Here is a 121,976-nt window from a genome sequence, read left to right on the forward strand (position 1 = left end):
AATAAATTTAAAAAAAGAATATCAGGATAGGGCAAAAGTCAGTGTGTTAAAATGAAAAAGCTAATAATAACAATAACAAAATTAATATTTATTTAGTTTCTACTGTGTGCCAGGCACAACGCTAGAAGTTTCATAGTAACTTTATAAGAACCACTTTGAGATGAATATTCTTATCCCTATTTTACAAATGAGAAAATTGAGACTCAAAGAGACTAACATTAGGTTCCAGAGCTAGTAAACGATAGAAGCAGAATTCAAACCAGCTCTTCCTGACTCCAAAACCTCTGCTCTTTCCATATTAATGCAGTTTGTCTAAAGGATCATTAGTAGAGAATGTGGCACAGAAAATTTTGTTCTCAAAATTTCATTCATAGTGGATAACATAGATGGAGGTGGCAGAATTAGAGAAGGAAAAAAGGCATTTAAGAAATAAAATCTTATACTTCACAAATTTCCATGTCCTTTAAAGTCTTGAAAAAGATTAATTTTTAAGAATCAATTTTAAATTTTCCTGTGATAAGTGGAAATTTTAAATATATGCACTTAATACTTATGAGAGCAATGAAATGAAGCACTGAAATTGCACCATCCTGAGCTTCCCTATGTAATCATGCCTCCATCGTTCAAGCTCCTGAGATTTAGTCCAATGGCAACAATGAAAACAGTCAACATGCCTGGTTACGATTCTCTCCAATATCACCCTTTAGGTCACTTTAAACTTGAGCCTTGTCAGCTTGTTTTACTGACCTACAGGGAGTGTCCATTGTAACACATCAATGAGGAATCTCCAAACATTACTAAGACTGTCTTTTGGTTTTACTGAAGATGGTGGCAGAAGCAATGGCATCAGTTTTCCTATTCAGTCATCATAATCATTATCGCCAAATTAATATGCAAGTCATTTTGGGGGCTCTATATATTAGCTACAAATTTTCTATGCAGTAAACATGGTTTATATATAAATTGTAAATTTATCCAACTAATTTTTTGAAATAATTCCAATGAATTGGAACTGCTAGGACTAAGGATATCAAAAATTTATAGTTTAGAGTCCACACTAGATTTTCCCCTACTATATAGACAGGACCTCATCAATCTTGTCCCCCAGTGTTTATGTGGGTATGTTTCCTAAAACTGTACAAATGTTAAAAATTTAATCTTTGGTAATATGATATTACAAAGAAATTGCTTTTCTTCTGTTACTGTTAAGCTCAGTCATCTTCATATATGCTTAATCCTTACTAGTCACTTGTGCTATTTCATTTTTTTCTGTTTTTTTCATTTCCCTTGGTATACCAATGTCTTTGTTACTGGTTACTAAGAACTCATTTATGACTAAGGATGTTAACCATTTGCCATGCAATGCAAATGAAATACCATATTTTATTGCCATCAATTTACTATGGTGTTTTGTATTTTGGTTGTGTACTAAAATAGAATCATGTTGTGTTTTTTAAAAAAAGTAAATTTTGTTCTGTTATGGAAGGAGATTGAGAAAATAGAGAAGTTAAAAACTTACCGTTGGATCCTGGAAATATTCCTGAACTGGAAATTAAAGTTCTATTTTCTGCTGCTTCACTAATTAACTTTCTACTTGGGTGAAGTCACTTCACCTCTCTGGGCTTTAGTTTTATCATGTATTCTATCAAATTAAGGAGATGAATTTAATGCTGTTAAAGATTTCAGCGGGAAGTTTTGGTATCCAAATCTCACCCTACTCCTACCTCAGGGTTCTCTGTTGAAGGAGATATTTCAGCAAGGCTAAATAACCAAATGGGAAATAATATGCCAGCATTTCAAGAGTGGAGCTCCTTGATTAAGTCATTCTAGAGCATCTTGGGCTTTGAGACTATATTGGGCCTTCCTTTCCCTACTCCCATCTAGCATGACTGGATCTGGGTAGCATATTCCAAATTTACATAAATAACTAACCTCATGGGTAATAACAGACAACTTGTCTCAGCCATCCAAGTGCAAGGAAACATTAGGTCAAAGTGTGGGTGAACTTTCTCTTCTGAATGGACCAAGGCAGAAGTAGGGGATGGAAAAGAAGAAGAAGAGAAGAATAATCTCTCTCCTCCAAAAATGACTTCTAAGGTCATTCCTGGTATTAAGCGTCCATGGGTTGATGAAGCCACTGCCTATTAAAAAACCAGGGCTAGGGCTTCCCTGGTGGCGCAGTAGTTGAGAGTCCAACTGCCGATGCAGGGGACACGGGTTCGTGCCCCGGTCCAGGAAGATCCCACATGCCGCGGAGCGGCTGGGCCCGTGAGCCATGGCCGCTGGGCCTGAGCGTCCGGAGCCTGTGCTCCGCGACGGGAGAGGCCACAACAGTGAGAGGTCCGCATACAAAAAACAAAACAAAACAAAACAAAAAAAATCCCCCCAAACCAGGGCTAACATATAATGACTATCATTCAAACTGAGACATGTAGTGAAATTGAGGATTATATATAAAGAAATGAGAATGAGGTTAAATGCAGAGTTTTAATCAGGACAATAGATATCAGAAGACAATGGCATAATATATTTAAAGTGTTAAAGGAAAGTCAGTAAACCTAGAATTTTTCAGTCTGCTTAACTATTATTTAAGAGCCGAGGGGGGAAACACAGTTTATCATACACAGTCTCTCACTGAAAAAGTTATCAGAAGATGTGCTTCATGACATTATCACTTTTTTTAACCATGAAGCACGGTGTAGCATTATACCAGGTTAAGATGGAAAGGAGAAGCAGGGGTACAGGTTTTCCCTCTCAAAATACCTAAATGAACAAAAATATTTTGAAAAGGCCAAAACTATAAATAATACATATGTTGTGTGTGTTTAATGAAGATAAATTGTTACATTATTAATATAGTTTACATGTGGTCCTACAGGTAAAGAGGATAGACTTAAAATTTTTTCACGTCCATTCCAAGGCCTGAGTAAAAACAACTTAAACAAAGCATTGTGTTATCTGAATTTTACAGTTGTATGTATGTGTCTATGTATAAAATTATCTGTTTCTATAAAGGGAAATTTTACAATCCAATATAATTTATTTTAATCTAGTTCAATTCGTTTATACCAATTCAGTCCAGGTCAGATCAGCTCACTTAAATTTAATTGAATACAACTGCTTGCTCTAATCTTGGTCCACTTTCATATTAGTATGAGAAAGTAAAAATCCAGCCCCAGATAATAGCTCTCTGTTGCCAGTGTTTGTTCTAGCCACCTTCCCAATTCCCCTTTACTCACTTGACTAGCTTTTTCCATTTCTCATCTTCTGAATCTTTGATCTTTTGGCTTTGTGGCCCTGATCCTATTACCTGCTTTAGATCTCTCTTTATTTTGACAACTTATTTGGACCAGTTTCTGTGTCCTATTAATTTTAGTCTGTTGACTTCTTATGATCCGTTCAAGTTTGATGACTTTGCAAGTCAAAATAAGAGATACTTGGTTAAAGACTAGTTCTAAAAAAAGTCACCAGACTATGAGACTATACGTTGACCTCCCCACAAATTTATAATGCACTACTGTGCAGTGAGACATAAAATGGCAAAGAAAGACCATGTATATTGTGAACTAAAAAGACAATGATGCCTCAACTTGTTCACCTCTGTGCTTCTTTGTCCTTGATTCTTTATACCTGTAGCTTCCCCTAACTGGATAGAGCCCAAAAGGCTAACCCAACCTAGAACTCTTTTTATGTGTGCCAATGCAATTCCCAAACGCATTGGGAGAGGCAGGCGCATAAATGAGGCCCAGCATCAGTCCAAAGTTCTAAAAATAAATAACTTTCCAAATAGTTCAAAGAGATAAAGAAGGCAGACAGGCTCTATATGGCTGGTAAAAAGTTGGCATCAAGGGCAGATGATGGATTTGAACTACAGTTTGCTGTATTTTTATGCTTTGAGTGACAGCATAAGTATCTTCCTGCTATTCTTGGCAAGGCAAAAACTCAAATTTTGCCTTTGGTGTTTTTTTCCTTACTTTATTATTTTTTAAACTGTGGTAATGCAAAACTGAGAAAAAGCATTAAGTCATCCTCTCTATTGCTCTGGCCAAAGAATTACTTCCTATGGTGTGTATTCTAGGACTTCTATGAACTAAACTAACCTTAAATTATGGTAATGTTTTCACTACTTTCTCTGGGACACGTCTCCCAAATCTAATGATTATTATTATGTATTAGATATTTATTTCTGATTCTGGTTTCCAAATTTTCTACTCATATTTCTCTGAGCTACATGTATATTATTCAGTAATCATAACATGGGGTTACAGCCTTCATATTAAGAAAGGCATTTAAGCATTTCCTCAGTTAATGTACTGAGAGTGGGGATAGGTACATATAAGGGAGTGGAGTGTTACAGAATCTCAGTGAGGACCTCTTAACCCCCAAGATATGACATCTGTTTAAGGTAATCATTGCATGTTATATTGAAAGGAAAATAAAACATCAAAAGATAGCTTGGTGGATGACTGAACTGGGACAGTTCCAACTCTTCATTATAGTTGAGAGAGCCATTCACCAACTATCAATAATTAGGCTCAGCCTTTATTGGATTCTCAAGCTGTTCTATAAGGTCTTTCTATTCTTTCTGTCAAACCTTGAACATTTTCCACTCCTGTGTGAGCTGAGATGGTTTTTTAGCTCACAGCTTCTTGATAGTCGTTCTTCCCCCAGAAGAATGACTGTACTTTGCCCAGCATTGTAGACTTGCCCTAAGCATGCACAGCTTATGATTTGGCTAACTAAAGTTTCAAGATAGATTTCTGGAGCTGATAAAAAAGATACCCACTTTGACACTTCTATTTAACATTTTACTGGAGATCTCAGCCAATTAAATAAGGCAAGAAAAATAAAGATATGCATGTTGGAAAGGAAGCTATAAAACAGTCTTTATTTCCAGATGATATAATCATGTGCATAGAAAAATCATAACTCCTCAATGTATTATAACTAATATGTAAATTCAGCAAGGCCACAGAATATAAGGCCAATATACAAAAACTTAACTTTAAGTCTAAATACTAACAACAAAATGTGGAAAATAAAATTAGGAAAACAATATTTACAATAGCTTTGAAGAATATAATATACTTAAAGACAAATATAGTGGTATATATGTGAGACCTATGCATGCAAAACTATAAATACTGCTAAAATTAGAGTTAAATAAATGGAGAGATGTGCTATGTTCATAGAATGAAAGACTCGATAGTGTTATGATACCAATCCAGAAATAAACCCATACTTTTACAATCACCTGATTTTTCAACTAAGAATCCAAAGCAATTCAATGAGGGAAAGAAAGTCTTTTCAACAAATGGTGCTGGGTCAACTAGCTACCTATATGAAAATAAGTGAGCCTCACTCAACCTACACCTTACACGATCACACAAGTGATTATTTTGAAATGGATCACACAAGTGATTATTTTGAAATGGACCACAGACTCAAATATAAAAATCAAGTATATATAGTTTCAAGAAGAAAACAAAGGAAAACACTTCCATGATGTTGGTGCAGGCAATAATTTTCACTAACCATAAAAGAAAAAATGTGAAATCAACTTTATCAAAATTAAAACTTTTGGAAGATTCTGTTAAGATAATCTAAAGACAAACCACAAATTGGGAGAAAATATTGTGTGTGTATATATATATGTGTGTGTGTATATATATACGTATATATATGTATATATATATACGTATATATATACATGTATATATATACGTATATATATAACTTTAAAAAAACAAAAGATTTGAACAGGCAGTTTACAAGGACAATATGCAAGTGGCCAATTTGTATATGAAAAAGTACAATGTACTCTACACCATCAATCATCAGAGAAAAGCAAACTAAAACCTCAATTAAATACTAATTGATACTCACTAGAATGGTTAACACTTAAAGACTGATAACGCCAATTGTTGAGGAGCACATGAAATAATTTAACCTTTTATACAATGCTAGTGGGAATATTATATGGTAAAACCACTTTGGAAACATTCTGGCAGTCTTTCATAAAGTTAAATATATACCTATCTATGATCCAACTATGTCACTTTTAGCTACTTACCCAATATAAATGAAAGGATAAGTTTTAAAAAGGGAATGTTCAGAGGCTTCCCTGGTGGCACAGTGGTTAAGAAACCACCTGCCAATGCAGGGGACACAGGTTTGAGCCCTGGTCCAGGAAGATCCCAAGGGTTGCTGAGTAACTAAGCCCGTGCACCACAACTACTGAACTTGCGCTGCAGAGCCCACATGCCACAACTACTACAGCCTGCGCGCCTAGAGCCCGTGCTCCACAACAAGAGAAGCTACCGCAATGAGAAGCCCGTGCACCACAACAAAGAGTAGCTCCTGCTCGCAGCAACTAGAGAAAGCCCGCGCAGCAACGAAGACCCAACGCAGCCAAAAATATAAATAAATAAATAAATAAATTTATTTATTAAAAAAAGTGAATGTTCAAAGCAACTTTGTTCATAATAATTAAAAAGCTGAAAATAATGCAAATATCCGTTAACCGATGAATGAACAAACTGAGGTATATCCATGCAGTGGAATACTACATACAACACGGCTGGACCTCAAAAAAACAATTATGCTGAGTTAAAGAAGCCAGATACAAATGAGTATAGTTTGATTTCATTTAATAGTGTGATTTTCATTCAACTGTTCTGTAATAGTGAAAACAAATCTACAGTTCCCTGGGGTGTGGCAATGGGTGGTTAGCAGGAATGGACTGTGAAGGGTCAAGGAAAGACATCTCTGGTGTGATTAAAATGTTCTACATCTTGGAGAGGATAACGGTTACATGGGTATATACATTTGGACAAACTCATCAATCCTTAAATCTGTCCATTTCATTGATATAAATTATACTTTAACTTTTAGAAAAATTTATAATGAAAAAATTCATACTATAATTTTGCTCTTTGATCTCATCTCTCCATATACGCCTACCCCATATTTTTTCACTCTTGATGAGTACTTGAGTATAAAATTAAATTTTATTTACTTACAAAGTTTGTGGCCCTCTTTATTTAACCACAAGTATGCATTTAGTACCCACGCCAGGCATTGTTATGTGTCCTGGAAATACAGCAATAATTTTTTCCCAGGGATCAGCCTAGAATCATCTTCAAAGAAACCAATCTGACAGGGGCTGTAAACCAGAGATGTACTTGGCCAGCCAGAGGAAATGCTGACTACATTAAGGGAACTCTTGATAATAAAAATTCAAGTTTTGATTATTAAATGAAATTAGACAAAATAATTACTGAAATAAGTTTCGTGAGTAAAATCACATTTGAGAGTAACCAGAGAAGTCGTGGGACCTGCTCTAGGTTTCATCCAAGAACTGGGGAACAGCAAACCCCAGAAAGACAATTTTACCTAGTAGTGTAGGTAAAGGATAAAGACTGTTATTAATATTGGTGTTAGTATTGATGGTGATAGTTGACTTGTTTATTTTGCACTTTATCAAGATCTACTCTTTCAATATAACAGTTATTTTCTGTTTATTCCTCATAAAAGCATTGTCCAATAGAACTTTCTGTAATGATAAAAATATTCTAGAGCTGAGCTGTCCAATTTGGTAGCCACTAGCCACATTTGGCTACTCAGCACCTGAACTGTGGCTTGAATGACTAAGAAACTAGATTTTAAATTTTATTTAGTTTTATCAATTTAAATTTAAGTAGCCATCTGTGGCTAGGGGCTACCATATTGGACAAGTTATTCTCAAAGGTACATGTGTACTGATTGATGTAGTTACAGTGCCCAAAGACCTGAAAGGCATTGGAGTTCTCTGTAAAATGTTGCCTTGGCTCTAGAAGGTGAATTAATACACTATTTTCCCATGCAAATATACTTGGCTTTATTGGATAGCGCACATTTTTAACCTCTACATCTCAGTCTCTGTAGGGTAGCTCATGACTTTTCTTTCCTCATTTCTCATAAGGCCACGGGGTCTCATTCCTGAGCAGTCAAACACTTACAACACTCATTGTTCCTTCAGTAATTTTTACTTGTGCTTAAAGCACTGGGAAAGCCATTGGTGATTATAACTGTGTAGTTCCTACCTTCATGGAATTTACTTCCTGCTTCAGAGGTCTTCTACCCTGTGAGCCTCAAGGAAAACCAGGTTAAGTAGTTCTACTCTAGACCTCAAGGAGAAACTTGTATTCTTCCCCTTCTACCTCTTTCTTCTTCTCCCTTTCCTTCACTCAGTATCCTTATCCTTAGGCTAGTCTTCATGGATTTTATTTTTCATCACAGTGGTACAATCTAAAGCAACGTTTCTGCAGGCTCTTTGTTGAACATTCAGTTCACACAATCATAAATTTTATATCAATTTAAAATTCAGTTATCAAATTTTAAATAAAACTCCTAGTATTGAAAATCATACATTATAATGAGTACATTATTTCATTGATATTATTTACCAATTGTGATAGTACATGTGTTTACTTCTTGATCAGTGGAGTCAGCTTGACTCATAGGTCAGTTGATTCCATCCTAAATGGAATAAAACATAGTACTTAAAAGCAGGGTGCATTTCTTAGTTCTCTCTCACATGTGTTGTTTTGTTTTCCTCTGATTTGCTTTGTTTTCCTCAGTTCTTTTTTTTTTTTTTTTCATTGCTCATAGCAGCTTTAACTGTAATAGCCCAAATTTGGAAACAGCCCAGATGTCCTTCAACAAGTAAATGGTTAAATAAACTGTAGTATGTCCCTACAATAGAATATTGTTCAGCTAAAAAATAAAATAAAATTTAAAAAGAATAAACTACTGATACACGTAACAACTTGGATGGATCTCAGGGCATTATGGTGAGTGAGAAAAAAAAAAACAATCTCAAAAAGTTGCATAATGTATATTTCAATTTATGCATCATTCTTGAAAAGACAAGTTAAAGAAATGGAGAACAGATCAGCGGTTAGGCAAGGAGGGAGGTGTGACTTTAAAATGGTATCTCCAGGGACTTCCTTTGTGGTGACATTAACAGTTCTATATCTTGATTAGGATGGTGGTTATATGAATCTAAACATGATAAAAATACATAAAGCTATACACAAAGACATACCAAAAAAGGAATTTGTGCAAAAACTGGTAAAATTGGAAAAAAGTCTGTAGGATAATTAATTGTATTTAATCAATGTCAATTTCCTGGTTTTGATCATGTATGTACTATAGTAATCTAAGATGTTACCACTGAGGGACACTAAGTGATGGGTACAATGGGACCTTTCTGCACTACTTGTATAAGTTCTGGAGTCTATAATTATTTCAGGATAAAAGTTTTAAAGCATGATTAATTGTATAATTTTGAATACTAGAAAAACCAGAAAATGTAATTTAGAAAAAAATATATATACCATAGCAATAAAGCATACATATTACCTTAATAATAACTATAAAAATATACCGAAGGGAAAACAAATCTATAAGACAGTTAAGAGAGAAAATCTTAAACCTTTTCTTTTTGAATTTATTTATTTATTTTTGGCTGTGTTGAGTCTTCGTTGCTGCATGGGGGCTTTCTCTAGTTGCAGCGAGTGGAGGCTACTCTTTGTTGCGGTGCGCGGACTTCTCATTGCGGTGGTTTCTCTTGTTGCAGAGCATGGGCTCTAGGTGTGTGGGCTTCAGTAGTTGTGGCTCACAGGCTCTAGAGCGCAGGCTCAGTAGTTGTGGCACACTGGCTTAGTTGCTCCGCGGGTATGCCTGTATTCTTGCCAAAAATCAAATCTGGGCTTCCCTGGTGGTGCAGTGGTTGAGAGTCCGCCTGCCGATGCAGGGGACACGGGTTCATGCCCCGGTCCGGGAAGATCCCACATGCCGCGGAGCGGCTGGGCCCGTGAGCCACGGCCGCTGAGCCTGAGCATCTGGAGCCTGTGCTCCGCAACGGGAGAGGCCACAACAGTGAGAGGCCCGTGTACCACAAAAAAAAAAAAAAAAAAAAAAAAAAAAACCCCAAACAAACAAAAAATCAAATCTGCATCTCATCAAGCTTCTAGATCAAATTTCCAGTGTGTAGGAACTACAGGGGACAGAGGAACATGCTAATGACACCACAGAATGCAATAAGCAAATCCAGACTATAGGAAATTCTACCAAATAAACATCTCATTTAGCTCCACAAATATATGGCAAGGGAGAAAAAAAGAGGGAAGAGAAACCTGTGATTTGTAAGAGATTTAAAAGACATATCAACAAAATGCAATGTACAAACACTTTGGGGTTCTGATTTGAAAAAAAATGTAAAAAATTTTTAAAATTGTGAGACAATTAGGAAAGTTTGAATACTAAGAATTTGATCATATTAAAGAATTATTGTTAGTTCTTTTAGGCATGACAATGGTATTGGTAGAAACCTTTTAGAGATACATATTGAAGTATTTACAAATAAAGGATATGATCCATGGGATTTGTTTCAAAATAATCTAGTTGAAAAACGTAAACCATATATAGATAAACCATATTTGGTCGTGTTTGATAATTACTGAGGCTGGGTAATAGGTATATGTAGATTTATTATAATGTTCTCACTACTTTCATGTATGTTTTAATATTTCCATAATAAACAATGTAAAAAGAGGGAGAAAACAGGCAGAAAAGAATAACGGAAACAGTCTAAGGTTGTGGTTAAGAATGCACCTCTCTAATCGACTGCCTGAGATTGAATTCCAGCTCTCCTACTTATTAGCTGAGTGACCGGAGCAAGTACTAAATTTTCTTGTGCCTCAGTTTCCTCATCTGTTCAATGGGTAATAATGGTACTTGTCTAACAAAGTTGCTGAGAGTCAGTGAATCAATACACATAAAGCACTTAAAACAGTGACACATACCTATATATGCTAATACATGTTAGCTATTTAATGAGAAGTCATCCTAATAACAAGGAATTAATTTTGAAGCTCAGCTGGAAAACGTTCCAACACTAATCATTTGGTAGTAGCTTCCTGAAGTCTTGAAATGAGTATGATTTTGAGACCAAATGTGGGCACAGCAAAAGATAACTTAGACTTCGGTCTGCAAGGGTGGGGAAAGTGGATGCATGTGGAGGTATTTACCATCTCTCTTCTGTGAAGCCCAAGAACCAATGACAGGACAGTTTCCATAAAATTACAGAATTTTGTTACTGGAATCTACTTTATCCTTTTCTTTTACTGAGGTGATAACTGGGGACCAGAGAGGTCAAGTAATTTGTTAAAAATCACACAACTGGCAATTAAACAGTCCCTAGAATCCAGATCTCAAGATTCCAGTAAGACAAGTTATATGTTTCTTATATCCCAGCATGGCATGTGTGGGAAAGTCCATTTATCCATGAAATCAATTATGACTAGAGCTGTAAAGTACCTTATTTGGGGAGTTCCCTTAATATTGGGAAACAGAGAAAGGAATAAGTGTGGTAGGGTTGAATAGATCTAGAACAACCAGACCATCATTTCTGGGTTTTCAGGAAACCAAATCATTCCCTGCCATTCAATTCTTTGTTTTACAGGATCAAGTTTCCAAAGGATTTTATAGGTCAAACCTTAGGCAGTAGTGCCCAAAGGTCCTACTTCAGGTCTCCAGTTTTCTTCATGGCTGATGAGACCCCTCCAAAAACTTAAAAATGACAGTGGTGTGGATCATTTTTGAGGTCTATTCAGAGACATCTGAAAATATCATTTATTTGCCTTGAAATAAAGGAAACATTTATTTTATTTGAGAGTGTCCTAACAGTTCACAGGGAACATCCAAAGTAAGCATATTCTTTCCCAAAAACAGTTTTCAAGAAGGGTGTATATTTCTTGCACTGCCAAGAACAAAGCTTTCATCTGTGAGGAACTTGAGAGCTAAAGTGTATTTCAAAGACATATTAAACCTATGTCCTAATAGGTCAATTATTCTTGAGAAATTTCAGTGGCTGAATTGAAGAAATGTTCACAAGGAAATTAAAAATTGAAGTTGTTATTCAAAATTTTGCCTTTTAAATGCGCTGTTAATCAAAATGGGCCTTTACAAAAGTCAGTCAATGTTTTTTATGTCCCCTCATCGTGTAAATTGTTGATGGGGAAGAAAACCATGAAGCAGTTACTACTCTTAGCTACCATTTGCAGAGAAGGAAGCATTTTGTAAACTAAGCAGTAATTTCAACAAAGTAGTTTAGTGTCTTTAAGACAAATTTTTCAATAGCAAATATGCCTACAAAAGGACCACTGTTCGGGCTTCCCTGGTGGCGCAGTGGTTGAGAGTCCTCCTGCCGATGCAGGGGACACGGGTTCGTGCCCCGGTCCGGGAGGATCCCACATACCGCAGAGCGGCTGGGGCCCGTGAGCCATGGCCGCTGAGCCTGCGCGTCCGGAGCCTGTGTTCCGCAACGGGAGAGGCCACAACAGTGAGAGGCCCACGTACCACCAAAAAAAAAAAAAAAAAAGGACCACTGTTCTAGTAATTATTGAACTACTTGTAGTCCCCTTAACATCATGTCTTTCCTTATACCTTTTCACATATTTGTGGTTATTCTTTGCTACTATACTAAAATTTGATAAGCAGTGATTTATTAAAGGTTAGTTACAGTGTGGAACTTGAAATCCTATCAAACTTTTCACACTCTATTACATTAAAATCCATTGGTCTATCTTCCTTTGAGGAGATTTTTCACTCATGTCCAATTTTGTAACATCATAGATTGGTAATTTGGAACATACTGATTTACTTAGTTATGCAGATCTTCCAAATGCTGACACAAGGTCACATTTATTAATATCACCGCCAAGCACCAACTTCATCAGAAAAGTCTTTAAATATTGGGAAGCTGTCAAACTCATGGTGGTGGATAAAATTTTCCAAGATTCGAATATTCTCTTTAAAACTTTAATTTTATCATTGGCACCAGATACTTGTTTTCCCCAAAGTGACATACTCACTTCACTCGTTTTTGAGAAAATGTCTGCCAAATACCCAAGTCTGAATAACCATAATGTGTCATTCCTTCTTTCAAGTTAAAAAAGAAAATGTGTTTCATGAATAAAACATTGAGTTCAACTCACAACTCAGATAACCGCACAAGTGCTTTTCCTCAAAAATAAGAAGTCATTGCATTTCACTTTGTACGGAAGTGTTTTATGCGTCCTTCCCATTTCATTACACAGAATATTTAAAAGACTTGTACTAGCTTTGCCTGTTGTTTGTTTTACTTACTGTGACTACTAATACAGTTTGGTGCCACTGCATTGATTCATGCTAAAGGACTGGCAGTTTTACCCATCAATGCTTTTGTACCATAAGTGCATTATCATGAAAATACTTTTGACCTCATGGACTCCTGATAGGATCTCAGGGGCCTCCAAGACTCTGCCGATTGCTGATGATGCTTTGAAAACTCCTGCCCTATAGTATATTAATTCTGATAGAGTATGATTTGAAGTAAAGATTACGGGAGAGTGGCAAGGAAGGAAAAGCTTAGGCTCCGAAAAGGAGAGCTTAATTCCTATTTGGTTTATGTTCAAAGTAACCTTGAATGGAAGATACTTAAAGGAGAGTATCTTAGGGGCAGGCTATAAACCTTATCACAGCAGTTAATGAAGGCATCGAATGAATAAAAATCTAATACAAAATAAGAAACTAAATTAAATGATAAAAGCATTTTGCATTTGAAATGTGAAAAATACATTTGGATTCTCCCTGTTATTACTTCCTTACTACCATGGGAATAATCTTGATTAGACAATACTTCACTGGGCAAATTTAGGAAAGTTCTTGTAGAGTATACAAGAATGAGAATTCCGTTTTCTACAATTGCACTTTAATGTTTCAAAGAAATGTAAATCTGCTTCGACTTATCAGTATTAGATAGCAACTAACCTCAGCATTTGGGGAAAATTTACCCACAGAGTAATGTAAGATATAAAGCCAATTTTAGTGCAAATGTACCTACTTTGATAAAATAGGTGTGTGGATCAACTGGAAAGTACATTTTTGCACATTGACACATTAAATATTTATCAAGAAAACTTGGTTTTGAAAAGATTTCTCAGGTGAACTTTTCCCAAGCAGGTAATCACTTCCTATTGTTTAAAACTTTTACAGTTGTCTTTTCTGAGTACAAAAGTAAAGTCTTTTCCTTGTATGTAGAATGTGTTTTACATTTTTTTTTTCTAGTAGAAAAAAGGAAAGAAACAAAGGGGGGAAAGACAATAGAAAACTTCTCCTAAGGCCAGATTTCTACTTTGTATAGTTTGGGTCTTTTTAAGAGAAAAATACACATTCACTGTAAAAAAAAAAAAAAAAAAAGGAAATATACAAATAAAAGTTGACATAAGAAAATAGGAATAATAAAAAAGTGGTAACCACTGTTAAAATGCTCCCTCTCTTGTTAAACTAACTAATTAAATATTATGAACTCAGTAGGAATACAAAGCATGAAAGAGTTTTGTATTTTTTTCCTCATCATTGCCTTCAACTAAGCTAGGGAACAGCTTTATTTTCTATCTCACATTGACATACAGAAGACACAAAGTTTTTCCATTTTAGTCTCACAGCCAGTGTGCACTTCAGAACCTCCTGCCCCCCAGGTCCAGCCAGGTGAACAAAACTTGAAGTTGACTGGAGAGGGTATTCTCTACAGCTTCACTCCTTCACTATTTTCCACTTTTCCCCAACTATGGTCATTGCTAAAGTACTTTCTTGTGTTTTTGTTCTTCTTGCTTGCTCTTTCTCCATATGGAAAAGTTAATATTATCTAAGCATTTTTCTTTTGTCTTTAAAATGTTTTGAGCACAATTTTAATGCCTATGTATTATACCATCTGTCACATGATTATTCCATAACTCTCCATTATTGTTGTGTTCATAATTCTGACTTCCACTCATCAGATTTTTTTTTTAAGCAGGTATACTCAATGTGCATTGAAACCCTAGAGCACACTTCTGTGAATTACTCCTTCCCTATAAAACCTCAAGAGTTTTGCTGAGTGTTACGTAAGAAAAAAATTTAGTATCACAAAGTAAAAAAAAAAAAAAAAATCACTTTTAAAATTGCATCCAAAAAAAAAAAAAAAGTACTTAGGAATAAACATAACCAAGGAGGTGAAAGACTTATATGCTGAGAACTATCAAACAATGATAAAGGAAACTGAAGGTGATTCAGAGAAATGGAAAGATATCCCATGCTCTGGGACTGGAAGAACTAATATTGTTAAAATTGCCACACTACTCAAAGTGATCTACAGATTTAATGCAATCCCTACTAAATTACCCATGACATTTTTCACAGAACTAATAATCCTAACATTAATATGGAATCATAAAAGACCCAGAATTGCCAAAGCAATCCTGAGGAAAAAGACCAAAGCTGGAGGCGTAACCCTCCCAGACTTCAGACAATACTACAAAGCTACAGTGATCAAAATACCATGGTATTGGCACAAAAACAGACATATGAATCAATGGAACAGAAGAGAGAGCCCAGAAATAAACCCATACACTTATGGTCAGTCTTCAGCAAAGGAGGCAAGAATATACAGTGGAGAAAAGACAGTCTCTTCAGCAAAAGGTGTTGGGAAAGCTGTACAGCCTCATGTAAATCAATGAAGTTAGAACATTCCCTCACATAATGCACAAAAATAAACTCAAAATGGCTTAAAGTCTTAAATATAAGACATGACACCATAAAATTCCTAGAAGAGAACATAGGCAAAATATTCACAGACATAAATCTTAGTAATATTTTCTTAGGTCAGTCTCCCAAGGCAAAGAAATAAAAGCAAAAATAAACAAATGGAACCTAATCGAACTCATAAGATTTTGCACAGCAAAGGAAATCATAAAATGAAAAAGCCTACGGAATGGGAGAAAATATTGCAAATAATGCAACAACAAGGGCTTAATTTCCAAAATATACAGACAGCTCACACAACTCAAAATCAAAAAAAAAAAAAAAAACCTAATCAAAAACTGACAGAAGACCTAAACAGACATTTATCTAAAGAAGACATACAGATGACCAACAGGCACATAAGATGCTCAACATCTCTAATTTATTAGAAAAAATGCAAATCAAAACTAAAATGAGGTATCATCTCATTGGCCTCAAATAGCCATCATTAAAAAGTCTACAAATGATAAATCCTGGAGAGGATGTAGAGAAAAGGAAATTCTCCTACTCTGTTGCTGGGAATGTAAATTGGTGCAGTCACTGTGGAAAACAGTATGGAAGTTCCTTAAAAAAACTAAAAATAGAGTTATATGATACAGCCATCCCACTCCTGGGCATAGATCCAGAGAAACCTCTAATTCAAAAAGATACATGCACCTCTATGTTCACAGCAGCACTATTTACAATAGCCAAGACATGGAAGCAACCTAAATGTTCACTGACAGAGGACTAGATAAAGAAGGTGTGGTATGTATGTGTATGTTCACTTATTCTGTCAAGCAGAAAATCAATAATTGATACCGCAGATTTAAGCAAAAATTTATGAGAAAATTATTTCAAACTAAGGCAATGCTCTCCATGAGCCTAACTTTTATCTGCAAATTAGGAAAGACTGTTTTGATTCAATCAGTGATCAGACCCATGGATCATTGCCGCAGAAAGCGCAAGGAGCTCACTGTAACAGCCTCGGATGCAGAGGGTGCTATGCTAATACGTGTTAATAGATGCTATAGGATAAAAGCGTCCCAGGGCTCTCCTGGTGGCTCAGTGGTTGAGAGTCTGCCTGCTGATGCAGGGGACACGGGTTCGTGCCCTGGCCCGGGGAGATCCCAGATGCCGCGGAGCGGCTGGGCCCGTGAGCCATGGCCGCTGAGCCTGCGCGTCCGGAGCCTGTGCTCCGCAACGGGAGAGGCCACAACAGTGAGAGGCCCGCGTACCGAAAAAAAAAAAAAAAAAAAAAAGCGTCCCATAATCAAATGAGATTGGAAAACCCGAGGTTAAAAAAAGTTAAATACATTTCTGAGAGTATCTCAGGGGTACTCTGCCATTTAATATGTGAAAGTGCAATACGAATTTGCAGAAGGAGGCAGTGACTATAGAGGCTTGTTTTCATGAAGCATGTCCTTACCCTGGAAGTCACAGAGCGAAATATTCTCAGACTCTGACAGGTAATTCACCAGTTTAGGAAAAAAACCCTAATTTCCTATTATAACACATTACAATATACAATTTATCTAAGAGAAATAGAATTATAGGAAGTTAAGCATGAAAAAACTATGGTAACATTATTTATCTATTTATTTATTTATTTCCCCAGATGTCAAAGATATTCTTGGAATTTAATAAGAATAAAACAAAGGCTTGCTGCCTCAGAGAACAGAGAAGCAGCAGCTATGAAATGCTGGAGAAGAAATCAGCCTCAGGGTGTTGATCCAATGTCTGGTACAGGAAGGACAAGAAGGGGATGAGCGTGATCTCTTGTGGGCAGAACCTCCCTTATTTCACCTTTGTACACTCTTCTTCCAGAACCACACACAGTGTCATGTACGTAAGGTGATAAAGTCAGGATGCATGAGTAAAGGCTATTTTTCTAATCTTGACTTTATTCATTAACAAAGCTTTCCTAAAATTAAATATTATTTGCTTGTGTATTTCTATCAGTTGGGATTTTGTTTGTCTGCAAGTGATAAAAACTGAAAGCAGGAGACTAGAAGTTTATCTTTATGAAAAAGGCCTATATATCAATATACAAAGCTGCCAAGTCAGCTTCATGATTGTCAAGGCCCTTAGCACAGGGCTTCCACCTCATCATCCAGTCTGCAGTGACCATGTCCTTTCTGCAGCCGAGAGGAAAGAAGAAAGGAAAAACAAAGCAAGCGTCTCCATTTAAGGATGCTTCAAGAATTCGTACATGGACCATGATAAGGGAGGCTGGGAAAAGCAGTCCTATTCCAAGTCGCCATGGATTCAGCTTAAACTTGGGAATTCTATTATTATAGAAGAAGGAGGGAATGCCTCAGTATTTAATACAGAAAAGTGTATGAAAGAAAAATTTTAACGTACAATAAAGAAAATAAAAGTATATGAAAACCTGAGAGAGAATGGCCAGCCAGAAGAAAATGCTTAGCTTGCATCTTTGGAAGGGCCATCAAATGTTTCTAGTGGGGACATCTGAATATCTCAAAAGCACCATTCAAAGAAAGATAATTTACTTCCCTCTTCATCTCTTCTTCTTTCCCACACTCTCCAAAGTATGTTAGGGAGTTGGGGAGGAGTTGAGTATGAAAAAGAAACGTACTTTAGCCCCTTCTGGAAACTGCCAGACCACCACCAGCTCTAGCTTGGGGAGGAGAAGTTGTGATTTTGAGTGAAATAAGTAGTGTTATTACATAAAATTGGACAGTTTTTATTACTAAATTGTGATAGTTCTATTACTTAAAGTGATCATAGGACATTTGAGTAGCAACAGGAGATCAGAAGTGTTATATGTGTGCTTGAAGATTTTATCCAGGAGCAGGGAAAGAGTTTTCCTACTGAATAAAGTTTAAAGGAAAAATGAGAAATAAAAGTAAAGATTATTTGTCATTATATCTCATGAGTATTGCTTGTACGCAGCCATGATGACAATAATTACCTCATAGGATTTTTGGTGAAGAGTATGTTCAAAAAAAGGAATGCAAGAAAGCAGTAGAGAACAAGGTATAAAAAGCAACTAAATAAATGTTGGTTTCCTTCCCTTGTTTCATACTATTCATCCAACAAATATGTGTTGAATTCATACTATTTGCCAGTTATGTTTTTCAGAATAAAGACATAAAAGGGGGGAAATCATTGAGAAAAGTAGAAATTAATTTGAAAAAAATCATATCTCAATTTTCCCTGTCTAAAGAGAATTCAATTTATCTGCCTCACTGCCACCTGGGGGCAGCTGTTGAAACTTTAGACACAAGTCCCAGGAGGACTCCAGCACTTGAGGCTTGGAATTTTAACCCCATTTTATTAACAGAGTCATTCTATAACATATTTCTTGAGTTTTATGAGATCATTTAGTTACTTTTCTGCTAAATGCTTTTGCCAGTCCAAATGGGTCCACACACAGATATGACAGGGTCTGAAACCATTTCCTGGGGGTATTGGGTTAGAGAGAAGCCACTTTCCATTGTGTCAACTGTAGGTGGAATTTTCAGTTTTCTCCATTAACATGACGAATTTCACTTGCCTTTTCTGCTTTCCTAGTTGTAATCGCTAATGAATACAAGTTTTATATTTAGTGACACCTAGTGGTTCCATGTGGTAATGAGAACACTTGCTTTGATGCTTTCTCTGGCTGCGTAACAGGCCAAGAGGGGCTAGGCTTGGGTTTGTTTCTCATTTTTACCCTTGTCAAATAGTCTGTGAGAAAAATTACTTTGTATCATAGTAGATCAGATTCTCCCATTCCTGTCTGTAAAACAGAATTGATATTTGTGCTCCCATATCATCAATGGGATGTCAGAAATTTCTGGAAGAGAGGTGCTATGTTCTTTCAAGTTGTTATAAATGGTAAAGCAACTCTCTTTCTCTCTGCTGGAATCTATGGAGGTGCTACTGACCAAGAGTGTGGAGGAAAGAAGACAGATAATGTCAATTGTTTCACTTCCCTGACTGGAGGAGAGACATAGTATGGAGATTTTTAGGGAGGAAGAAGCCAATGACTCACATTTTTCTGTCTGGTTTGAACTTGTAATTTTTTTAAAAGCAAAATAAAGAGCAGAATATGACAGTCCATATTTGAAAGCCATTTCAAAATCATTTTATAACAGACCCAATTGTGATTCAGCAGTTATTTATCCTACTCTTGTCTTTTGTTTTCTATCCACCCATAGATTATAAAAAATTGAGCAGAGTCAAGTGAGTCCCCAGGGAACAGAAGAATCCAACCCATTATGACTTTCTTCTTTCTTCCTAAGTTTTAAATAGATAAAAACACAAAAATAATATAGTATACACTCATGTGTCCATATTTTCTTTAATAAAATAAATAAAAATATTATGGGAAAAGTTACTTATTTTCTTATTTCATTCCAAATTCCCATCACTATCATGCATAAGATGTTTATCCTCTCAGCTCATGTTTTGTAAAAATAATTTGCTTTCAATATATGCACATATCAAAAATATTAGTTGGTGTGTTTTATATGTTGTAATTATGTAAATATTATTGCTCTGTAGGTATCATTCTACAACTTGTTTTTATAGCTAGCCATCTATGGATATATAATCTTAGTCCATTATTTTAACTGCTGAGTTCCATTGTATAAAGAGATCACAATTTACTTGTCCATTCTCTTACTATAACATATTGTTTCCAATTTTTTTCCTACTAAAAATAAGGTTGTGCAAGTACTTTTATAATGGTGGAGTAAGAACCTCTCAAAATCTATTCCTCCATAAAAGCAATGAGAACACTGGCAAAATCAACATTTTTAGAACTTGGAGAATTAACTGAATGCTTGCAATCATCTAAGAAATGTTTATTTTTAAAAATGGGTGAAAACCCAAAACCCCAAAACCACAGTAGCTGTGAAAATCAGTAGCCTAGCCACTGCTAGAGAGGGCAGAATATGTTCATAGATCCCACAAATCCTCCAGGGAACCATCATTATTTGACCTTTTTGTTATCTCCTTGAAAAAGTACCATTCATAGGGCCTGTCATTATTTTACCTGACTCAGAGGTCCTTCAGTGCAAACAGTCCTATTCTCAGAGCATTTGCCAAAACCAATCAGTGGCAGTTGTCTAACACTGTAGCTCCCAGAGGTGGCAACAACAGTTGGAGCAAATAAGAGCCTGACCAAAAAAGGAAAAATAGAGACATAAGGTGCCCATAGGACGCTTTGAAAGCTCTGATCTATTTCTGGAAATCATGTTCAGAGCTCTGTACACACCAAGGAAAGATATAAGAAGGTTCTAATCTCTTCCTTCTGGGCAACATTAAGGCTCTGCAATCAGGAAGCAAAGACTAAGGCAGTGTTGTAAACTGCTGGAAGTATGGAAAGCATTCAATAACAACAACAATATACACACACACACGTACAAACACATGGAGCTCCTTGGCAAAGGTTGGGAGACTTACTGGTTCAAAACACTTTAAAAAAAACCTCTATCCAATCATTAGCTAACTGAACAGAGAATTCAGTGGCCATATATGACAAAAAAGAAAAACTACAGGCTTTACAGTATTAGTCCAGGAAAGTCACTACATTCACAAAATAAAACCACCATCAATAACAATAATGAGCATAACAACAAACTCTGAGGGGAGAGCAATATGATTTCTAGAGCTGCTATATTAAATTTTTTTAAATATCCAGATTTTAATAAAAATTATGACACATGCAAAAAAAAGGAAATTATGGCCCATATACAGGAATAAGAAACAATAGAAACTGTCACTAAGGAAACCAGATGTTGTACCTACTAAACAACGACTTTTAACAAACTGTTATAAATGCAGTGAAAGAACTAAAGTAAACCATGTTTTTAAACAAAGTATAAAAACAATGTCTCTTACCAAATAGAGAATATCAAAAAGGGAACAGAAATTATACAACACAGCCAAATAGAAATTCTGGAGTGAAAAGTATAACTGAAATGAAAAATCTACTTAGAGGGGCTCAACAGCAGATTTGAATAGCAGATGGCAAAATCACCAAACTTGCCAATAGGTCAATCGATGTTATCCAGTCTAAAGAGCAGAAATTTAAAAGAAAGAGGAAAAATAAACAAAGACTCAGTGACTTGTAGTACATCATCAAGTATATCAAAATATGCCTAATATGAGTAATAGATGGAGAGGAGAGAAAGGAGCAGAAATAATATTTGTAGAAATAATGGCCAAAAACTTCCCAAATTTAACCCAAGAATCCCATTAACCTGCACACACAAAGCTCAAAGAATGTCAAGTAGCACGTGTAAAGCCAAAAACAAAGAGAAAATCTTAAAAGCAACAAGTGAAAAGCAGCTCATCATGTATAAGATATTGTCATAAGATTAACAGCTGGTTTGTCATCAGAAACATGGATGGCAGAATGTAGCAGGGTGACATATGCAAAGGGCTGGGAGGAAAAAATTGTCAACCAAGATTTCTATATCTGGCAAAACAATGCTTCAAAAATTAAGAAAAACCTTACAGAAATTGAAAAGATTATAAGGGAATGCTCTGAATAATTGTATGCCAACAAATTACATAACATATAAAGTGGAGAGATTTCTAGAGAGACACAAACTATCAAAACTTGCTCAAGACGTAGAAAAAATTGAATAGAACTATAATAAGAGATTAAATTAGTAGTCAAAAACCTTCCTACAAAGAAAATGTCAGAACCAAATGACATTAGTGGTAAATTCTACCAAGTATTTAACAAAAAATTGACAACTATCTTTATAAACTCTTCTAAAAAATAGAAGCGGATTGAACATTATCCAACTTATTTACGAGGCCAGCATTACCCCTGATACCAAAACCAGACAAAGACATCTCAAGAAAACTACAGACCAATATCTCTTATAAATATAGGTGCATAGATAGTGTTGATGGTTGTACCCGTCTGTAACTATATTTAAAACTACGGAGTTGTACACTTTAAAAGGGTGAATTATATGGAATACAAGTTATATCTTAAATTTGTTACGAAAAAATGCTGCAATGAACACACTTCCCCGTGCCTCCCAGTACACAAATTCTATAAATGTTTCTATGTCTATGGACCTACAGGTGGAAATTCTGGGTCGCAATTTTTCAATTTTACTAAAATGTGACAAATTGCTCTACAAAGTAGCTATATCATTTGTACTTCCTCCAGCAGTGTGAGAAAGTTCCAGTTTCTTTTATCTTTGCCAATATTTAGATAATCAATTTAAAAATTTTTACTTATTTGTAGTTATTTTTTTACTTATTTGTTGTGAAATGGTATTTTATTGGTTTGCATTTTCGTGACTTTGAGGATGATTAAGCATCTTGTAATATTTATTGACCATTCAGTTTTCCTCTTCTGTGAGTTTTCTATTCATATCCTTCACCCAACTTCTAGCAAGCTTGTTGGTTTGCAGAGCTACCTTTCAGTGCAGATAACACAAGAACCAGAAGCTTCCCTCCTCAGGAGTGACAGTGAGCATTACCAGCCACTTGAGCATATCAGTACTTTCTAGGCAAGTACATCCATTCCAGAATGGAATCTTTGAAATATATGGTTGTCATGACGAATGACAACATCTCAAAGGATTCCTTTCGTTGTTAGAATATTTTACCTTTGGCTAAGAGGTAAGACACTTGAGTTTATCTTCACTACCTTGCCTCCTATCAATTGCAGAGAAGTCACACACGAGTAAGTGATTTTTATTCTATCAATCCTTCAGTCAGTCAAAAGTCTGTCTTCTTTCTAACTTTGACTACTTTTCTTAGTTTTTGTTCTGTTAAAAGAAAGAACTATGGGTATATTAGAATTTACTTCACTATGGCCCTCCTCTAAAGGTCTTTCCAAATTTGCCAATTAAAAGAGTTCATCTTTGTTAATGAATCTCCTAACTCCATGTCTACCTTCTTTTCCACCATCTGACCACAACTCTCCTGCCTCGAAGGCATCTGGAGCACTTATCTTAACCTATGGCAGTCTACACCATCAAATTTTGGTCTCACCTCAAGCACTCAAGCTCAAAAATTGAACCCCCCTCCAGAAAACATTTTATTTTTCTCAATGAAGCTGGATTTCAAGGAGTCAGGAAATAGAAAAATTCATCAGGTGGTGAAAAGCTCATGAGACTAAATAGTTTACACATCAATTTTTTATTAATAAACCATGCACACATAAAAACACAGACTAGCAAAACTTGGGAAAATTCTAGATCTGTTCTAAAATTTCTTCACATATGTATTCAATCCTGTGAGAATTTTAAAGGGGAAACATTTGCTAAAGCTAAATAAACATTTAGTAAATATGGAATCTTTGAAAATAACAATGAAAACACTCCAGTGGTGAAATAGCTAAATTGTGAATAACTATGACATCTCTGGAATGAAGCTTTTGTTCAGATATTTGGATCCAGAGGTACTCCCTGGGAAGATGAATGATGCTTTTTGGTGGGGATGGAGGCACGAGGAAAAGCAAGGTGAGCAGCTTAGACAGAAAAACGGAAATGGAATATGCAACTGAACACCTTTCTTTCGTTCTGGTTTTCAACCAAGAATCTACTGTTGCAGGTAAGTCATGATAGAGGAGGTAAATTCTGAAGCTGCCAAGATCAAATAGCAAGAGTAGAATAAATCTGAAAGAGCAAATTTACACACACAGTTCTGGGTCAGGAGGAGAATTTCTCTATCTGAAAGTCCAGCAAACATTTGATCTGAGAGTAGCTCATCACATTCAATACTGAATAATCATCAAAATGGAATCAATAGAGGATGTAAAAAAAAAAAGAAAGATTTTACAAGAAAAAGGCAGAAATGTAATATAAAAATAATGACAGTTAAATAATTCTAGGAAAATATCACAGAGCAGATAAAAAAGACTTTATAATTTAATGAGGCAATTTTATCTGTAAAACGTAATCTTGAAATAGAGATATAAGAATTTAGGGGAAAACAGTGCCGTTTAGGACAGAAGTGGAGGGGAAAGGATATTCTCACAAAAACAAAGGTCATGTTGGAAACGGTGCAAAGAAAATAAGCATTGCTGAAAATATGGTAAGGAGCATGAAGGACAAGACTGTAGAAAGACATTAAAAAAGAGACCAGGGTTTCCCTGGTGGCGCAGTGGTTGAGTCTGCCTGCCGATGCAGGGGACACGGGTTCGTGCCCCGGCCCAGGAAGATCCCACATGCCGCAGAGCGGCTAGGTCCGTGAGCCATGGCTGCTGAGCCTGTGTGTCCGGAGCCTGTGCTCTGCAACAGGAGAGGCCACAACAGTGAGAGGCCCGTGTACCGCAAAAAAAAAAAAAAAAAAAAAAAGAGAGACCAATATAAGCATAATTGGTGTCACCAAAGAAGAGAACCAAAATAAAAGAAGAAAATATTTAAATAAAATTTTTAATATAAATTTTCATGAAGATATAGGTCGAAAAGCAGACTATGTCCCTAGAAAAATTAACTCTATACAATCAAAGGAGCAGTATCCCAGTAAAGTTGCTGATTTCCAAAGATAAAGAATGCTTTGGAAATCCAGGAAAAGGAAAAGTATTCAATTAACCTTTCTAGGAGAAGAAAAAATCCAGCTCACCATAGCATTTTCCACAGCAATACTGGATGACAGTGGAACAGAACACATAAAATCCTTGAGGAAAACATTGTGGCCCAAGAATGTTATACTCAGGCTAACTTTAACTCAGAGTGAGTGTGAGAAATGTTTTGTAACATGAAGGAACTCAACGAATGTGTTTCTCTTCAAGAGACTAATAGAAAATGAAATTCAGCTCAACAGGAGATGACTAGAGAAGCCAATGCAGTGTGCACTGAATCTATTTAAAAGAAAGTGGGGATTATTGTTACAGAACTGAATATAAATATTATAAACTTTTTAAGTATGAAAATTATATAACTAATAACCCAGGAAAATTAGGAAATAAGGAGGAAGGTAATGTAAGGACATTGATTCTTTATTATTAAAACTTGGGGATTAATAAGTCATCAAGTAATATAAACAAAAAGGCATAAAGGTTTCACTAAGTAATTTAATCAACTAAAATCTATAGGGGTTAAGGAAGGGGAGGAAACAGAGATGAACAAATTTCATCTTTGCTCACAATTGGGAATCAGATTTGGTCCAAAGTTTGGTCTACAGTTTTGAGGAATAAATATATTACAAAAAGTTAGAGTCATCTTAATCATAATCACAACAGGAATATAAACCTTTCATATAAAAGAAACACACAAAACACACCACTTCACACACACACACAAAGAAAGTCAAGGAAAAAATACCAAGTAATAAAGGACTTAAAAGTAGCCACAGCTACAGAAAAAGCATAAAATATAGAACAAAATTAAGACCAAAATATGTTCCATAAATAAATCAAAATGGATTGAACTCATCTATAATGAGAAAGGAGACTGGTTAAATTACAAATAAAACCCAGCAATATGCTACCTACTAGAGACATTTATAAAACAAAATACTCCATTGTAAAGCAATTAGACTCCAATAAAGATGTTAAAAAAAAAGGTGAATAAAAAGATGGGAAAATGTACACCAAGAAAATGTAAACAACAACAATAACAACAAATTAGGAGTCAGGATCTTAATTCAGACAACTTTGACTTTTAGGCTAGAATTAAGACTTAAAGAATTAAATGTGATTTTTTAAAAGCATCACATAATGAGAAAGTCTATAAATCATAATAAAGATAAAATAATTATAAAAATTCATGTGGTAAGAAGAATTTTAAGATGTCCTCCAATATTCCTGTCTCTTGGTATACATGCCTTGTATAAATCCCTCCTCTTGAAGCTGAAAAGTTAAGGAAGGATAAAGGCTGGAGCTCTGATATGATGGGATATGATTATGTTACACAATACAGCAAAAGGGATTTTATAGATGTAATTAGATTACTAGAGAGTTGGCTGAGAGTTAATCAAAAGGAATATTATGAATGGGCCTGATGTAATCACGTGATCCCTTTGAGTCTGGGTCTAGACGTTGGAGACAGAAGTCATATTGGTAGTGTGAGAAGGCCTTGTGAAGGGGCCACAGAGCAAGGAACTCAGACAGTTTCTACAAGCTGACAGATGCCCTCAGACTCAGCCAGCAAAAGAGCAGGATCCTCAGTCTTTCAGTCTCAAGGAATTGAATTCTGCCACCAACTTAAATGACCTTGGAAGAAGATCCTGAGCCTCAAGTGAGATGGCAGTTCATACTGACACCTTGATTTCAGCCATGTGAGACCCTAAGGAGAGCCTGACCTTCTTGACCCACAGAAACTGTCAAATAATAATAAATGGGTGTTTTTTTTTAAGCCATTACATTTGTGGTAACTTGTTACACAGCGATCGAAAATTAATATGATCTACTTACCATATAATATAGTAGCATCAAAATTCATAAAGCAAAAAAAAAGCTATAGGAAAGTTACTGGTTTATGTACTAATACAAAATACTCTTTTGCAGCATTAGTAGTAGCAGTCTTTAATTCACCTTTGTCAGCAAGTCGTCAAGGAGTATTAAAGCAAGTATGAATTTAGGATGTACTTCAGACAAAGGTAACTGTGTGTATTTGTGTGTGGGAGAGTGAGAGAAACCCATATATCAATCTCTAGCCCTGAATACAAAGAACATATCTTTTTTTCTAATGCCCACAGAAAGGTGTACTCACAAAAGATAACCATATGTTAGGCTAGATATTTCTGTATAAATTCCAAAATGTAGAAATAGCAGAAATAGTCTCTAATCACAATGCAAAAAAAAAAATTAGCAGTCAATAGTAAACTTATGAAACGAACAAAAATCCTTACCATGTGTCATATAAGGTATTCTATTAATTCTCAGGTTAAAGAGAAAATTAATACACAAATTACAGAATGTTGATAGCACTACATATTGGAACCTATAGCATATAGCTGAAAGAGTACACAGAGAAAAATCCATAGCTTTGAATACTTCGAATTATAAACCAGAAAGGATAGAAATAACTGAATCAAGTATCCACAACAAGAATTTAGAAAAAGAACCTCAAAATAAATCCAAGGAAGGCAGAAGGAAAGAAGCAGTACACAAAGATGAAGCTGCATCCCTGAATCTGATAAGAGAAAAATAGTAGAACTATTGAATAAATTCAAAATCTGATACTTTCTCATGATGAGAAGGACACTTCACTTCTGTGATATTTTTCCCAAAACTTATATTTCCAATCAAATCTTGAGAAAAACATCAGATAAATGCAACCTGAGGGGCATGCCAAAATATCTAACCAGGTACCCTTTTCAAAATAGTCAAATTCACAAACAAGGAAAGATTACAAAATAATTACAGAACACGGGAAACAAAGGAGAAATGATGACTAAATGCAATGTGGGGTCCTGGTTTGGATCCTGGAACAGGAAAAGGACATTAGTGGAAAAATAGAGTCTACAGTTTAGTTGTTAAAATTGTACCAATATAACTTTTTCAGTTTTGACAAATGGTCCATGGTTATGTAAGATGATAACACTACGGAAACAAGGTGAGGGGTATATGAGAACTCTAAACTATCTTTGCAACTTTTCTGTAAATCTAAAATTATCCCAAAATAAAGACATTATTTAAAAAAAAAGAATTACAGAAGACCTAGAAAATTGAAACAGAACAATTAAAATGAAAGGAATAAAAATAATTATCAAAGGGCTACACCGTCAAAGAAAGACATATCAGGTTCTAAAGGTTTTCTAAGGGAATTTTACCAAACATTTCAGTCATTGATAACTCCAATTCTAGCTAAATCATTCTGATATCATAGACAAATTTAAAAGGCACTCATATTCTTTCCCATGAAGTAAATAATTTAAAAATAATATAGTCTTTTTCTTTCCAATTTTAAGACACTTATTTATTTCTATTTTCTAACAATACTAGCTGGAATGTCCAGAAATGGCAAACGATAGTGGTATAATGGTCATCATTGTCTTGTTCTCTACTTTAATGAGAATGCTTCTAATTATATCCTTATTATATCTGGCTCTGGCTTTTGTGTTTATATGTCACATTAAGAAAATGACTACATATCTGTTTTATTAAGAATTGCTATCAAGAATAGATTTAAAATTTTATCAGAATTTTCTGCCTCAATATAAATGATCATGTAACATTTTTAGCAATTAATATTGAGAATTATATTATGGGTCCTCCTTTATCTAACCATCCTTGTAAGTTTGGAATAAATACCTCTTGGTTAGGGTTCATTATTCTTTTAATGTGGCTGTGTATTCTGTTTGTTAATCTTTTAGTTAAGTGTTGTTTAGTAATATTTGTAATGAATTTGTCTGAAGTTGTGTGTGTGTGCGCGCGTGCGCGCACGCATGCGCACGCACATACTGTCTTCATTGGGCTTTGCCATTAAGGTCATATAAAACTTCAGATTTGGGGATATGTTCCAACAGGTGGTAAAAGTTCATTTCCTTTTAACTACTCTCCCTCTTCTCCCTGACTAGCAAGTAATCTCCAGATTCTGCAGTCCAGTGTCAAATGGCACCGCATGGTAAGTGATATTCTATGAGAAAGTAATGTAACTGAAATCTCTTGGGGGGAAAAACAAACAAATTTGTTCACTGTCTCCATTACAAGCCTGTCATAATTAATGTTTAAAATATATTTTAACATAGGTGAGTAGGTGGAACGGGGAAAAGGGCAGTTTGATTGAAAACTGTTTTTAGCTTTTTCTTCCCGGCAGAGTCATTTTCGTGCTCACCCTTCTGTGCCCCTGCAATGACCTTCAACACTAATTCAAAAGGAAGGAAGTTTTGACCCATCCCACTATTTCCCCATCCACCCTCATCTCCTGATTGCTCTGCCACAACAGCCTATTATCCTTCCTCCTTCCTCACTGTGGAAATCCTTCCCACCAAAATGGGTCAGAAGTAATCACCACTCGGAAGAGGACAACAAGTCATGTCATGGGCAGATGAGAAAAGAAAAATATTTTTCCCAGGTCACAGCCACAACCTCAGAGAAATAAAGACAGGGGAGACAAGGGGAGCTGTGAGAGAAGGAAACCCCATTACCCACTCCAATAATAGTAAAAATAGCTAACACTTATGTAGCATTTATAACGTGTAAGCCATGCTCTGAGTGCTTTACATGAAAAACTCATTTAATCCTCACAAAAGTCCTACAGAGTAAGTGCTACTACTATCCCTGCTTGACAAATGAGGAAACTGAGGCAAGAGGTGACCTGCCCGTTGGCACATAATTTACAAGTGGCAGAGCCAGGGTGCAAATTCATGGAATCTGGTTCCAGAGTCCCTGGTCTAAGCATCAAGCTGTAATGTGTCAACCCTAAAACCGAGAATCTTGCCTGCCCTTGGGATCAAGGAAGACCTGTGAATAAATTATGAGGTTGAAGATTTTAAATAAACAGGATTCAGTATTACTAATAATGGTGAAGCTGTTTTAATAAAGAGATGGAAAATTCATGGAAATCAGACTTAGAAGTCAATAAGGGAGACAACGATCTAGGAGGGAATCGAGGGTAGGGGATCAGTGAGAAGAAAGGGAATAGAGGACAGTGGAAGACTTACAGGAAAAAACAGAACAATTTCCTACTTGTCTCAGCTGAAAAAATGTTATTAGCGCACCCATATCTGCGTATTCTACCTCTAGATAGATAAAGACTTGGAATCTTTGTCTGCTATTTACTCTTTTGTGCTGTACTGTACATGTGTGTGCATTATTATTTTTTTTCTTTTTTTATACAGCAGGTTCTTATTAGTCATCAATTTTATACACATGTCAATCCCAACTGCCGAATTCATCACACCACCACCACCACCCCCCCGCAGCTATCCCCCTTGGCATCCATACGTTTGTCCTCTACATCTGTGTCTCAATCTCTGCCCTGCAAACCGGTTCATCTGTGCCATTTTTCTAGGTTCCACATATATGCGTTAATATATGATATTTGTTTTTCTCTTTCTGACTTACTTCACTCTGTATGACAGTCTCTACATCCATCCATGTCTCAACAAAAGACCCAATTTCGTTCCTTTTTATGGCTGAGTAATATTCCATTGTATACATGTACCACATCTTCTTTATCCATTCATCTGTCGATGGGCATTTAGGTTGCTTCCATGACTGGCTATTGTAAATACTGCTGCAATGAACATTGGGGTGCATGTGTCTTTTTGAATTGTGGTTTTCTCTGGGTATATGCCCAGTAGTGGGATTGCTGGATCATATGGTAATTCTATTTTTAGTTTTTTAAGGAACCTCCATACTGTTCTCCATAGTGACTGTATCAGTTTACATTCCCACCAACAGTGCAAGAGGGTTCCCTTTTCTCCACACCCTCTCCAGCATTTGTTGTTTGCAGATTTTCTGATGAAGCCCATTCTAACTGGTGTAAGGTGATACCTCATTGTAGTTTTGATTTGCATTTCTCTAATAATTAGTGATGTTGAGCAGCTTTTCATGTGCTTCTTGGCTGTCTGTATGTCTTTGGAGAAATATCTATTTAGGTCTTCTGCCCACTTTTGGAGTGGGTTGTTTGTTCTTTTAATATTGAGCTCCATGAGCTGGTTATATATTTTGGAGATTAATCCTTGATGTAATTAATTTAATTAATCTGTTGATTCGTTTGCAAATATTTTCTCCCATTCTGAGGGTTGTCTTTTCGTCTTGTTTATGGTTTCCTTTGCTGTGCAAAAGCTTTTAGGTTTCATTAGGTCCCATTTGTTTATTTTTGGTTTTATGTCCATTACTCTAGGAGGTGGATCAAAAAAGATCTTGCTGTGCTTTATGTCAAACAGTGTTCTTCCTATGTTTTCCTCTAAGAGTTTTATAGTGTCTGGTCTTACATTTAGGTGTCTAATCCATTTTGAGTTTATTTTTGTGTATGGTGTTAGGAATTGTTCTAATTTCATTCTTTTAAATGTAGCTGTCCAGTTTTCCCAGCACCACTTATTGAAGAGACTGTCTTTTCTCCATTGTATATTCTTACCTCCTTTGTCATAGACTAGATGACCATGAGTACGTGGGTTTATCTCTGGGCTTTCTATCTTGTTCCATTGAACTATGTTTCGGTTTTTGTGCCAGTACCATATTGTCTTGATTACTGTAGCTTTGTAGTATAGTCTGAAGTCAGGGAGTCTGATTCCTCCACCTCCGTTTTTTTCCCTCAAGACTGCTTTGGCTATTCGGGGTCTTTTGTGTCTCCATACAAATTTTAAGATATTTTTGTTATAGTTCTGTAAAAAGTGCCATTGGTAATTTGATAGGGGTTGCATTGAATCTGTAGATTGCTTTGGGTAATATAGTCATTTTCACAATATTGATTCTTCCAATCCAAGAACATGGTATATCTATCTCTTCACATCATCTTTAATTTCTTTCATCAGTGTCTTATACTTTTCTGCATACAGTTCTTTTGTCTCCCTAGATAGGTTTATTCCTAGGTATTTTATTCTTTTTGTTGTAATGGTAAATGGGAGTGTTTCCTTAATTTCTCTTGCAGATTTTTCAGCATCAGTGTATAGGGATGCAAGAGATTTCTGTGTATTAATTTTGTATCCTGCAACTTTACCAAATTCATTGATTAGCTCTAGTAGTTTTCTGGTGGCATCTTTAGGATTCTCTATGTATAGTATCATGTCATCTGCAAACAGTGACAGTTTTACTTCTTCTTTTCCAATTTGTATTCCTTTTATTTCTTTTTCTTCTCTAATTGCCAAGGCTAGGACTTCCAAAACTATGTTGAATAATAGTGGTAAAAGTGGACATCCTTGTCTTGTTACTGATCTTAGAGGAAATGCTTTCAGTTTTTCACCATTGAGAATGATGTTTGCTGTGGGTTTGCCGTATATGGGCTTTATTATGTTGAGGTAGGTCCCCTCTATGCCCACTTTCTGGAGAGTGTTTATCCTAAATGTGTGTTGAATTTTGTCAAAAGCTTTTTCTGCATCTATTGAGATGATCATATGGTTTTTATTCTTCAATTTGTTAATATTGTGTATCACATTGATTGATTTGCATATATTGAAGAATCCTTGTATCCCTGGGACAAATCCCACTTGATCATGGTGTAAGATCCTTTTCATGTGTTGTTGGATTCTGTTTGCTAGTATTTTGTGGAGGATTTTTGCATCTATATTCATCAGTGATATTGGTCTGTGATTTTCTTTTTTTTGTAGTATCTTTGTCTGGTTTTGGTATCAGGGTGATGGTGGCCTCATAGAATGAGTTTGGGAGTGTTCCTTCCTTTGCAATTTTTTGGAAGAGTTTGAGAAGGATGGGTGTTAGCTCTACTCTAAATGTTTGACAGAATTCACCTGTGAAACCATCTGGTCCTGGACTTTTGTTTGTTGGAAGATTTTTTTTCTTTAAATAAATTTATTTATTTATTTTTGGCTGCAATGGGTCTTTGCCGCTGCGCGTGGGCTTCCTGTAGTTGTGGTGAGCGGGGTCTACACTTCGTTGTGGTTAACGGGCCTCTCATTGTGGTGCCTTCCCTTGCTGCACAGGCTCCAGGTGCACAGGCTTCAGTAGTTGTAGCTTGTGGACTCTAGAGCACAGGCTCAGCAGTTGTGGTGCACGGGCCCAGTTGCTCTGTGGCATGTGGGGCCTTCCAGGACCAGGACTCGAAATGGCATCCCCTACATTGGCAGGCAGATTCCCAACAACTGCACCACCAGGGAAGTCCCTGTTGGAAGATTTTTAATCACAGTTTTAATTTCATTATTTGTGATTGATCTGTTCATATTTTCTATTTCTTCCAGGTTCAGTCTTAGAAGCTTATACCTCTCTAAGTATTTGTCCATTTCTTCCATGTTGTCCATTTTATTGGCATAGAGTTGCTTGTAGTAGTCTCTTAGGATGCTTTGTATTTCTGCAGTGTCTTTTGTAATTTCTTCTTTTTCATTTGTAATTTTGATTTGAGTCCTCTCCCTCTTTTTCTTGATGAGTCTGCCTAATGGTTTATCAATTTAGTTTATCTTCTCAAAGAACCAGCTTTTAGTTTTATTGATCTTTGCTAATGTTTTCTTTGTTTCTATTTCATTTATTTCTGCTCTGATCTTTATGATTTCTTTCTTTCTGCCAACTTTGGGTTTTGTTTGTTCTTCTTTCTCTAATTCCTTTAGGTGTCAGGTTAGATTATTTATTTGAGATTTTTCTTGTTTCTTGAAGTAGGCTTGTATAGCTATAAACTTCCCTCTTAGAACTGCTTTTGCTGCATCCCATAGGTTTTTGATTGTCGTTTTTCAATTGTCATTTGTCTCTAGGTATTTTTTGATTTTCTCTTGATTTCTTCAGTGATCTCTTGGTTATTTAGTAATGTAGTGTTTAGCCTCCACGTGTTTGTATTTTTTACATCTTTCCCCCTGTAATTCATTTCTAATCTCATAGCGTTGTGGTCAGAAAAGATGCTTGATATAATTTCAATTTTCTTAAATTTACTGAGTCTTGATTTGTGACCCAAGATGTGATCTACCCTGGAGAATACTCCGTGCGCACTTGAGAAGAAAGTGTAATCTGCTGTTTTTAGATGGAATGTCCTATAAATATCAATTAAATCTATCTGGTCTATTGTGTCATTTAAAGCTTCTGTTTCCTTATTTATTTTCATTTTGGATGATCTCTCCATTGGTGTAAGTGAGGTGTTAACGTCCCTCACTATTATTGTATTACTGTCGATTTCCTCTTTTACAGCTGTTAGCAGTTGCCTTATGTATTGAGGTGCTCCTATGTTGGGTGCATATATATTTATAATTGTTATATCTTCTTCTTGGATTGATCCCTTGATCATTATGTAGTGTCCTTCCTTGTCTCTTATAACATTCCTTAAAGTCTATTTTGTCTGATATGAATATTGCTACTCCAGCTTTCTTTTGATTTCCATTTGCATGAAATATCTTTTTCCATCCCCTCACTTTCAGTCTGTATGTGTCCCTAGGTCTGAAGTGGGTCTCTTGAAGACAGCATATATATGGGTCTTGTTTTTGTATGCATTCAGCAAGCCTGTGTCTTTTGGTTGGAGCTTTTAATACATTCACGTTTCAGGTAATTATCGATATGTATGTTCCTTTGACCATTTTCTTAATTGTTTTGGGTTTGATTTTGTAGGTCCTTTTCTTCCCTTGTGTTTCCCACTTAGAGAAGTTCCTTTAGCATTTGTTGTAGAGCTGGTTTGGTGGTGCTGAATTCTCTTAGCTTTTGTTTGACCGTAAAGCTTTTGATTTCCCCATCGAATCTGAATGAGATCCTTGCTGGATAGGGTAATCTTGGTTGTAGTTTCTTCCCTTTCATCACTTTAAGTATATCATGCCACTCCCTTCTGGCTTGTAGAGTTTCTGCTGAGAAATCAGCTGTTAACCTTATGGGAGTTCCCTTGTATGTTATTTGTTGTTTTTCCCTTGTTGATTTCAATAATTTTTCTTTGTCTTTAATATTTGCCAATTTGATTACTATGTGTCTTAGCATGTTTATCCTTGGATTTGTCCCGTATGGGACTCGCTGAACTTCCTGGACTTTGGTGGCTATTTCCTTTCCCATGTTAGGGAATTTTTCGACTATAATCTCTCAAATATTTTCTCAGGTTCTTTCTCTCTTCTGCTTCTGGGAACCCTATAATGTGAATGTTGTTGTGTTTAATGTTGTTCCAGAGGTCTCTTGGGCTGTCTTCATTTTTTTTTTTTTTTTTTTTTTTGCGGTACGCGGGCCTCTCACTGTCACAGCCTCTCCCATTGCAGAGCACAGGCTCTGGACGCCCAGGCTCAGTGGCCATGGCTCACAGGCCCAGCCGCTCCACAGCATGTGAGATCCTCCCAGACCGGGGCACAAACCCGTGTCCCCTGCATCAGCAGGCAGGCTCCCAACCACTGCTCCATCAGGGAAGCCCCTGTCTTCATTTCTTTTCATTCTTTTTTCTTTATTCTGTTCCACAGCAGTGAATTCCACCATTCTGTCTTCCAGTTGAGTTATCCGTTCTTCTGTCTCAGTTATTCTGCTACTTATTCCTTCTAGTGTAGTTTTCATTTCAGTTAATATATTGTTCATCTCTGTTTGTTTGTTCTTTAATTCTTCTAGGTCTTTGTTAAATATTTCTTGCATCTTCTCGATCTTTGCCTCCATTCTTCTTCTGAGGTCTTGGATCATCTTCACTATCATTATTCTGAATTGTTTTTCTGGAAGTTTGCCTATCTCCACTTCATTTAGTTGTTTTTCTGGTGTTTTATCTTGTTCCTTCATCTGGTACATAGCCCTCTGCCTTTTCATCTTGTCTATCTTTCTGTGAATGTGGTTTTTCGTTCCAGAGCTGTGCATTATTTTTTAAAATGTTTAAACAAAATGGGTATAATGCTTTAAAAGTTTATTCAAAAAGATGTTTCTATAGATAATCTAAGTTTCATCACTGGATCAATCTATTCATTTGTATCTAAATTTGAAATCCATCTCTTGCTCTTGTAAAGGTGCTGTTTACTATGTATGTCTGTGAATGTCCCTCATCCTCAAATCATCAATTTTATCTTTATTTTAATTTTATATCATTGGATTTTTGTCTTTGCCTCTAAGCCACCCCCAATCACTTTTTATTTCTCTGGGGAAGAGGGATTTTAATTAATAAAGTAAGTTAATAGAGAGCAAAGTATCTTACTGTGTGAATTTGAAATTCTTTTTTGTTTTATTTTGTTTCGTTCCTAGTAGGGATTGCAAAGTGGAGATTTGCCATCAGTGAGCAATAAATATACTTTGTTTTGACCTAGTGAAATATATACACTGTTAGAGAAATAGAGTAGTCTAAACACAGTCATTGCCAATAGAGTGATGAAGAGTTTTACTGACAATATGAAGTGAACAGAAAATCTAGAAAACATAAAGAGCTAATTTATGCCATTTATATTACAGAAAAAAGTTTATTAGACACCAATTTATCTCTGGAGGCATAGCAGGAATCAGTAAGACAGCTGCTAAGCCTGTAAAGTAAGAATATGGTCCTAAGAAGGTTAAAACTGCACTACAATTTCAGTTCTTAATTTGTTTTTCAGAATCAGGGTTTATATTTCACTTAGCTATGGACAAGATCAAGTCCAAAAACCAAATTATATTCAAGAGAATGACATAGACTTAGGCTGCATATAGTTGTCAACAGAAAGGAGATGGTCAAATGGTTCATGGGACAAAAAGCAAACTTGTTTCGTGTAGAGGTCACAATTTGAGCCTAAATTGAATTCTCTAGAATTCGGGCATGTCTGGACCACTCCAGATGAGACAGAACTACCAGGAAGGAAGAGCCTGCAAGGGAAGAACATATCTTGTGTGAAGATATTATCAAGGTGCATAGTGTGATTCAAGGACAATAGGCTGGTAGAAGAGGGGGAAGAATCTCGCAATAGCACAGCCCCAGCTTCTGAGTCCCAGAAAGATGGGGCTGCTGTAAAAAAGAGAGAAACAATGAGTGGCTAAAATGGTGAGAGGGAATGAGGTCACCTGTGGCTTTTGCTATGAAGTGAGAGCATCTTTTGTGCAATCCTAGTTTTCTCTATCTTTTTAAATTGAAATATAGTTGAATTACAATATTATATTAGTACGACCCAGCAACTCAAATCCTTTGTATTTATTTGAAGAAAACAAAAACACTAATTTGAAAATATATATGTCCCTCATGTTTATTGCAGCATTATTTACAGTAGTCAAGATATGTGAGCAACCTAATTGTCCACTCACAAATAAATGGATAAAGAATATGTGGTACATATATACAATGGAATATTAGTCCTAAAAAAGAATGAAATCTTGCCATTTGCAACAACATTGATAGACCTGGAGGGTATTATGCTAAGTGAAATAAGCCAGTTAACTTGATAATGGGTATCAGCAGTCATGGGACTCCATCAGCAAGCACTAGCAATATTATCAATGCCTTTGACAGGTGGCAGCAGCAGCTTCAGCAGAATCTTTTGGTTTCAGCCAGAATAGTCAATGTTATCTTACCAAATCACAGCAATAAAGAAACTGTCACACTTTTAAACTATTATAGATAGCTCGGCTATATAACACAAACTCTTTCTGCATCTAATTTGGTGAATCTATACAGTTATTCCTCTTTTTCAAAAATGTCTTGGCTAAGGTCATGGAAGCAACCTAAATGCCCATCAACAGATGACTGGATAAAGAAGATGTGGTGCATATATACAATGGAATATTAGCCATAAAAAGGAACGAAATTGGGTCATTTGTAGAGACGTGGATGGACCTAGAGACTGTCATACAGTGTGAAGTCAGAAAAAGAAAAACAAATATTGTATATTAACGCATATGTTAATGCGTTAATCTAGAAATCTAGGAATCTAGAAAAATGGTACAGATGAACTGGTTTGCAAGGCAGAAAGACAGACACAGATGTAGAGAACAAACATATGAATTGGGAGATTGGGATTGACATATATACACTAATATGTATAAAATAGATAACTAATAAGAACCTGCTGTGTAAAAATAAAATAAAATTCAAAATGAAAAGAAAAAAATGTATTGGCTAATTTTACTCATTTACACTTTCAGAAGAATTTCGGACTGTGCTTGTGAAATTTCTCCCAGAATTTCTTTTGGCATTTGATTAGAATTGTATAAATTTATAGATTAGTTTATAGACAATTTATTTAAATTATTGTCTTGTCATCAGGAACATGTTTTTTTCTCTCACTTACTTGAATCTTCAGTAAAGTTTTTTCTTCATGTATACCTTAAATATTTCTTAATCATTTATCTAGGTGTATTTTATAGATTTACAGTTATTGAGTGTAGAATATATGATTTGCAAATATTTTCTCCCAGTACATTGATTTTTTTTTCCTTTCCTTAATTGTGTCTTTTGAAGAGCAAAAAGTTTTAGTATTGATCAAGTCCAATTTATCTTTTTTTTCTTTTGACTGTGCTTTGGGGACTACATCTAAGGAAATTTTGCCTAAACCAAAAGTGACAAAGATTTTTTCCTATGTTTTCTTCTAAAGGATTTATAGTTTTAGCTTTTAGATTTAGATCTATTATCTATTTTGAGTGATTTTTGTGTAGGTGTGAGGTAGAAATATGAATTCATCTTTTTGCATATAGATATCCATTATTCCATTCTTTTATTTTTAACATATAATCTCATACCATTATTGCGCAGAATGTGACCTGCACAATTTCTGTCTCTGGGAACTTAGAGATTTTTTGTTTCTGAAGTGAATATATGATCAATTTTAAACGCTTTTTTAGTTTTACAAAAGTGCTATGTTTCCATTTTTTAAAATGATGCAATATAGATGAGTTTTTTAAAATACCACCATAAGAACAGCTATCATAAATTATGATTCCAGCCATTTCCCTAGGTTGCAGATCATTTTCTCTAAAAAATAAAATCTGAGGCATAACTTACATTTTTTCTGGTATCCAGTATAACCAATGAAGAATCTGATCATGATCTGATTCTCTAGCTTTTGTCACCTGTTTTCTCTTTCTGGAAGGCTTTAAGATTTTTCTTCATCTTGGCTAGACTGAAATTTCATAAAAATAGTTTTAGGTGTATTTTTTATTCAAATATGTTAAGCACTTACTCATGTTTCAGTCTAAAGATTCCAGCCATTTATCTTTGAGAAGATCTTGCGTTATTTATTGGAAAATTTTCTTCCTTGTGTTTTCTTCATTCTTTCCTTCTGAGATTACTATTAGTTAGACATTGTATTGTGACATTTTAAGAAATCCCAAGATCTCATGGCTTTGATCTGAGACACATGAAAACATACTGAAGAATCAACTCAGGACAGAACCAAAGAGTTTCTCCTTGTGGATGGATTGTTGTGTGTGTATTAGTGATCTGGCACATCAGAATGTTCACTGACAAGACAGTTTAAATAATGCTCTAGAAGGATGGTTTGAGGAGAGATTAATCCCTTAGGTATTCATATAATTAAAATGTACTTTTGTGGTTCATTCTAACTGCTTTGTTAAATGTCTACCCAATAGTAATAGTAAAAAGAAATGTGGAAGTTTTTTTAATGTGTGCATATTAACATAATCACTGAGCTAATACTCTCTATTTTGCCTTCAAGGGTCACTAGACTACCTACTGAAATGTTTGTGGTTCTCCGTGGGTTAGACTTACTAAGTCAGTGTTATCACTTCCAACAACCAGATAACATTGACTAATGAGGATAAAAATAAAGACTTTTTCTGCCCATTAGAGATCTATTCATTTAAAGGGGAACCTTTCGATACTGAATAGAGAAGCAGTTTGTTAATATGACCTATCCAGAATTATTAGTGTCCCTAGATAACATTAATATTGTCAAAGTGGATAATAAAAGGCATAACAGATGGCAAATTAAAGTCCTAGATGGACTGGGTAAAGCTGACTTGAAATTGTTCCAAAATAAGGGCCTGTTCTATAGGCCTTTCTAAAATGTGGGGATTAGGAAACAATGTCTGTATCACCAGCTGGCTAAACCTTATTATTAGGAATAAAAATTTGGGGCTTCAATGGATATCATAGAAGAGTTGTGAAGAATGTTTATGTTATTACAGTAATCCATTATGACCTAACTCAGAGGTCTAATCCAGGTCTAAACTAGGGATATATTAGAGAAATGAGTTTTAAGTAGGCTTGGAAAAGGAAGAGAGTAACTAGGAATCCTCATCCTCTTGGACCACTGAAGTTGATGTGAACATGATGATTTTCATCACTTATTCTGCTCAGGGTTTTTGAAATTATATTTACATACTAATAATACCATGTATTACTAGTTCTGAGGGTTTATATAATTATATTAAAAAGATGAGAGGGAAAGAAACCAGTAAGTTTTATCAGCAGAATTCTATCAGATATTGAAATGGATATTTATGAATATAAGGCTCCAAAGTAGGCAGTCACCAACAAGTTTTTGAATGAAGTCACATTGAGACTTGGACTTAAAACAACACTCTAGATTCCACAAGGTTGCCATAGGGGAGGGAGGGTGGAGAAAGGAAGCACTGGGAGCCTGGGATTAGCAGATGTAAACTATTGTATATAGGATGGATAAACAACAAGATACTACTATACAGCACAGGGAACTATATTCAATACCCTGTGATAAACCATAAATGGAAAAGAATATTAAAAAAAAGAATGTCTATATGTGTACAACTGAGTCACTTTTTTGTACAGCAGAGATTGACACAACACTGTAAATCAACTTTACTTCAATTTAAAAATAAAATAAAAAAACAACAACACACTACTAGGTTGATATTACTAGGCAGTGATATTGGACATACTACCTGGTTATGATGTCCATGTATACCTAAGCTTTAAAAAAGTTCCTCTCTTTGCTGTTCCCAATGAAAAAAAAGTGGAAAACTTCCCCATTAAGGAAGTGAGAGATATTTGGGTCTCTGTGTTTGTAGAGGTTCTCTGCTTTTACTGTCATGCTATAAATTTTGAGTTATCTCAAGAGAGTATACTCTAGTGGCCATCAATAATAATGCAGCTCAACAGAAGCGCTCACTTCTCTGTTTGGGGTAGAGAAATCAAAGAAAGCACAAGGGGCAGAAATCCAGCAGAGAAAACTGATAAGGAGAAAGGTATAGGTCTCTAGGCATAGAATATCAAGTTTCAATGAGTATTAATATGTCACACCAGAATCAGTAAAATGACAAGTATTGTACCCAGCACACATGGTTCTGAAATGGAAACAAATGGTTTTGCCTCAATTATGCAATCTCACTTTTTTTTGACAGTCTCACTTGTTGACTTTGGTCATGTAAAAAGGAAGCAAGTTTTGGCTAGTAGAGTCTTTCTCTTTGTTCATTTGTGTCTGCAGATAACTGAGGACCTCACATCCAAATGTGAGACCTGAGCTGATTAGTCAGCATGATGACCTGCCAGACTGAGCATATCTACAGAAACCCTCTACTGAGCTACTCCCATCTAGGTCCCTAGTGGCTTTCATGTCTCAAATCCAAATAATAATTTTCTTTTTCTTGTGTGACCTTTAAGCAGCATTTGATATTGCTACCAGTCACTACTTATCTCTCTTTTTCCACTGCCAGTATTCTAATCCTACTCTGTTACAATCTCTCGCCTCGGTAACATTCTCTTGGCAACAATTTTATCATATTCAATCAAATCTCTACAAAGCAGCCCTGTGATCTTGTCCCTCCTTCTATTAAATGCCTCCCATGGTCCTCAGAGATGAGTAGTAATCTTTATTACTCACAAAAGAGCTCACAAAAGGACCAGCTGTGATTCAACCTTTCTGGCCCCATGATTTTCCACTGTCCTTACTCTCTTTGCACCATCCATGTGGTTTCCTTTCATGTCCTCTGATATAATGGTTCTCAATCCTGGCTTCATATTAGGATCATGTGTGGAGATTTTTTTAAAAAATACTGTTGCTAGGGCCACACCTTCAGATATTTTGATTCACTTGTGTGGGGTGACGTCTAGGCATTTGTATTTTTGGAAGGGATCCAAATGATTTTAAGGCTCAGTGAGGGTTGAGAACGGTGTCTGTAATGCAACAAACCCTTTCTCAAGTCAAGTCCTTAACCCATAGTGTTTCTCTGAAAAACTCTTCCTCTGCTCTCCTGACCCCCATAATCTCTAAGTTTGAGCTTAAAACTTCTTCAGAAAACAAATTTTCCTTGATACCCTCTGCTAGTTTAGCTTCCCTTAATCATCCCTATAAATCCTCTTTTGTTGAATACTTACCGATTTCCTGTGTTTCAAATTTGCTTTCCCATGAGATTACTGGCAGAACTTATCTGTCTTGCCCCTGTTCTAACCCCACTGCTTAACACAGCACCTAGTACACAGTAGACACTAAACAACTATCTGATGATCAACTGAAAATGTTTGTATCCTGGGGATTCAATCTTGCAGAGATATTATATTTAGTTCTTCATCTTTCCATAACAAGATTCTTGGTTGAGGGGAGATTTGTAAGGATGGCAAAGGATTTTTGATGAGGGAAGTGTGTATTTGGGGTACCCTCATGAGCCAAGATATGTTGATGCTAAGACCCTAAAATGTCTGGAGATTTGGTGAAGTAGGCCTTCCAGTAGTGTGCAGAGATGAGGGCCCCACATCTCCCTGGAAAAGAACTTTCTAAGAAAAGACAGTGGAGGCACAAAACTAGTTTAAAGAGAATGATTCATTAGAAAAAAAAAAAAAAAGGAGTAGGGCAATTCTACATAATATAACAGCACAGTAACTTTCTTTCAGGGATTTGTCCCATCAATCTTCCCCAGAGTTTAAGTCAAGCAAGGAATGAATATAAGAACAAGTAAAATCTGTTAAGAACTACAAAACTGAGAGTGCACAGTGTAGTTACACTGGTTCTGGTTCTTTTTGCAGTAGTAGAAAATAATTTAACTGGATTTGGGAGTAGGCAGTGAATTTATTCTGGGTGTAGCCTTCACCTATCTCGGTATCTGGCCTTGGCAGTGTTGGTAGGGACACAAGAGCATCAGCAACAGCAATCACTACCTTCAGTAAGGCACCAGCACAAGACAGAAAGCCTAAGAGGTAAGGGCATTGGATATTCATGCCCTCAATTCAGATGCCCCATCTCTCTGAACTTTTGACATTTTGCTATTATCAGAGAAAGGAGACATTCTAGTGAGCTAAGATTAAGGGAAAAGTTCAGACTCACATAGTATTCTAGAAGATCAAGTCCATGGCTCCCTTTGAACATTCCCAGGATAGTTTGGGAATTACCAGAGGGAATTCAAATTCCCTCAGAATAATGATTATTATGATAATATCATTTTCTCCCTGGCTAAGGTGGCATAAGAAAACACACATTATCCATATGTGATTTGAAACATCTGAGATTTAAGAAACTAGTCAAGTTGGCACAACTCCAATTCTTCTGGCCAAGAATGACAAGCGATATTGAACAAAAAATGTCAATGATATAAGATATATATAAAAAGCACATGGATAGTTTAGAGAACAAAGCCAAAATAATAAATATGGAAGCTTAAGGCCCACCAGACTGGCCCTAGAATCCAGTGTTATGAAATATATTACAAAGTACAGATTTCCAGGATTGTGAGCATTTTTTTAAATTAATTAATTTATTTATTTTTGGCTGCATTGGGTCTTCATGGCTGTGCACGGGTTTTCTCTAGTTGTGGTGAGTGGGGGCTACTCTTCGTTGCGGTGCGCGGGCTTCTCATTGCAGTGGCTTCTCGTTGTGGAGCACAGGCTCTAGGCGCACGGGCTTCAGTAGTTGTGGCACGCAGGCTCAGTAGCTGTGGCTCGTGGGCTCTAGAGCGCAGGCTCAGTAGTTGTAACGCATGGCTTAGTTGCTCTGAGGCATGTGGGATCTTCCTGGATGACGGCTCAAACCCGTGTCCCCTGCATTGGTAGGCAGATATTTAACCACTGAGCCACCAGGGAAGTCCCAGGATTGTGACCGTTTTATCAGTTACTGTGGGTTTCCAGTGAAGACCCAGAGTGATTAAGGAGTCATTGAAAATGATATAAAAGAGAACTTATCCATATAATAGAAGTTAAAGCCAGAATGATAATCACATCTCCCCAGAGGAGGCACTGAAGAATTTCTGGGAACACTGGTGAGCATGTTATATATTTGAAACAATAACAAAAAGCCTAATTGGGAAAAGCAGGTGAAATTCCTCGCTAAATCCTATAACTCCCTATACCGACACCACTGGAGAATCAGTCTGTACATGTTAGACAATCCTTACTGCTTATCAATGTGTGCACTGGCTTTTGGAATTAGATAAACATTAGCAGTATATATGGCACAGGTGAAAGCATGCTTATAACAAGGAAGGGATATTGCTGTAAATCAGTGAATCAACAAAAGATGTGACGCTAAAGTAATATGGGCAGAACAATAAACTGGTGATAGATTTGTGGTAACAAATTTGAAAAAGAGAGATCCTAGCTAACAGAGGGGAAGCAGAGGTCCATGTTATTAGAGATCAACGTAATGACGATTATTACTGTACAAGCAAGCTACAGGCTTAAAAATGGCTTATCAATTCTGGCTGTACATCAAAATTTTCTGGAAGGCTTTTTTTTTTTAATGTTGATGCCTGGTCTTGAATACAGACCTATTAAATCCATATCTCTGGAGGTGTGGCCCAGGAATCAAAATCAATATTTTTTAACCCCTTAATGTACTGCCAATGTTAAGAATCAGTGCTTTAAATTTAAAGTGTTACAAATTAATTTGTAAGGACTCAAGCCCAGTTAGAACATATTGTATAAGAAAAGTTCCCATTGAAACAATACTGCCAAAGGATCATTGCTTATATCAAACAAAATGTTCAGTTAGTCACTGCCCAGAGAAACACAACTAGTAGATTCTGGCCAAATTAAATGAAAGTGGTGACAAGGACAAAAATGTCTTTCCAAAACAGACCAATCACCATTATTCTTCCATGTTACAGTGAGAGTTGTCTGCCATATAGAAGATTCCATGCTCTCTAAGTAATAATAATGTGCAGTATGTTAATAAATAACATAGCAAAGAATTATTCTCTCAAGATTAAGTAAAATCATGTTTGGCATTGTTAGGAATCAATGCTAGATATGAATATAAATATTTTAGAGAAAGGAGAATAAGTCCTCTGAAGCACTCAGTCTGAGCACAGCCCAGAGAAGAGGTGTTAGACAATGATCAGTGTGGTGACTCCCAGGAAGGTCATGGCAGGATGCTTTATCCCTAGTGGGGAGATGCCATTTTTTAATTCAGATCCCCAATCAGGAAGTTTCTCTGACTCTCTCATCTGTTTGGGGTGGTTTACCATGGTACCAGAGAATGGGTGGCTTAAACAACAGAAATTTATTTCTCACAGTTCTGGATGCTGGGAAGTCCAAGATCAAAGAATGGTAGATTCAGTATCTGGTGAGATTCTTCTTCCTGGGTTTCAGACAGCCATCCTTTCCTTGCATCCTCACATGGTGGAGACAGAAATCGCAAGCAAGCTCTCTTATGTCTCTTCTTATAAAGGCTCTAATCCCATCATAGGGGTTATCTCTCATGACCTCCTCTAAACCTAATCACCTCCCAAAGGCCCCACTTCCTAATATCATCACACTGGGGGTTAGGGTTTCAACATCGAAATTTCTCAAAATTCAAACACGCAGTCCACAACACAATCTTAATAGACAGGCATATAGCTCTATCCATCAAGATTGCTCTTACACTCCACAGAGGCAAAACACAGATCCCACAGGGCACTCAATGCTGGAGTCAGCAAAGCAGCACTTAGCAAACAGAGAAGGGCTTTTTTTTAATGTGCGAAGTATTCAGGGGCAGTCATTTGCCATGCACTAGAGGAATAAATTCCCTTTGAAATACCATTATTATACAGCAGTACCTAAAAGAGAACTTTGAGCTATTTCAGAAATAGAGACTGAGAATTTCAATAAACAGCACTAATGGGTCTGATACAAGAAAGTGACATTGCAACAGAGGCTTGCATGAACAAGAGTGGGATGTGCAGAAGAAAAGAGGTGCTATTCCATTAGGTCTTCTCCAGTTCTCCAACTCCTTGAATAAAGAAGTGGAGATTCTTGGGCTTCCCTGGTGGTGCAGTGGTTGAGAGTCCGCCTGCCGATGCAGGGGACACGGGTTCGTGCCCGGGTCCGGGAAGATCCCACATGCCGCGGAGCGGCTGGACCCGTGGGCCATGGCCGCTGAGCCTGCGTGTCTGGAGCCTGTGCTCTGCAATGGGAGAGGCCACAACAGTGAGAGGCCCGCGTACCGCAAAAAAAAAAAAAAAAAAAAAAAAAAAAAGAAATGGAGATTCTTAATGGAATCCCATTTATAATCATTTATAAATTTAAATAGTTATATTAGACAGCTATACACTGACCTGTACATGGTTCCCACTCTATAGTAGTGTGAGTTTGGACATTTTTCAGTAAGGCCTGATTTAAATCACCTTGCTGATATGTTTATAGATAGACTCCACACTGAGCAGACTGCACTTAATGGTTAGAGTGTTGTATAGGAGGGCACCCAGTAAAGAGCATTCCTAATAAATTTTTGTCTGGAAATGCTAATTATATAAGCACAGTGGTTGGCTGTAAAAGGCCAGCATTTAATATCATGCATAGGTTTAAATTACAGTTTGTCTGGTCTCATCACTTCTATAAACCCTTGGGCTTATATTTCAAGTCCAATTTGGTCCCTTTGGTTTCTGTAAAAGACAGAATTACACATGATGTTATGAGCCCCACAGGTCTGTCATCATTGATTCTTTTCTCTCTCCTGGTAGTTACAGGTGCAAACAGCTGCCAGCCTATGGGATGCATACTCAGGCCTGTTAAGTAATCAAGCCATGATCCTGGCCATGAACTCCAGGTATAATAAGCTTTAATGCTTTCATATCACTGATTGAATACCTTTTTAAAAATGTAATAAATACATATCAAAAATACGAGAAATAAAAAGTTACTCCAAATTCCACCACCCTAATTCAGCAACTATTAGCTCTTTCTTTCTCATGTTCTTTTAAATCTTTCTGTATTGCAGGAATAGGCAGATTATTTAACTACTGCAGAATCATAAGCAGGTTGCACATTCAATTTTCTATCCTACTTTTCATTTTTGCTTTGTCTTAATTTTTAATTTCTCCGTAAAATCATATTTTCATTTTAATGGCAATGGAATATTCCAAAATTTTGACATTTTCTAAATTATGTTATATTTTACCAACATTATGATAATCATCCTAGTACGTAAAAGATTGTATCTGCTCTGAACTACTTCCTTGAAATACCATTCTGAAAGTGAGGTTCCTGATTTAGGTGATAGGCAACCATGAAAATGCCCTGCTGTGGGGGAATCCTCATTGGTCAACAACTCCAGCCCTGCCTGTATAGATTCACCAGCACGGTCTGTGAGGTGTCACTTCCTGTAGGCTGATCTCACCAATGACCCAGAATGGTAGGACAAATAACTCCAATGGGTGACTTCAGCTTGAGGGATCGCCATCAGCCAAGCTGAACCCTCCTTGGAACTTGCTGCAGTCCAAGACTCTTCCTACCCTATTCCTTCTTCCTTCCTTCTCTTGGAAATCTCTTGTACTTCTAATCCTGTTTTGGCATCTGCTTCCCCTGAACCCAAAGTAATGCAGATGAGATGAACCTTCTAAGAGTTTTTGATTGTGTCAACTTGTTTTCCAGAAGAACTGCACTTATTAATAAGTGTTTTGTCAAAGCCTAGTCACTTAGAAGATACTCATACATGTATACATAGATCCATATAAACAAAATTTGGCATACTGTATTATATTATTTTACAGGGTTCATGGAAAGGCAGACCCTGGATTAGAATCCCCTTCTCCATATTTTAATTTAATTTTTTGGTCTACTTAAATGCCCTAAAAATGCCCCCCCCAATAGTTTTTCCTTTATTCTTTAAAATTTGTTATAGATTTTGGTTTTCATATTTCGACCAAGTATAATTTGGTACATAAAGATTTACGTGTGTTATACCTTCATATATACTTGTATAATTTAATAATATAAATAAATTTTGTTACTATTAAACTCATATAATAGCTTACTTATTTTTTTGACTAATTTAGTCTTTATTAATTATTATTTAGTTTCTGCTTACTCTTTTGCTTGTCTTTTTTTTGTTGCTGTTATTGGAGTATAGTCGATTTACAATGTTGTGTTAGTTTCAGGTGTATAGTAAAGTGAATCAGTTACACATATATCTACTCTTTTTTAGATTCTTTTCCCATATAGGCCACTAGAGATTATTGAGTAGATTTCCCTGTGCTATACAGTAGGTCCTTATTAGTTATCTATTTTATATATAGTAGTGTGTATCTGTCAATCCCAATCTTCCAATTTATCCCTTCCCCCCTACCCCCCGGTAACCATAAGTTTGTTCTCTACATCTGTAACTCTATTTCTGTTTTGTAGATAAGTTCATTTGTACACTTTTTTTAGATTCCACATGTAAACAATATCACATAATATTTGTCTCTCTTTGTCTGACTTACTTCACTCACTATGACAATCTCTAGGTCCATTGATGTCACTGCAAATGGCATTATTTCATTCTTTTTTATGGCTGAGTAATATTCCATTGTATATACATACCACACCTTCTTTATCTATTCATCTGTCAATGGACATTCAGGTTGCTTCCGTGTCCTGGCTATTTTAAATAGTGCTGCAATGAACATTGGGGTCCATATATCCTTTTGAACCATGTTTTTTCTCCAGATATATGCCCAGGAGTGGGATTGCTGGATCATATGGTAGCTCTACTTTTAGTTTTTTAAGGCACGTCCACACTGTTCTCCATAGTTGCTGTATCAATTTACATTCCTACCAACAGTGTAGGAGGGTTCCCTTTTCCCCACACCCTCTCCAGCACATATTGTTTCTAGATTTTTTGATGATGGCCATTCTGATTGGTGTGAGGTGATACTTCATTGGAGTTTTGATTTGCATTTCTCTAATAATTAGTGATGTTGAGCAGCTTTTCATGTGCTTTTTAGCTATCTGTATGTCTTCTTTGGAGAGATGTCTATTTAGATCTTCTGCCTATTTTTTTGATTGGGTTGTTTGTTTTTCTGATATTGAGCTGCATGAGATGTTTGTATATTTTGGAGATTAATCCCATGTCAGTTGCTTCTTTTGCAAATATTTTCTCCCTTTATGAGGGTTGTCTTTTCATTTTGTTTATGGTTTCCTTTGCTGTGGAAAAGCTAAGTTTAATTAGGTCCCATTTGCTTATTTTTGTTTTTATTTTCATTACTCTAGGAGGTATATTGAAAAAGATCTTGCTATGATTTATGTCAAAGAGTTTTCTATGTTTTCCTCTAAGAGTTTTATAGTATCCAGCCTTTTAGGCTTATAGTATCCATTTAGGCCTTTAATCCATTTTGAGTTTATTTTCGTGTGTGGTGTTAGGGAGTGTTCTAATTTCATTCTTTTACATGGAGCTGTCCAGTTTTCCCAGGACGACTTATTGAAGAGACTGTCTTTTCTCCATTGTATATTCTTGCCCCCTTTGTCACAGATTAGGTGACCATGGGTGCATGGTTTTATCTCTGGACTTTCTATCCTGTTCCATTGATCTATATTTCTGTTTTGTGCCAGTATCATACTGCTTTGATGACTGTAGCTTTGTAGTATAGTCTGAAGTCAGGGAGCCTGATTCCTCCAGCTCCGTTCTTCTTTCTCAGGATTGCTTTGGCTTTTGTGGTCTTTATGTTTCCATACAAATTGTAAAATTTTTTGTTCTAATTCTGTGAAAAATGCCATTGGTAATTTGATAAGGATTGCATTGAATCTGTAGATTGCTTTGGGTAGTGTAGTAATTTTCACAATATTGATTCTTCCAATCTGAGAACATGTTATATCTCTCCATCTGTTTGTGTCATCTTTGATTTTTTTCATTAGTATCTTATAGTTTTCTGAGTACAGGTCTTTTACCTCCTTAGGTAGATTTATTCCTTGGTATTTTATTCTTTTTGATGTGATAGTAAATGGGATTATTTCTTTGATTTCTCTTTCTGATCTTTCATTGTTAGTGCATAGGAATGCAAGGGATTTCTGTGCATTAATTTTGTATCCTGCAACATTACCAGATTCCTTGATGAGCTCTAGTAGTTTTCTGGTAACATCTTTAGGATTCTCTATGTATAGTATCATGTCATCTGCAAACAGTGACAGTTTTACTTCTTCTTTTCCAATTTGGATTCCTTTTATTTCTTTTTCTTCTCTGATTGCCACGGCTAGGACTTCCAAAACTATGTTGAATAATAGTGGTGACAGTGGACATCCTTGTCTTGTTCCTGATCTTAGAAGAAATGCTTTGAGAATCTCACCATTGAGAATGATGTTTGCTGTGTGTTTGTCATGTATGGCCTTTATTATGTTGAGGTAGGTTCCCTCTATGCTCACTTACTGGAAAGTTTTTATCATAAGTGGGTGTTGAATTTTGTCAAAAACATTTTCTGCATCTATTGAGATATTATATCATTTTTATTCTTCAATTTATTGATGTCATGTCTCACACTGATTGATTTGCAGATATTGAAGAATCCTTGCATCCCTGGGATAAATCCCACTTACTTGATCATGGTGTGTGATCCTTTTAATGTGTTGTTGGATTCGGTATGCTAGTATTTTGTTGAGGATTTTTGCATCTATCTATGTTCATCAGTGATATTGGCCTGTCATTTTCTTTTTTGTGATATCTTTATCTGGTTTTGGTGTCAGGGTGATGATGGTGTCATAGAATGAGCTTGGGAGTGTTCATTCCTCTGTAATTTTTTGGAGGAGTTTCAGAAGGATAGGTGTTAACTCTTCTCTAAATATTTGATAGAATTTGCCTGTGAAGCCATCTGCTCCTAGATTTGTGCTTGGTCTATTCATATTTTCTATTTCTTCCTGGTTCAGTCTTGGAAGGTTGTACCTTTCTAAGAATTTGTCCATTTCTTCTAGGTTGTCCATTTTATTGGCGTATAGTTGCTTGTAGTAGTCTCCTATGATTTCTTATCTTTTAAATCTTTTTTTAAACTTGCCATTATACTATTATTTCTCCTTTTCCTTTTTTTTTCCATAATGCATTTATTTTGCTTATGTCCTTCATGTCTTTGGTTGTATTTTTAGTCCTTTTAAAATCTTAAATTATATGTTTAGTTTATTATTTTCCCTCATTTTAAATAAAAAAAAGTCTTGACAGTATTTAAGTACTTTGAATTTTCTAATTTTTAAAATAGACTTCTCATTGTGATTTGAGAACGAAATATGCATCCTTTTATATTTTGAAACTTTCTATGGCTAAGTATATGGTAAATATTTGTCAGCATTCCATGATTATCTGAAAAGATAATCCTTGTTATCTCAATTAATACAATTTATACCTCCTTATTAATTCTATTAAAGGTCTCTCCTTTTGCAGAATTTTTATTTTTATCTACCATATACTAATAATTGAATGCTTAATCATCTCCTATATCTGTGTGTCTATTTCTCCTTATATCTTTAATAATATAATAATTTTTCATAAAATTATTATATAAATAATTCTGTTTAATAATTTTTCAATTTTGTTTCTACGTGGTTTGAGAACTTTTGTATTAATAACTATGTCTTTTATTATTTTATAATAATTGCATATATCTCTCTTAATACTCTTTCATTTGTATTAGACTTGTATCATATTGATATAGCCCTCCTGATTTATTTTTGATCATGTTTAATATAATTTTCCCATGCTTTTATTAGGAGGCATCGACTTTCCTTTATTCAATTGTGATTCTTGAAATTATACTTGTAAAAATTTTGCTTACTGATCTTATATAATACTTATTGCTTCATAATAGGAAGAAATAAAACATTTTCAAGAAATATTTTAGTACATTTGGCTTACCTCTACTTCTCACTTCACTCTAATATCTGAAAAAACATTTCACTCAAAAATTTAACAAAAGCATACAGTAATTTGTGAGGGATGCTTATTCTTTCTTCTCAAGTTTCTTTCTATACCACCTGGTTATATATCTTGGAATATAAGAAAGGTTTTACACTGCCATTCTTATTTCCAAGATGTCATTTTTTGTAAAACACATTAGTAATTTAATACTTGTTCTTTTGAAAACCAATTACATGTAGCCCAAAAAACAATGTATACTTGCTGATAATTGCCGATGTTGACCTATATATTTATATCGAACTTTCTTTACTATCACCAATATCTGACTCTCAGTGTTCTTCACACTTAAAATGTGAAGATTCTTTTGTCCATCAGCAGTTATGAATGGCATCAGAGTATCACACTACTTTCCTAATCCTTGTTCATGACATGGACCATTTTAGCATTTTTAGGACTGGCAATATGATTTCAAAGTACATTAAAAGACACTATTTTCTATTTTATCAAAATATTAATTTTGCATTTTTCTAAACAAAGTCATATATCTCTAGAAACCTACAACTGAAAATACTACTGGAAGCTTTTGATAGGTAGCTGTTCAGAGTCTGAAAATCCATTGGAGCCCATGAATAAGTCAAATCAATCTTCTCAAGATTTGAAAATTATCTAATATAATACGAGAAATGCCGTTTCAAACAATGGATATCAGATATTTAGGTCTTCTTCTCCAGTAGAGGAAAAAGATTCTGAGTTCAGCACAAGATTTCCTACCTTAACAACTATATTACCATCTTTTTTAAAAAAATTATTTTTAACACAAAAAAATCAGGAGGCACTGTTATCCAGAGGTCACACTTATTGAAGGAACAATAACTGTGTCACAACTTATCTTTTTAGCTGCTGATGGGAAGGTTTCTTTTGCCATAAATTGGAAGATGTATCCCAATATCAGAAACATTAAATGTAAGAAACATAGTATCATGGACTAGAGAAAATGTGGCAGTAATATATTTCAACTACCTAAATCTCAGCATGGCTTTACAGGCTTGGCTGGGTAGGTAACCACCCTTTACATTATTATGTCTATGCAGAAATATATTATGAACTCTAAATAACAGATTATAAATGATTTTTACCAAAAAATATGATTCCTTTATAGTTAAAGCACCATTGTTATTTTTACACTAATATTTAAAACCCATGTTATATAAAGCCGAAAGTTGGGCCTCATTTTCTAGTACACTGTCTCTTAAACTAAGAAAAAACCACTAAAGTTAGGTTGTATCTGTTCTTTCCTCAATTTAATAATTATACCTTTTTCTTGTCAGCTTCGTGGATCCCTTATTGCAATATGAAACTCAGCTGAAGATAGTAGAGTTGTCCTTCAAAATGGCATTTGCTATACCAAGTCTTGACAAAGTGAAAGAAATTGGGAAGAATGAGGATGACCAAGAGGACCTGGAGGTAAGACTTGCTTCCTTTAGTCATAATGAGACATCGTCATGCACCACAGCAATCCCACAGAAGGTCTGTCCAAAAGTTGTAATCTTTGTTTTCTCCTTCATTCTCTTTAGATATAATAGATAAACAGCATATTCTAGCACTAATCTCTATCCCTGGACTCCTTGTGAATTCTATAACCCATGGGATTTAAAGGATTGTATAGGATCTATAGGAACAAATGGGTGAAGAGATTTTGGTTAATTTGTTTGACAAAAACAGCAAGTTTACTGGCAAGTGTTGCAAAGAAGGAAACAGGAGCTAAGAAAAGTGGAGGTAGGAAGAATCCTGTAGTAAGATCAGCAACATCTGTGGTTTTTATTTCTCAGCATAGCTACACAGTTCACTTGCCCCGCAAGGTATTAAAGCAATTCATGGCGTACAGTATTGAATGAGGTCTCATCTCCAGAGCTACCTCTCTCCTTTCTTACCTTCAGTTTATGGGGAGAACTCAGGACCCCAGGATGCAAAACTATAGGTGTTGGTGAAATTTTATCTAAGGCTGGCTGGCTGGTTGTGCAAATTTCTTGTTTTTCAGAATTTATACCGAACTATTTTAAACATATTTGAGGACACTCTTCTGATCTTAGTGTCTAAAGACCTCTACAAACTGCAAATCTTAAAGGTAAAGGGAAAATAAGTAGTCTCATTTTCTTGTCATAAATCTAAAGGGTATACTATATTTTACTTATTATTTACCATTTGCCATACTTAGATCTCCTTCAAGTATTTGGCAGCTGAAAATTTTTCTTTACCTTTCAGAATGTGCCATTATCTCCCAAATAAAATTACTTTCTTTTATTTGAATTACAGAGACACAATTTTAAGAAGCCAATTTTGGGAGAATGGCAACAGACACTTAAGAAGCCAAGGGTTATGTAGCAATGTAAGAGGAAACACAATGCGGGGTAGCAGAACATACGATGACTGGCCTAAACCACCTTCAGGTCCACCTAACAATGAGCCATATTTTGATAATAGCTATATGCATGTTCTTCCCTAACAACCCTGGGCTAGGGAATCCCATGAGCATCCTATCTTCATGGACACCATAGTATCAAAGGAAGTTCTAATAACCAGCCATAACCCTACTTTTCACATCCAAGATTTCACTGTGTTTTTAATGTGCCAGGCAGAGACAGAGACTGATCTGGACATTTTATGACCTTTAATTTTGCATTTTTAACAAGATGGCATCAGGAGGAAGCTGTCTGAAAATACTGAGAAACTAGATTTACTTACTGTACCATGAGAATCATGGGATTTGCAAATCGTAAAATACATTCAAGGAAAGAAGCAGAACTGGTATATATGAAGATTAGGAGAAATGGGGGGGGGATAATAAAATATACTGAGGTAACTTGTGCCTAATTTTAGCCAAATATTTTCCATGCATTTAAAACATTTTAACCTCACAATCCTGTAAATTGGTTATTACCCCATTATTACAACCCTCTCCCCATGTGTGCTCTTTCTACCACCCTAGGCTGCTTATTGAGGATTTACTCTATGTCAGGCACTAAGCTGCATACTTAATATATGGGTTTTTTAATTTAATCCTTAAAATAACCCTATGAGAAAGTTAAAATTATTTCTCTCATTTGCAGATAAGGAAATGGAAGCAGAGAGAGGAGAAATAATATGTGTGCATCTAATGAGTAGAGGACCTACTCTAACTAGGGAGCCTGTTACTTAACCACCTTGTTCTTATACCTACCACATCTAGAAACTCCCCTGATCCTCAAAAAGAGTTGACCCTCACTCCTGGAAAAGGAATAGGCTGAGCCCCCTGAGATTTAGAGACTCTTCTGCCCTAGGAAACAAACTTCAGAACAGTTTTACACAATGGGAGCAAGAGAAGGGGATGAGATTTGGCCAACCATTGGCATAAATACTAAGGACTCCAACAATCTGTCTTAAGAAGTCTACTAATGGTGGTTAACATGTAAGCCATATGCAGTCTTCTTCCTTCCCCAAGGTTGTAAATATGTCCCTGCATCTGAGGATTTAGAACAAATAGGTAGAAGCTACAGCAAGACAGACCATATTTAGCAATGAATCAAAATTAGCAAGAACTTTCTCATCGAGCTGGCTCCAGGAATATACTCTAAACCATGAGTCAGAAGATATCTGGATGGTAAATTTACAGAGGCAATTCTGGGATAAAATGACATTTCAGGATCAAATAACATTTGATTCTTTTTTAAAACTGCAAATCAGATCTATGGCTTTAAAAAAAGAGAGAATATGTATTTTGAAAGAAAAAGAGAAGGAGAAGCAGCTGGTGATAATCAGCCTCACAGCCTCATGTTAAACTTTTCATGATGCCTGGCAAAGTGACTGTTATAGTGGATATTAGTAAATACTTGTTGGATAGAATTAAATAAAATAAAACCCAGGTGTAGCTATATGGCAGATGAATATTATATGTCTTATGGGCATATGTCTTATTGGGCATATGTCTATTGGGCATATGTCTTATGGGCATATGTCTATTATATGTCTTATGGGCATAAGACCTAAATAGACAGTAATATACCAGCTTATTGTCATATTTTTAAAATAAATATAGGATAGGTGTGAAACCATTGGGAGGACATGGGGAACCTTGACTTGGTGAAGGTGGTGATCAGAAGAAAGGGACCTGTGGAAATGGAAACACCATGGCTCTAGGATAGTTCTTGTGTTTTCAACAGGAAATGGCTGTGTGGATGAGTGAAGATAATTTGTACATGCAGGAGAGAGCCATGGTGATCATCAGCAGAGTGCTAAGCTTTGCATCCAGGAAAGTCAAGGGATGTGTAAGTCACAGAGTAATCATGCCACGTGCTTCTGAAGACTGCATTTCTGCAGTGCTGCTTTCCAAGTCTTGGGTCTAGAGAGTGTTAGATGCCTGCTTTGTATTATCATACTAGTAGGTTTGGGATACTGGGAAAGGAATTAATATCCTACATGACTTTATGTCAGTTAGAGCAGAGTTTCTCAATTGATTAAGATGCCTCATGCTTTCCACAAACAGTATGAGTGTGTCAAAACCAGGCTTTTGATGACTCTCTGGATTCTCCTCTTTGGACCACAATCAATGTTATTTGTAAACTTATAAATTCTTTCATCCTTACTTTCCTTCTTATTTCTCTTTTTCCTAGAATATTTTTAAACCACCATTTATTTTAAATGTATAACAAGTAATTCTTGAGTACTTTCATTGTAAGACATGCTAAAGACATAGCAGAAGTCCTTCTTTACTATCCTCTCCATCCCAATCTCGTCCCTAGCCACGTCTGTGTGATGTGTGTCCTGCCAAACAGCTACGTACACATACAAATATACATGCACACGGATATACATAGCTTTGTTACTTAGTTTTTCTTTACTAAAGTTACATCATATTTACATATGGTTCTGCAATTTGATTTTTTCACTGAACAGTATGCCCAACAGATACTTTAATAGATTTGCTTCATTATTTTCACTACAGCTTATATCTTATAGTGTTGATGTATTATGATCTACTTAACTATTCTTCAGTTGATGAACATTGAGGTATATTGTGGGTTTTTCTACTTCAAACAATACAAAAATGGTCATCCTTTTGCATGTATGTGAGTATGTACTTAGAAATGCTAAGAAAAATAATAGGCCAAAAAGTATGAATAGGTTAAAACTTAGTAATGCACAATCATCCTTCATTCTGCATTCCTGTGAATATTAGAGCGCCCATTTCCTCAACCTTCACAAACACCTGGATATTATCAGACTTTTTAATTGTTGCCTTTCAGATGGAGAACAAATAGGTATCTCATAATTGCCAATATTTACTGAGGTTTTCTATATTTTGAATAACATTATTGCCTGCCTTCTAAGAAGCCTCAGACTATCTCTGAACATTTTTCTCTCTTATGGATACTGTGTTTTCAGTCTCTGTTCCATAACTCACCCTTTACTGTGATTTTTAAACATACTCTACTAATTGTATATCTGATTGCTTAAATCAGTTCAGGAGTTCAGTATGAAGGGGGTCAGAAACATGCATTTGTGACACTATCTTCATGTATCCATTTCTAATACTTGTACAGTCTCTAGACATATTGAGACGAAAAGCCTAAATCAGCCTTATAACATAGTTGAATTTTTATTATTTTATTTAAAATAAACTTTGGGAGATAAACCCATGCACTTATGGTCACCTAATCTATGACAAAGGAAGCCAAAATATACAATGGAGCAAAGATACCCTCTTCAATAAGTGGTTCTGGGAAAACTGGACAGCCACATGTAAAAGAATGAAATGAGAACACTCCCTAACACCACACACAAAAATAAACTCAAAATTGATTAAAGACCTAAATGTAAGGCCAGACACTATAAAACTCTTAGAGGAAAACATAGGCAGAACACTCTATGACATAAATCGCAGCAAGATCTTTTTTGACCCACCTCCTAGAGTAATGAGAATAAAAACCAAAATAAACAAATGGGACCTAATTAAACCTAAAAGCTTTTGCACAGCAAAGGAAACCATAAACAAGATTAGAAGACAACCCACAGAATGGGAGAAAATATTTGCCAACGAAGCAACTGACAAAGGATTAATCTCCAAAATATACAAACAGCTCATGCAGCTCAATATCAAAAAAACCAAACAACTCAATCAAAAAATGGGCATAAGACCTAAATAGACATTTCTCCAAAGACATACAGATGGCCAACAAACACATGAAAAAATGCTCAACATCACTAATCATTAGAAAAATGCAGATCAAAACTACAATGAGGTATCACCTCACACAGATTACAATGGCCATGATCAAAAAAATCTAGAAACAATAAATGCTGGAGAGGGTGTGGAGAAAAGAGAAACCTCAGGCACTGCTGGAGGGAATGTAAATTGATACAGCCACTATGGAGAACAGTATGGAGATTCCTTAAAAAATTAAAAATAGAACTACCGTATGATCCAGCAATCCCACTACTGGGCATTTACCCAGAGAAAACCATAATTCAAAAAGTCACATGCACCCCAATGTTCACTGCAGCACTATTTACAATAGCCAGGACATGGAAGCAACCTAAATGTCCATCAACGGAGGAATGGATAAAGAAGATGTGGTATATATATATACAATGGAATGTTACTCAGCCATGAAAAGGATTGAATTTGTGTCATTTGTAGAGACATGGATGGACCTAGAGACTGTCATACAGAGTGAAGTAAGTCAGAAAGAGAAAAACAAATATCATATATTAGCACGTATATGTGGAATCTGAAAAAAAAAAGCAGAAATAGAGACACAGATGTAGAGAACAAATGTATGGATTCCAAAGGGGAAAGGGGGGTGGGATGAATTGGGAGACTGAGATTGACATATATACACTATTTATACTATGTATAAAATACATAACTAATGAGAACCTACTACATAGCACAGGGAACTCTACTCAGTGCTCTGTGGTGACCTAAATGAGAAGGAAATCCAAAAAAGAGGGGATAATTGTATACATATAGCTGATTCACTTTGCTGTACAGCATAAACTAACACAATATTGTAAAACAACTACACTCCAATAAAAATTTAAAAAAAGAAAGTGAGAAAAAGCCAAAAACTACATAAATAAAATAAGCTTTGGAACATAATACAATTTACTTACATGGAAAATACAGTCCATGATGTTCTTTGCATCATGCTAATTCCCCATCTCAGTGTCCAAAAGAGAGACTGAGTGGCTTGTTTTAAATATTCTGATTCTTTGGCCTGGGAAGTCAGTCTCTCTCTATTTCTGAGATGGTTTGGAATGTCCATTCAAATGGACACAAAATTTTGCAAGTGAGGCTAGAGATTAAGTGTAGTTCAACACTCCAGTCTGTTTTCTGTATAGTTCCTAACATGTTTTATATATTCAGCAAGCATTTGATGGAGACTATTCACACGCTTCTCTTTGCACTTCAATACACATATACATTTTCTATTTATATATCTAGTGTATATTTATATACTAGATATATACTATATGTGTGTATAAATATATATATATCTACTAGTGAGTTCCACTCAGGTAGCAGGTATGACATCTGGGGGTTTCATCTTCTGCTATCACCTCTACTCTCTTTCAATTACAGTTGTAAAGTTCATTCTCCCCAGCACATAGCCCACCCTTCAACTGTGAAACAATAAATGTGTAAATTCATATGTACAGCAGAAGGCTCTCATAAATCGTTGAGGGCTCCTAAGCTTTAACTGAGACCTTTGAGAAGCCAAGTGGTTAACGTATTCCTCTGTTCTGCAATGCTTGCTGAATGCCACCAGGTGGAAGCACACCAGCATTTTCCAGAAGGTGGGAACTAAGATAGCCTCAACGGGCTTATATCACAGTCATGGAAGCATAAACCTTTACTAAGTTAATTTTCTCTTTAAAATAAGATAATTATCTTATAAAGATAAAGATAAGGTAATTATCTTCTGAAGATAATTAAGTCAGTGAAATTAATGGAGATGGGGGAACAAATACATAAAACAATCAAAAATATTATTAATAAATTAAAAGCTAAACTACCCACAGGCAAGGTCTGTGTATCTCTATATCTGACACATTGTAAATAATAAATGAAGATTTGTTCTGCCATTCTCTAACTAAACGTAGCTACCTATTCTGTTCTCAGGTTCTGGCCATTCACTGGATAAAAACTATTTTCTTCATAAATTACCCTAGCCTATGTCTCCCAGACTCTCAGAGGCCCTTGTCCTATTGAACAATACTTTCATTTGTATTCTACCAGAATTTAAAGTGGTATTCCTCTTATATGACCTATGTGCCTATCAGAATGAAGAAACTGCTACACTCAAAGAATATTTGTCCTTTCAATTAAACTGTTAATTTCCAAACGGGTGAAGAAATGTGAGCTAAACATGTCATATTATCTCATTAACAGATTTTTCCTAGGTTTGTTCCTTTGGCACATCAGCATTTAAAAGACAGGTGGGGGCTTCCCTGGTGGCGCAGTGGTTGAGAGTCCGCCTGCAGATGCAGGGGACATGGGTTCGTGCCCTGGTCCGTGGAAGATCCCACATGCCACGGAGCGGCTGGGCCCGTGAGCCATGGCCGCTGAGCCTGTGCGTCCGGAGCCTGTGCTCCACAACGGGAGAGACCACAATAGTGAGAGGCCCACGTACTACAAAAAAAAAAAAAAAAAGACAGGTGGAAGGTTTCCAGTCAAAGCTAACAGATTGTCCACATGTCTATCTCCTCCCCCTCCACAAAATGACAGTAATAAAATTTGTTAAATGCTGCCATTGCAACAAAGAGAATTAGTAACAGGTTCTCAGTGGGCTAGTGATGTCAGCAAACTTCTGCATGACAGAACAGATAGAAGATGGTAACTGATAAAGTCTGGCAGGGGAAGCTGAAAGGCAGGGGCATGTGAACATTAGAATGGAGGACAGCTGAAAAGGGAGGGAGTATCCCTATGGAACCCTGAAGAGTCTGGAGCTATGGAAGCCCAAGTAACGATGAAGAGTGGGAGGCAAAGGAAAGCTGAAGACATACACATGCACCGAAAAGACTCATAGAAAGTTTATACAGAAGGATCTATAGTGCCTCCCATCCCCGTTTACACACACACTCTATATTCCACAGGGACATGAGTCCATTGGTAGGTAAAATTTGAGGACATTTTTCTCAAAACAATTGTAAATTCCCTGAAACGATCATCTTGGTTCTGTTGTTTAGATACACTTCAGCATGATCCCAGCCTACCCACCCAACTACTCTAAAGCCAAGCCCACCAGTTGACAAGCCTTGGTCAAAATCCCACCAGTGGAATCACGTTCTTACATACGACTAGACAACCAAGAATTTGCCAGACATTTGAGAAAACCCTCCAAATACAAACACAAAAGAGATAGCCCCAAAACCCTCCAAATACAAGAGATAGCCCCAGGTAAATAAAGAGAACAAAAATGATTATCAAAAATAGATAATTCTGAGTACAGATGAGAATTTAGTCTCAAAAGGAGTAGAGAGGACATATTTATATGCCAAAAGGAAATATAACTAAAAATGAGTATGGCCTATGCACTGATTCATCACAGCAGGAATAGATAGGCAATGTCCCAAAGTGATTTTAGAACTGAAGTAGAAGTCCATTGTTTAGAGATGTATAGTTGATTTCCAAAAGCAGCAGCTAAAAAACTTAGAAGTGGTTGCTTCTGGAATTTAGCACCTAAAACTGTCATAATTGTTAAGATAAGGAACTGGAGAGGCCAGATGTACACAGAAGAAGGAATCCAGTAAGAAAGGGCCAGAAAACTAAGCAGGCACTTAGACTTAGGAACAAATACAGAGAAGTTACTTTTCTCCAGGTCTTAACTCTTTCCTTCTTTCAGCACTTTAGATAGATTTTCTAAAAAAGCAGGACTATACTGTATTAATGTTCCCAAAGTCTTGTGTTTGAGGGGGTGTGACTTGGTTGGCACACTTCTGAAGGGACTGTGCAGGGCATCATCAGTGTGCCCCATGGTTCACACAGCTTTATTCCTCTCTTGGCCTGTCCTAGGTCAGGTCTCCCCTCCTCCTCAAACACGCTATGCAATCTAGACATGGCCACACCTACTCTGCTAGAGACACACATCTAGACAGACCATATCTGGCATCATTAGCAGCTTCCTTTACAAAGACACCTTCTAAGAGTTACACATCCACAAGTTCATGAGAAGGAATAATCAGAGAGAACGCGCAAGGCAAAAACTATAACACAATAAAACTTTAAAACCAATCCTCTGTAAATGGTCCCCAGGTTCAGTGAGCTAAGCTGTGAGAAGTACTACCCTGGTTCTAGGTACTTTCGCTATAAAGGTCTTTGCCATAGACATCTTTGTAGCATAACGAATTGGTCATAAGGCAATTTTTTCATAAAAGATAAAATAACGAAAAATAAAAGAGGGACGTTATAAAGGTCATAATGAAACAGGAAAAATTAATAACAAAATTTAAAAGGCTTTCTTGAGAAATACAATTTAAATATTTACATACAATTTAAATATATTTAAATTGTGTGTAAATTCGTGGCAATCCTGCCAAATAACTGATTTTATTTTGTGGGTTGTACTTAAGCACTTGTCTTTGAAGTCTCTCATTCATAGTACGTGTTTTGCTTTTTGATTCATCTCCTCATTCAGCATGATAGTTTTTCTTTTTTGCTAAAATTTCTTCCTTCATTTCATCCTTCATTCCAAGTATGAGGATGCATATTTCTAACTGAGCTTTGTATTGCATTATAAAAACCTCTGCACTGTTTTTTGTTCTTGGCATCTTGCCACATGTCTGTTCATAGATGTTCCAAAGCTCTATGGGAAATGTGGGTTCAACTCTGCACCTCTGAGACCCTTTGCCTCTTTCTCCTCCAATGTAGTGTGCTTCAAAATAAGAAACCAACTCTTGGGGCAAATCATTGTCATCTCTCAGCTCAATAAAGCCACCAATAAAATGGCTAACTGAAAGAAAGTCTAACTCATTTCAACCAGTTGAAACCAAAGTGTCAAACCAAGCAGTCTACTAGTTATTTTATCTTTCACAGCAAAATTGCCTTACAGACAATTAGTCATGTATTAAAAGGGTTTGCGGCAAAAATGCTCGTGGCAAAGATGTTTATGGCAGAGAAGCTTGTGGCAAAATACTGGACACATACTCATACTCCTCCATCATGCCCAACAGAGAAACAGAACACCTTTCCCTTTTTTCTTAAACCCATAATGCAAAGGTGGTTCTTAAAATCTTGCCATTTGATAGAAAAAGAAATTTGGAATGCAAACCAAAAGAAGAGAATAGCCAGGGGAAAATAAAATACTTCTTCCTAGGGCCTAGAATAAATAGCAACCCCTACTGTCTGCTTCTAGATTCTTCTAAGTCATAGGACTCCTAAAATAGGGGGAGCCGCAGGTACCCTTACAAAGAAATACAGGCAGAAAGAATCCAAGGAAGACATCCACAGAAGCAGATTATCTTCCCTTCGTTTACTAAGACTATCACTCCCAACATCCTAATTCAGTCGTATCCTTGGCCCATGACCTAGTTCACCTCACATTCTTCTTCAGGAATGATTCCGTGTGTGTGTGTGTGTGTGTGTGTGTGTGTGTGTGTAAGACTGAGACAGGCAGACAGAGAGACGTGAGTGGGTCAAGCAACAAGAGACGCAAGGATAAGGGTATATAAGAGTAATACAAAGAAGGAGAAACAGGTCTTGGGATCTCCCTGGAAGGTTGACTTGAACTCTTACTTTTACCACCAAAGCATCTATCTAGGAAAAGTAATCATTTGTCTTAGAGATAAGAAGATTCTGCAGGCCTACTAGTTTAGCAAACCTACATGTGGGAAGAGTCCTTTTTGTTTAAAGAAAATTGGTAATAATTCTCATATCTTCACAAAAGCAATATATCTCTTCCATCTCTCCTTTCTTCTTTTATGTGTCTACTCCTCTCTATTTGCATTTTATCTGGCTAAACAAATCAGTCAAGATAAAAACCTAAATATTTGAGAAGCCTATGTGTCAAGGAAGTTGTGTGTGTGTAGGGGGGGAATATATAAATGTTCTGGCAGTAGGTTTGATACCAGAAGCAAATGCTTTGAGTTCTTTAAAAAATTAATTTCCCTGGAAAGAATCAGAGCAATTCTCAGAAGAAAAGTTTTCTTCAGTGACTTACAGAGTCATCTGAAGTGTTCTCCAGTGACTTACAGAGTCATGTAAAGTGTTTCATACATGGAGAAGAAAGCATGAAAGTTTCTGGATATTGACTCCCCCACCCCAGTATCCTAAGAATTTGATACCTACAAATAGCTCCCTAAAATATAGACTAGAAACTAACGTTAGTTGAGTCTCTATTATTGCCAAGCACTTTGCTAGGAACTTTCTTTTTTGTCATAAATGCTACCCCCTTAGTTCCTACAATAACTGTTACAAGGTAACATTTGTTATATGCATTTCATAGATGAGAAAATTGAGGCTCAGTAACGGAGTGAGGATTTTAATACAGATTTTGCGAACTCTGAAGCTCAACTCTAACCGTAGTCTGATATATACATCAGACACAAACATTTAATGTTGACCGTGCATAGCAAATACATTTTTTTACTTTGTTTTTTCACTAGACAAGTGTTGATGTTCCATGTTTGGGTGTCCTGGCAGCAGAACTGTCTCTTTTGTGTTCCCATGCTGATCCCTCGATCACACAACAAGCATCCTTGGGAATGTATCACCTCCTCTGCATTGCAAAGTGTCAGAATGGTAAGAAAGATTCATCTTTTCTAAGGATTACTAATAATCTGTTCCTAATTATTATACTTGTGGGTCCCAAGGGGGCTCTACGTCTGTAGATTTCAAAATCCTGCCCCAAGATCTATAGCTTCACTTTTTAAAATGTATTTTTAAATCTTTTTTAGAATTATTTTTATAATGTTATAGTTGGTTCTTCAATGTCTATAACATACTATATTTAGATTAGTGTTGGGTGTTAATGGTGGGAACAGGAATGCTGGGTGGAGGCAGGGAAGAGAGGAAGAAAAATTACCAATGGGACTTTCTAAAAAGAGGCTTAGTTTTTCTCTGTAATGGAGTATCAAATAGAATACTCAGATTCTTGCTTCAATGGTGGGGAAAAATTAGCCCAAGACCTAAATAAATGCTGCTCTGGTCTGCCTAACAAAGCATAAGAGCAAGACCTTATGGTATCAAACTATTTCCAAATACTTTAACAGAGAATAGATTTACTGTCCCATAATAAACAACTATTTAAAGATTATATATACTAATTGTTCTCAAGTCACTGGACATCAGATAACAAAGGACAATGATTCCTAATGAGATGGGAACAAATGAACAAATAAGGCAGAGTCTACAACTGACTGAGTTTACAACCTAGAGTAAGTTTCTAGGCTGCAGCCCAGAAAGGAGTAACCCAAGAGTCTCACCAAGCTGAAGAGACAGAATTGGGAATCCAGATAGATCAAGATATTTAGAGTTCACAGGGCAAAGCGCCAGAAAGGAGTGCACAAAGAGAGAGCTCCAGAGATGTGCAGAGAGCCCTTTAACTATTTGGCTATGTAAGGATCAGAGCACACATGTGAGGAAACTACCTGAGGCTTGCAGGGGAGAGGGTGGGGGTAACACCCAAAATGGTTAAAGGATCCACTGAATCCCAAAAGACTGGAAATGGTGCCTATGCCTATAAGCTAGAATTTAAAACTTCATAATTCATAAGTAATGAAGCAGGGTACAAAGAGATTTTGTCTCATCAAGAGGAAAAAATTATCCCTGAATTATTTTAGTGCCACCTAACACAAGTTAAAAACAAGACCTAAAATTATCAACTGATCTCCAAATACTTTAATTGTTTATCAGAAAAAGCTCAAGCTTACTTCTAGGAATACAAAAATTCCATCACTTAACAAGTTAAAATGAACAGTTTGGACAAGTTAAAATTAACAATGTCTGACATGCAATAAAAAATTACTAGGCATGCAAAGAAACAAAATACAACCCACAATAAAAAGCAGAATGAATAAAAACTGACCCAGAAATAACACAGATGATAGAATTAGTAGAGACATTAAAACAATTATTATAACATATTCCATTTAGTTAAGGAGTTAGAGAAAAAGATGAACATGTTAATGAGAGACAAAGAAAAGTCTCTAAAAGACCCAAATTAAACCTCAGGAGATGAAAACTACAATATCTGAGCTGAAAAACACTCTGGCAGGGATTAATGGTATAATCTTTTTTATTGAGGTATAGTTGATTTACAATATACACAATATACATTTACAATAGGTGTACAGCATAATGATTCAGTATTTATACAGGTTTTACTCCATTAAAAGTTATTACAAGATAATGGCTATAATTCCTTGTGCTGTTAATATTTCCTTGTTGTTTATCTCTTTTATACATAGTAGTTTGTATCTCTTAATCCCATATGCCTAATTTGCCCATCCCCTCTTCCTTCTCCACTTTGGTAACCACTAGTTTATTTTCTATATCTGTGAGTCTGTTTCCATTTTGCATATACATTCATTTGCATTTTTTAATTTTTTAGATTCCACATATAAGTGATATCATATGGTATTTGTCTCCCTCTGTCTGTCTGACTTATTTCATTAAGCATTAATATTCTCTAGGTCCATCCATGTTGCTGAAAATGGCAGAATTTCATTCTTTTTTATGGATGAGTTTTATATATCTAGATAGATAGATAGAAGATATATCACATCTTCTTTATACATTCAACTGTTTATGGGCACTTGGGTTGCTTCCATTTCTTGGCTATTGTAAACAGTGCTGCTATAAACATAGGAATGCATGTATTTTTTCAAATTAGTGTTTTCATTTTTTCTTCATTTTACTTTACTGGCTATATACCCAGGAGTGGAATTGCTGGATCATATGGTAGTTCTATTTTTAGTTTTTTGAGGAACATCCACATGTTTTCCATAGTGGATGCACCAATTTACATTCCCACCAACACTGTGCAAAGGTTTCCTTTTCTCCATACTCTCGCCAACATTTGTTATTTGTAGACATTTTCATGATAGCCATTCTGACAGGTGTGAGGTGATATCTTATTGTTTTTTTGACTTGTATTTCTCTAATAATTAGTGATGCTGAGAATCTTTTCATGTGCAACAGTGTAATCTTAAAAGGAGCTGGGGCTGGGAGGGGGGAACATTTCATTCAGAGTAAAGGTAAGGTAAGGATTATAGCAAATTTCTCATGAGACAATGCAAGCTATAGGCAATGAAGCAACCTCATAATGTACTGAAAGAAAAAGCTGTCAATCTAGAATTCTTTAACCAGCAGAAGTGGTACTCTTTCAAAAGCAAAAGTGAAATAAAGACTTTTTAGATATACAAGAGCTGGTAGAATTTATCACTAGCATATCTGCAGTATGAAAAATATTTTATGAAATTATTCAAGAAAAAAATGATGTCAGATGATAATCTAGGTCTACATAAAGGAATAAGGAGCATTGGATTGCAACTATGAAGGAAAATATTAAAATTTTCTTCCCTACTTTTTAAATCTCTTTAAATGAGAATCAACTATTTAAAGCAAACAAACAAACAAAAACAATGTAAGAGCTAAATATGTGACAACAATATCACAGAGTCTTGAAAGAACATGAAATATGAGGTTCTTATCCATAAATTCATAAAATATCACTTCAAAGTAAACTGTGATAAGTTAAAGATGTATAATATAAATCCTAAAGGAACTACTTAGCTAATATAACGAAGAGTTTTATATAATAAGCCAAAATGGAGATAAAATAGAATCATAAAAAATACTTAATAAAAAAAAGACCAAAAAAGAAGAAAAATATAAAGAAAAACAGATGGAAAGCAAAAAGTAAAATGAAGACTTAAATCCACTCATAATATATATAAATGCTCTAAATATCTCCAATGAAAAGGCAGAGATTATCACACTGGATAAAGAGCAAGACTCAACTATATACTGCCTATGAGAAATCTACCTTAAATGTAAAGACACAAATAGAATACAAGTTAAAAGTTGGAAAATGATATAACATGCTAACACTAGTCAAAAGAAAGCTGAAATGACTATATCAATATAAAAAAAATACACACATTTCAGAGCAAAGAATGTTTCCAGGGAAAAAGAGGGTCATTTCATAATGCTAAAGGGGTCAATTAATTAAGAAGACATAATCCAAAACATTTATGTACTTGAAAACAAAACATATTAAAATAATCAAAATACATTAAACAAAAGCTGATAGGACTACTATGAGAAATAGGTCTACAATTACAATCAGAGAATTCAATACCACTTTTTCAATAAACTATTACACAAAAAATCAATAAGGATACAGACCTGAACCAGCTAGATCTAACTGACATTTATAGAACACTCTACCAAAAATGGAAAAATAAACATTCTGTTCAAGAAAAAAACAGAAAATTTACCAAAATAAACCATATTATAGACCATAAGACAAGCTTCAAGAAATCAACAGGTAGTTAAGTCATACAAAATATGACGAAAACAGAGTTAAATTAGAAATCAAAAACAGAATTAACACCATACAGAAAAATAAACTCAAAACAGATTAAAGACCTAAATGTAAGACCAGATACTATAAAGCTCTTAGAGGAAAACATAGGCAGAATACCCTTTGACATAAATCACAGCAATATCTTTTATAATCTGTCTCCTATAGTAATAGATATAAAAACAAAAATAAACAAATGGGACCTAATTAAACTTAAAATCTTTTGTACAGCAAAGGAAACCATAAACAAAACAAAAAGACAACTCACAGAATGGAAGAAAATATTTGCAAACAATGCGAATGACAAGGGATTAATCTCAAAATTTATAAACAGCTCATGCAGCTCAATATCAAAGAAAACAAACGACCCAATCAAAAAATAGGCAAAAGACAATACAGATGGCCAACAGGCATATGAAAAGATGCTCAACATCACTAATTATTAGAGAAATGGAAATCAAAACTACAATGAGATATCACCTCACACCAGTCAGAATGGCCATCATCAAAAAATCTACAAATAATAAATGCTGGAGAGAGTGTGAAGAATAGGGAACCCTCCTACACTGTTGCTGGGAATGTAGATCGGTACAGCCACTGTGGAGAACAATATGGAGGTTCCTTAAAAAACTAAAAATAGAGCTACCATATGATCCAGCAATCCCACTCCTGGGCACGTATCTGGAGAAAACCATGATTTGAAAGGATACATGCATCCCAATGTTCATTTCAGTGCTGTTTATAATAGTCAAGACATGGAAGCAACCTAAATGTCCATCAACAGATGAACGGATAAAGAAGATGTGGTACATATATACAATGGAATATCGTCCATTAAAAAGAATGAAATAATGCCATTTGCAGCAACATGGATGGACATAGAGATTGTCATACTAAGTGAAGTAAGACAGAGAAAGACAAATATCATATGATATCACTTGTATGCAGAATCTAAGAAAAAAATGATACACAAATGAACTTATTTACAAAACAGAAACAGATTCACAGACTTAGAGAATGAACTTATGGTTACCAGTGGGGAAGGGTGGGGAGGAAGGATAGATTGGGAGTTTGGGATTGACATATACACATTGCTATATTTAAAATAGTCAACAAGGACCTACTGCATAGCACAGGGAGCTCTGTTCAATATTCTGTAATAAACTAAATGGGAAAAGAACTTGAAAAAGAATAGATACTTGTATATGTATAATTGAATCACTTTCCTGTACACCTGAAACTAACAAAAGATCGTAAATCAACTATACGCCAATGTAAAATAAAATTTTTTCAGATTTTAAACAAGTTAAAAATAAATAGAAGTGGGGAAAGGATTTATTCAAGTTAAACTTTTATCAACTTTTTAATAAATGGAAACTCTGGAGATAAATTTTTAAATTTTAAAAGAAAAAAGATATCTGAAAGTTCAAAATATCTGGAAGCTAGATAACCTGTTTCTAAATAACAAATGTGTCAAAAAAAGAAATAAGGGATATTTAAAGCATTTTGAACTACATGAAAATGGAAATATAAAATTTCAAAATTTATGGAATACAGCTAAACAAGATTCCAGAGGGGAAATTCTTAGCACCATATGCCTACATTAGAATAGAGAAAAGTTCTTAAATCAATGACCTTAGCTTCTGCCTTAAGAAAGTAGAGAAAGAAAAGCAAATAAAACCAGAAGTAAGAAGATGAGAGGAAATAATAAAGACCAGAACAAAAACCAATAAAACTAGAAAGCGGAAAAACCTTAAGGGAAAGCAATGAAGCCAAAAGCAAATTCTCTGAGAAGATCAGGGGAGAAATAAGAGAAAAGACACAAATTACCAATATAAGGAATGAGAGAAATAATATCACTAAAGATTCTATGGGTATTAACAGAATAAAAAGTGACATTATGAACAACTTTAGGCCAATAAATTTGACAAGTTAAGCAGACAAATTTATTGAAAGACACAAATTACCAAAGCTCACTCAAAAAGAAATAATCTGAATATTCTGTATCTAGCAAAGAAGTTGAGTTTGTAGTTTAAATCTTCTGCAAAGAAAAGTCCAGATCCACAGAGAAAACTCCAGACTGAAATGACCTATCAAACATTTATGAAAGAAATTATACTAATTCTACACAAATTCTTCCAGAAGTGTGAGGATGAGGGAATACTTGCCAACTCATTCTATGAGGCTGGCATTATTCCAAAACCAAAATCACACAAAGACATTACAAGAAAAATAAAAACAAAAAACTACAGACCAATGTCCCTCAAGAACACTGATGAAAAAATTTAATCAAGCTCAGCAAATCAAACAGTACACTAAATAAAAAGAATAATATACCATGGCTATGTGGAATTTATCCAGAAGTGCAATGTCAATTTAACCTTTTGAAAATCAACCAATGTAACATACCACATCAACAGATGAAAAAAATAACCATATGATTATTTCAGTAGATACAGAAAAAGTACTTGACAAAATTCAACATCCATTCCTAATAAAAACTCTCAGAAAATTAGGAATAGAAAGGAAACTTCTTCTATCTGCTAAAATACATCTATGAAAAATCTACACCTAACATCATACTTAATGGTGGAATACTGAATGATTTCCCCAAAAGACCTGGAAAAAGACAAGGATGTGCACTCTCATTAGTTCTGTTCAACAATGCTTTGGATAGAATAGAATAAAGAGTCCAGAAATAGATCCACACACATATGGTCAACTGATTTTCGACAAAGGTTCAAAGGCAATTCAGTGGAGAAGGGATAAACTTCAATAAACATTGTTGGAAAAATTGGTGATTTGTATGCAAAAAAAGAACTTTGATATATATCTCATAAATGCATAAAAGCTAATTCAAAATGGATCATAGGACTACACGTAAAACCTAAAACTATGAAACTAGAAAAAATCTTTGTACCTTGGATTAGGCAAAGATTTCTTAAATATAACACGAAAAGCATGACCCATAAATGAAAAAAAATGATAAATTAAGTACCTCTGCTCTTTGAAAGACACTTAAGAGATAAGCCACAGACAGTGAGAAAATATTTGCAAATTACATATCTGATAGAAGAATTGCATTCATTATTTTAAAGGAACACTCAAAACTCAGTAAAAAAAAAAAAAAGCAAGCAACCAAATTAAAATAATAATAGTAGATTTGAGTAGTCATTTCACTAAAGCAGCACAGATGGCAAGGATGCACATCAAAGGATGATCAATATACAGTCATAAAAGAAAGGTAAATTAAAACTGCAATGAGACACCACTGTACTCCAGTTAAAATGTCTAAAATTGAAAAGACTGACCATACAATGCGTTATTAAAGGTGTGAAGCAACTGGAACTCTCATACATTGCTAGAGGGAATGTGAAGTGATACAACAGCTTTGGAAAATAATTTGGCAGTATCCTAAAAAGTCAAACACACATCTACCATATGATCCAGTCATTCCACAGCTTAGTGTTTACCTAAGAGAAATGAAAGCAAATATCCATTCAAAGACTTGTACATGAATGTTGATAGCACCTTTATTTGTAATAGCCCAAAACTGGAAACAACCCAAATGTCTACCAAAAGGTGAATGAATAAGCAGATGATGGTGTGTATGTACAGTGGAATAGTATCCATCACTACGACTACTGATACAAGAAAAAACATGGATGGATTGCAAATAATTTTGCTAAATGAAAGATTCCAAACAACAAAAGAGTATATACTAAATGGTTCCACTTATATAAAACTGGAAAATACAAACTTGACAGAATGTAGATCAGTGCCTGCCTTTGAATCGGGGAGTGGGATCTGGGAGCAGGTTTGATCAATTACAAAAGGACATGAGGAAACTTTTGGAGGGAATAAATCTTTTTTTATTGCAGTGATGTTTATGGGCACATACATATGTATTAACTTACCAAATTAGACACTTTAACTATGTTGCATATTGGTTATATCTCTATAAAGCTGTTAGCAAACAAGCAAAGTCATTTAAAACCTACCTTCTCTAGAACAAAAGACATCTGCACCTGAAGCTTATGTTGAGGGCTTTTCTCTTTCTTGCTGTATCACTCCCCTAGCTCTTTGCAAAATGCCTCCAAGTCTGCTCTTTTACCAATAGACACCCCAACTTAGCAGTAGCTCTTCCATTGCACTGAACAATGCGTTTGATGGCCTATGTACTTGATATTTGGTCAACTTATTAAAATTATCTATGTCCTTTATTCATATTTCAAAGAGGCCTCTCTTAAACACTTTTTAAACTCTGGGTCAATGTAGTCATAGTATTTTATGTGACTAAACTGTTAGCAGAGAGTTAAACATTCAGAAACTTTAGACTTCCAGAATTGGGCAGGAAGAGGAAATTGGAAATAGCAATGTTATAGAGGAACCAGTGAGCAAATAAAAACCTTAAACTCTTTTCCTTAATACAGCGGATATTGCAAAAAATAAAAGTACAAAGTATGATAAGCCTGGAAGTCATTGCTTCCTGCCTTCTCCCTCTGATATAGAATTTCTACCCAAGATCTTGCAAAGAGACAAAAGTAAAATTGCTCAGGTAACTTAGCCCCCACTTTATCCTATGGCTTTTGTTTCATGTGTATTATTACTTTTAGTGGTAACTTATTTCAACAAAATTTATATTTTTAATAGATTTTTTCTGTTTTATTTAAGTTCAGTAAAGCAAAGAGTAAATGATAGAGTATTTGGCTTCCTGATTTTCATCTCTATTAATGAGAATTATGCCTATTATTCCAGAATATAACAATTTATATTATTTTACCTAATCCTTACAGAATGCAAATGAGATAGGTGTTTCCTAGTTGTTATGCTTCTTATTGTTTGGCTAATAAGTTATTAAAGATGGGAAACTTCTGATTTTCTAGCAAAATTAATGAAGTCAACAATTAACAGCCTTTTCAATGTTATTATAATTTATTCAGCAAACATCAAAATAATGCGATTTACATTTTAAAAACCTCTTAAATTTAAATTTTTTTAAAAGTTCAAGTGATAAACCTCAGGACCAAGTAAATAATTTTTACACTGACCCAACCTTTGGGGAAAATCATGAGGCTCTATAACTGTATACATTCCCTCACCTTCTTCAAAGTATATGGGCTTATTCATATGCTTGAGAGGTCACTGGCGCCTAAGTTGTGCTGTCCAACAGATGGCTGTCTAGGTACACACATTGAGTCAACAGTTCAGCAAAGCCTGCTGGGGAGGCTCTTCAGGCTAGCTCATCTCTTGAGTTGGGAGGGTCTTATGGCTCCTCCTAAAGGTACATGCATAAAGCAGTGCCTTGCCCTCCCATGGCTGAGGTAGATAGAATTGTGGGAGGCTGACGAGATATGAAAACAATATACCTCAAATAATACAATCAAAAATACCACATAGATATCCTATATATGCATCTTCATGATGATGCATCTTTCCAAAATCAAGCATTATTCATAATCCACCTCCCCTCAAAAGTCACAAACCTGGCTGACTACAAAGTTGTCTATTTAAGTGAAGAAACCAGGCATCTGTAGAGGTTTACTAGAAAATCCTTTTACATCCTTCCATGCTTCACTCCAGAGCCCTGGAACTGAACTCCTGAGCCCCACAACTAGGCTAGTTAGCCTAAGACTAGCAGCTTCCTCAGGGTCTCTTCCAAGTGATTCATGGGTCTTACTATCTCCACTTCCAGTTTAGCATCCTCTCTTTTCTGAGTTTAATGTCCATCAGATTTAGAAATCCTTGGATTTGGGGGAGGGTGTCCTGGGTCCTGTGTTCATGACCTGTGTTTCGGTTCTCAATTGTGAGATCAAAGCAGGCCTAGTACTAGCACTGTGTGCAAGAGTGGTAGCTGGAAAATCCTGAGGTAGGTACTTTCAGAGGTAGATTGGGACAAATGGGTGAGAGAATCTAAGGTTGTAGTAAGGAAACCAAGAGGACCATATCCAAAGACAAAGTCCTAAGGATGCAAATAGGAGGAAAAGCATCAAGGTTTTTAGCCAAGAGAGCTAGATCACATTTTATAAAGGGAGCCCTATCATTTAATACTCTACTGTCATATCTATACCTTTGTTACTGAGTCCAAACTCATACTGTTCGCTGCACAATAGACCAATAAATCAAAAGACAAGGTGTTAGGGCAAGAAATAGTGACTTTATTTGAAAAGCCAGCAGACCAAGAAGATGGTGGACTAGTGTCCCAAAGAACCATCTTACCCGAGTTAGAATTCAGGCTTCTTTTACATTAAAAGGGGAGGGGAGGTGTGACTGGTTGCTACAAACTAACTGGTGCTGAAATCCTTTGTTCTTGCAGCTGTCCAGATAGGTCTGGTAACAATGTTCCCGTAAACCTCCAACAAGACAACTATAATTTTCTATTCTGCACTTTTTATCTCTATATGAATGGAAACGTGTTATACATTTAAAGGTCAAGCCTGGGAGGCAGAATATTGAGAAAGGGTTAGTATGTATATTCCAGGCTATAGGCCACATTCTCTTACTGTTTGAGACAAAGGTGCAAAGCTAGCATGACTAAGCACAGGCAATGGAGCACAAAGGCTAGAGCTGAAGGAATAGATCCAATATGGAGTCAGGTTTGTTCTTCTTTGTTCAACCTTGACATACCAGAAACCTCTAACACTATCTCTACGTTTCACTAGGAATTGCTCCTTCTACAACATTTTAATAGACACCAAACTAAAATATTTTGTTGAATAAAAAAATATGCAAAAGAGAATATTCCCTCTTCCAATGATTTTTTAAAATTCAACATCTTATATAATTAAATCTGGCTTTCTCAAAGTAGAGCAAACTATTTATAATATTCAGTTCACCTCACCAAGCCTTAGTGATCCTCCTTTATCCATCTTTCATAGCTTTCCAAAAATACTATCCCTCACCCCTCTGTCCAGTAGGAGGGAGCCTGGTGGTCATCAATTTTCACTCAGACCTCAGTCCTTCCCTATTGACCAGAAAGAGCTATGCTCAATTCCTTTAATCGGGATGGAGAAAAGCTTTTATTAACAATATTGAGTACTTTCTGTATTTTAGAGAATGGCACACACACACACACACACACACACACACATAAAGGAAAATTTTGAATATATATTTTTTGAATATATATATATATATATACACACACACACATATACAAAAGGAGGAAATGTGGTTCATTCATCTTTCTTAATTGAGAGATCCATAATATTGTGATTTTTTTCACATTTTATGGCCCATGGATATTCCTCTAACTTCAAAAAGAGATTGTTTGAATTGTAGTTGTTCTACCTCAATCGTGGACATATGGGCCTTTTTTTCTCTTCCCACTTCTTGATACTTCTCTGAGAAAAAGTCCACACCTCTGAATGACCCTGCCTTTCTTACCCCATCCTTTCCTTCATCTTCTACAAATCATGCTTGTTTCTGATCTGAGCAAATTCATTTCCAAAGCTGAAGTTCACAATAATTTCTAGTATTTGAATAGCTGAAATGGGATAAAATCAATATTTTATGGTTCTTCTGAATTGCAATGCCATGATTTTCCACTTCTCCCTGGCTTGCCCCCAGAGCTGACTTATTCAGATAAAAATGTTTTAATTGCTTTAAAAATCAGATGAAAAAAATATATAATTCAACTTGAATTACAGTCATCTTAATAGCAACACAATTGTAAAATATAATTTTTAATATTTTTTAATGGAGGAAAAGGCCCACAGCAGCAAAGGTGCCTAGGGCCCACAAAAATCATATGGCCCTGCCTGGCCCTGAAGCTTCCCTCAGGATGTCTAGGTTCAGCTGTCTTGCTTCTCTTGATATAAGTAAGGCCTGAGATCATGACTCTCCTTTTTGGTTTCAGAGTGTAGGACAAACCTTATTGCCACGCTTGCTAACTGACTTTGTGTGGAGTCTCCTGATGAAACTCTCTGCACCTGATCAAACAACTGCATCCGAGGCAGCAACCATACTGAAACTGACTCTGGAATATTATGCCCATAAGGTCACCATGGTAAGATACTTGACAATGAGCAGGGGAGTGCAGAATGTATTCTCTAATGGGCTCTTACTGTCTTTGTTATATGCCTACTTCTTTTCATATATATTTCTTGCCATTGTTCATTATGTCACTTCAATAAAATGAGGCTTTTGTGTGAAATATTTCAAGCATACAGAAAAGTTTCAAAATAATGTAATGAACATTCACTCACCAATCACACCAAATTGTACATTTTGCTATACTTGCTTCAAATTTTAAAGAAATGCTTTAACAACAATAAAATAGTACAACTGTAATTGAAATCCCCTGTGTAACTGTAATTGAAATCCCCTGTGTAACCATTAAGGAAAGTTTTAAGAACCCTCAGCTAGCTGTAGGGCTGGCCACATAATTTGTGGGGCCCAGTGCAAACTGAAATGTGGGGCTTCTTATTCAAAACATAGAAAAAAACTACTATTAGATGTAGAAAAATATTAGATGTAGAAACATATCTCTCTCTCTCTCAATTTGTCATGGTGTTGTTATTTTCTAAGTTAAAAAAAACTAAAATTTTATAATATTAGCATGCATTTTGCCATCCATCTTTCTATTGTGCAATGCCAATCATAGCTGCAAATATAAGAGCACACAACTTAACAAAATACTACAATTCATATTTCATGCATGCATATGTATTTTACTATTACCAGAAGAGTGGTAAACACTACACAAAACTACCTTAATTGTCTTTATTTCACTCCTTGTCATTCACACATTCTATTAACACTATCTTCATTTTGTTCGTGAGTAAGGAAAGATTGAAAGGAAAAGAATTTATGGATTGCCACATCTTTCTCTTTCCTTCTATGTCATCATTTTCAGCCTAAGTGGTTGAGGCATCAATAGATGTTTATCTTATACCTGCTTTGATTTCCCACTTAACCCCTGCACATCATGGGTCTACTGGAATTCTGTGTTCTTAGGGAATTGTGAATGCTGCCTCTGAATAAGGCTGCAGGAACTGTAGCTGACTCTCATACTGCCACACACACACACACACACACACACACACACACACACACAGGCTCCATTGTCCCATGGGACTTCACTTACAAAACACAAACTCAAGGAAGAACTTATTAAAAATTTCAATATGACGACAGCAGAGGTTTAAACAAAGTGAAGGACCTTCTGAATGTGGGACCTTGTGCAAAAGCATAGGTCACATGCCCATGAAACCAGCCCTGATGGAGACATAAGGGCTGAACTCCCAGTTCCCTCTCCTGACATAGCAGTGTTATGTGATTGTAGATAAACTGAGTGCTTGCACTCAAACTCAGAGAGCAGGAAAGGGGAAATAATGCTTCTTACAAACTCTCATGCTTCTACAGACAGGAGCATTCCAAAAGGCATGCAGACCAAGGGGAAAGCTGGAGGGCAGCAGTTATTTCTTTAACAAAATAAAAGTTCTCCTCTCATGCAGTGAGAAAAGGAGGCTAGGTAAAACCATATCAGGTCCTAGAGAAGACAAGAAGCCAACTGGAAAACTAGATGTGGAAACCTAGCCTGTGCTACAATGAAATCATTAAACATGGAGAAATAAACTGAACAAAAATGGGGTTCAGCAACTTATTTCCCCACCCCAGCTCCCACAAACAATTGAACTACTGAATACACTGGATTCTTGGCTTAAACAGGGTTGGATTCTAAAGTCAGTTATAATGAAAAATTGCATTAAAATTATCCTGAAAATCTCCTAAATTGCAAGTATAGTTTGTGGGCTTACTATTTCTAAATAAATCTAACACAGCACGTCTTTCCTTGAGGACTGAAGGAAATCATCATTTCTACAATTGAGCATACAGTAACATAGCTGGCTTGTTTTAGGGGCATGCTGCATTTAAAGTAGGAGGAAGAGGATGAGAAGAAAAAGCTCTAAACCCAATAGTTAAGAGAACTCTGGAGAAGATCACTGGTTTATGTCTCCCATTTCATGTTTACCTTGGAGCATATGTGGTGGGATGAATGTTTTACAATAAACACTTCATTTTGTTTGTTTAGAGTAGAGGGTTGGACACAGATAATTCAATTGTATACGAGGCAATTGCAATGGAATGTAAATTTACATCAAACAACTTTTCAGCTTATGGTCTCTGAGAAGTACTTTCAAAATAAGAAGTGAGGTGATCTGGGTAGGTTAAATTTGATGTTGAATATACAACCATTGGTTTGAGAAAAATTCCAGGTCTAGCTAAAACTCTCCTTATTCAAACATGAAGAGGGATTGAAGACAAGATGGTGGAGTAGAAAGACCCGAGTTCACCTCCTCTCACAAGTACACCAAAATCACAACTGCTGAACAACAACTGACAAAAAAGACGGGAGCCTACCAAAAAAGATATTGCAAGGCAGGAATAAAGAGGTAGACATAGAAAATGGACTTGAGGACATGGGGTGGGAGGGCGAAGCTGGGGCAAAGTGAGAGTAGCATCGACATATATACACTACCGAACGTAAAACAGTTGGCTGGTGGGAAGCAGCCACATAGCACAGGGAAATCGGCTCAGTGCTTTGTGATGACCTAGAGGGATGGGATAGGGAGGGTGGGAGGGAGGCTCCAGAGGGAGGGGATATGGGGACATGTGTATGCATATGGCTGATTCGCTTTGTTGTGCAACAGAAACTAACACAGTATTGTGAAGCAATTATACTCCAATAAAGATCTATTTTAAAAAAGATATTCTACATCCAAAGACACAAAGAAGAAACCACAATGAGATGGTACAAGGGGCACAATAGTGATATAACCAAATCCCATACCATCCAGGTGGGCGACCCACAAACTGGAGAATAATCATATCACATAAGTTCTCCCACAGGAGTGAGAGCTCTGAGCTCCATGGCAGTCTCCTCAGAATCAGGAGGTGGAGCTCCCTGAGTATTTGGCTTTGAAGGCCAATGGAGCTTGACTGCAGGAGCTCCATAGGACTGGGGGAAACAGAGACTCCAGTCTTGGCACACACAAGTTCTTGTGCATACTGGGACCCAGGGCAAAACAGTGATTTCATAGAAGCCTGGGCCAGACTTACCTGCTGGTCTTGGAGGGTCTCCTGGGAAGGCAGGGAGCAGCTGTGCCTCTCTCTGGGGTCATAAAAGCTGGTGGTGGACATATCAGGGAGTGTTCATCTATGTGAACTCTGGCTGGAGGAAGATATCTTGCTTGGGTCCTTGGCACTGAGATCTGGCCTCACTCAACAGCCTGTGGGCTCCAGTGTTGGGATTCCTCAGGCCAAACAACCAACAAGGTGGGAACACAGCCACACCCATCAGCAAACATGCTGTCTAAAGACTTCCTGAGCCCATAGCCACGAATAGACACACCCCTTGACATGGCCCTGCCCACAAGAGGACCAAGACCCAGGTCCACCAACCAGAAGGCAGGCACTGGATCCTCTCACCAGGAAGCCTGCACAAGCCTCTAAACCAGCCTCACCCACCAAGGGGCAGGCACCAGAAGCAAGAAAATTATGATCCCACAGGCTGCAGAACTGAGTGTGCAAACACAGGTCAGAACCTACCCTGGGACCCGCTAGTCCCTGGCCATTTGGTGATAAGAGGAAAGTGTATTGCTGTGACACAAAGGACATCCCCTACTGAGGGCCACTTCTTCAAGGTTGAGAAACATAACTAAGCTACTACAGAAATTAAATACAAATAGAAATTAAAAAAAAAGAGATGGCAAAGGAATATATTCCAGACAAAATGAACAAGATAAAACCCCAGAAGAACAACTAAGTGAAATGGAGATAGGCAATCTACCCAAGAAAGAGTTCAGAGTAATGAACTTAAAGATGATCCAAGAACTCGGGAAAAGAATGGATGCACAGAGCAAGAAATTACAAGAACTTTTCATCAGAGAGTTAGAAAATAAGAATACAATAACTGAAATGAAAAATACACTAGAAGGAATTAATAGCAGAATAAATGAGGCAGAAGAATGAATCAGTGAGCTGGAAGAGAGAGTGGTGGAAATCACCGCTTCAGAGCAGAATAAAGAAAATAGAATGAAAGTAAATGGAGACAGTTTAAGAGACCTCTGGGACAAGGTCATAGGCACCAACATTCACATTATAGAGGTCCCAGAAATAAAGGGGGAGAGAAATGGCCTGAGAAAATATTTGAAGAGATAATAGCTGAAAACTTCCCTTACATGGGAAAGGAAACAATCACCCAAGTTCAGGAAGCACAGAGAATCCCATAAAGGATTAACTCAAGGAAGAACACACCTAAACACATAGTAATCAAATGGACAAAAATTAAAGACAGAGAAAACATTAAAAGCAACAAGGGAAAAGCAAAAAAATAACATACAAGGGAATCAGCTGATTTGTCAGCAGAAACTCTGCAGGCCAGAAGTGGGTGGCATGATATATTTAAAGTGATGAAAGGGAAAAACCTACAACCAAGAATACCCTACCCAGCAAGGCTCTCGTTCAGATTCAATAGAGAAATCAAAAGCTTTACAGACAAGCAAAAGCTAAAAGAACTCAGCACCACCAAACGAGCTTTACAATAAATGCTAAAGGAACTGCTCTAAGTGGAAAAGAAAAGGCCACAACTAGAAACAAGAAAATTATGAGAGTGGTAGCTCACCTGTAAAGGCAAACTTACAGTAAATGTAGGAAATTATCCACACACAAATATGATCTCAAAATCAGTAATCATGAGAGGAGGAGAGTACAAATGCAAGATATTTTAAATGCATTTGAAATTAAGATATCAGCAACGTAAAACAATCATGTGTGTGTATATATATAGAGAGAGAGACTACTATACCAAAACCTCATGGTAACTGCAAAACAAAAATCTATAATGGATATAAACACAAAAAAGAAAAAGGAATCCAAACACAACACTAAGGATAGTCATCAAATCACAAGAGAAGAGAACAAAAGAGGAAAGGGAAAGAAAAAAGACCTACAGAAAACAAATTCAAAACAATTCACAAAATGGCAATAAGAACATCCATATCAATAATTACCTTAAATGTAGATGGGTTAAATGCTCCAACCAAATGACGCAGATTGGCTGAATGGATACAAAAATAAGACTCATATATACGTTGCCTACAAGATACCCACTTCAGATCTAGGAACACATAAAGACTGAAAGTGAGGGGATGGAAAAAGATATTCCATGCAAATGGAAATCAAAAGAGAGTGGGAGTAGCAATACTCATATCAGACAAAATAGACTTTAATATAAAGACTGTTACCGGAGACAAGGAAGGACACTACATAATGATCAAGGGATCAACCCAAGAAGAAGAAACAACAATTGTAAATTTTTATGCCCCCAACATAGGAGCACCTTAATGTACAAGGCAAACATTATCAGACAAAAAAGGAGAAATTAACAGTAACACCATAATAGTGTTAAATGACTGATTAGACCAGATGGACTTAATTGACATTTAAAGAGCATTCCATCTGAAAGAAGTAGAATACACATTCTTTTCAAGTTTACATGGGATATTCTCCAGGATAGATCACATGCTAGCCACAAAGCAAGCCTGAGTAAATTTAAGAAAACTGAAATCATATCAAGCATTTATTCCACCCACAATTCTATGAGATTAGAAATCAACTATAAGAAAACACTGTAAAAAACACAAACACATGGATGCTAAACAATATGCTACTAAACAACAAATAGATCACTGAAGAAATCAAAGAGGAAATCAAAAAATACCTAGAGACAGATAAAAATGAAAACAACGATCCAAAATCTATGGGATGCAGCAAAAGGAGTTCTAACAGGGAAGTCTGTAGCGATACAAGCTTACTTCAGAAAACAAGAAAAATCTCAAATGAACAACCTAACCTTACACCTAAAGCAACTAGAGAAAGAAAAACAAACCAAACCCAAAGTTAGTAGGTGGAAAGAAATCATAAAGTTCAGAGCAGAAATAAATGAAATAGAGACCAAGGAAGCAGTAGAAAAGATTAATGAAAATAAAAGCTCATTATCTGAAAACATTTTTAAAAGTGATAAACCTTTAGCCGCCTCACCAAGAAGAAAAACTAGAGGGTCCAAATCAATAAAATTAGAAATGAAAAAGGAGAAGGTATAACAGACACCACAGAAATACAAAGGACCATAAGACATTACTACAAGCAACTGTATGCCAATAAAATGGACAATCTAGAAGAAAGGGACAAACTCTTAGAAAGGTACAACCTGCAAAGACTGAACCAGTAAGAAATAGAAAATATGAACAGACAAATCACAAGTCATGAAATTGAAACCGTGAATAAAAATCTTCCAACAAACGGAAGTCCAGGACCAGATGGCTTCACAGGTGAATTCTATCATACATTTAGAGAAGAGTTAGCACCCATCCTTCTCAAACTCTTCCAAAAAACTGCGAAGGAAGGAACACTCCCAAACTCATTCTATTAGGCCGCCATCACCCTGATACCAAAACCAGACAAAAATACTACAAAAAAAGAAAATTACAGACCAATATCACTGATGAATATAGATGCAAAAATCCTCAACAAAATACTAGCAAACAGAATACAACAACACATTAAACGGGTCATACACCATGATAAAGTGGGATTTATCCCAGGGATGCAAGGATTCCTCGATATATGGAAATCAATCAATGTGATACATCATATTAACAAATTGAAGAATAAAAACCATATGATCATCTCAATAGATGCAGAAAAAGCTTCCGACAAACTTCAATACTCATTTATGATAAAAACTCTCCAGAAAGTGGGCACAGAGGGAACCTACCTGAACATAATAAAGGCCATATATGACAAATCCACAGCAAACATCATTCTCAATGGTGAAAAACTGAAAGCATTTCCTCTAAGATCAGTAACAAGACAAGGATGTCCACTCTCACCACTATTATTCAAGATAGTTTTGGAAGTCCTAGCCACGGCAGTCAGAGAAGAAAAAGAAATAAAAGGAATACAAATTGGAAAAGAAGAAGTAAAACTGTCACTGTTTGCAGATGACATGATACTATACATAGAGAATCCTAAAGATGCCACCAGAAAACTACTAGAGCTAATCAATGAATTTGGTAAAGTTGCAGGATACAAAATTAATGCACAGAAATCTCTTGCATTCCTATACACTAATGATGAAAAATCTGAAAGAGAAATTAAGGAAACACTCCCATTTACCACTGCAACAAAAAGAATAAAATACCTAGGAATAAACCTACCTAGGAAGAAAAAAGGACTTTATGTAGAAAACTATAAGACACTGATGAAAGAAATTAAAGATGATACCAACAGATGGAGAGATATACCATGTTCTTTGATTGGAAGAATCAATATTTTGAAAATGACTATACTACCCCAAGCAATCTACACATTCAGTGCAATCCCTATCATATTACCAATGGCATTTTTTTATGGAACCAGAACAAAAAATCTTAAAATTTGTATGGAGACACAAAAGACTCCAAATAGCCAAAGCAGTCTTGAGGGAAAAAAATGGAGCTGGAAGAATCAGACTCCCTGCCTTCAGACTATACTACAAAGCTACAGTAATCAAGACAATATGGTACTGGCACAAAAGCAGAAAGATAGATCAATGGAACAAGACAGAAAGCCCAGAGATAAACCCACGCACCTATGGTCAACTAATCTGTGACAAAATAGGGAAGGATATACAATGGAGAAAAGACAGTCTCTTCAATAAGTGGTGCTGGGAAAACTGGACAGCTATATGGAAAAGAATGAAATTAGAACACTCCCTAACACCATACACAAAAACAAACTCAAAATGGATTTGAGACCTAAATGTAAGACTGGACACTATAAAACTCTTAGAGGAAAACATAGGAAGAACACTCTGTGACATAAATCACAGCAAGATCCTTTTAGACCCACCTCCTAGAGAAATGGAAATAAAAACAAAAATAAACAAATGGGACCGAATGAAACTTCAAAGCTTTTGCACAGCAAAGGAAACCATAAACAAGACCAAAAGACAACCCTCAGAATGGGAGAAAATATTTGCAAATGAAGCAACTGACAAAGGATTAATCTCCAAAGTTTACAAGTAGCTCATGCAGCTCAATATCAAAAAAACAAGCAACCCAATCCAAAGATGGGAGGAAGACCTAAATAGACATTTCTCCGAAGAAGATATACAGACTGCCAACAAACACATGAAAGAATGCTCAACATCATTAATCATTAGAGAAATGCAAATCAAAACTACAATGAGATGTCATCTCACACCAGTTAGAATGCCCATCATCAAAAAATCTAGAAACAATAAATGCTGGAGAGGGTGTGGAGAAAAGGGAACACTCTTGCACTGTTGGTGGGAATGTAAATTGATACAGCCACTATGGAGAACAGTATGGGGGTTCCTTAAAAAACTAAAAATAGAATTACCATATGATCTTGCAATCCCACTACTGGGCTTATACCCAGAGAAAACCATAATTCAAAAAGACACATGTACCCCAATGTTCATTGCAGCACTATTTACAATAGCCAGGTCATGGAAGCAACCTAAATTCCCATCGACAGACAAATGGATAAAGAAGATGTGTTACATATATACAGTGGAATATTATTCAGCCATAAAAAGGAACGAATTGGGTCATTTGTTGAGACATGGATGGATCTAGATACTGTCATAGAGAGTGAAGTAAGTCAGAAAGAGAAAAACAAATATAGTATATTAACACATATATGTGGAACCTAGAAAAATGGTACAGATGAACCGGTTTGCAGGGCAGAAATTGAGACACAGATGTAGAGAACAAACTTATGGACACCAAGGGGGGAAAGCGGCGGGGGGTCAGGGTGGTGGTGTGATGAATTGGGCGATTGGGATTGACATGTATACACTGATGTGTATAAAACTGATGACTAATAAGAACCTGCTGTATAAATAAATTAATTAATTAAAATTCAAAAATTAAAACAGAACAACTCCCAACAAACAAAAGTCCCAGACCAGATGGCTTCACAGGCAAATTATACCAAACATATAGAGAAAACATCTATACTGCTGAAACTTCCAAAAACACTGCAGAGTAAGGAACACTTCAGAACTCATTCTATACTACAAAGCTACAGTAGTCAAAACAGTATGGTCCTGGCACAAAAACAGACATACAGATCAATGTAACAGGATAAAAAGCCCAGAAATAAACCCACCTATGGTCAATTAATCTATGACATAGGAGACAAGAATATACAATGGAGAAAAGACAATCTCTTTAACAAATGGTGCTGAGAAATCTGGACAGCTACATGTAAAAGAGTGAGATAGAACATTCTCTAACACCATATAAAAAAACAAACTCAAAATGGATTAAAGACCTAAACGTAAGGCCAGATACTATAAAACTCCTAGAGTAAATCATAGGCAGAACACTCTTTGACATAAATCTCAGCAATATCTTTTCAGATCAGTCTCCTAGAGTAATGGAAATAAAAACAAAAATAAACAAATGAGATCTAATTAAATGTAAAAGCTTTTGTACACCAAAGGAAACTATAAGTACAACAAAATACAGCCTACAGAATGGAGAAAATATTTGCAACCAAAAAGAGTTTCATTTCCAAAATATACAAACAGCTCATGCAGCTCAATATCAAAAAAAAACAAATAACTCAATCAAAAAATGGGCAGATCTAAATAGGCATTTCTCCAAAGAAGATATACAGGTGGCCAACAGGCAGATGAAAAGATACTTAATATCACTAATTATTAGAGAAATGCAAATGAAAACTACAATAAAGTATCACCTCACACCATTCAGTATGGCCATCATCAAAAAGTCTACAAAGAGGGACTTCCCTGGTTGTAAAGTGGCTAAGAATCCTCTTGCCAATGCAGGGGACACGGGTTCAAGCCCTGGTCCAGGAAGATCCCACATGCCATGGAGCAACTAAACCCATGCACCAAAACTACTGAGCCTGCACTCTAGAGCCCACAAGCCATGACTACTGAGCCTGTGAGCCACAACTTCTGAGCCCACATGCAGCAACTACTGAAGCCCACAAGAGGAGAGCCCATGCTCCGCAACAAGAGAAGCCACCACAATGAGAAGCCCACACACCGCAACAAAGAGTAGCCCTGGCTCACTGCAAGTAGAGAGAGCTCGTATGCAACAATGAAGACCCAATGCAGCCAAAAATAAATACATAAATAAATAAATTTATTTCAAAAAAAAGTCTACAAATAATAAATGCTGGAGAGGATATGGAGAAAAAGGAACCCTCCTACACTCTAAGTGGGAATTTAAATTGGTGCAGCCACTGTGGACAACAGTATGGAGGTTCTGTAAAAAACTAAAAATAGAGGTACCAGATGATCCAGAAATCCCACTTCTGGGCATATATCTAGATAAAACTGTAATTCAAAAAGTAACATGCACCCCAATATTCACTGCAGCACCATTTACAATAGCTAAGACATGGAAGCAACCTAAATTTCCATCTACAGATGAATGGATAAAGACGTGTGGTATATATATATCCAATGGAATATTACTCAGCCGTAAAAAAGAATGAAATGATGCCATTTGCAGCAACATGGATGGACCTAGAGATTATCACACTAAGTGAAATAAACCATACAAGTAAGAGAAATATCATGTGATATCGCTTATATGTGGAATCTAAAAAAAAACAGATACATATGAACTTACTTACAAAGTTGAAAGTGACTCATAGATATAGAAAGCGAAACATGGTTAGCAAAGGGGAAGTTGGGGGGAAGGATAAATTAGGAGGTTGGGACAAATATATTTATACTACTGTATGTAAAATAGATAATCAACAGGGATCTACTGTATAGCACAGGGAACTATACTCAATATTTTGTAATAACCTATAAGGAAAAAGAATGTGAAAAAGAATTACTGAATTACTGTGATGTATACCTGAAACTAACACAAACTATATTTCAATAATAATTTTTTGGATTAAAGACCTAAATGTAAGGCCAGACACTATCAAACTCTTAGAGGAAAACATAGGCAGAACACTCTATGACATAAATCAAAGCAAGATCCTTTTTGACCCACCTCCTAGAGAAATGGAAATAAAAACAAAAATAAACAAATGGGACCTAATGAAACTTCAAAGCTTTTGCACGGCAAAGGAAACCATAAACAAGACCAAAAGACAACCCTCAGAATGGGAGAAAATATTTGCAAATGAAGCAACTGACAAAGGATTAATCTCCAAGATTTACAAGCAGCTCATGCAGCTCCATAACAAAAAACAAACAACCCAATCCAAAAATGGGCAGAAGACCTAAATAGACAGTTCTCCAAAGAAGATATACAGACTGCCAACAAACACATGAAAGAATGCTAACATCATTAATCATTAGAGAAATGCAAATCAAAACTACAATGAGTTATCATCTCACACCAGTCAGAATGGCCATCATCAAAAAATCTAGAAACAATAAATGCTGGAGAGGGTGTGGAGAAAAGGGAACACTCTTGCTCTGTTGGTGGGAATGTAAATTGTTACAGCCACTGTGGAGAACAGTATGGAGGTGCCTTAAAAAACTACAAATAGAAATACCATATGACCCAGCAACCCCCCTACTGGGCATATACCCAGAGAGAACCATAATTCAAAAAGAGTCATGTACCAAAATGTTCATTGCAGCTCTATTTACAATAGCCAGGACATGGAAGCAACCTAAGTGTCCATCATCAGATGAATGGATAAAGAAGATGTGGCACATATATACAGTGGAATATTACTCAGCCATGAAAAGAAACGAAATTGAGATATTTGTAGTGAGGTGGATGGACCTAGAGTCTGTCATACAGAGTGAAGTAAGTCAGAAAGATAAAAACAAGTACCGTATGCTAACACATATATATGGAATCTAAGGGGGAAAAAAAAAAGGTCATGAAGAACCTAGGGGTAAGATAGGAATAAAGACACAGACCTACTAGAGAATGGACTTGAGGATATGAGGAGGGGGAAGGATAAGCTGAGACAAAGTGAGAGAGTGGCATGGACATATGTATACTACCAAACGTAAAATAGATAGCAAGTGGGAAGCAGCTGCATAGCACAGGGAGATCAGCTCAATGGTTTGTGACCACCTAGAGGGGTGGGATAGGGAGGGTGGGAGGGAGGGAGACGCAAGAGGAAAGAGATATGGGAACATATGTGTATGTATAACTGATTCACTTTGTTATAAAGCAGAAACTAACACACCATTGTAAAGCAATTATACTCCTATAAAGACGTTAAAAATAATAATAATTTTTTAAAAAAAGAATACAGCCAGAAAACAAGGAAAAAATAAAACTAACTTGGAGCCTATAAAGAAAATTTGAAAGATTATGATTCAGTTTTTACCATCTAGTCCATTCCCTCAACACATAGTTCACTCCTTCAAAATATAGATTCATATCTCCTTTAATTGTCAAAATGTTTTCAGAAGTATATTGTTCTCTTGTTATTCTGTTCCATTATTTTGACTTTCTTTTTAAAGGACTCAAATTATATTGTATATATGCTTTTTGAATTGAGCTTATATGTTTTATACAATAAAGTCTACCCATCCAAAATAAACTTTTTTAAAAAAAAACATGGGTATTCTCCCACTATCCATAAATGCATGTAGATTGGGAGGCAGCCAAGATGGCAGAATAGGAGAGCCCTGAGCTCACCTACTCCAACAGGTACACCAAAATTACAACTATTTACAGAGCAACTATTGATGAGAAAGACCAGAAAACTAGCAGAAAAAATCTACAACTAAAGCTGTAAAGAAGGAAGCACAATGAGATGAGTAGGAAGGGCAGAGACACTGTACAGTCAATATCCACACCCCCAAGGAGGCGACCCACAAACAGGAGGATAATCACAATTTCAGAGGTTCTGCCCAAGGAGCGAGGGGTCAAAACCCCACATTGGGCTACCCAACCTGGGGGTCCTGCACCAGAAAGATGGGTCCCCAGAACATCTGGCTTTGAAGGTCTGTGGGGCTTGCTTTCAGGAGAGCCAGAGGGCTGTTAGAAACAAAGACTTCACTCTTAAAGGGGACATAGTAAACCTCACATGCTCCACAAGACCCAGGGCAGAAGCAGTAATTTGAAAGGAGCCTGGGTCAGACCCACTTACTGATCTTGGAGAGCCTCGTAGAGAGGCAGGAGGCAACTTGGACTCACCTGGAGACATAGACTCTGGTGAGTAATGGGGACAAAATGTACAGTGTGGGAAACTTATAAAATCAAGAATAATATAGTATCTTTGCACAATGACAGATGGTAACTACACTTAACATGGTGAACATTTTGTAACGTAGAGAAATACAGAATCACTATGTTGTGCACCAGGAATTAACATAGTGTTATAGGTTAATTATACTTCAAAAATAAATAAACAAACTCATTGAAAAGGAGATCAGATTTGGGGTTACCAGAGGCTGGTGGGAGGGGTAATTTCCAGTTAGAAGATAAATAAGTACTAGGGATGTAATGCACAGCATGATAAATGTAATTAACACTGCTTTATGTTATATATGAAAGTTACTGAGAGAGTAAATCCTAAGAGTTCTCTTCATAAGGAAATATTTTCTCTTTTCCTTTTATTTTGTATCTATATGAGGTGATAGATGTTTACTAAACTTATTGTGGTAATAATTTCACGATGTAAGTCAAATCGTTATGCTATGCACTTTAAACTTATACAGTGCTTTATGACAACTATATCTCAATAAAATCTGAAGAAAAAAATAAATGCATATGTTTCTCATCCAAATAAACATTTTCATTGTGTAGTAATACACATAAATATGCTTTCCTCTAGTGCTTATTTGTATGTTAATTGCTGCCTTGGTCATTCTGAGAAAGACTGAATTCTTTTGTCTAAGAAACGCCTCAGTTAGAGGTGGCTGTGCAACTAGAGACTCTTGTTGACCTGTGAAATTGCTTTTCCAGGTGTCTAAAATTGTGGATGTTATTTATAAACAATTGTGTGGAAATGCTTCTCCCATTTTGAAGCAAGTTATGTTGAGGGTCATTACCTTGTTGACACGTACTTCACCAAAGAAGGTCATCTTTCAACTTATGGACTACCCAGTCCCAGCAGACAAGTAAGGCCCCTCTCACCCCTTCCACAGAGTTTGTTCAGTCTCCAGAGTCAGACAGACCTGAACAAATCAGATCTGGTTTCTTTTTTTCTGAAAGAGAATATCTATTTTTGTACCACATAGGATGATTGTAAGGCTTAAATAAGATCATCTATAGTATTCATATCTTCGTAAAATATGTGGCACACAGTAGACCATCAAGAAATCATAACTGTTGCTATTATTTATCTGAGGATTTAAATTGTGTTCTGCTGCATATCCCACATTGAAAAACCTCTTCTCAAACTTATAATGGTTTTTTCCCCACATGTGATAAAATTCATAGTGTTTTTTTCTCATTTATGAAGGACAGACATATTTCCAACCACCAATTAAATCATAAAACATTTCAAATTCCCAGGTATAATTGGGGATTTTACCTGTCCCTGTCCCTTAACTGTTTATCTGAAATTCATGATCCAGGGTCATGAGAAATATTTAAGAAGGAAGTATGCTAAGGTGAGCCTACGTGACACTATGAATCTAACAGCCACGTTAGAGGAGCTTATTAAATCACACCACTGCATTTCTATAGTTTGTACCTTGGAAGGGAAGGTATTACTTCTCTACTATTAACAGTATAAAAGGCAGGAAATTACATTATGGAAAGGATTCAGGCTTTGGAAACATATGAAAATGAATTGCATCCCAGCCTTCACGCTTATATCCTGTGTGACATCATGTAATTTCATAAACTCCTTGATCCTCAATTTCCTCATCTGTGAAATGAGGAAAGTTCTTTTCATCTATAAAGCTGTTATATGGATTAAATTAGTTAATGTCTGTAAGAGGGCAATGAAATCAACAAAATGCTAAACCAATTATATGACCGACTTTCTATTTCCAACTTAAAGATTGTATTTTTTAGGAAGCTTAAACTCACAAAGTATTTTACTATTTAGAAAATTCTTGGAAACTAAAAATATTCATAAGACTCAGTGTTTTCTCATTCAGGAACTAAGTACCCACTGTGTGTAAAGTTACCAGCCTTCAAGCATTTTGTTGAGGAGAGTGAATATACCCATATGGATATAAGATAAAAGCTTCCAATGAATCCATTACAAACAGTGTGTACTGAGGAGGTACAGAAAGCAAACATAATTAGAATTAGGTGAAAATTAAAATAGTCACTAGCAGGTCTTGTGCAATAGTAGGTGAGGATTGAGGTAGAAAAACTGAGATTTGTAGGTAAGCTTAAACAGAGAAACAGAAAGAAGGTGTGATCAAGAGGTAAGAGAATGAGACAGGGCTTGAGAGATTTGATGTCCATGTGGTTCTAAGCATGGTACTACGAATAAGCCCTGCAGATAAAAGCAACTGAGTACTGGGGTTCTAGAGAGATAGGTGTGTCCATGTTCTGAGGGACCAGGCCCCCATATTAGGAACCTAAATGCAAAGAGAAAGAACAACAGAGTTCAGAACCCAGCATGGCTTGACATACAGCAGTTTTTAAGATGAGCAATAGTAAGAATAATCTTGAAGTGTGACAGGTATGTAGGGAAAGGAGCTCAGGAATTAGAGATTGAGAAGTCAGGGTTCTAGTTACATCTGTGTCACTGACTATATGTGTGACATTTGGGGAAATGGCTCAGTGTTTTGTTTTGTTTTTTTTGCGGTACGCGGGCCTCTCTCACTATTGTGGCCTCTACCGCTGCAGAGCACAGGCTCTGGACATGCAGGCTCAGTGGCCATGGGTCACGGGCCCAGCCGCTCCGTGGCATGTGGGATCTTCCCGGACCAGGGCACGAACCCGTGTCTCCTGCACCGGCAGGCGGACTCTCAACCACTACGCCACCAGGGAAGCCCTAGTTTTTAAATTTAATTTTCTAATTTTTAAGTTATGTAGTTTTTCTTTAATTTAGTTAGCTTTTTACCTAGTTTTTTTAATTGATATATTTATTTATATATTAATTTGTATTTCCGTACCAGTTTTTAAATACTCTATTATCCCTAGACAAACAAGGTCACAAGGTGGGAGGGAAGAGTATGGAGTACAGAAAGCTGATCAGTTCCTGATATTGAGCTGGACAGGTATTTAAATAGCAGTAGGAAATGAACTTGCAGACTTACAGTCTGTATTTTCCACAAGACCATACTGAAATTCTTCCCCTGTTTTCAAGGACAAGAAACTTAATGGGATCATTTAGAAATGGGAATATCAGTTAGTTTTGGACTTGTCTGCAGTTTCTTCGCACTATAAAGATGTAAAACCAAGACTCTTTTCCTGATTTGTGTCACAGTGTTGAGTAGGAAATGAAAAACGTATGATTTTCATTATCGGGGATGGGGGGCTGTGTTTGCAGCACTCTGATGCTGATGTGGCAGGCGGCTGGTTCTGAGTCAAGTGTGGCTCCACTTGTGCTGAAGACAATCTTGTTGATACTGAAAGGAAAGCCTGGGACAATGGAAGAAAGAAAAACGGAAAGAAGACATTTCTCTCTTGACACTACTAACATGATGCCCGTGGCGGTAAATAATACAATGAGTGTTTCTTTTTCCTGGTGTTGTTTTCTTAGTCGTGAAAATCCCTATCTGCTCGCAGTCTGAGTCATACTTCCTTGACACAATCTGGCTCTCATTCATTCATTCATTCATTCACTCAACACATATTTATTGAATGCCTACTACATGTCACACCTCGATCATGAAGCTTACATTCTTGTAAGAGACACAGACAATGAACCAAAAAAATGTGTTATGTGTCAGATGATACAAAGCTTAGAAGAGATATAAAGTGGGGTGGGGAAAAGAAAGTGGCAGGGAAGGTTTAGGTAAATTGGTCAGGGCAGGTCTCTCTGCTGCAGTGACATCGAATCAGAGACCTGAATGAGGTGAGGGAGTGATCCTTGCAGATATCTGGGCATGAGAGTTCTAGACAGAGAGAAGGGCAAAAGCCACGTGGTGACGGGAGCTTACCTGGTATATCAGTGAAGCAAGGAGGCCAAAACATCTGGAGAGTACTGAGCAAGGGTGAAGGTGTAGGAGATGGTATCAGAGAGGTAGCCACCAGCCAGATCACACAGACTCTTGATAGGCATGTGAAGGCCAAACCTCATTTGTGTCCATCATTATATATCTCCCAAGCACCCAAATCGCCACTCCTGGGAGTAAATTCAAGCCTTGCAGACATATAAGAGGGGAAAAACTGGATAATCCTCCACAAATGTGAGGTGGTGAGATGTGTTTCTCTCATAGAGTGGGTATTGTAGTGGTCAGTAGACCAAAAAATTTGTTAGTTGACCTGGCATGCCCCTCCTTAAATATTTCACTGCCCTGGATTGTTGAAGCACTGGGAGGACCTGGGTTACTGGCAAGACTATTCTTCATGAGCACATAGGCATGGAGCCTTGGGAGGTATGCCTTCCTTGAGAATCAGCTTGCTTCCTGCTGGTTTGGCAATCAGGCACTGTTGATAGTGATTTGGGAGCCCATGGTCAGAGAATGCTTGGTGCAGTTCCTGCTTCAAAATGGACTGAGTAACTGTTATTGAATGAATGAATACACATGCATGCTTCAGGCTTCCTTCAAGGAATTTGGGGGAGGAGTTGCAGAGTCCCTGCCTTTCCACCCACCTCACCACTGCTGACTGGGTTTAAAGGGAGATGGTTACATTCTTGACTCCTTTTTCCTTCCCTTATAGGCATCCCAGGCCCTGTGCACATTGCTGCCTATTGGTTCTTACAAGAAAGCGGTGGCCCAGTTTTTCCCCCAGCTCTTGATGGCCCTCATGCTTCAACTCTATTACACTAGCAACCTGAGACTGATGACAGAGGACAGGACTTTGTGAGATACTAGTGGTATAAGAAATGAGCTTCCAGCTGTCAAATATTTCTACTCCCTTGGGTTCATGTGCAACTATATAATCCCTTGTGCAGTATATTCATTTATTACAGTTTTCTCTCCTCTGCAGGGTAGGATGCCTTTGGAAAAGTAACTATCCTAAGTACCTAGAAGTAAGCTGGGACCTTCCCTGAATGTGTATGCAGTATATAAAAAACCACTCCCACAGAACACGGTTTATTCCTGCCACAAAGGGAAGCCACCACGCAGAGAGAGAGTAGGGAGGAAAAACAGGTCCAAAACCAGACATGTACTAGCTCTGCCATTTACTCTGATAGTGATCTCTCAGAGTAAATTACGTGTAAGGTAAAAATAATGTGCACACAAACAGTAGTGGAAGATGGCGGAAGAGTAAGACGCGGAGATCACCTTCCTCCCCACAGATACACCAGAAATACATCTACACGTGGAACAACTCCTACAGAACACCTACTGAACGCTGGCAGAAGACCTCAGACCTCCCAAAAGACAACGAATCATCCCAAATTGAGGAGGTGGTCTCTGACAGCAAGATTTATGATTTTTCCCCCTTTACCTCTTTTAGTGAGGGTGTATGTGTATGCTTCTGTGTAAGATTTTGTCTGTATAGCTTTGCTTCCAACATTTGTCCTAAGGTTCTATCTGTCCCTTCTTTTTTTTCTAAATAAGAATTTTTTAATTCAATAATTTTATTATACTTTATTTTATTTTTACTGTATCTTCTTTCTTTCTGTCTTTTTTCCTTCTTTCCCTCCTTCCTTCCTCCCTCCCTCCCTCCCTCCTTTCTTCCCTTCTTTCCTTCTTTGCTTCTTTCTTTCTTTCTTCCTTCCTTCCTTCCCTCCTTTCCTTCTTTCTTTCCTCATACTTCTACTAATTCCCTCTACTTTTTCTCCCTTTTATTCTGAGCCGTGTGGATGAAAAGTTCTTGGTGCTCCAGCCAGGAATCAGGGCTCTGCCTCTGAGGTAGGAGAGCCAACTTCAGGACACTGGTCAACAAGAGACCTCCCAGCTCCACATAATATCAAACGGCGAAAATCTCCCAGAGACCTCCATCTTAACACCAGCACCCAGCTTCACTCAACGACCAGCAAGCCACAGTGCTGGACAACCTATGCCAAACAACTAGCAAGACAGGAACACAACCCCACCCATTAGAAGAGAGGCTGCCTAAAATAATAATAAGGCCACAGACACCCCAAACACACCACCAGACGTGAACCTGCCCACTAGAGAGACAAGATCCAGCCTCATCCACCACAACACAGGCACTAGTCCCCTCCACCAGGAAACCTACACAACCCACTGAACCAACCTTAGCCACTGGGGACAGACATCAAAAACAGCAGGAACTACGAACCTGCAGCCTGCAAAAAGGAGACCCCAAACACAGTAAGATAAGCAAAATGAGAAGACAGAAAAACACACAGCAGATAAAGGAGAAAGATAAAAAATGCACCAGACCTAACAAATGAAGAGGAAATAGGCAGCTTATCTGAAAAAGAATTCAGAATAATGATAGTAAGGATGATCCGAAAACTTGGAGATAAAATGGACAATAGAATGGACAAAATGCAAGAATCAGTTAACAAGGACCTAGAAGAACTAAAGATGAAACAAGCAACGATGAACAACACAATAAATTAAATTAAAAGTACTCTAGATGGGATCAATAGCAGAATAACTGAGGCAGAAGAACGGATAAGTGACCTGGAAGATAAAATAGTGGAAATAACTACTGCAGAGCAGAATAAAGAAAAAAGAATGAAAAGAACTGAGGACAGTCTCAGAGACCTCTGGGACAACATTAAACGCACCAACATTCGAATTATAGGGGTTCCAGAAGAAGAAGAGAAAAAGAAAGGGACTGAAAAGATATTTGAAGAGATTATAGTTGAAAACTTCCCTAATATGGGAAAGGAAATAGTTAATCAAGTCCAGGAAGCATAGAGAGTCCAACGCAGGATAAATCCAAGGAGAAACACGCCAAGACACATATTAATCAAACTATCAAAAATTAAATACAAAGAAAAAATATTAAAAGCAGCAAGGGAAAAACAACAAATAACACATAAGGGAATCCCCATAAGGTTAACAGCTGATCTCTCAGCAGAAACCCTACAAGCCAGAAGGGAGTGGCAGGACATACTGAAAGTGATGAAGGAGAAAAACCTGCAGCCAAGACTACTCTACCCAGCAAGGATCTCATTCAGATTTGATGGAGAAATTAAAACCTTTACAGACAAGCAAAAGCTGAGAGAGTTCAGCACCACCAAACCAGCTTTACAACAAATGCTAAAGGAACTTCTCTAGGCAAGAAACACAAGAGAAGGAAAAGACCTACAATAACGAACCCAAAACAATTTAGAAAATGGGAATAGGAACATACATATCGATAATTACCTTAAATGTAAATGGACTAAATGCTCCCACCAAAAGACACAGATTAGCTGAATGGATACAAAAACAAGACCCATATATATGCTGTCTACAAGAGACCCACTTCAGACCTAGAGACACATACAGACTGAAAGTAAGGGGATGGAAAAAGATATTCCATGCAAATGGAAACCAAAAGAAAGCTGGAGTAGCAATTCTCATATCAGACAAAATAGACTTTAAAATAAGGACTATTAAAAGAGACAAAGAAGGACACTACATAATGATCAAGGGATCGATCCAAGAAGAAGATATAACAATTGTAAATATTTATGCACCCAACATAGGAGCACCTCAATACATAAGGCAAATACTAACAGCCATAAAAGGGGAAATCGACAGTAACACATTCATAGTAGGAGACTTAAACACTCCACTTTCACCCATGGACAGATCATCCAAAATGAAAATAAATAAGGAAACACAAGCTTTAAATGATACATTAAACAAGATGGACTTAATTGATATTTATAGGACACTCCATCCAAAAACAACAGAATACACATTTTTCTCAAGTGCTCATAGAACATTCTCCAGGATAGATCATATCTTGGGTCACAAATCAAGCCTTGGTAAATTTAAGAAAATTGAAATTGTATCAAGTATCTTTTCTGACCACAATGCCACGAGACTAGATATCAATTACAGGAAAAGATCTGTAAAAAATACAAACACATGGAGGCTAAACAATACACTACTTAATAATGAAGTGATCACTGAAGAAATCAAAGAGGAAATCAAAAAATACCTAGAAACAAATGACAATGGAGACACAATGACCCAAAACTTGTGGGATGCAGCAAAAGCAGTTCTAAGGGGGAAGTTTATAGCAATACAAGCCCACCTTAAGAAGCAGGAAACATCTAGAATAAACAACCTAACCTTGCACCTCAAGCAATTAGAGAAAGAAGAACAAAAAAACCCCAAAGCTAGCAGAAGGAAAGAAATCATAAAGATCAGATCAGAAATAAATGAAAAAGAAATAAAGGAAACAATAGCAAAGATCAATAAAACTAAAAGCTGGTTCTTTGAGAAGATAAACAAAATAGATAAACCACTAGCCAGACTCATCAAGAAAAAAAGGGAGAAGACTCAAATCAATAGAATTAGAAATGAAAAAGGAGAGGTAACAACTGACACTGCAGAAATAAAAGAGATCATGAGAGATTACTACAAGCAACTCTATGCCAATAAAATGGACAATCTGGAAGAAATGGACAAATTCTTAGAAATGCACAACTTGCCAAGACTGAATCAGGAAGAAATAGAAAATATGAACAGACCAATCACAAGCACTGAAATTGAAACTGTGATTAAAAATCTTCCAACAAACAAAAGCCCAGGACCAGATGGCTTCACAGGCGAATTCTATCAAACATTTAGAGAAGAGCTAACACCTATCCTTCTCAAACTCTTCCAAAATATAGCAGAGGGAGGAACACTCCCAAACTCCTTCTATGAGGCCACCATCACCTTGATACCAAAACCAGACAAGGATGTCACAAAGAAAGAAAACTACAGGCCAATATCACTGATGAACATAGATGCAAAAATCCTCAACAAAATACTAGCAAACAGAATCCAACAGCACATTAAAAGGATCATACACCATGATCAAGTGGGGTTTATTCCAGGAATGCAAGGATTCTTCAATATACGCAAATCTATCAATGTGATAAACCATATTAACAAATTGAAGAAGAAAAACCATATGATCATCTCAATAGATGCAGAGAAAGCTTTTGACAAAATTCAACACCCATTTATGATAAAAACCCTGCAGAAAGTAGGCATAGAGGGAACTTTCCTCAACATAATAAAGGCCATATATGACAAGCCCACAGCAAACATCATCCTCAATGGTGAAAAACTGAAAGCATTTCCACTAAGATCAGGAACAAGACAAGGTTGCCCACTCTCACCACTCTTATTCAACATAGTTTTGGAAGTTTTAGCCACAGCAATCAGAGAAGAAAAGGAAATAAAAGGAATCCAAATCGGAAAAGAAGAAGTAAAGCTGTCACTGTTTGCAGATGACATGATCCTATACATAGAGAATCCTAAAGATGCTACCAGAAAACTACTAGAGCTAATCAATGAATTTGGTAAAGTGGCAGGATACAAAATTAATGCACAGAAATCTCTGGCATTCCTATATACTAATGATGAAAAATCTGAAAGTGAAATCAAGAAAACACTCCCATTTACCATTGCAACAAAAAGAATAAAATATCTAGGAATAAACCTACCTAAGGAGACAAAAGACCTGTATGCAGATAATTATAAGACACTGATGAAAGAAATTAAAGATGATACAAATAGATGGAGAGATATACCATGTTCTTGGATTGGAAGAATCAACATTGTGAAAATGACTCTACTACCCAAAGCAATCTATAGATTCAATGCAATCCCTATCAAACTACCACTGGCATTTTTCACAGAACTAGAACAAAAAATTTCACAATTTGTATGGAAACACAAAAGACCCCGAATAGCCAAAGCAATCTTGAGAAGGAAAGAAGGAACTGGAGGAATCAGGCTCCCTGACTTCAGACTATACTACAAAGCTACAGTTATCAAGACAGTATGGTACTGGCACAAAAACAGAAAGATAGATCAATGGAACAGGATAGAAAGCCCAGAGATAAACCCATGCACATATGGACACCTTATCTTTGATAAAGGTGGCAGGAATGTACAGTGGCGAAAGGACAGCCTCTTCAATAAGTGGTGCTGGGAAAACTGGACAGGTACATGTAAAAGTATGAGATTAGATCACTCCCTAACACCATACACAAAAATAAGCTCAAAATGGATTAAAGACCTAAATGTAAGGCCAGAAACTACCAAACTCTTAGAGGAAAACATAGGCAGAACACTCTATGACATAAATCACAGCAAGATCCTTTCTGACCCACCTCCTAGAGTAATGGAAATAAAAACAAAAATAAACAAATGGGACCTAATGAAACTTCAAAGCTTTTGCACAGCAAAGGAAACCATAAACAAGACCAAAAGACAACCCTCAGAATGGGAGAAAATATTTGCAAATGAAGTAACCGACAAAGGATTAATCTCCAAAATTTACAAGCAGCTCATGCAGCTCAATAACAAAAAAACAAACAACCCAATCCAAAAATGGGCAGAAGACCTAAATAGACAGTTCTTCAAAGAAGATATACAGACTGCCAACAAACACATGAAAGAATGCTCAACATCATTAATCATTAGAGAAATGCAAATCAAAACTACAATGAGATATCATCTCACACCAGTCAGAATGGCCATCATCAAAAAATCTAGAAACAATAAATGCTGGAGAGGGTGTGGAGAAAAGGGAACACTCTTGCACTGCTGGTGGGAATGTGAATTGGTTCAGCCACTATGGAGAACAGTATGGAGGTTCCTTAAAAAGCTACAAATAGAACTACCATATGACCCAGCAATCCCACTACTGGGCATATACCCTGAGAAAACCATAATTCAAAAACAGTCATGTACCAAAATGTTCATTGCAGCTCTATTTACAATAGCCCGGAGATGGAAACAACCTAAGTGCCCATCATCGGATGAATGGATAAAGAAGATGTGGCACATATATACAATGGAATATTACTCAGCCATAAAAAGAAACGAAATTGAGCTATTTGTAATGAGGTGGATAGACCTAGAGTCTGTCATACAGAGTGAAGTAAGTCAGAAAGAAAAAGACAAATACCGTATGCTAACACATATATATGGAATTTAAGAAAAAAAAAATGTCATGAAGAACCTAGGGGTAAGGCAGGAATAAAGACGCAGACCTCCTAGAGAACGGACTTGAGGTTATGGGGAGGGGGAAGGGTGAGCTGTGACAGGGCGAGAGAGAGTCATGGACATATACACACTAACAAACGTAGTAAGGTAGATAGCTAGTTGGAAGCAGCCACATGGCACAGGGATATTGGCTTGGTGCTTTGTGACAGCCTGGAGGGGTGGGATAGGGAGGGTGGGAGGGAGGGAGACGCAAGAGGGAAGAGATATGGGAACATATGTGTATGTATAACTGATTCACTTTGTTATAAAGCAGAAACTAACACACCATTGTAAAGCAATTATACCCCAATAAAGATGTTAAAAAAATAATAATAATAATGTGCACAAATGTGCTTTGTGAACTGTAAATTTATTTTGCGGTTGGTGATGTGATGTATGGGCTTATGATAGCATGCAGTCATTCTGTCCACATAAGGTAAGGTTCAGCTCTTCTCTTTTGCCCAAGAGATTACAGTAAGCTTCCCTGCTCTCCAGGGAAATCAGGACCCAACTTTCTGCTATTTGCCCTCATCTGGTGTGGACTTCTAAGTCAGGCAGGACTCTAAAACACAATCCCATTAAGATATTTAATCCACTCTCTGTCTTTCAAGCAGACAGACACCAAATCATCCCAAGTAGATAAGAATGTATTCTATTTATTTAAAGCATTCAAAGAAGACAATCAACAGGCACCTTTAGCATGTCTTCACATCACTTAACATCTTTTGCTAACAAGCTTTTAATAAACTAATAAGCTGCTCTATGATTAATCCTAGATTTTACATGCTACAATTTCAGTTTAACGCCACATCCCATGTCCTGTTAATCAGGGGAGATTAAGAGCATTTAATGGTCTTTTCCTTTGAAACACCCCCCTTTCCCAAAACTGGCATCCTGCCCAACATAGAATGAAAAGGCAAATAATCACTTGTATCTAGTTATGTGAAGGCCACTTGCAGGTGATGACTCTCCTCTTCTTTGGGACCTTAGCTATGCTCGAGATGCACTGAGAGTTCTGCTGAATTGTTCTGGACTGCAACAAGTGGATATTGCTCTAAAGAGAAAGAATTGTTGGAACCAGTTTTCCCAAGCACTGTTTCACCATCATGGAGTCTACCTTGTTGCCAAGTAAGAACAGGGGCATTGAGAAATGTTCTCTGTCTCTTTCCCACCTGTTTCATCTTTCTTCGATTAAGCCACTGTGGGAACACAGTCAATAGCCACTCCAACTTCCAAATCTCTCCTAATGATCTGAATTGCCATTTGACTTCTACTTTTTCACTTATTTTGGGGGGTTTTACTTTTCCTTGCCTTGCTCTCTTACCTAGTGATGTAGACACCAAATTATTCTCCCTCCACAGAACAGATATGGAGAACTAGAGGTGAATCTGCTTTTTCCTTCCTCTGTTGTTAACTGATTCCTTCTCTGCAGGCATCAGACATGTGCTCCCACTTTAAAGAGGTCTGATAAAAACCTGTACCCAATGAGACAAATTTGGGAAAGTATAATAGAAGAGGACTTTTATCCACAGAGTCTGCGTAGAACTCATACTGAGCCCGCAGTTTACCTTGGATTAAGGAATATTCAAGAATATCTTTCTTTTTATCTGGTGATACAAAATATGAGGATAATGTTTCCCTCTTTTCTACCATTAGCATTTGCTGATGCAGAAAGTGTTTTCATCTTCTTTGCTAATTCAGTGCTTTATTCTTCTTTACAGAACTCTCAGTGACTATAACTTTCCACAGTTTCCAGACACCTTGCATTATCTCTATAAGCTCTCAGTGGAAGGTCCTAGAAGGCCAGAAGACAACGTCATCACAATAATATTCCTCACTGAAGTGAGTTTTATTACGAGACTGTGAACAACCAAGTTCTCATTCCCTTTCCTTATCCAAACTTAAATCAACTCTCTAATGTTTTGTCTCCCTCTCCGAATATTGATTCTTACCAAAAGTTAAGACAATAACAGATATCTGAAGCTGAGGGGCGTAAGGCGAAGATAGATTTATGAGAGGGTTGTCCCTTTAGACTGTTTCAGGAGTTGGCCTTTGTAGTTTCCTAGGGGGTGCGGATTTGCACAAACTAAGTATTTTTGTAGTCCTAGTTCATATTTCTTTACAAGCTTCTCAAAGTATATAGGGATAATTAAGTTTACTAAAGGTGGTAGGTAACATCTAGTGTCTAAACGATACTTCAGACTGCCTAGGGGAAAAAAGGAATGGGCTAAATAACTGGGTAACATGAAGATATAGAACTATATTACTTTGTATATGAATATTACATCAAATATTGGAATGCCATACCAGAGTTAAGCAAATTGAGGCAGTACTTTTGCTTACAAAAGGCATGTAAAAAGTTCTATAAATTGAAATTATCTGAGTCAAATCTAATTTTCCATAAAAGTAATATATAATAAGGAAGTATTGATCTAAGGTACGATGCCAAATATTCCCAAAAGTTTTACATTTCAAACTTCATGTCAAAATAGTTAATAAACTATAAAAGGCATACCCATACAGTATACTATATACTTCGTTTTTTCTTCTTTTTTTTTTTGCGGTACGCGGGCCTCTCACTGTTGTGGCCTCTCCCGTTGTGGAGCACAGGCTCCGGACGCGCAGGCTCAGCGGCCATGGCTCACGGGCCCAGCCGCTCCGCGGCATGTGGGATCCTCCCGGACCGGGGCACGAACCCGCGTCCCCTGCATCGGCAGGCGGACTCCCAACCCCTGCGCCACCAGGGAAGCCCTACTATATACTTCTAAAGCTTTCACAAGGATACATGAATTAGTTTAACTTAACATTGCAGTAGCAAATCAGTATTTTTCTAACTTGCTTAATCCATTTGAACCTCTCATTATTTTATTATGTGACTCATTATTTTTATTGTACTACCCTTTAAGTATGTACAAACACCAAACAGGTCTAAACATGAGATACAAAATCCCTTCCATAAAATGCTACATTTAAAAGAAATTTACAAACTACATAAGATTTATGTAAGCATCATTAATATACCTAGATGGAAACCTAGTTGCCTCTCTCATCATGAATGTAATGCTTCCTGCTACTGGAGATTGGCATGCCTGTCTTTCCAGGAACTCAGCAATGACCACACTCTCTCACCACTTTTCTCTGTTTAGAAATTCTGGGCAATCGTCAACTTTCCAGTTCAACTGTGAGGTCCCTTGGCCTTTTGTTGTTCTGAACACACAATCTATGCATTTTACCTTATTTTGGTCTTATCAGCCAGTGATACCTAAGATAGTATTACCAATGCCTATGCCATTTATTTATATATATTTGTTATTTCTAGTTTTCTACTGATATAAATAGCAATCAAGTTCTACTGATATAAATAGTAATCAAGTTTACATCTTTGTGCCTAAATCTTCTTTCTTTTGGTATTTTCGATTATTTTCTTATAATAGATTCCAAGAATCTGAAATAATAACCAAAGGGTATAAACATTCTCAAGGCTAAGGATTTTTAATGCCAAACCGCTATCTGGAAAGCAGTGCCAATCAGAGCTCCCCACACAGCTCGTGGGTCTGCTTACCCCACGGCACTCTCACCACCATAAACAAGCTTTCCAATGTGTGAGGCAGATGTGATGTTCTGTGGGGTGATTTGATTTGTACTTATTGTTTAAAGAGAGTTTGAACATTTTTAAAATATTATTTATAAATTAAAGTTCCATATTATGAACAACCTGATCTTTCCTTTACCTATTTAACTATTATGATCTTAGTGTCTTTCTCTGTGAATTGTATGCTTCTCTCTCTCTCTCTCTCTCTCTCACACACACTCACACACACACACACACACACATACACACATATACACACCCCACAGATTTGTGAAAGATCAAGTAATACATGAACACTGTGCTTTGTACATCCTTAGTGAGATAAATTGCAAGGACAAAAAAAATCTGTAAAGAAATATTTATTTTTCCTCAGGAGGTTTATTGATGTTATATGTGTTGATATCATAATTTTAAGACTAGTATATGCATTATATGGTAGAAAACGAATAAGTAAACATATTAATGCTATTAGGCACCAAGGTTTTCCAGGTAAGAGAAAGATGAGGCAACATAAAAGTGTAAAAAGTTAACGTAAACTCTGTTATTCCACATGTGAAAATTTCTTTCATCATATATATAAAACAAAGCATGTATTTCCTATTCCATCTGCTACTTCTCCTTCCCTCTATGGGCACAGAAATATATGTAAAAATATGTGTAAGTATTTAGAGTTTTAGTGTGATTTGTGTTTGTTTTACTGAAAATGTCTTGATTTTTATGACTGAAGCAAGAACAATGCCTGGCCATTACTCTGCCTATGAACTTAATTGTTTTCTTTTAGCTCCTCAATAATTTCTTCAAGGACCCATTCCCAGAAGAATTTTTGGTTCTCTTCAGAAACTGGGTCAATGACTCTGATCCTGCAGTTAGCAAACTGAGCCTTCAGAAGATTGCCAGCATGGCACCGGTTATCAACGAGGTATGTGTGTGTGTGATCTGTGTCTGCCAGCACCATCGAACTCATAATCTGAGATTTGGTAGAACTCAGTATCCTTACTGACAAAACATTGATTATTTTTTAGTTTATACATCACTAACACAATATCAAAGCTGAGTGTTTTATCAATAAGGAAACTGGGTTGAATGGAAAGGATGCGTTAAGTCAATTTATTGGCTTTATCACCTTATTTATATTTTTCCCAGAAAATCGCTCATTACACTCAGAATTTATCAGCATTGCTCTACATGAACACTCTTGTTACACTCTAAACCACACATACGTTATTTTCCACTCCAACATACACACATGCATACACATTAATTTCCTGTCTCAGAGCACTCGCTCAAGCTTTTTCTTCCTTTATACCACTTTCCTCCTTCACCCATTCACATTTTTCTTATTTTCCAATGATCAGCTCAAGTCGAACTTCACTGGATATTCTGGTCTCTAGCAGCCTCAACCCTTTCAGGGCCACACCAACTATAAGCACTTGCTTATATAGTATTTCATATTTATGGCTCTCTACCTATGACTCTTGAACCAACAGCATCAGAGTCTTTTGGAAATTTGTTAAAAATGCACACTGTCGGACTTCCCTGGTGGCGCAGTGGTTGAGAGTCCACCTGCTGATGCAGGGGGCACGGGTTCGTGCCCCGGTATGGGAAGATCCCATATGCCGCGGAGCGGCTGGGCCTGTGAGCCATGGCCGCTGAGCCTGTGCGTCTGGAGCCTGTGCTCCGCAACGGGAGAGGCCACAACAGTGGGAGGCCCACGTACCACAAAAAAAAAAAAAAAAAGCACACTGTCAGGCCCTATCACAGGCCTATGGAATCAGAAATCCTGGGGGTTGTGCCCACCAATCTATGTTTTCAAAAGTCCTCCAGGTAATTCTAATGCAGGTTGAACTTGAGAACTACTGCCCTGTATCATTTCCCACTAAGTCATGTGAATACTTCTTGCCTTCCAGGAAGAGTGTGTCAATGCATACACCTATGTGTTGTAATTCTTTTGTAAATTTCAAAGTAGACTGCACAACGCTGAGACTGTAGATATTCCATAAATTATTACTGATTTAATAATAAATTTAATAATAAATCCTAGTATATCCATTAAGCATAGTCTCTGAAAGCTTAAAGCCTGTCAGTGGGCACTCATTTTGCATTTAGAACGAAATGAGCCATAGTTTATTTGCTTTAGGTAAATCATACAAGTCAATAGGATGTATTGTGAACAGAAAGTTATTTATTGCCTTGTCTAGTCCTCTTACCAATGCGATTAACAACGTAACAAAGTTGTCTAGGAAAGTGGGAGAGAAACAGTGGAGAGGGATCTGTTTTGAGGTTTCACGTACTATCTATTGGTAAAGACTCCAGCCAGACACAAGTGTCCTCTGGCTGTTATTTTGGCAAATATTATTTATTTCTTTTACTTCCTTTCTTTCCAGCCTTTCTTTCACTCCTTTTGTGTCTCCTTTTCATGCTTTAATTGCCTGATATTCTGCTTGTCTCTGATCTGCAATTGATGCCCATGACCTAGCTCAGCAGCTCAGTGGCTCTCATGTCCAAACAGGTCATTGTCACCTAGTTTCGAGGTTATACTGCCAGTGGTGTGTTGGTAAATGTTTAAACAAGCAGCTCTGTGAAAATAAGACCAATTTCTCTGGTGTAAAAACTCCCACTATGGATGATTTCAATCTATCAAAGGGACATCAGTAGACATGGATTTGGGAGGAGATGCACAGTAGTGCATCATTATTTAATATCCCCACCATACAGATACACTACATGTAAATAACCTCAAAGGCATAAAAGAGCAAAATGTAGCAAAAGAACGGGAAGTGATGAGTCTTCAGTATTTATTACCATTGTTTTTATTTCTAAATTTATAAAATTTAATTTTTAATAGTGACTTTTAATGATCAGCTTGCAAAATTTTTGACAATTTGGCAATTGACTCTTGTAAGCTAGCTCCAGCACATCACTGCATACTGCCCAAACTCAGAGGTGTGTGTACCAAAGCTACCTCAAGTCTCCTTCTAGTTCTTAAATCCCACCATTTTCTTCCTTTTACATATAGATAGAAAATGTCTGCAGCTTATTAATAGCCATCCTGGATGCCTTCCTTTCCCAAGACAAGACTGTTGTAATTCGGGCCTTGATGACCCTTCGAAGACTTTTAGGCAAACTGGACAAGGTGACCTACTCCTCCCTGTGTACCAGAATTGCTTGCAGCTACTGTTCTCTGATGGATCATGTGAGTTACATAGATATATGAGATCATTAGGTTTTATCATTAAGCTGAAGCCCCAGGTAAGGCAATGCTATTACATCCCAGAATAAGTCAACAAAAGGCAGTCATTTTGTGCAGAGCTACCTTTTTTTTTCCAGAGATAATAATATTAATCAAGTAAGCTCTATGTTTGTTTGTTTTTAAACTACACTATGAGAACCTGGAAAAGTCTGCCCATAGGAAAAGAGAATCAAAATGTAGCCTCTGTTCTTAGATGAAAGAGGAATTATAGTTTAGTGGCTGTGTTTGTTAACCCTGAATCTGGACTTCCTAGGTTCAAATCCCTGTGCTGCCACTGACTAGCTGTGAAATCTTGAGCAGGTGGTTCAGTCTCTTAGTGCATCATCTGTAAAAGAGAGTGAATAGCAGGCATATTATGGGTATTAGAGTTGACATGTGTAATGCCCCAAATGAATATGGTATTTTCATAGAAAACTTTAATTAGAAAGTATTTCATCAGAAAGTTGTACATTTTGAAAATTCTCATTTTTTATGGTAAACGTGTTCCAGAAAAGTTGGATGACAGTAATATAGTATTTTAATAAACAAGAACATTTTGGTATGCTATGGGAAATCTATTTGTTTTTAAAGATTCCTTTGATGAGTGTTTGTGAACCAGAGAATTATTTCATAGTAAATTATCTTGCCAAAATGTGTAACTTCTTAGTTCTGCAGATTTCATTGAAGAAAGGCCCAATATTATTAAACTATAGAAAAAGGAAACAGTGGCAGAAAATATTTTCATAAGGACATAATGATAAGAATAGTAATAATAATAGTGGCTAAAATGTATTGAGCGTTTACTATGTACCAGGCACTATTTTAAGGGATTTACATGGACAATTTCACATAATCCTCTAACAAACTCTATTGCTATTATCCAGTTTACATATAAGGAAACTGAGGAAAACTGAAATGAATATTTGGCCAAGTTCACACGGCTAATAAGTAGTTGGCATGCCCATGTAAAGAATTATTTTCAAAATGGAATCATAAACTTTTTTTAAAAACTGAAGGTGATATTATATTTTAAAAAATTAACCTCTTCCTCTGACTTGAAATTTTTCCTTCTAGAATCTTTATAATCCAATCACCTTCCTATTTGGCATAAGTAAGCCCTTGGAAACCTAGTACTATGCCATTATGCAAAGAACTTGCATTGGTATTCACTGGCAATTCTGCAAAGTCCTCCAGCATTTGAAGACATCATGGTCACATTACCCTAAGTATTATAGAAATCATCTCCAAGTTATATAGATTTTTACATGTTATAATTTTAGGATGTTATTAAATACTATCTTCCTAAATTTAAGAAACTCACTTTTCACAGGGGATTTTCTTTAAGGTAATCTGAATTTTGGTAAGCAAGTCTTATTTTAAAATCAAAAGACAAGCTTAGACCCAAAGTGAATCTTCTTAGACCCTTAGACTTCTTAGACCCAAACTGAATCTTTTCTAAAAATAAATGATAATAATTATATATATACGGGCTTCCCTGGTGGCGCAGTGGTTGAGAGTCCGCCTGCCAATGCAGGGGACAAGGGTTCATGCCCTGGTCCGGGAAGATCCCACATGCCGCGGAGCAGCTGGGCCCGTGAGCCATGGCCGCTGGGTCTGTGCATCCGGAGCCTGTGCTCTGCAACAGGAGAGGCCACAGCAGTGAGAGGCCCGCGTACCGCAAAAAAAAAAAAAAAAAAAATTATATATATACATATAGACACATCATATATAGTATATATACGTATAAATATATATACTATATAGTGTATATAAGTATACATAGTATATATAGTATATAGTGTGTGTGCATATATATAAATATCCTCAAATGAGGTCTTTTCTGTGTGCATATTTCAGAGTAATGGAGGCATTCGGAGTATGGCCATTCGACACTTTGGTGAGTTACTCAGGGACATGAGTCAGTACACATGGATGCTGAATGATGTGGTTTTCGGAGGCTTGGTGCCTCTGATTCTGTTTCTGGAAGATACAGAGGCAAGAGTAGTTAAAGTAAGTCCTGTGATTTTGTTTTTCTTAGTTTTGCTGAGAATCGCAGTGCTTTATGTAACACCAGATGAATAGATTTTTACTGACCTTTTTCTACTTCACAGGCATGTAAATATACATTAGAAATCTGTGCCTCAGAATTAAAATGGGCAACATCATATTTGCTCAAGGATGAACATTACAGTTTTGAGCTGGTAGTGCTCAACATCTGTAACAATCTTGTAAGTGATCCCTCAGGGTTTACTACCACAAGAGTTATAGGAGGAACTTTAAAGGATATCCAAAGTGATGAAAAGCATGATGAGCAAGGAATATAAAGAAAAGATAAATGAACAATTATAGCTAGAACTTGAGACAAGAGAAAATTAAAAATTTCCACTCTCTTTTCCTCAACATTTTCCATCTATCGTTTCTTCCTCCAACCTACCTACTTTGAGCAGTGTAAAGGTAGCAACATTTCAGATCACCAAAAGAAAAGCTGGAATTTCTTTTCCATGGCTGAATGAGCTGGTTCTCTGAAAACCAGCATAAACTGCAACGATAGACAAATGGGGATGGAAGGATGTTAAGCAAAAGTTGGAAACCCAAACTTTGGATATCATGTAATAAGCTGAATAATACCTGCAAGCAAAAGAATAACGTTCATACGCAGAAACCCCCGAGTTTTAAACTGGCCCTGATTTGGTATAAGCAACCAAGTTCTTTTCCCTGAAAGCCTCTCTGGAGAGAGCAAATGTGCTCTTTCAATAAGTGAGAGAATTTTTTTTCCTTTTTTATTCTCAGCTTATTTCTCATCAGAAATATGTTATAGATTTGATAGCTGATACCTTAGGATTCCTGAGGAGTTCCAGAACATATCTGAGAAGAGGATCAGTTATTTTAATAGGTAAGTAAAATTCAATTCTAATTTCCTAATTTGTCTTAAAAGGTAAAGAATGGGGTAAGCAGCTAGAAATTTTCCTTGAAAAAATTATAAATTTTCTTTCTTTATGATAGACAGTACTTTTCATGGTGATATCTAAGATGAACAGAAGTTAAAATATATCATGAGTATAGAGTTCTACTTTGTAATACACAGTGGGTATAGCGGTGTGATTAAATTATCATACAAAGTACATTCAACAGGATGAATTTCAAAATTTTAGATGGTGGCAAACCACTACAGTTTTCCTTCACTGCTTAAAAATCACCCCCCAAAGAATAAGAATAATGTATTTTTTAAATGCCATCTTCAACAAAACATGAACATCTATAACCACAGACTACAACAGATGAGGAAGAGCTACCAAATCCAATAAAGTTTGAAGAAGAAAATGTAAAGTTGTGGGAGTGCAGGAAGATTCTAAAAGAAAACAACTATAATTTTTGACCTTGGACAAACCTGACCAATCATTTTTTTCCGCCTAGATTCTCGCCATGAAGATCAAAACTAATAATCCTTTATTTGGAATGATAGGAACTGAATTCCCAACTTGGTCGTGGGATCTTCCCTTGACCCCATTTGGCATCCTCGAATAGCTGGGGCCCCAAGGAATGAGGAAATACTTAGTCACATTATTCTTGTACAGAAAAGTCTGTCATTAGTCAGGGTAGAAGACAAGTTGTATTATGATCAGCACTACAGTTCATGATCTGTGTTGATCAGAGTGGAGTAGAGGAACACACACACACAGAGAACCCTGTATTATAAGAACTTTATTTCAAACCATAAAGAATTCATGCTATTCTGAATTCTACACTGGAAATTTCCACAAACTTCCCACAAAGAAGAAAATCAAATTTTAGAAAATGTTTCTACAGAGTAGTTGAAAATCATGGTAAATATATTCATGAATCCAAAACTTTTTAAAATAAAAATCTAATGATATAAGCACACAGGGAATATATAATGGGATATCGGGAACACATGAAGAGTAAGCTTTGCATTTCTCTAATAATTAGTGATGTTGAGCATCTTTTCATGTGCTTTGTGCTTTTTGGCCATCTGTATGTCTTCTTTGGTGAAATGTCTATTTAGATCTTCTGCCCATTTTTTGATTGGGTTGTTTGTTTTTTTGATATTGAGCTTCATGAGCTGTTTGTATATTTTGGAGATTAATCCCTTGTTGGTTGCTTCCTCTGCAAATATTTTCTAGCATTCTGAGGGTTGTCTTTTTGCTTTGTTTATGGTTTCCTTTGCTGTGGAAAAGCTTTTAAGTTTAATTAGACCCCATTTGTTTATTTTTGTTTTATTTTCATTACTCTAGGAGGAGATTTGCTGTATACCTAAAACTAACACAACACTGTAAATCAACTATGCTCCAATAAAATTTTTTTTAAAAAATAGACAATGGAAGGAGAACATCAGGAGAGCCAGATACTAAAGTTATTTGACATAGATGTGAAATATATGTTTTAAAAACTGATTAATATGTTCAAGAAAATATATGGCAAAATAGAGAATTTCAAAAAGTAAAAGAAGCTTTCAAAGCATGATGGAAAGTGTAAGAAAAAATATATAACCATTGCAAAAAACTTCATTGCAGCCAATGGAAGAGCAAATATATATTGTTGATAACCCAGTAAGGAACAAGGAGGAAAGGGTTGAAAAATGTTAGCAAAATAAAATATAAACCAACAAGAAACAGTTTGAAAAATTAGGGAGCAGTGATAGATATAGAAGATAGATGAAAGAAATGCAAATATGCATAGATAATATCCATGAAGAAAAATGAACAATTAGACAGAAAAAAGTATTCAAAGATAGAATTTAAGAACTAAAAAAAATTTGATTAAATATACTGATGGTAAAAATTGTTCAAGAAATGTTTTATACAGAATGAAACATTAAGACATTTCCTAACAAAGTTATGGAACTTCAGAGTTAAAGAATTCATCGTGCCGTTGAGCAAAAAAAAAGTCACCTATACGTTACAAAATAAATAAATGTGGCATTAGATTTCTCCACTTCAGTATTCAACTCTAAAATGTAGTAGAATAGAGCCTATAAATCCTAAGTAGAAAAAAATTATGACTGAAGAATTTTATACTTATCAAAATTATATCCAACTATAAAAATAATAAGAAAACATTTCTAAAACATAAAAACTCAGCATAAGTTCATTACCATGAATCCTTCTTGAAGAAATCATTGATGGATGGAATTCAGCCAACTAAAGAAGGAATGGATAAACTATCACATAAGGACATACAGTATCTACTTAACTGTAGGACTTCCAGCTCCCAATCCATTCTTCACTATGTTTTACATTTCTCTATGCCTCAAAAACTGACCTCTATGGTCTACATCTCCCAATCTCCCTTGCCAGCTTGCTTTCAGGTTGGTATAGCATTTAATGTCCATTAATGCATTTAATGTTACAGGAGTATGCTTAATATTCAGTAATAATTGTAACAGTGTTAGTCACAAATTATCCCATCTAGAAACCCCAGAGCCCCTACTGAGAAATACTGATCAATAAGTTCAATCCAGTTATAATAAAAAATACCAACAGATAATTTTATAGATCTTGACAAGTTGATTCTAAATGTATGTGGAAGAGCAAAAGACCAACATAAGAAGATATAACTAACAAATTTTAGACAATCCGTTACTCACTCAAGGAAAGACAAGAACTGTGAAACTGTAATAGAAAGCCTAGAAACAGATCCACACATATACAAACACCTAATATAAAAGATCAGAACTGGTAGTATATATCAGATCAGAAATGATGGGCTGTCTAATAAAAGGTGCTAGGACAATGGGAATACACACACACACACACACACACACACACACACAAATTCCTACCTGACACCCTACACAAAAATCAATTCTAGGTGTATGAAGTCATGTATTGAATAGATGGAAGGAAGGAAGATCTAAAAAGAAACTTTAAAATGTATGCAGTATTTCTATGAAGAAAACCTGCAAACATTACTGAAAGACACAAAAAAATTTTAAATAAATTGAAAGGTATAAACCATATTTTAGGAAAGAATCAAAATTGTAAATGTGCCAGTCCTTTCCTAAATTAATCTATACATGGAATAAGATGCCCGTTGAAATATCAATAGGGCTTTTTTTTTTCAAAATTGACATCCTAATTTTAAAATTAATATAGAAAAGTTACCATGCAAGAATATCCAGGAAGTTCTAACCAAAAAAGAATGAGAAAGGACTAACCTTATCAGATATTAATATAGCTACAGTAATTAAAATCACATGGAATGAATAGATAGACAAATGGAACAAAATACCATCTAGAAATAACTGCCAAAACATGCAATATTTTACAGTGAATCACTGGCTTTAAGTAATAGTGATGAAAATATGGAATATTCCTTAAATGGTTTGGGGACACATGGTGAGCCATCTGGAATTTTTAAAATTATTTTATTCCTATCCCACTCTTTACACTAAATAAATTCCAGATGGTCAAAGGCTCAAATGCTAAAAATAAAACCATAATAATAAATAAGATTAGATAAAATAGTGTAGAAGAATTTGCTTTATAATCATGGGGTAGGTAAGATCATTCTAAGTAAAAGTAAAAATCATAAAAGATTGACAAACTATGTAAAAACAAATATTTTTGCAAGGCAAAACCACTATAAACAAAGTCAAAAGCCAAACTGTAATAAAATATTTATGGCACTTATCACATATAAAGGGTGCATGAATTCTTACTGTCTAAAGAATCCTTACAAATCTGTAAGAAAAGCCAAACAACCCACTAGGAAAATGGACAAAGTACATGAAGAAAATTACTTGGCTCATATACATAAAATTTTCACAGCCTCATCCAAAAAGTGATGCAAATTGAATTGATAAAGTGCTTCCATCCATCAAACTGACGAAGAACAAAAATGATTATACTACATAGTTTTGTCCAGGTTGCAGGAAGTAGGCAAACACTTACATTACTGGTCAGAGTGTAAATTACTACAATCTCAGCAGTTTGGTAATTTCCATCCAAATGTGAAATGCATATTTTTTGACTTAATAATCTCTTCTCAAGAGAATTTATCCTCTGATATAGTCACATATGAGAAGTGATGTGTGCATGTAGATATTCATTGCATCATTGGCTTTATAATACCATCATCCTTAGCATGTGACTTGTATCCTTATTTGTGTTTTCTGATTACCCTCAGTATTTTCGCAGTGTAGATTTTCTTTTATAAATTTATAGATCAATTCTAAATGCAAAAAGGGTATTTGGGAGGCTGATAAACTGTGCAGAAATTTTAGCTGTCTCACAGAGCTGGAGGAATAAAACTTGGAGTGGACTGACAATGAGGAGGAACGCTGGTAAATACCCCCAAGTTTTCAGCTGGGATCCCTGATGTCTCTACCCTAAGAGTGAGAGTAAACTAAAAATAGGCCAGCTCTTAAAATTACTGAACCTTTGAATATCTAACTCCCTGGTTGGATTAAGGGGATATACCTCTAGCCTAACTGCCTGCCAAAAAAGCAAAAATAAATCCTCTCTGGGAGAAGATAAATTGCCCAGAGCCTAAAAGTATCTACACAAAATTGTATACACAATAGCTGAGATTTAATAAAAAATAACCAGAGGTTTAGATTTTTTTTAATTACAAGGAAAAAAAATAGAAACAATCTAGTATATGCAATTATTGAAATTTATCAGATAGGAACTTTAAAATAAATATGATTAGTATGTTCAAAAGATTAAATAATGAGATGGAATGCAGAACTCAATGGGTAAAATTAGCAGCAGACTAGAAAGAACTGAAAAGAGATAAAGAGAATTAGAAATGTCAAAATAAAATATTCAGCCTCAAGATCAAAGCTCAAAGAGTTAAAAATGGAAAATATGAACAGAGCATAATAATATGAGATATGGTTACAAGGTCTAACATATGCATTCCATAAGGATAGTGGGGAAAGAATGAGACAAAATAAATAGTTGAAGAGATAATGACCAAAAATTTTCCAAAACTAAAATAAGGTAATAACAAGAAATAAAATGTATAAGTCTGGAAAAAAGAAAATAGAACTTCCAAAATTTGCAGATAAATAATTGAGTATTTAGAACACTGGAAAGAATTCAGAAAAATTATTGGAATTAAATAAATTTAGCAAGTTTTCTATATACAATATCAATATACAAAGATCAATTGGGTTTCTACACACTATCAATAAACAACTAGAAAATCGATTTTTTGATGCCTAATGCATTGTACCAAAATTCATCAAATACCTCAAAATAAAACTAAGGAAAGATGTACAAGACTGATACACAAAAAAACTAGAAAATGTTGAGAAGTGTTTAAGAAGACTTAAATAGAGTGATATATCATGTTTATGGATTAAAGAATTAAGTATTGTAACAATGTCAACTCTCCCCAGACTGTTCAGTATATTCAATACAACCCCAAACAAAATTTCACCAGAGGTTTTGGGGTGTGTGTGTGTGTGTGTGTGTGTGTGTGTGTGTGTGTGTGTGTGTGTGTGTGTGTGTGTGTGTGTGTGTGTGTGTGTGTGTGAAATTTGAGAAGTTGATTCTAATTTTTACATGAAAATTTAAAGATTTGAGAATAGCCAAGATAATCTGAAGAAGAATCACAAAGTTGAAGAACTTATACTACTGGATATCAAGACCCATTTTACATTAAGGTACTATGGAAGTGGCACAATGTTAGAATGGAGTCAAGACACTGACCCCTGCAAAATTCACGATATAAATGACCCTGCAAAGCATTAGGGAAAGGACTTTGTTTTTTTTTCTCTTAATGGTGCTCGATTAATTTCATAGGTAAGTAATCTCAACCCCTATTTTATGCCATATAATTCCAGTTGGGCTTGCAATCCAAAAATGTGAAAAGGTAAAACAATAAAGTTTCCAGAAGTAAATATGGGAGAATATCTTTATGACCTTCAGACAGCAAAGATTCCCTATCAGGACTCCAAAATTCACTAACCATAAATTGGACTACATTAAAATTAGGGACTTCTGTTCATCAAAAAAAAAAACCAAAAAAACAATACAAATGGAAAAGTTTAGCCCTGGGGTAGGAGAAGATATTTGTAATGGGTGTAATATTCTAAGAGATTAGTATCCAGAATTTAAAATGCCTAAGAATAAATAATTTAAAAACACCTCAATATAAAAACAAGTGACTTACTTGAACAGACATTTCACTAAAGAAATATCCAGGGCTTCCCTGGTGGCTCAGTGGTTGAGAGTCCGCCTGCCAATGCAGGGGACACGGATTCGTGCCCCGGTCTGGGAATATCCCGCATGCCACGGAGCGGCTGGGCCCGTGAGCCATGGCCGCTGAGCCTGCACGTCCGGAGCCTGTGCTCCGCAATGGGAGAGGCCACAACAGTGAGAGGCCCACGTACTGCAAAAAAAAAAAAAGAAATATCCAAGTGGCCAATAAATATACAAAAATAATACCACCAAACCCATGAGACTGACTGAAAGGTAAAAGACTAACAATTTCAAGTGTTAGAGAGGATGTACAGCAATGGAAATGTAAGAGTGAAAATTGGTACAACCACCTTGGAAACTGTTCTGCAGTAATGATTAAAGGTGAACATAAGCACATCCATTAGCCAATAAGTCCACTCCTAGCTATATACCAAACAGCAATGCACACAAATCTACGCAAAAATTCATGTACAAGAATGCCCACAATAACATCATTATTCATAACAGCCCAAAATTGGAAACAACACATTGTCCATCATAAGCAGGATGGCTAAAAAGTGCTGCATTAATACGATGGAATATCATATAAAAGCATTCTGCAAATTCTTTCTGTAAAGAACCAGATAGTAAATATTTCAGGCTTTGAGTACCATATGGTCTCTGTCGCAACGATGCAACCCTGCTGTTGGAGGGTGAAAGCAGCCGTAGATAATCCATAAGCAAATGAGCCAATAAGCATGGCTGTGTTTCAAGAGAACTTTGCCAACCTCTGTCATGTAGCAATGGAAATGAATGACCTATTGCTATGTTTAAAAACATGGATGAATCATACAATATAACGTTGAGCAAAAGAATGTATTCTGAAAGGTGAAGGAGGAGGCTGCAAAGGGCATGAGGGAGTCTCCTAGGAAAATAGTAATATTCTATTTAATGACCTAGGTGGTAGCTAGACGTATTCACCATGTGGTCATTTATTGAGCTGTACAATTATGATTTCTGCACATTTATAAACACATGGATATCTCAATAAAGAATTTTATTAATAATTATTTGAAAGCACTAAAAGATGATTCAAGGATAATCTAGAGATGCTTTGCTTTGAAGAAAGCAATGAAGGTAGCCAGATAATATCAGATGATGCATTTTCATAACGTATTTTGGAGTAACTTTAATTTTACTTTGTGCATAGGGTACTTGGCAAAATTGGGTGGCCATTTACTGCTCAGAGATGAAATTCAAGTCATGCTTGAGGGTAAGTGTTGAAGTTATAATGAAATCTTTATGTATAGGCCTAAATAACTTCACTGTTTGTGATTCAGTTTATATCTGAGCTCTATAGTGATGCCAGGGATGGGAAGAGGGTGGTAGAGGTAGCTAGGCAGTTAAGGGGAAATCAGTGGAAGGACTGGGTTAAGGGACATCTTCTTTATTTTTTATTCTTTCTCTCTCTGTTTCAATCTCTCCATCTGTCCCTCTCATTAGTTGAGACCTAACTATTATCCTAGAGTCCTTAGGAACTACAGAGAGTTAAGAATTCATTCACTCATTAATCCATTCAACAAACATTTTTCCAGCATCTACTATGTGACAGCACTATTCTATCTGCAGGATATACAGCAGCAGACAAAGCAAAGTCCCTTCCCTCAGAGGATTTACATTTTAGTGGAGAGCAATGTACACTTGCACCAGAAGAAATTAAAGAAGGGTAATGTTTATTCTTTCAAAATGTTTGGATCTTCAGCATCTCTCTCTTAGCCTCTGCCTATTTCCCCTTCAGGATCAGAATTACAAACAGGGGAGGCAGAAAATAAGGTGGCTGCCTTCCTTCCCTTTTTTTGGTAATAGACTTTATATTTTAGAGCAATTTTACATTAATAGAAATATTGAGTGGAAGATACAGAGGTTTCCTGTATACCTCCTGCCCCCACACATGCAGAGCCTCCCCCAGTTACCAACATCCCCCAGCAGAGTGGTACCTTTGTTACAGTTGATGAATCTACATTGACACATCATTATCTTCCTTTTTTATCCATTCATATTTATTGACTGCCGGCTAAATACTAAGCACTCCCTCCATGTCACTCAGAATATTTTTCTTCTTTCGCTCTTCCTCCTCCTTCTGTTCCTTCTACTTTTTCTCTCTTTTCTAAATCTGTCCTTTTTTCCTTCTCTATTTCTTTTTATTAAGAAAGAAAATAATAACTTCCCACAAGCTCAACATATGAATATAATGATATTAGTATTTTGGTATATATCTTATTGCAGATATTTTTAAAGAATATAAACTATTACCTATTTATTTTTAAAACTATCATAACTGTTTTATAACTTTTTCACTTACTCGTGTCAGAAACATCTTTTCATGCCAAGAAATATGGGTCTACATCATCATGTTAATATGTATGTGCTACTTCACTTTATGATATCTCTAATTTTTAAGCACTTTCATATTGATGAACATTTAGACTGATTCCACTTTTTTCATTATTATGAGCAATACTGAACCTCTTCATGAATATATGTTTATGCTGTCTACCAGAATGCTCAGCACAGAACAGGCACTCAGTAAACACTTAGTGAATATTTCCTTTTTTCTTTTAATGAGGTCTGGTGAGGACAGAGGATAAAAAACTTCCTGGATGCTATTTGTCAAAGTAACAAAAATTGGGGGAGGGGGGCTTTTGTGAAAGGTGGTGAGGCTATTTAGGGTTAGAGCTTCTCAGACTATGAGAGTGATGCCTTGAATTAATGGCCTTTCTGCTGTTACAGCTATTGACCCAGTGCTTGGGGATGAAGATCCTGTGATCAGGGAGTTTGCAAAAATAACAAACAAAATTTTTATGGAAACAGCCCATAGACTGACCTCCTCAAATATTAAACAAAGCTTCCGAAGACTGTTTAACTTAATCTACATCAAAAAATTGAAGCCTCTTTATAATTATAACCTTCCCAAGGACCTGACAGGCAGTCCTATGGGGATTAAAGAAACCAAGAATGATAAGGAAGCCATTACAGACAATAATTATGAAGACGTATTGGTAAAGAACAAAGATGTATCGGTAAAGAATGCAAGGTTCACGAGTGCCTTGGAGCACACCTCCGAAGAGGAATGATTTTCCTTTCCCTCTTGATAACTTGAGTCCGTTTGTAGATGCTTTTCAGAAGGACACTAGAAGCCTTTACTGTCTCTTCTTGATTCTCTACTCAAATATAGAAATGTGTTGCCTCTCTCTGTCTGACAGTGATTAGAAGACTTACTTCATCAAAGCAACTAACAAAATTGAAAAAACATATAAGCAAAGTGTTTGATGAGAAGCTCTTGGAGCTTGCATTAATCAATACATAGCTACTGAACATCTTCTAAGTGCCAGACACTATGCTAGATAGTGACGCTATCTGGATGATGTAAACAAGGTTCCCATCCTCAGGAAGGCCACAGTCTAGTGACACACAGTGTGGTTATTTACACCCTGCTCTGATGAATGCTGCCAAGGGCGGTATTTACAAAGGAAGAAATGGAGCTTGCAGGGGAAGAGGATTTAGAGCAGGCAAACTATTCCAGGTAGAGACACTGAGGCAAGAAGAGTGTTGGGGGAAGCTGGAGAGTTTGTTGTGGGTACAGGTGGTTAAGGAAAGAATAGGGAGAGCTGAGACCTGAGGGGAAGATTGTGCTGTGCCAATGGTTTTAAACTTTTTGAAATGAAAATTGGAGAGTCAACATAGTTAGTGGTTCCCATGGCCGTCAGGATCCAGTTTAACACTTCGTCCTGGTTTATAAGGAAGTTGATATATAAATGTTGAACTGCAGTGATCTTGCTTGACTTAAGGCTCCAGGCTCATCTTTCACTCATCTCACCTTACCTTCCTCCCACCCCTGCATCCCACCCTAGCATAAACCACTTCAGCCACAGGGAATTACTTGCTGGTAGATGAAAGCCCCATTTCCTCTGTTGACTCAGATGTTGTGGCTTTGGAATGTGTCAACTTGCAGTTCACACATGTTCTCATTTCTCTGCCAGCTCGCCTTGCTGGGAGTTGGGGCAGCAGCCATTCTACCTTCCCTTGGGTCCTTCTTCAGCTTCTCTGACTTCTGGGCCAGGTGGGTTTAGTAATGTTGACAAAGGACACCAGCTTCTCCTGCAGGACATCTGCATCATCAACATCATCAGTGTTGGAGGCAATAAGAGACTGATACAGTCACACGCTTGTGGGTTCTACCTTGTCCCTGCTCTCCACTTCACACCCACACGCCTTTCCCAATTGCCTGCCCTGCAGACTTTGAGCTCCAGCACAAAGTGTGAAGATGACAACTTTGCAGAGACTTCTTAACCCGCTCCCACAATTGCTTAGTCAAACCTCTGGTTGTGCCTCTCTAATTGAACCCTGATATATCTGAGATACATTTCCAGTCCTCTATTTTTTTTTTAATTGGGGTAGAGTTGCTTAACAATGCTGTTAGTTTCTGCCGTACAATGAAGTGAATCACCTTTATGTATACATATATCCCCTTTCTCTTGGACCTCCCTCCCACCACCCTCCATCCCACCCATCTAGCTCACCACAGAGCACTGAGCTGAGCTCCCTGCTCTATACAGCAGGTTCCCACTAGCTCACTGTTTTACACGATAGTGTATATATGTCAATCCCAATCTCCCAATTCATCCCTCCCCTCCTCCCCAAACACTGTGTCCACACGTTTGTTCTCTACATCTGTGTCTCTATTCCTGCCTTGCAAATAGGTTCACCTGTACCATTTTTCTAGATTCCACATATATGCATTAATATACAATATTTTTCTCCTTTTTTTAAACATATTTATTGGAGTATAACTGCTTTACAATGTTGTGTTAGTTCCTGCCGTATAACAAAGTGAATCAGCTATACGTATACATATATCTCCACGTCCCCTCTCTCTTGCATCTCCCTCCCACCCATCTAGGTGGTCACAAAGCACCGAGCTGATCTCCCTGTGCTATGGGGCTGCTTCCCACTAGCTATCTATCTCACATTTGGTAGTGTATATATATCAATGCCATTCTCTCACTTCGTCCCAGCTTACCCTTCCTCCTCCCTGTGTCTATCCATTCTCTACAACTGAGACTTTATTCCTGTCCTGCCCCTAGGTTCTTCAGAACCATTTATTTTTTTTTGATGCCATATATATATGTTAGCATATGGTATTTGTTTTTCTCTTTCTGACTTACTTCACTCTGTATGACAGTCTCTAGGT

The 121,976-nt window shown here is 36.4% G+C and overlaps 1 protein-coding gene across 1 annotated transcript; it reads left to right on the forward strand.

Annotated features, from left to right (window-relative positions):
* Positions 1 to 24,101: 24,101 nt before the first annotated feature.
* MROH9 (maestro heat like repeat family member 9) lies at positions 24,102 to 119,859 on the forward strand (the record flags this gene model as incomplete). Its single annotated transcript, XM_082654870.1, has 21 exons — positions 24,102 to 24,165; positions 27,065 to 27,126; positions 46,865 to 46,950; positions 53,325 to 53,460; positions 54,035 to 54,121; positions 56,193 to 56,297; positions 64,636 to 64,771; positions 72,992 to 73,116; positions 76,417 to 76,566; positions 90,512 to 90,666; positions 93,006 to 93,171; positions 94,343 to 94,485; positions 101,746 to 101,883; positions 102,477 to 102,597; positions 105,129 to 105,266; positions 107,364 to 107,540; positions 109,434 to 109,586; positions 109,688 to 109,804; positions 110,367 to 110,469; positions 117,936 to 117,998; positions 119,516 to 119,859. The coding sequence occupies 21 exons, from the start codon at positions 24,102 to 24,104 to the stop codon at positions 119,857 to 119,859; spliced, it is 2,769 nt and encodes a 922-aa protein (XP_082510996.1).
* Positions 119,860 to 121,976: the final 2,117 nt, after the last annotated feature.

This window comes from Grampus griseus (genome assembly GCF_964374135.1).
Source record: "Grampus griseus genome assembly, chromosome: 1".
Taxonomy (NCBI): domain Eukaryota; kingdom Metazoa; phylum Chordata; class Mammalia; order Artiodactyla; family Delphinidae; genus Grampus; species Grampus griseus.